This window comes from Stegostoma tigrinum, chromosome 31 (genome assembly GCF_030684315.1).
Source record: "Stegostoma tigrinum isolate sSteTig4 chromosome 31, sSteTig4.hap1, whole genome shotgun sequence".
Lineage (NCBI taxonomy): Eukaryota > Metazoa > Chordata > Chondrichthyes > Orectolobiformes > Stegostomatidae > Stegostoma > Stegostoma tigrinum.
The window spans coordinates 5,472,620-5,616,798 of NC_081384.1; the positions used below are offsets into that span (position 1 = coordinate 5,472,620).

Consider the following 144,179-nt stretch of genomic DNA (forward strand, 5'->3'; position numbering starts at 1 on the left):
AGGGAGTGAGGCAGGGGCAAGTGAAGCAGTGAGGAAAGGGAAGGGAGTGAGGGAACAGGAGTGAACCAGTGAGGAAAGGGAAGGGACTGAACCGGTTGGGGTGGGAGGTGAGAGGGTGAGGGAGGGAGAAGAGGAGGAGTGAAGCAGTGGAAAGGGTGGGGAGAGACTGAGGGGGGGAGGGAGGAGGGGAGGGGAGGAGGGAGGAGGGGAGGGGAGGAGGGAGGAGGGAGGAGGGGGAGAGAGGAAGGAGGGGAGGGGGAGGAAGGAGGGGAGGGGGAGGGGGAGGGAGGAAGGAAGGGAGGGGGGAGGGGCGAGGGGGGGAGGGGCGAGGGGCGAGGGGCGAGGGGGGGAGGTGCGAGGGGGGGAGGGGCGAGGGGGGAGAGGGGGAGGGGTGAAGGGGGGAGGGGCGAGGGGGAGGGGCGAGAGGGGGAGGGGCGAGGGGGGGAGGGGCAAGGGGGGGAGGGGCGAGGGGGGAGGGGCGAGGGGGGAGGGGCGAGGGGGGAGGGGTGAGGGGGGAGGGGTGAGGGGGGGAGGGGCGAGGGGGAGGGGGGGAGGGGCGAGGGGGAGGGGGGGAGGGGGAGGGGGGAGGGGGGGAGGGGGAGGGGGAAGGGGGGGAGGGAAGGGGGGGGAGGGAAGGGGGGGAGGGGAAGGGGGGGAGGGGAGGGGGGGAGGGGAAGGGGGGAGGGGAGGGGGGAGGGGCGAGGGGCGAGGGGCGAGAGGGGCGAGGGGCGAGGGGGGGAGGGGCGAGGGGGGGACGAGGGGAGGGGGGGACGAGGGGAGGGGGGGACGAGGGGAGGGGGGGACGAGGGGAGGGGGGGACGAGGGGAGGGGGGGAGGGGGGGACGAGGGAGGGGGGGACGAGGGAGGGGGGGACGAGGGGAGGGGGGGACGAGGGGAGGAGGGGAGGGGGGGACGAGGGGAGGGGGGGAGGGGGGGACGAGGGGAGGGGGGGACGAGGGGAGGGGGGGACGAGGGGAGGGGGGGGAGGGGAGGGGGGGACGAGGGGAGGGGGGAGGGGGGGACGAGGGGAGGGGGGAGGGGGGAGGGGGGGACGAGGGGAGGGGGGGAGGGGGACGAGGGGAGGGAGACGAGGGGAGGGAGGGGGACGAGGGGAGGGAGGGGGACGAGGGGAGGGGAGGGAGGGGGACGAGGGGAGGGGAGGGAGGGGGGGACGAGGGGAGGGGGGGACGAGGGGACGGGGGGAGGGGGGGAGGGGACGGGGAGGGGGGGACGAGGGGACGGGGGGAGGGGGGGAGGGGACGGGGGAGGGGGGAGGGGGGGAGGGGGGGAGGGGAGGGGGGACGAGGGGAGGGGGGGACGAGGGGAGGAGGGGAGGGGGGGACGAGGGGAGGAGGGGAGGGGGGGACGAGGGGAGGGGGGGACGAGGGGAGGGGGTGACGAGGGGAGGGGGGGAGGGGGAGGGGACGGGGGGAGGACAGGGGGGGAGGGGGAGGGGACGGGGGGAGGGGGGGAGGACAGGGGGGGAGGGGGAGGGGACGGGGGGAGGGGACGGGGGCGAGGGGGGGAGGGGACGGGGGGGACGGGGGGGAGGGGACGGGGGGGAGGGGGGGAGGGGACGGGGGGGAGGGGGGAGGGGGGGAGGGGACGGGGGGAGGCGACGGGGGGAGGCGGAGGGGGGAGGGGGTGAGGGGGAGGGGACGGAACGAGGGGGGAGGGGACGGGGGGAGGGGACGGGGGGAGGGGACGGGGACGGGGGAGGGGGGGAGGGGACGGGGGGGAGGGGGGGAGGGGACGGGGGGAGGGGGGGAGGGGACGGGGGGAGGGGAGGGGGGGAGGGGACGGGGGGAGGGGGGGAGGGGGAGAGGGGACGGGGGGGACGGGGGGGGACGGGGGGGGACGGGGGGGACGGAGGGGAGGGGGGGACGGAGGGGAGGGGGGGAGGGGGGGAGGGGGGGAGGGGAGGGGACGGGGAGGGGAGGGGGGAGGGACGGGGAGGGGAGGGGGGAGGGGAGGGGGGAGGGACGGAGGGGACGGGGAGGGGAGGGGACGGGGAGGGGAGGGGAGGGGACGGGGGAGGGGAGGGGACGGGGGAGGGGAGGGGACGGGGGAGGGGAGGGGAGGGGACGGGGGAGGGGAGGGGACGGGGGAGGGGAGGGGAGGGAGGAGGAGTGAAGCGGGGAGGGAGTGTGATTGATTGAGTGAGGGAGGGTCTGGAGGTGGAACTGCAGGGACTCGGGAGGGGGAAATAAACAGTTAATGATCCTGCCGTCAACCCGCACACACACACAGACAGTGAGAGGGAGCCGGGGCCGCGCTCCTGACCGGGATGAATCCTGCGGCTGCGGCCGATCTGGTCTTGCTGCATGTTCTCGCCCCGGCTCTGGAGGAGAGAGCCGGCGGTTCCAGGTCGGAGCCGGGCTCCGGGTTGGGATTGAAGCCGTTTTCCGGGAGCCGCCGCTCGCTACAAGATGCCGCCTGCAAACTGCAACCTTTCGGCTTCCCCGCAACAAAAGGATCGCGGCCGCAGCTGATGGTTTTCCGTAACTTAGTGCGGCCGGAGGATGGGGGCCCGGGCCCGGGGAGCGCCAACAGCTCCGCCGGGGCTCGCCGGCTCACGATCAATTGTTGCCCCCGGGATGAAGCTCGCTCTCCCCCCGGTTCCCCGAGAGCTGGAGGCGGCGGCTGCTGCTGCCCCCGGCGGCAGGAGCGGGTCTGCTTCGACCTGGCCCGGGACTTCGGCGACTTCTCGGTAGCGCCGCCGGAATGGAAGTGCTCGGAGTCGGCCGAGGGGGGCGCGGTGCCCGGGGACGGGGACAGCTCCAGCAGCCGCGGGGCCCGCTCCCCGAACGAGGAGCCGACCGACACCAGCGACGCGGTGCTGGTGCTGGAAGGGATCGAGCCCGGGATGGAGCCCCAGCTCGAGGCCGCGGAGGAGAGCGGCTGCCCCGGGGCAGACTCTCCTGCTGCTGCTGCCGCCGCCTGTCCCCGGCTGGCCGAGCCGGAGAGCCCTGGAGGGCTGCCCAAGGTCCGGCTGAGCCGCTGCTCCAGCTCCCCCAGCCCATCGCTGCAGAGGGACGGCGACGAGAAGCTGCTGAGCCGCCTGCCCGTTAAAAACCGCAGGAGCTCCCTGAAAATCCGCCTCGGCAAACTGTTCCGCGCCAAAAGCTGCAATGGCAACAGTGACCCTGCAGCGAAAAGACATTCCGTGGAGCTGGACACATCGGCCGGCTGCCTGGTGGAAATCTCCCAGCTGCAGGAAGGCTACACCATCAGAAGGTACAAATACACCCTCATGGCTGCTAACCCGGGCACTGGGCTTTACAGGGAGGAGGGGGAATGGAACTGTCAGCCCTGGTCAACCCAGATACAACCCCCACCCCCGTCCCTAAGGTGGCATTGTACCCAACAGGACAACAGTGGGGACGGGAGACCGCATCTCCACACTTCTGGGTCATCAATGCGGAGAAACCGTTTTACTCTCGGTTGACTTTGGGTTGTAGACCCATCCCGGCTGAGAATAATTTGGGGTGGGTGGGCAAGACAAGGTCAGAAGTCACACCACACCGGGTTATAGTGCAGCAGTTTTATTCGAAATCGGAGCAGCACTTTCACACAAAGCTGCTGGACTATAACCCGGTGTGGTGTGACTTCTGACCTTGTCCGTTTCAACAGGACACATGGGGAGGGGAATGGAATTGTGACTCTGTCCTCGCCCCTGTTTCAAATCGTTCAGGATTTCGGTCGAGAAATCTGCAGTCGAGCAGCAGGAAGGCCATTCACCAGCGTGTTAATCATTGACGGTGGCTCAGAGGCAGTATCAGGAAAGAGACGATCTGAAATGCATTATCTGAAAGACTGGTGAAGGAAGTTTTCAGTAGTGTATTCTAAAGGGAACAGTTAAAACAAAAGTGAAATTGCAGGAGACTTTGAGTAATTGAAGAGCTTGACCAAAACTGTCAGTATAAGCGGTGTGGGCTGAATGGCTGCCTCCCGTGTTGTCACAGTTATTGACTTTTATTTCCTGCATTGGTGATTGTGTGCTGCCTCCTGTTTCACGTGACAGCACCTTGCCAAGACCTTGAAATGTATTCGAATGCTTTGACTTGCAAGGCCAGGAGAGTATCATTGCATCTCACTTCTTGGAAATGAATGGTATTATTAATTTTTTTTCCAGGAAAGCTCAATGGAACCATCTCTCAACATCTTGCTCAAACTAATAGTGATGCAAGAAAAATATAATTATAGACACCCCACCTAATTTTATCCTAAAAGCAGTGAGTCACAACAGAGGTAGCCTGATTTCCTTCCTGAAGGACGTTAGTTTACGCTGTAGGAATTTTTATTGCAGTCTTTTTGTATTCATTTTCTGCAGTGCCGGCTCAGGCGGGTATATGAAATTCAATTTCATGACTTGCCAGAGGAGGATGACTTGGTTTTTTTGAAAAGATCTGGAATATTTAACGTTTTGAAGAACTAGTATCAACAGTAAAAATGACCCTGAGCCTGTCATTTTTGCTATGTCTGGTTAGGTTCTCTAATTATCTTTTGGAAAGCAAATCTTCGCATTTTACCCAGTCAGTCCTGCATGTGACTCCATTTCTGTAGCAATGTGGTTGACTCTTGACAAGCTATTCAGCTGAATTAAACTTCTCAAGGGCAACTAGGAATGGGGCAGTAATTCCAGCCTTGCTAGCAATTTCAACCTCCTGAGAATCCAGGCAGGGATTTGAATTCACAGTTACTGGTTGATCCCCTGGTGTCACAACTGAGCCTCCCTGATATGATTTCACAGGGAACGACTATATGCACTGAGATGACCGTTCTTCGCCAGTGTCATCAATGCCTTACTGCATTGATAAAGCCAACTAGACAAATCGCAGCTGAGCCCAAGAGCATCCTTACTTGCAGTACGTACACGTGCCACTTCACAGCAGGCATCACTGGCTGACTTTCCCTGTTCATTAGACTGGGGATGCTTGGGCCAATTGTATCCAACCAGTTTCTTGGAGGAGCTACCTTTTATTTGTGGAAATCAAAGCCTAACCTTGTAAGATGATTAGTCACACTTACACTTTTTAAGGTAAGGTACAGTGTGCAACAGTAATAATGACCGGGATCACTTAAGGGACTACGCTAGTTGTGATCTTTGGTCAACCCACAGGTATAGTTGCTCCAGCAATGGAGGCTGTGACCGCAGCTGACTAAGCCATAAGTTGTGGAATCCTGCCTCTTCACTGCTATACCTTACTTCCTCTGTTGGGGCGCACCTTAAAAACTACTTCATTGACCGCCCTGTTGGTCAACTGGCCTAATTCCCTTGTGTGTCTAGATGTTATACCTGTACTTCTTGTAATTCCACTGAGAAGCTCCTTGGGATGTTTCATTGTGTTTAAAAAGTAAATATAAATTGTTCATCATAAAACAACAGCTTCAGTACCAAGATTGAGTTGAGAAGTAGCAGCAGCTGAAATTGATGTTAAATTACTGTTCAAGTGCTCATCATTCAGAGGGTTACTCCTTTAGGGGCAGGACATTACACCATGTTAATGTATTCTACTAAATTGTAGATATTTTGCCTGAAAGAGTAACAAACTTGATTTGCTCTGCACTCCTGAAGTGAAAGATTGGTGTTACCTAAAGCTCAAGTTGATCAGAACCTTGGTTTTGTTTGTGGAAAATTGATTTAAGAAATTGTGGGTATTCTGGCCTTAATAGCTGAATGTAGCACAGAAGTTTGCATTCATGAACATGCATGATATCTTGATTGTAAATGTATAGCTGGAATTGCTGCTTTAACATGGTAGGGCTATTATTTGACAGAAGAAATGTTTCAGGAAATTTCTGACAATTACAGAAAGTACCTATTTTACGCAAGATTCTTAATACGTTACAGCTTATTTTTAAAAAAGCAATTTTTAGATTTGCTGTTTTATTTTTCTGATGAGCCAGTCACAGAGTCTTGTGTTTTCTGAGGGCAGGTTGTAACATTGTAGTTCTCAATAATAAAGCAAGGCCTATGCAGTTTCAACACTGATTAAAGTAAGAGAATCAGAGTTAAATAATCTATGCTAGTAAATGAAGCCAAACTTGAATTTGCAGAAAACAAAATCTAGACGGATGAAAAAGGCTGTGAAAAAATGAAGTTGATAGTTTGAGGTTCTGGAAAAGAATTATTGACAAGAACTAAATTAACTTAGAGTTTATGAAGAAGTGTATGGGATGCATTTGAGAGTTATAGGATGAAGAGGCTCAGCAGAACATTACTAATGTCGTTATCATTATAGCCAAAGTGGAGAAAGGGAGGTGGCATGCGATTTTGTCTGAGCCTGTAGTGACACATCGTCTGGGGCTCTGTTCAGATCAGTGAAGATTATACCTAATTCTTTGAAAAATGCCTTGTGGAATCCTACCCGTTCTATTCTGCGTTTCTCGGTAGCTCCTGTCCATAAAAATTCACTGCAAAGTATTTGTGGGAGGCAACTTCTGAAGTGACAGCTGAGCAGGTACTTAAAAGTAGGACAGCATTCAGATCTGGGTTGACTTCATCTACAGAAGACATTGAGTTAAGAAAGTCTTTCTGGAATAATGGGCTTAGGTGAGTCGTTTGATTCTGTGCCCAAGACACACGAGTAATGAACCAAATTGCACCCTCTGTGCTGTTTGATTCTGTGATTTTTGTCCATTATGGTTTGGAATTTGAAGTAATTTGGGACGTTTGTTGTTTCGGGGAAATGATTTTTGTATTTGAGGTGAAATGAAGTAGCAAAAGAAGGGGTGAGCTGCAGTTGTGATATTTTAGATCAGCAGAGTACATTAGCCATGCTAAAATAACTTTGAAGGGATACTTTCTCCTCATAAGATAACCAAGTGTGTAGCTGGATGAACACAGCAGGCCGAGCAGCATCTGAGGAGCACAAAAGTGGACATTTCAGGCCTGGACCCTTCTTCAGAGAGGAAGTTGGGGAGAGGGTTCTAAAATAAATAGGGAGAGAGGGGGAGGTGGACCGAAGATGGATAGAGGAGAAGATAGGTGGGGAGGGGTAGGTCAGTCTGGGGAGGACGGACAGGTCAAGGAGGCGGGATGAGGTTGGTAGGTGGGGAATGGAGGTGTGAGGAGGGGATAGGTGAGAGGAAGAACAGATTGGGGAGGCGGGGACGAACTGGGCTGGTTTAGTGATGCAGTGGGGGAGGGGGAGATATTTGGTGTGATATGACTGTCAACTTTGCGGTATAATAAGCACAATTTACGGGCACTCAGTAACATAGTGGGCAGATGTATCACAGGGTGTAGGATGGTCCCAGGTTTGGGTTGTCAACACCGAATCTTGCATTTGATCGGGGCAGTCAGAATTGTGAAAATATACAAAACGCAAGTCAAAAAGAGAAAGGAAATGGCTCAAAGTATTGAGATGTGTAAAAATTAACCCTATAAAAACATACATGGTGACCAAGGAGCCTGTGGTTTCATGCATCATTAATTTGGCTACTGGCCAATTTAATCAATATGATGATCAAAAGAACCCTGGACTAGGGGGCCAGTAGATGGATAGAGTTTAATATCAAATCATGGGATTAAGTGAGGGGTGATAAAATAGAATAGATTTTAAATGACGATGAGTTTCGGGCACTGGAACAGCAAAGAGAACTGGGTGTCTTGTTTGAAAGGTCATCAAAACCGTTGGTTCCATGTTTGTAAGTGATTGAGAAATGGTACTGAATTATAGGTCAGGAGGGATTTTGAATTTTAATCCACTTGAAGCTTGATCTTGCAGCCTGTGTTCTGTCTGATTCTGCTTAACGTACTAGTTATTGGAAGGAATCCAGAAGAGGGTTGGTTGGGGGACAGTTTTGAAGAATGATTGTTCACTTTAGGAATGGGACTGAGTCCTGAAAGAGTTTTTCAGGCATTTCACAGTATGGAGCAAAGTGACTCCATACCCCCTCCCCAACCCCCTGCCCCATTCTTTAAAATCATTCAAACTTTTCAGTTGTCTCTCTCCAGCAAGATGTTTTTTCTGATGTGACAGTATGTTATCTCTTGTCATGTAAACTTTGTATGGATAATATGTTATTAAAAAATTCAACAAATAATTATAACAGCTCACTAATAGTGTTACACTCTTCAGACGCATCAATGTCCAGACTAAAGTTAAGATATGACATGAGCACTGAGGAGAATGCTTTCAATAGAACATTGTGCTTCAAGTGCTGGCCATTAAGTTGGCCCCTGAGATGTTTAAACCCTCCGATCTCAAGCTGTGGGTGATGTCAGCATATCTGTTAAAGGTATACTGACCATGAAACATAACACAACGCACCATAAATGTTTGTGCTTGGTGATCTACTTTAGTTCCTTCAAGATTCAGCAAGGCCTCAAATTTAAAATATTGCCACTTGCATTCCCATCTCTTCGAGAACCCATGTTACCTTACCTCTGTCACCTTCTCCAACGCTCAGAAGTCTGGGATTCTGGCCTCCTTTGAATCCCACTCCTTTTTTCCTTCACTCCTCTATTGAATGACTGCCTTACCAGCCATTTGGGCCTCAATCTCTGGGAGATGTTTTCCAAACAGTTTCGTTTTGTTTTGCACTTGTATTTTAAGATTCTGCTTAAAACCTACCCGCTTGATCAAGCGTTTGGTCACGGGTCCCGTTCTGTCCTTTTAATTTGATACCTTTTTTTGGGCTGGTCCCTCCCAGTGAAACCACATGATACGTTGACCAGACTGAAGGCACCATATAAATGCAAGTTGTCATTCTCTTCTTGACTGCAGGAGTTGAGAATTTGGTGACTTAAGGATGTCAATGATTAGAAAATGTTGGTAATGTAGTTTTTGGAATCGTCACCTAGAGGGACTAATGGCTTGCTGAATGCCAATGACGACTTGTTTACCATTTCCACGACACCTTGAAATTTGGCAAAGCATCCTACTTGATCATTACAGTATCTCTGTTGTGGAAACATTGGCTGCCGTGTTTCCTCCATTATAGCAGTGGCTATATTTTACAATGGCTATGAAATGCTTTGGAAAATCTTGAGTTGAAAATGGTAAAAGCAAGTTATTCCTTTCAAAGGCACCTGCTTGAGGACTAGGAGCACAAGAAACTGTTTGCTTTTTAGTTAAATCTGTTAGTATGACTGTGCCAAGTGCAGTGACTCCTGCAGCAGAGCTATGGTAAAGGAAGGGAAATCTGAAGCCAGGTGCAGTCAGGCAGAAATGAATTAGGCCTGGAAGCTGCCAGTGTTTGAAACAGAAAGGATCGGCTAACAATTTGGCAGTAACCTCTATCCCTTATGAAGAAGAGACCCATCCAAATTCTTGATCATCATTTTCTTTTGAAGACTGACCTGCAATCCATCTCCAGACTTTTGTGATTTTTTTTGCTTTAAAACCAAACGAATGGTTGCCAAGTGCCTTCTCAGTGTGATCAAAGCAAATTCATTGCTGTAATTACAGATGTTTCTCTCTAGGTTATGGATTTGCTGTATATTGGATTAAATGGGGGGCGGGGGGGGGGGTGCGGGTGCGGGTGCGGCAGCAGGCAAAGAGCTTCCTCAGAAGTTAATTGACAAAAGAACTGAGTGGGTGAGTTTGTAATGTGGAATGTGTTGCCTGAGGGAGTGGTTGAAACAGAATTAACAGGAACTTTCAAAGAGGAATTGGATGGATTCTCAAAGGGAAAGGATGTGTATGGCGAATGTGTCTAAGTGGGCAAGTCTTTTTTTTAAAAAAAACAGGCACAGCATGATGGGTGACTGGCTTTCCACAGAAACTGATTTGAAACAGCAGGAAGAGTCCTGGTTATGAGTTAGCAACAGTGATGTACACTTAAAAACCAAAAGAACTGCGGATGCTGTAAATCAGGAACAAAAACAAAGTTGCTGGAAAAGCTCAGCAGGTCTGGCAGCATCTGTGGAGGAGAAAACGGAGTTAACGTTTCGGGTCCAGTGACCCTTCCTCAGAACATCTACTGTTGTTTGTAGATAGTAAGAACTGCAGGTGCTGGAGTCAGGGATAACACATTGTGAATTTGGAGGAGCACAGCAGGCCAGGCAGCATCAGAGGAGCAGGAATTGTCAGCTTTCCTGCTCCTCCTGATGCTGCCTGGCCTGCTGTATTTTTTGTTTGCAGCTGTTTTTCAGTGTTTGTTGTTGAAGTCTAACAAAGGAGGTTTACCTTTCACCCTCATGCAATTAAGAAACTGAGGTGAAAGTTTGAAGCCCGTAAGTGAAGGATACCAGTACAAGCAGAAGTAAACTAACCAGTTCTTAACCTCTCCATAAGGGGGTTGGTTAGCTAAGTTGACTGGACAGCCTGTTTGCGGTGCAAAGTGATGCCACAGTGTCAATTCCCATTCCAGCTGTGGTTACTGTGAATGCCCCAACTTGTCAAACTCTTCCCTCATCTGGGGCATGGCGACCCTCACATTAAAGCACCATCTGCCTCTGTCTCTTACATGAGAGAGCAAACCAATGGTCCTCTGGGATTACAGTGACTTTACCTATCTCCTTCATGTGCTTGTTTAGCGTTCTTGTATGTATCAACTGTTTTCTGGGAAAAAGAATTTCCCTTGAATTATTGAATTTATCAGTAACTGGTTTGGTGCATTTCACAATTTTGAGACATTTCAAACTGCTTTATAGCTGATGCTGAGATAGTAGGAACTGTCGCTGCTGGAGAATCTGAGATAACAAGGTGTGGAGCTCGATGAACACAGCAGGCCACGCAGCATCAGAGGAGCAGGAAAGCTGGCTTTTCAGGTCTGGACCCTCCTTCAGTGTTTCTGAAGAAGGGTCCAGACCCGAAACGTCAGCTTTCCTGCTCCTCTGATGCTGCTTGGCCCGCTCTGTTCATCTAGCTCTACATCTTGTTATCTTACAACTGATGCCGTTCTCTCTGGGATGTATTTGCTTGAATTAAGTAACGTTCTCACCACACAAGCACTAGCAGTGATTTACTCCAGTAACAGTGAGCCTAACCATCTCCTTATGATATACCATGGGATCACTGTCACTGGATTACCCACCATCAGCATCCTGGGGGTTACCAATAACTAGACATTGAACTGGATCAGCCACAAACATAATATGGTTTCATGAGTGCATCAGAGATTGGGATTCTGAGGAGAGTAATTGTTCTGCTGACTCTCCAGTACGTGGCCACCACCATAATTGGTGATATATGTCGAAAAACCCGAGCCTGTCTCTGCAGACACTGACTGGCCTGCTGTGTATTTTTTCTATCACTCATTTTCAAAAAAAAGGACTTTGGGGGAAGTGAGAAACAGATGACCAGAGACCCCTCAGCAATATCATTATTATCTGCAATGGAATCCTATAGAACAAATAGGGGAGGTTGTAGACCTTCTGGTGCTCTAACTCTGTTCTTGTTATTGGAATCCTAGACCATTAGGTTAACATCTTAATGCAGGGCAGTGTCAGGTTTGTTTTAAGTAAAGAGATGTGGGCATCATTGATAAGGAAATTGCAACCTGAAACTTGAGACATGGACTGACCTATTATGTATGTGAAACACATCACATTTTTCTTCTGCAAGTTGTGTGTTTGGCCATATGAAGAGAGATCCTGCTTCAGGAGCCTGGGAATATTGTGGAATCCTGCAGCAGAGAAGGCAACTTAACCCTTTATAACTATGCCAGCTTTTTAAAAGGGCAAACCAATTAGTTCTAAAGAAGGGTCTAGGCTCGAAACATCATCCTTCCTGCTCCTCTGCTGCTTGGCCTGCTGTGTGCATCCAGCTCGATACCTTGTTATCTTAGTTTTTCTACCTGTTAGTTCCCTGTAGTCTTGCAAATTCTGTTTTTCAAATATGCTGAGTTTGCTTCTACCACAGTTTCAGATTGTAAGAGCTCAGTGTCTTTCTAAAAAAAATTATTCCACTTCTTGCAATTCTCTTAAATCTGTCATCTCTGAAAGCCCCACCATGAGAAATTGTCTCTAATTTTGAAGACACTTTAAAACTAAAACCTCCAGTGTCTCTAAAGCAAACAGCTCCAGTTATTCTCATCCTTTTGAGATACTTGACCAATCTCATCCTTGGCACAATTCTGCTTGATGATGAAATATGAGGCTGGATGAACACAGCAGGCCCAGCAGCATCTCAGGAGCACAAAAGCTGATGTTTCGGGCCTAGACCCTTCATCAGAGAGAACAATTCTGCTTAGTCTGTTTTGCATCATTTGTAAAGCATTTGACGTCCTCCTTGAAGAATACTGCATAAAATGTGAACACAGTATTCTATGTGAACCTTAACCAGCGATTAATTATGGTTGTGTTTATATATACAGTGTAGCTACGAGTGCAACTGGACACGGGGCAGGATTTAGACTGATTGCTGTGAGTTCTGCTTATTTTGTAGAACAGTCTATTTAAACCATGCACTACAGCAGTCTACAGAGTCTATTTCAAAGTGTCTTTATGAACTGCAGCAAACATAACTCCCTAAGTAGGTTTAATTTACAGCAAAATGTAATGAGTGGAGGATAAGACGCACAAATGATGTCAAATCAATGCCAGCCATTTACTGCAATGCAGTCTCCTGGTGGGATTGGCAGGGGAAATGACCCAATTATCTCTCTTCTGGCCAGGAATACTGGACTTGCTCTGTAGCCTGAAATACAGGAACGATATGCCCATGGGAAATTCTAATAGACTACAAATGGCATCATACACTAATGACAGTTACTTGCTGCAGCAAAGGCTTGTTTGGAAATTTTTAGAAGGCAGCTAATTGCAAATATTGCAGAGTATCTTTCTGTGTTTGACATTTGAGTTGCTACTGCGATAAGTAAAATTTAATTGGACAAGTGTAAGCCTTGCAGTGCCTGTCTCTGGGGAACTTTATTGACACAATATTGTGAAGTTACAGTTGAGCAAGGAATATGCAAACCCCTGTTGCATGCTAATTCCATTGTTTTCCAGCATTAACCTTTTTATTTGTCACGTTCCCAATTTGCTCTGTGTTGAGAGTTGCTACAGGAAGATGCAGCAGGATCTGTTCCAGGAATATGCATGTATTCTGGTGCTGCTGTGTTTCTTGTCTGCCGTCAGGAGTTTCATCAATGGGGAGTTCCAGACAATTCTGACCCGCTGCAATGCTCATCCATGCAATGCAGAGTGGGAGGGGCTAAATGGGGGAGGGTGAAAGGATGGGCTGAAGTGGACTATGAAAGTTACGGACAAGTGAGGCTGGATATCTCTCCTTAGCATTTGAAAATCCGTTGCTGCCATTCCTGAAATCCATCGTGCCAATACTTTGTGAAAATTTGGGATATGGTCTTAAATTATTAATTTCTTAAAATATTTGCATTAATATTCTAATATTAAAATTTTTAATATTCATTTGTGGGATGTTGGTGTTGCTGGATGGACCTGCACTTATTGCCCATCCCTCGTTGCCCTTGAGAAGGTGGTGGTGAGCTGCCGCCTTAAGCTGCTGCAGTCCTCCTGCCGCAGGTTGACCCACAATGCCCTTTGGGAGGGAATTCCAGGATTTTGACTCAATGACACTGAAGGAGCCAGCAGCTATTTCCAAGTCAGGATGGCGGGTGGTTTGGATGGGAACTTGAAGGTGGTGGTGTTTCCATGTATCTGCTGCCTTTGTACTTATAGGTGGAAGTGGTTGTGGGTTTGGAAGTTGCTGTCTGAGGATTGTTGGTGAATTTCTATAACTCTTCGTCCAGCTATTACAGCGTAATAGAATCTAGAGAATTGGGCCACTGTGTAGGGAAATGTTTACTCTATTACCCCTCGTCCCATTTATGGTGAATTCTGATCATAATTATTCACTGCTTTTAAAAAAAATCTTCACTGGTGGTGTGTTTGCCAGTTATCTGAATATCTTTCTTTTGTGACAGATCCTGCTGCTATTAGAAACAATTTCTTCATATTGATTGAAGCAAAGCCCCCTCCTCTAGTTCCAGGTGTATCTCGTCAATATTAACCCAGGCACTGGTCATGCCATGTTTCTGTTGCCTTTTCCTGGGAACTGGGGTGTGTTGGGAAATCCCAAGGACCTGGTTTTGAATGTGTCCCCTGTAATTCCCTGTTTGTGTTGGTTTCTGGAGAATGATTTGTTGTAATGTGAACTTTCATTACATGGTACACTGCTTGGCTGTAGACACTGCGAAGGTTTCTGTGAATGAAGTGCTATTCTCTGAGAGAATTAGGGACGGTGGGGAGGAGAGTGCACAATATGTGATCTACAGGGAAGGGTATCTTTAAAACCCTTCCAACATCAAACCACTGCACATGATCTCCAGAATGATTATGTAAATAGTGTGCGTGTGCGCGTGTGTGTGAGAGACTTTGTTGCATTACAATTTCATGCAAGTCCATGGTGTGTTGCTGAATGGAGTGTGAGTATCTGCGTAAACAGTTGAGGTACGGCACATGGTAGATAATACACTCTCTTGTGGGGTCAAATCTTACTCTAGAGACTTTCACAGACCCTTACCCTGACAATCCCAGTGAAGTACTGAGGGAGGACTGCCATTCAGTTAGATACTAGACCCTTGCCCCATCTGCCCTCAGGCAGATCAAAGATCCCCAAACACTATTGCAAAGAAGAGCAGGGGAATTCTGTGTGCAGGCCAACGTTCATCCCTCAACCAAGATCATAAGGTTATAGATGCAGGAGCAGAAGTGGGGCCATTCCAGCCAATCAGCTCATTCAGTCTACTCTGCCATTGAATGAGATCACCACTGGTTCAATAATCATCGCTTTCATTTTCTTGCCTTATCCCCATTACAGTGATTCCCTTGCTGGTTAAAAACTTGTCTCAACATTGAATGCACTTAATGACTCAGCCTCAACGAATCTTTGCAATAAACAATTCCTCAGATTCACAGAGAAGAAGAAAAGTATTCCTCGTTTCTGTCTTAAGTGAGTGATTTCTTGTTCTGAAATGTATCACCGGTTCTTGTTACTTCTAGCAATGGGGAAACAGCCATTCAACATCAACCCTGTCAAGGTTTGTATGTTACCATAAGGTTACCCCTCGTTCTTCTAAATCCTAATGAGTACAGGCCCAACCTGTTCGACCTCTCTTCCTAAGACCGTCTCTCCACACCTGGTGTCAGCCTAGTGAACCTTTCCTGGACTACCACCAATAGCAGCATATCTTTCCTAAGATAAGGGGCCCGAAACAGTTCACGGTAAACCAGCTGTGGTCTGACTAGTGTCTTGTGTGATTTTAGCAAAACCTCCCTATTTCTATGTTCCATTCTGTTTGAAACACAGGCTGACATTCCATTTGCGTTCCCTGTTACCTGCTGAAGCTGGATGCTAGCTTTTTGTGATTCATGCATGAGGACTTCGAAATGCCTCTATTTTTTAGCTTTTTGCAATCTTTCTCTGTTTAAGTAATGTTTAGCTCTTCTAGTCTGCCAACGTGCATAACCTAGTGTTTCCTCACATTATATTCAATCTGCAACCTTTTACTCACTTGCTTAACCTGTTTACATTCCTCTGCAGACTCTGTGTTATCCTCGTCTCTCACTTTGCCATCAATTTTTATGTCATCTGAAAACTTGGCTTTTTTACATTCACTTCTCTCATACAAGTCATTAATCTATATTGTAAATAATTGTGTAGCTTCAGCACTGATCCCTGTGGCATTCTGCTTGTTAGACTTGCCTTCCTGAAAATATCCCCCCAACTCTGTCTTCTATTAATTCACCACTTTTCAGTCTATGTTAATGTACCACCTTGAGCACCATGGCAATCGCATTCAATACCCTGATATGAGGTACCTTGTTAACACCACCTGAAAGTCCAAATAGATTAGATCCACTGCTTCCCATTCATCTGTCCTGCTTGTTAGCTCCTGAAGCAATTCTAGTGAAATCGTCAGGCACGATTTCCCCATCATGAAGCCGTACACGCTCTGGGAGACCAGAAGTATTTCCAAATGATCTCCTGTTACATTCGTTATAGTAGATGCTAACATTTCCCAATCACGCACATTAAGATTACTGGCCTATAGCTGAGTTGCTTTTTTAAAATTTCCTTCTCTTTTTAAATGGCGATATTACGTTGGCATTTTATAGTCCTCTGGGACTTTCCAGAAGCTAAGGATTCTTGGAAGATTAATTAGTACATTGACTAGCTCCGTAGCTATTTCCTTTAATGTCCAAGGATGCATCCTATCAGGTTTATCTGTAATGTGTTGCTGTTTGTGGGAGCTTGCTGTGCTGTTTGAATTTGACACCAAATATATGTACTCCCTCTCTTGTTCCCAACCCAGTCCAGACAAATGCAACATCTTTGTGTTTTCTGTTTGTATTATAGTCTTCATTCAAATGGAAAGAGATTTAATATTCCTCCATCCTGTAGATACTGCCATTCTCTCCAAACTTGCTGAGGAACAATTGAGATCTTTCAGCAACCACTGTCGTTGCAGATTCATTAAAGGGAGGCAAATGTTCTTGTGGACAGACCCCCAGAAATTGGATATTTCTTTTGAAACACCGGAAGCCTGTGGGAATACCATTCTGGATGTAACTAATAATCCAGAGTTCCGTTGTTCAGCCTCCTTCATTGAAACTGCCTTGGCTATCTCGTTTCACAATGTGACCACAAAAATAAGTCAATACATACAATTTAGACATTCTGCACTTTCAGCAAAATCTGCTAAATTGTGTCTTGACACATTAAACTCCAACACATCTGGGAACGACTAATTTTCAGCCATTTTGTTATTTCTTGCTTCTATTCAAATCTACAAGTGATTTATACATTTAAAAAACACAAAAACCTTTAATTATCAGTTTAAACCTTGTCATTTGAATAATAGAATATCTCTTCTTGCAGCCGTAAAGTGCTTTAAGGTGTTTTGAGATTGTGAAAAATGCTGTATAACTGCAGGTGCAGATCAAACCTTTGTCAGCCTTTAGCTTCGGTGAATTATATCTTGGGGACATGATACCAGCTTCTGTTCGAGTCTTTGGTGGCTGGACACATCAGAACAAAAGTGAAGTTCAGCAATGAAAGAGTTAAAGTTCTATTTCCATTTACCAGCAAGTAGATAATGTCGCATTTTTGTTTTAGACTGAATCAGCAAGTAGCATTGTAATAAGATTACATTTGCAGGCATTTGTGTACAGCACCTGGGTCTTAGAGCTGTTACAAATTTAACAGCTCTAAAAATGGTTCTAACCCATGCTCTGCATTACCTATTTATTTCACTTAAATCAGCCGTGTGATCTGGAAGGATTCCATGTTGCAACAGTGGTTGAGTTTGAGACTACAGTCTCTGAATATCCGTGAAACTCCTTAGACCAGTGCCATCTATATCAGAATATTTTTCTTAAATTTGAATTGGCTAAGGCAAGGTGAAGGAACAGTGCCAGAACTGACTATACTTTTCTGGGTATTGTCGCATACTGATTTTGAAATGTTTGAAGACATTTAAAAGATTGTGTTTCCCCCACTGTTTAATAAAAGAAGCATTTTTTTTGTCAGACATAACTTGAGCAACTGACTTCATTTTCAGAAATTCTGCAACTTTTAACTTCTGAACCAATTGAAATTAAATATTTGAGATTTTTTTTCTTTTTCAATCCAGAAAAATCATCTGTTGTTAGTGTGGTATCTTAGAATCGTAATGACCCTAATCATAGATAAAGCAAAGTAGCTTTAGTGTATCGCTGGTTCGGAGGCAACTCTGTGTTCAGTGTGACTTTTTGCAGCCTAATGAATATTTGTGAATCTACTTCTCATATAATGCTGACACATTCATCTCTTAAACAAGATTAGCCTAGCTCCAGAGATTTGAATCCAAAATCCAGGCTGACAAGACCAGCTCTTATAGATGTTAGAGATCCGATGATATAGTTTTTGAAAAACAAAGTCGCAGATCTCCTTAGTGTCTGAGTTTATAATTTGTCCCTCTAACATTTTTATTTAAATTATATCGTCAGAATACAGACCATGTGGTCATTATCAATTTACTTTTTATGGAAGATTGCTGTGTGCAAATTGGCAGCTGTTATTTTTACTTGAAAACAATTCCTGCATTTCTAAAGTGGTTTGGGAAATCCAGAGATGATGAAAGATGATGTATAGCTGTAACTCTTACTATCTCTTATGAGCTGTACTGTACATAGTTGCTAGAGCTAAATGGGCCACTTTGGGTAATGTGATCAGAGATGATGGGAACTGCAGATGCTGGAGAATCCAAGATAACAAAGTGTGAAGCTGGATGAACACAGCAGGCCAAGCAGCATCTCGGGAGCACAAAAGCTGACGTTTTGGGCCTCGACCCTTCATCAGAGGTGAAGGGTCTAGGCCTGAAACGTCAGCTTTTGTGCTACTTGGCATGCTGTGTTCATCCAGCTTCACACTTTTTGTTATCTTCACTTTGGGTAATGTGTTCTCTGACTAGGTTACTGATACAGAGCTTTGTTAACAAATCATTTGATGGTTTTATAATCTTAGAATACTAATTACATTACAATACTGATGAAACATCGATGAACAGTTGAGGCAAGCCATATCTGCTACTTTTTAATGGTAGTGGTTCAACAGAGTTAAAATTGGTCGAGTAGCTCAAAGTGCAGAATATAGCTGGAAATTCACAATGAGGTGATATTGTTTTGTACAGTCTCCCCAGAAAATTGAGCTCATCCAACATTCATCATGTCATTTACCACTCCCCGTGCTCATTATCACTCAGTTTTGAAATTCTCTTCCTTGTTTTTGAATCCCTACTTGCCCTTGAAGGGGATGGTGAGTTACTGCCTTAACCTGCTGAAGTCCAGCTGGTGTAGGTACATTCCGATGTGACTCATTTTAGGCTGGGGCAAACGAGGTGATCCCTATTCATGCTATTTTCCTTTGAGCTGTTTTACAACATTAGATGGTTCTCTATTAGCATGAGGTGACATCAGTTAGGAAATGGGGGTTGAGTTCATGGGGACTCCAATGAGTAGCAGTAATATTCAGCATTTTTGCTTGTACAGTACCAGTCCAGTCCCTTGAACACAGCAGTGATGAGACTGCATCATCAGCATTTGTTACCACACTCACTGCTGACATGAAGAATTTCTGTGACTGACTGGGTGCATGCTGAGATATTCTTTAATAAATTTGCCTATGGCCTGAATTTTGCTTTGATTGGAGTTCTCTGACCTCCAATGAAAGATTTTTTTTATTCCATGTAAAATTAATGAGAAATCTGTTCTTGGACAGTTAATTCAGATGTGTAATTATATACAGCATTGAATGACTAAGTCATTTTATTGCAATTTATTCATGGTATGTAGTTGTCACTGATTCGGCTGCTGAAATTGATGACGTCTTGCTGCTCTGGGAAGGTGATATTTGATCTCCTGCCTAAACCATTGCACCCCATCTGCTATAAGAGATAACACAGTATGAAGCTGGATGAACACAGCAGGCCAAGCAGCATCAGAGGAGCAGGAAAGCTTGACGTTTCAGGTCGGAACCCTTCTTCTGAAGAACATGAAACATTCCGAAACGTCAGCCTTCCTGCTCCTGTGATGCTGCTCGGCCTGCTGTGTTCATCCAGCTTCACACCGTGTTCTCTCAGATTCTCCAGCATCAGCAGTTTCTACTATCTCTGCACCCAATCTGCTGACTGTTTCTGATTGTAAACTGCAGAAAAGCCCCAAGATTCTGTCTGACCCAATGACCACAATCTCCATTTCTATGCTTGATATTACTTTAGATAGAGGATAGTTCTTTGTTAATAAGTTCCTGAATTATTCTTACTCCCAATCCTGTATCCGTATTCCTTCCATTTTGGAATTTTGTGGTACAGAAAACCATCACTTAACATAGCTAATTGGATCCTAGAAAATGCAACATTAAGCAAAATGACCTTGTATGGAATGATCATTCTAAGACTCCTAGCCTTTAACAGGATTGTCTGTTCCACACCTTGCCTGAGATTTGAGACTCAGCTCACGGAGGCTCAGTGTGGGTGTTGCATGGGAATCTCCAGGTGTACGAGAGGCAGTAAGAAACAGCAACTACGCAATGTGAATGCTGGCTTTTGATTAGAGCATAATGTTAATGTGAAATGGTATTGTACTGTGCAACATTAAGCAAGGATTTCCACTAAATGCTTTCCTTAAAAATAAACTTGTATAATGCTGTTTATGTCCTTTGGTTCTCGGTTTCACATTCAGTGAAGTCCTTTTGAAGTTAAAACAATAAACACTGGATGTATTTGACAGGTCAGGTGCAGAGAGAGACAAAGTTTGGTGGCCTTGCTTCAGAACCCTTTCGAAGGGTACAGGTCACTCTTAAGATGTGGGGAAAGACAGCAACCTATTTGTGCACAGCAAGGTCTCTCAAATACAACTGGATCGATGCCCGAATTGTTTTGAGTGATGATCCAGCCACATGGAGACCCTTTCTGCTTTTCTTTAGTGCCATGGTAATGTTTCTATCGGTTTGGCATGTGGCTGTGGGTGGGGGTGCTTCATTTCAGGGAGCCACATTGCTGCACCTGAGCCAATACTGCATTGGGGTATCCACCTAAAGAACCTGTGGCATGGAACTTGAATCCCATCATCTTCCGAATAAGGAGGCGGTTTGGCGGGGGTGGGGGGGGGCATAGGGGTACTGAAAATGTTACTTACGGAGCTAAAGCTTTCATATCAATTTTGAAAATTTCAAAAATCGTGGTGGGTTTGTGCCTACTGACAGGTTTTTTTTTTGTCGAATGCAATTGTCTTCCCCTCTTGAATAGAGGAATTCAGCTGAGGGTCCCATGGCACGTTTTGTGGATTTGAAGGAATTCCTGATTTTGTGCCCAACTTTTCTCCTTCAACTAATGCGACAAAAGACATTGACTGAGCTATTTGCCATTGGTGGTTGTGAAGTGTCGCTGTGTGTAAATTGGCTGCTGTGTTGTCTACCTGATACCTGATGATAATAGTCTGTGCTTCAAAGTAACTCGTGTAGAATGTATTTTTATCTAAACAGCCTGTTATGAAATGGATGAGATGTGGTGCAATGTTACTTGGCCTCTTGGTCCAATTTTGCCCATTGTCTGAGCCCTTCGATCTCCCACTGACACAGTTCGGTTGAGGTTTTCGCCAGCTGTGCGTGAGGCAGTTTGGGTGGCTGTGTGATAATGGGATGCTGTAGAAATACAAGTTCCTTCATCCTCTGCAGTCTGACTGTTAGAGGCCTTGCCGTGTTTAAGCTGATTCACAAACTTGCTAGATGCCTTCTGTGTTAAACTGGACTAATAATTGGCTTGATGCCCATTATCTGATGGGGGAAGAATTAGGATTTGTCTAATTTAATGATCTGTCGTTGGCTAATACCTGATCAATGGAAGATTTGGTTTTGTCTGGTCATAATCAAATCTTGAAGTTTTGGTTCACGGATGTTTTCTAGAAGAGGATTCACTACCACCTTCTCCCGGTCAGCTAGGGCAGGAAATAAATTCAGGCCCAGCCACTGATGCCCAGGTCCTGTTAAATAATTTGTAAAAAGTTGCTGACCCTAGTGGAGAAGGAGGTGCTCTGAATGTGTGGTTACAATGGAACATATTTCAGAATTAACACCCCTAGTGCCAATCCAGTCACAGGGCAGACAGGCCTAAGTGAGCCCTTCACATACATCTATACTTACTGTTCTGGCTGGTTTTGTAAATTATTTATCGACCTACAGAGTGTGCTGAGCTAATGCTTCCTGAAGTATCTGTACAATGAATCATCCCAGCTTTCAGGTGACTCACTGTCAGAGAAATTGCACATCACAGCACTTTGCCTCACCCAGTATATAGTTATCCAAGGTGAGCTATTTATACACTTGGTTTTCTTTAGCTTTGACTAGTGTTTTAGATAAGTCCTCCAGTAAAGGATCCCTGATAGTGACGTGTGTTATCTGGTCACTGATATTTGCAGCGGGCTCCTCTTGGCACACGATCTGTTCTTCAAAGTGGCTCATCTTCCATCGTTAGGTGTATCACTGGTATTCGTATATCGTCCCTGACTTATCCTGGGTTGTGTTCTGTGACTTTGCGCCTGTGCCTAATGGTCTTGGTTGTTTCAAAACTCGAGGAAACATTGAGATCAGTAGCATAGGAAAGAGAGGTTGAAAAGAGTAAAAATAAGCAGTGGAAGCAAATCAGGAGGTTGTGGATAAAGTTAAGTTTTGGCTTCTATAGGTTTTAGTAGAATGTGAAGACTGATGCATGAAATTGCATGGGTTGGGGCGTTCTGGGTTAGAGATGTTTAGGCAAGCCTGCTAATAGTTCAGCTCAGCAAGGTTATGAGAAGAAAGTTGCCTGAAGATTGGCCTGACATCACAGATGATGAGAGACAGACAGATACTGGGCCCCTCTTTACCTGTGGAGCTTCACTAGGTCCTCTAGCCTCCCAACTTGGCCAAAGGAGGTGACCACCTGAGAACTTGGGGGTGTAGAAAGGGTTGAAGTGGAAGAGGAGAGTCACTGAGGGAATGACTGCAGTATTCCCATTGTCCAGTGTACTCTGCATTCGATCCACTTCTGAGAGGAGGACACTGGGCTTCATAGAATGTTGCATCATAATAGGACAGTGACCATTCGGCCCATTATAACTGCGCTGATCCCACAGTAGAACTATCCAGTTAGTCCCTTTCTGCTGTCTTTCTCAATCATCTTAAGCTTACTGAACACACACAAGTTTTAGATGAAAACAAGATCGGCTTAAGATGATTGAGGGATTTGATAGGGTTTGAGAGAAACTGGTTTCCAGCAGAGCCCACAGGGCCGAACCTTAAGAGTCAATGTGTTTGAGCGTGATTTCAGCAAGTACATCCCTCAAACTTTTTCAAAATCTGAGATTGGTAGATAGTTGTTGGTCAGGAATGTTAATGGTTATGAAACCAGGGTGGGTAGATGCAGATCAATCATGATCTAGTGGAATGAATGATGGAGAAGATTCAAGGGGCTAAATGACCTACATGATCTTTTCTATCAGAGGATTGTGCAACAGGTAGTTGGAGACAGTAAGGACTAGTGAGTTTTGAGAAGATTTGTAGCTCAGGTTGAGGTTCTGCATTTAAGTTTGCTCGCTGAGCTGGAAGGTTAGTTTTCAGACATTTCGTCACCATTCTAGGTAACATCATCAGTGAGCGTCCGGTGAAGCGCTGGTATAAATAGAAAGCGGAACATAACACCAGCGCTTCACCGGAGGCTCACTGATGATGTTACCTAGAATGGTGACAAAACGTCTGAAAACGAACCTTCCAGCTCAGCGAGCAAACTCACATCCAGAACAGTAAGGACTGCAGATGCTAGAAGCTAGTCAATTAATGTGGAGCTGGAAAAGCACAGCTGGTCAGACAGGATCTGAGGAGCAGGAAAGTCAATGTTCTGGGAGTGGGGGGTGGAGTCCAAAACTGGATGGCGCATGGAATTAAGGTGGTGGGAAGGAGGAGAATGAAAAGCATCTAAGGGGCAACTTTTCACGCAGAGAGTGGTGCATGTATAGAAAAAGCTGCCGGAGGAAGTGGTGGAGGCCGGTACAATTACAACATTTTAAAAGGCATCAGGATAGGTGCATGAATAACCAGTGTGGAGCTGGATAAACACAGCAGGCTAAGCAGCATCTTAGGAGCACAAAGGCTGATGTTTTGGGCTTAGACCCTTCATCAGAAAAAGGGGGGTGTATGAATAAGTAGCGTTTAGAGGGATATGGGCCGAATTCTGTCTGACTAGCTGTGCTTTTCCAGCTCCATGTTTTTTGACTGAAAGTAGTTGGTGGACAGTCTGTGCTGCTTGGGGTGGGAACACTTTGCGATTGTGAATCGAAAGGCGCTCTGGGGGTTACAGTACCTGTGCTGCTGAATCTAAACGTGGAAGTCCTTATGAATAACTGGGTTATGACTTCAACTTCTTGAGTGAAGTTGGAGAAATAGAAATAAGAAATGTCTTTGAAATAAATAGGGAGCGAGAGGGAGGCTTCACAGTGGGGTTAAAATTGTTTTAGAGATAGTCGGAACTGCAGATGCTGGCGAATCCAAGATAACAAGGTGTAGAGCTGGATGAACACAGCAGGCCAAGCTGACACTTTCCTGCTCCTATGATGCTGCTTGGCCTGCTGTGTTCATCCAGCTCTACACCTTGTTATCTCAGATTCTCCAGCATCTGCAGTTCCGACTATCTCTAAGAAATGTCTTTGTCTAGAATGTCTCTCCTACTTCCTGCTGAAGTCAACCAGGTTGCATCTGACCAGAGATAGGACTGAAATAAAAACAAATTGTTGGAGAAAGTTGGCAGTTCTGGATATAACTGTAGGGGGAGGGGGAGAGAGAGAGAGAGAGAGTTTTTCAGTTTGATGACTTGTTCAGAACAGGAACTGGGCTCACCGAGGGGTATGGGAAGCAAAAGAGAAGGATACATAAAATGTTGGGAGAGGTAGATAGCATTAGTTTTGAGAATAGTAAGTTAATTTGTGCAGTCACAGAAAGAAATGAAGTTTAGAATTGGGTTATACTATGCATGTTAAAGCACGGAGTATGGTCATATAATTAGTGAGTTATAAGTATGGATTGCCATGTGAGATTACGATATCGTGGCAATAAGAGAGACCTGTATCAAGGAAGGACAGTAGGAAAGGGGAAATAATAATTAAGGAGAGCAATGCAGTACTAGAGTTGAAGGACAGACTCCATTTGGCTCGAGCTGAGGAGAAACAAGGGTGCGCTTTCATAACTTGGTATAATAGTGGGAAGAACGTAGAGGAGTAAATTTCAATGATGTTACAAAGAGGTGTAAACATCATATAGTTCTGTCGGGAGGTGTTTAGTTACCCTTAGATTGGGATAGTGGTTATGAAGGGACATGTTTTTCTGCATTGTTCAGGAGAATTTCCAACAGCAATAAGTGTCAAGTCCAACACAAAAGAGATGCTCCTAGATGTGGTTCTTGTGAATGAGGCGGACAAAGTATAGCAAGTGATCATTTGGGGAACACCTAGGCAGCAGCATTCGTTGCATTATGAAGGTTAGGCTGGTGGAAAATGGAGTGGGGGTGGTTCCTGCCGGCTGCGGGGGTGGGTGGGGGGGGGAGTGGGGTGGTGCCTGCTGGTTGGGGGTGGGGGGGCGGAGGGAGTGGGGGTGGTGCCTGCCAGTTGGGGGTGGGGTGGGGGGGAGTGGGGGTGGTTCCTGCCTGGTTGGGGGGGGGAGAGAAGTGGGGTGGTGCCTGCCGGGTGGGGGCGTGTTGTTTGTTTGTGAAAGGAGGGGCTGGGAAACTGCTGTTTGATGGATGCACATTCTGCAACGTGTGCACTTTGGGCTGAGTTCCTTCTCGTGTTTTTGTAAGTGATGGCTCCTACAAATGCCTCCAGCAGACTTTTATCCTTGTTAGTATTTGCATGTATTAAACTGGACAGATTGCTGTGAGAAAGTGTGCCCAATTAGTCCAATCGCCAGCAGCGTTTGTGCTCAGACTCCATTGCTCCTAAAGCACTGTTGTGGTCTCGGGACTAAACGCTGAGATGCCCAGCATCCTACACTGACCGAATCACAGCGATAGGCGCTGACGTTAAGCAGAGGCCGAGCAATGACACCGACTTGTCAATGAGACTGAGGGGCCATGGAAACGCTCCTTCGGTTTATTTCACCGGTTACATTGTTGGTCGCTCAGAATTTTGCTGCACCAGAGGCTCGTTAATGTCCCCCAGGTTCCACGGGAAGAGATGCTCTGACAAAAGGCGCAGAGAGGTTAGGAGGATCGTTCCCGTGCTTACAGCCAGGGAGTGAGTGTCGCACTGTCCCTGGGTGTCGACAGGCTCAGTCAAAGATCGGGAGTGGACCCGAGTGTACCTTGAAGCTGTCAGTGAGCGTCTGCTGCTGGAGGCTGCAAGGTCTTCGTATTTCAAACCTCCCTGTGAGACCAGAGCCACCGGGAAGGGACAGGCAGAGGGAGGGGATGGTAAGGAATGGGTCAGTACTGAACGTACTGTTCAATAAGACTAGCCATTCAGAGCCCGGTTTTAAACCCCTAGGGATTTTTGTCCTGTAGCAAACCCTTTGTTTATTCTGTGAGGCAGGGAATCCACCCACAGGCTAGGAAGGCGATGAGACAGGGGTGTGGATATTTTAAAAGCGTCGGTGACAATTCAGCAATAAGAGGCTAGCCTCTGAATCAGGGCGAGTTTGACCGTTTTACCGAGTGCGGGGGAATATTCCCGGATTTACCAGCCTCTGTGTGTTTCTGTAGGATTCTCCGGCCACGTGTGTGATGTTTCTGTTCTTTTTTTTAGCAAGCCCAGGCTGACACGGACACAAAGTGCCTTCACCCCGGTGTCTTTAGCATCACCTTTTGCAGGTGAGGGATTTTTAATTTTGCATTTACTGATTCCTCTTGCACTACCCTCACCTCTCTATCCACTTGCTGTTCCTCTTACACTGTCTCCCTCCTCCAGTCTCCCTCCTCCAGTCTCCCTCCTCCAGTCTCCCTCCTCCAGTCTCCCTCCTCCAGTCTCCCTCCTCCAGTCTCCCTCCTCCAGTCTCCTTCCTCCTGTCCTTGTCCCTGTTCCCAAAAGAGACAGTTTACTGCTCAGTGAGAAGGGCAGTACTGTGCAGAGATCTGACATACCCTCTCCTCCTCTGTAGAAAGCATGATTTGCTTCACCCCAAATAAATTTATTCCAAATAACCATCCCAGAGACTAGGGCAGTATCAAGTTCTGAGTGAATCATTTCCCCAGTCTGGGGTGGGAGAATGTACTGATTCTAATGATTGCACAAGGAGCAGGGGAGAGAGGGAGATAGAACTCTGGGGAGTTGCACACAACTTTTGACAAGTTCCATTGTTGGGCTAGAGTCCAAAATGTGTGCCGAGAACACAGCAGTACAGCACGTACAGGCCCTTCGGCCCATGATGTTGTACCGAACTTTTACCCTAAACCTAAGGTCTATCTAACCTCCATCCCTGCCTGGTACTATCATCCGTATGCCTATCTAATAGCCACTTAAATGCCCCTAATGAGGCCGATTCCACGCCCCCCCCCCCCCCCCCCCACCATGCTGAGTAAAGAACCTACCTCTGACGTCTCCCCTATATCTACCTCCACTCACTTTAAAACTATGCTCCCTCGTAGGGAAGAAAAATCTATATTTATATTGCACCTTTCACAACATCCATAAACACTCTTCAATCCATGAGTACTTCTGTTATGTAGTCAATTTTGAGATGTAGGAAACACACAAGAGTATTTTTGCCCAGCAATGTGATAATGCCCATGAAACCATGATATGATTTTGGCTGAGGAATAAATATTTTACTGGACTACTAGGTGCACACACACGGACACCTACTCCATACCCTTGAGGATAGGGCAGACAAGCTTGAGAACTTCTTTTGGGGAAAAAACCCTTTTCTTGTTTTTTTTCTAAGAAAGTTCTCCTGCATGCCAAGAAATCTCAGTACTTTAACCCCTCACTGCTGTTTGTGATCAGCTATTTGCTTTTAATTATCCTCTTGCTTTCAAACTTCTCTGTTTCAATTTGGAGATTCTTGGTATTTTGTAACCTCCTGTAATTGTTTCCTGAAATGAGGAAACTGTGAACAAGAATCTTGTTTTATGTTTAGAGTTAATTATTCAAATACCCTGTCACCTTGCAGCTTCTATCAAGTTAATCTCTTCAAAATTTTGGTGTACATTTCTTAACTTGAAATAAGGTTTGTCCACCCATCTCTGCTGTGTTCAGATTCGTTCCTGATCTGACACACACCCCAATTTTAAAAAATCTCATCCTTGTTTCAGTTCCTTCCCTAACCTTGTCACTTCTCACCTCAGTAATGTGTTCCTGCCTTACAACGTTCTCTAATTGCTTCTATCACATACATTGACTTTTCACTGAGAGGTCTTGCCTACACTGCTCTGTCTCAATGCCTGAATCCTCCTTTTGGGTATAGGACACTGGGGAGACTGCATCGCTTTGGTCCCTTTACTTAAGGAAGGATGTAAGTACATTGTTTCAAAAGAGGCTTACTAGGTTGATATCTGGAATGAGCAGGCTGCCTTTGGAGGTAACTATTGGCCAGGCAGGATTTGTTTCCAACAGAGTTTAGAAAAATGAGGGACAGTTTGTTTGGATATAAGATCCTGAATGGCGTTGACAAAGTGGACATGGAAAGAATGTTTCCTCTTGTGGGTCAGTTTAGAACTCGGGGGTCGGGGGGGCATCGTTTTAGAGCAAACAAGAGGGAACACTTTCATTTTGAGGGTTGTGCACTTTGGAACTCTGTCTTTGAAGGCAGTGGAGGTGAGGTCATTGAATATTTTTAGGACATAAATTCTTTTTAGCTGGGGGAATCAGAGGTTATCTTGGATATATGGGAAGTGGCATTTAGAGCTCAAACAGATCAGCAGAGATCTGATGGGATGGTAGACTGGGCACAAGGTGCTGAATAGGATAATTCCCGGTTCTTAACCAAACACTAATTCAGCATCTTTGTAGTTCTTTGCGTGGTTGGATACAAAGTCTGCTTTCGGTTTTGCAGTGAAGGTCCTTTAGAATCATAAAAACAATGATCTACGTACAATTTTCTTTCTTTTCTGTAATAATATTGTTTGTCGAAATGTTTTTAAAAGAAATTTCCGTCACTGTCACTTCCCAATGTCTCCCTGACTGGCTGTGAACTCATGGTAAAGATCAATGGTACAAGTGGCCATGTGCTGTGAGTTTAGTGGGAGCTGAAGCTACAGGGATTGGAGGGTGGGTAAGGTGTTTGTATGTGTTTATGTGACTGGATGGTCAGTAGAGAGTTGGTGGTCATTCTTCCAGTAAAAGAAAATAAGCCATTCTGTTATTTGGCACGGAGCTGAATTTGGTGATGCCAGTGGAATGGGAACAATGGGCAGAGATGATGGGTATGATCCAACAGGAATCGAGGGGTAAAATAGAAGGCAGAATCTGAAAACTGTGTCTGGTTGGGGAGGGGGAAAAAAATTGTTTTCACTGACTATCTCTTCCTGTCTCCTCTGACCAGGGGAAACTGTGTCACTGGTCGACCTGGACATCTCTCGCCGTGGACCCCCCTCGCCTCATCCGCCAACACCACCACCCCCACCCCGTCGGAGCCTCAGCCTTCTCGGTACGGTGCTTGGCTCTCGGTCTGCTACTTGGCGCGGTTGTTGGGTTATGGTTCTCTGTTACGGTTTGCAGACTGCGCCAGGTCATCGCTTGGTATATTCAATCACATTCACTTGTTAATGGCTTTTCTCAAATTACACGTTGCTTTTTTTTTATGGGCTCCCTGATGAGTGCCCTGTCACTCTATTCTGTATTCACCTGTGGGATGTGAGTCTCACTGGCTGGGCCAGCATTTATTGCCCATCCCTAGTTGCCCTTGAGGTGGTGAGGAGCTGCCTTCTTGAATCACTGTTGTCTGTTTTATGTTCATATCCCATAATGCCCTTAGGGAAGGAATTCCAAGATTTTGACCCAGTGGCAGTGAAAGAACGGTGATAAATTTCCAAGTCGGGATGGTGAGTGGCTGGGAGGGGAATTTGCAGGTGGTGGTGTTCCCATGTATCTGTTGATCCGCAACTGAATGAATTGTTTACCTGAGGACGGTGAAATAATTGAGCCTTTATGACTGTGTTTGTTCTTGTTGTGTGTCCCTGCATTTCTTCCCCCTTTGGCACTGTGTTGTAAACTGCTGACAGTGATGTTCAATGTCTCTGTTCCACCAATTCCTTAACGTTCAGTGGCAGAGTGCTGAAAGAGGCACTTCAGCTACCAGAAGTGAAGTCACCTTCATAATCAATGAGTCATCTGTGTCCAGTGCAAACACTTGGTTTGGTACTGAGCATACCACCGTATAAATCTGGTATCTAGTGTTCGTCCTTCAGCCAACAGAATATAAATTATTGTAAATGCCAGATATAGACACACCGAATAACATGATGCACCATGATTTTCAAAGGAAATATTGCGACATATGATCCAAAAGGTTAAGGTATACAGTATATTTTAAAATGATCCCCCTTCCAGCACACCAGAGACGTGCATCTGTTGGTCCAGCAAATGCATTATTCAGAATTGACCATTTATTCAGCTGTAGCACTGTATGCGAAATTATCAGTTGCTTACACCAGCAAATTGTGAAGCAGCAAGGTCATTCAGCCCACCCAACTAGGGAGCTCCAACCTATCTCTAAGCAGGTGTAGCAAAATCCAGTGAGGTTTGCTTGATGAGTCTTCTAGTGATCCATGCAACTGGTTATTCCTTGAAGGATTGAGAAGACTGTAATGTCCAAACACTGCTTCTTTTTCCCTACTTGTTTCATACTTAGGAAATTATTCTGATTTTGAATACACTGTAGAATCGTTGATATTGTCTCAAAACCCAGCCTGTTAAACATTGCCCACTATTTCCACCACAACTGAAGTTACTCTGTGACTTTCTATCCCACTGGTAAGGTTCATTTGGATGTTGTGAGTTTATGCTTCTTGTACATCTTTACAGTTGTATACACACTCACGTTGTTCAAGTAATCCAGCAAAGAGAGACCTTGGTTCACTTCATGCATCTTATGATCTCGGAACAATGAGTTATCGTCTGTTTGCTTGATTGTAAAGACTCCAGAATCTCTGAAAATAGGGTGTAATTAACACCTGCACTAACAAGTTACATTTATAGAACACTGTTAATGCAGTTAAATATTAAGGTTTTTATCTTCCTGAATACGGAGCCTATCATTTGGATCATATAAAACCAACCATCAACACCAGCTAGCATCATTCTGGAGCAAATTAGTTTTGGGAGTTTGGGGATCTGCGTGCAATGTCTTGGGTGGGGCTGGGAGAACAATGATGTTGGGGAGGGAGACGCATTGAAATTTCTGCCATTGATAATCTCGTGACAAGTGCTGTGATGACTATCCCCCAGAGGAGCTGTACCTGTCCTGTTTGTTCCCCTGTCTCGGTTTTATTTCTGAGGAGATTTGTGTTGTTTTTCAGACGACATCGTGGGGCCACAAGCTCTGTCTTACCCAGTGAACCCAGCTGCTGCTAGTTTACAGTCACTGCCTCTCCCACCACCTCCCCCACCACACACTTCCATCCAGCTCAGTCTCAGCTTAAACGGTAAGACCCTGCTTCTACTCCTTTAGAGCATAAGAAATAGGAGCAGACAAGCGGGGCCATTCAGCCTCCCAAGCCTAGTCTATCGTTGACTTGAATTGTAATCGATCATTTACCTCAGCTGTACTTACCCACATCATCTTCATTTCACTTGATTCCATCAATATCTTAAAAAGAAAATCTGTCACAACTAAACTCATCAGCCCTTTGGGGTTGAGAGTGCCAATGTTCCAAAACTCTTTGAAGATATTTCTCCTTTGTCAGAGGAGACCATTTATTAAAGTATCAGAAGTTAGGAAACGGAATCATAAGATCCAGCCAAGGAAATGTGCTCCACTGATTCCTCGAGGTTTTCTAGATTTGCTCTGCCTTTTTGGTTTTGCTTTAGACCCTCTCTGGCTGCCACTTGGTCCATGGTACATAGCTGCAGACACACTGGCCACACGGGGAGCTATGAGAATGATTCTGTTGGCTCTGAAACAGATGAGAAATGGTTACATTTAGGAAGAAACTGGGAGGACAACTACTTCTTCTATCCACAATAATTTTATCCTGTAAGCAGAGGAAGCGAAAGGAAGGTTCAGTGGAGCAGTATGGAATTGTGAAGAATCTTGTTGAAGGAATAGGTAGAGCAGTTTTCTGTTGTTTGTCAGGAAATTGGGAGATTTAGGTAGTTCAACCAGCAAATCAGAGGATAGGATTATGGCAATCTGGAATGTGCTGCCTGGAATGAATGGTGGTAACTGATTCAGTAAGGGAATTGGGAAATTGTTTAAATGGGGAAATTTGCTGGGAAGTGGAACTGATTGGCTAGCTCTTTCAAAGGACCAGTACTGACATGATGGACCAAATAGTCTCCTTTTCTGCTGTAAGCCTCTGATTCTAAATAGGATGATCTGATGCTTGGAATTTGAATTTTGTGATGTTGGTTTTGCTCCTATGCCATTAAGGAGTCTTTGAGGAAGAAAAACTGAAAGTGCCTTGATTCTGAAAGGAGATGTTTCACCTTTAGATAGACCCCACGATGTCTGAACATCATTGTTTCTCCAGGTCTGTCAATCTGCAACACCAACAACAATTTGCATTTACGTAGCATCTTTCATGTGGTGAAACGTCCTGAGGCATTTTAGAAGGGCATTATCAGACAGAAATTGAAAGTGAAGAGTAATTAAGATAGTCATCAAAAGTTTGGTCGTTGCAGTAAGTCTTTAAAGGAGGAAAGAGGGAATGCCAGAACTTGGGGTCCGGGTAACCGGAGGCTGGTGTGACCAATTAGAATTGGACACAATCAGCCTGACTCGGTGAAGTGTGGAGGTCTCAGAGGATTGAGAAAGGGAGGACCAAGCCTACAGAGCTTGGTGTGAAGAGGATTGGTGGTTCTTGTGGGATTGTTGGCTTCAGATTATGCTCCTCACCTTTCTTATGCAGAGATTTGTCTATTCAAGACTTGATGTCTTTGGTCTCTTGCAGACACCTTGCAGAGAAACTCGCCTCAAATTCGGCCGATGACTGTGCAGCCACAGCACTGCATGTTTAACAGGAGGGACTCCAACACCTTTGCAGCCAGTTTGCGGGAACTTGAAAAGGTAAAGGCCTTCAGACGTTAGGACATTATTTTGAAGCATTTGTAAAATGCTTCAATATTCTCAGTAATATGGAAGGGAGATGTTGAGGACATAAAGGAAACTGTTTTGGGTGGCTGCATCATGGCTCAGTGGGTAACACGTTTGTCTCTGAGCTAAAATGTTGTGGCGGCCAATTTTGCACATGAGCAACTAACCCAGACTGACACTGTTAGCTTGGTACTGAGGGAGCACAGCACCTGCCAGAGGTGTTGTCTTTCAGATGAGTTGTTAAACTGAGGCCCCATTTGGTGTCTTGGGTGGATATAAAATTCCCATGGTGCAATTTCAGAAAAGAGCAAGGATATGTTCCCTGGGCAAAACTGATCCTTCAACAACCGTCACCTTAGCGAAAAAAAAAATCTGATGAGCTCATTGCTGTATGTGGGAGCTTGCTGTGTCCAAATTTCCTCTGTTACAGCCGTGACAATTACCTTTAAAAGTAGTTCACTGTCATTGGGGGAAAAATGGCAGCGCTTATGAGAAAGGATATAATAGCAGATCATTTAGAAATACGTCACATCATAGAGTCAACATGGTTTCCTGAAGGGGAAATCGTTCCTAATAGATATATTAGAATTGTTTGAGGATTTAACAAGCAGGTTAGATCAAGGGGAGCTGCCAGATGGAATATCTAGATGGCCAAAAGGAGTTTAAGATACCAGGCTCAAGGCTACTGAAGAGCTGCTGATGATGGAGGGTGTACATAGCATGGTCAGAGAATTGGCTGATCAGTAGAAGGCAGTAAGAGGAGTTGGGAAAAATGGGGTGGGTGGATTTTCATTTGGCAACCTCTGAATGCAGGACCATGGGATCAGTGCTGGGCTTGACATTGTTGGCACAATGAGAGAGCCTCCATAATGGGGAACTAGGCTAGACAACATACTCAGAGTGAGGAGGCGTCCAGTTAGCACAGAGATGAAGAATTTTTATTGAGGGTATGGAATCTGGCATTCTTTACCACAGAGGGCAGGCAAGGTTGGGTTGTTAAGTATATTCGAGGCTGAAATCGACAGGGAATCCTAGAGCATGGGGACAAGTCTTTCCCTGTCTGATGCCTGCTGTTCTGTCTCCGCAGTGTGGCTGGTATTGGGGTCCGATGAACTGGGACGATGCTGAAATGAAGTTGAAGGGTAAACCAGATGGTTCGTTCCTGGTGCGGGACAGCTCGGACCCGCGTTACATCCTCAGCCTCAGCTTTCGCTCGCAAGGAATTACGCATCACACCAGGATGGAACATTATCGAGGTGAGGGTGCCTGCAAGCAGAACTTAGGTTGAGAACCTTATAGCCCCCACAGTGTGGAAAGGGACCATTTGGCCCATCAAGTCTGCACTGGCCCTCTGAATACCATCCCACCTGCACCCAGCCCCCTAACATGTCCCATAACCCCACACTTCCCATGGCCAATTCACCTAACCTGCACATTTATGGACTGTCGGAGGAAACCAGAGCACCGGGAGGAAACCCACACAGCCACAGGGAGAAGGTGCAAACGCCACACACACAGTTGCCCAAGCTTGAAATCAAACACAGGTCCCTGGCACTGTGAGGCAGCAGTGCTAACCACGGAGTCACCGTGCTGCAACAGTGTTACTTTAGGTGCTGCTTTTAACCTGGTAAAGCATCCCAAGCTGCTTCACTGGAGCACAATCTGACACCAAGCCACAAGAGGTAATTGCACATTGATTTTTCCGAAGAAGGGTCTCGACCCAAAACGTCAGCTTTCCTGCTGCTTGGCCTGCTGTGTTCATCCAGCTCTACACCTTGTTATCTCAGATTCTCCAGCATCAACAGTTTCTATTACCTATATTGCACCTTGACTGTCATGTTTGCCATGTTGCAAAGGTGACTACGCTTTAAGATCTAGTTAATCAGGTGGAATATCATGAGATTATGAAAGGCATGATTTATAAATAGAAGATCAGTTCAAAGGCAAAACGAAAGATGCATTGACAAGTTTATAAATTGAGAGTTTAATTGCTTAAAAACAGTCCCATTTTCATTCCTAATGGTTGTGCCAGTGGAGGCTGCGATAATGTTGCTAACAGTGCCTGTTCTCTGGACTTTTGATCAATTTGCTGCTGTTCTTTGTGTATCTTCTTTTTCACATTTCATTTTCCTTTTGGGGACGTGGTGGAAGAAAGCAGTCTGTCCCTGTGGCCAGCAAATACAGACAGGGAATCGAACTCTGAGCTTCTAGCCTCTAGATAAGGACACTACCACTACACCACAGGAGCCCACTAAGAGAGAGCAATGGGAATGCTTTGATATAACTGGCCAATTAACAGCCAATGACGCTGTTGTGAGACGAGCATCACTCACTAATTCTCTCACATATGCACGCACGCATACCTAGGCCAGGTAAGGATGACTAGCTAATATGGAGGAACCAGTTGGATTAACTCTGTAACTTAATACCTTTACAATTGCATCTAATGGTTTCTTTCTTTCATAAAAACTGAATTTAGTTTCACAAACAATGGTGGAGAGATTTGATCTCCCATCTGGATTATTAGTCCCGTAACACCACAACATCATGATATCCTGTATGCTTTATGTTGTATTGTCAATTGAAAATGCTGTTGCCTTTCACAGAGGAGGTTTCCTGATCTTTCCTCATTAACTTCAGCTGAAAATTTGCAGAATGCATACATTAAGAAACAATGGTGAAAGATTGGGAGAACTACCGGGTCAATGGAAAGATTCTTGGTAGTGTAGATGTTCAGAGGGATCTTGGTGTCCATGTACGTAGATCCCTGAAAGTTGCCACCCAGGTTGATAGTGCTGTTAAGGCTTACGGTGTGTTAGGTTTTATTGGTCGAGGGATTGAGTTCCAGAGCTGTGATGTCATGCTGCAACTGTGCAAAACACTAGTGCGGCCTCATTTGGAATATTGCGTGCAGTTCTGGTCGCCCCCATTACTGGAAGGATGTGGAAGCATTGGAAAAGGTGCAGAGGAGATTTACCAGGATGTTGCCTGGTCTGGAGCGCAGACCCTATGAAAAAAGGCTGAGGGACTTGGGTCAGTTCTCATTGGAGAGAAGGAGGCTAAGAGGGTATTTAATAGAGACAAACAAGATGATCAGAGGATTAGATAGGGTGGACAGTGAGAGTCTTTTTCTGAGGATGATGACTACAGCTTGTACAAGGGGGCATAGCTACAAATTGAGGGGTGATAGATTTAAGACAGATGTCAGAGGCAGGTTTTTTACTCTGAGAGTGGTAAGGGCGTGGAACGCCCTGCCCGCCAATGTAGTTAACTCAGCCACATTCGGGGCATTTAAACAGTCCTTGGATAACCATATGGATGATGATGGGATAGTGTAGGGGGAGGGGCTTAGATTAGTTCACAGGTCGGCACAACATCGAGGGCCGAAGGGCCTGTTCTGCGCTGTATTGTTCTATGTTCATAGAAAATAATCTCTGCAACCTAGGCTGAAGATTCATATCAACCAGGAAAGGCTATTTAACCTCTTGTCTTTCCTGCCATTCAGATAATGATAGCTGATCTGCAGCACGATAGCATAGACTTATAACATTCTTACCTCATTTTTAAAAAAAAGCTCACCGATCTCTGTTTGGATGTTTTCAATTCACCCTTGGCTTCGATGCTTTTTGTGGCAAGAATACAGATTTCCACAGCCCCCTATTGGAAGAAGTGCCTCTTGCAATCCCCCTGAAAGGCCTTGCTGTAATTTGAAGGTCATGCCCCATGTACTGGGCCATTACCATAAGACAAAATTATGTTCCCCTCTCTCCCCAGCAGTTCTTTTAGTTGTCTTGACACAAGTTAGATGCTGGAATTTTGTACCAAGAAAGTTCAGGACAAAATAGCCAACAAGTTAGTTAAATACTGTGTCAACGAAACTCGCCATCAGCTGATGGTTTGAAGCTAATTTGTTGTTTTAAGATTAATTCAAACTTACTTGCTGCCTACTACAGTTTTGGGGGAAAAAAACCTCACACTTGTACACTAGCTCATTGTTTAAGAACAGACTTTCATGTTCCTGCCTGCGTGCTCACACTTGTACACAGACGCAGCAATCCTGGATGTCTGGCAGTGATTACAGGGTGCGAACTTAATTGATGGATTTAAATCAAGTCAAAACCAGAAAAGGAATGATTCAGAGCTCAATTCTCTGAGCTTACCTTGCAGTTTTCCTGCTAAGTGTTATTAATCTTGGCCCGAAGGTGAAGATTGCAGAAGGTGTACACGTTGTATGTTATATAATCTGTGGTGCATGCTACCTAGTCAATAATTTGTTTATTTTATCAATGCAATGTAAATTCTCTGTCTGGAGGCACAATATTATATTTCCAACTTCAGTTTGATGGTTTGCCATCTCACCAGGTGGTCAATATAACAAGAAATTTTGTCCTTTAAGATGGCATCTGTTGCGATCTAAGATCGAGTAACAGTATGGGACCACATTGTCATCATTCAGCTCAAGATGCTTTGTAATGAAATTGTGTGAACGTTGACTTGTAAAGCTACCAAACTTATGGTTTACACTTACTTTTTCTGAAGCTCATTAATAAGATATAAGCTGTCACAAGTGCATTTTACTTCCTATTCTCAGAAGCCAGGCTGATGCTACATTCTGTTGATGAGAAAGCACACAAAGGGATTGTTTTTTAACGAGCGGCAATCCACACTTGTGTTTGTGCAGTTGAGGATAACCTTGTTTGTTTTGACAATTAAGGGTGAGAACGGTAGCCCGGGACATAAATTTAAGTTAGTAAAGAGTAAATTTAAAACAGATATTTGAGGAGAGCTGCATTACTCTCGGAATGAAAGGCTGGCTGAGTGTTGTAAAATCAACTCCATTCTCTTAAATAATGGGGTCAATGGCAGAGACAGGTTGTCAATAAATAGGAAGGTGATTGTAAAATGTAATGAGCAGCTTAGGGACTGCCTCTTCCTAAAACTGAAACTGGGTTCAGTATCTATCTCAAAGCATTGCTCCTAAATAATGTAGGAAGTGGTGTACAAGCGTAGATCTTCACTTGGATCCTGTTACAGCTGAGCCCTTTGCTGTAATACCACGAATATGCTGAAGCAGTAACTGACTTCAGATAAAAATCCTTGCTGACCACAGTTGCTTACCAAATAATACAGGCCATACAGATATACCAATGAATGAAGACGCTGGGTTCCATTCTGGAGTCCATTCACAAGTTGATTTTCATGCAAGTCCAAACAAAATGCAGGACAATACAAAATAGCTGTTCGTAAGTATAGGAAATGTTGATCAGAGATAATGGGAACTGGAGATGCTGGACAATCCAAGATAACAAAGTGTGAAGCTGGATGAACACAGCAGGCCAAGTAGCATCTCCTGAGGAATGTTTGAGCCTTTAAAATTGCACCCCTGTATGGGATCATGTTCATAAACTGGGGACCACCTGTACGAGGAATAGGACGAAGCCGTTCAACCCCTTGAGTTTGCTCTGCCCATCAATAAAGCCATGACCAATCTTCTACCTCAACCTCTCCTGTCCCTTATCCCTTAATTTCTTTAGCTTCCAGAGACCTACCCATAGCTGCCTTGAATATACTCAACAATTGAGCACTCATTACCCTCTGGGGTCTCAAATTCCAACCATTCATAACCCATTGAATAAAGCAATGTGTTTTTTTCTGTCCCAAATGTTTGAGCTCCTATCCTATGACAACAAACCCTACTTCAAATGCCCCAGCCTCAGGGAGCTTTAGTTTTGCTTTTGTTCATCCAGTTTCCACTCATACTGATCCATGCGCCCATGTAAGTCATCCAATTAGTTAGCAAGACACAGCACACGTTTTCAAAAAACTGCATTAAATGAAATCCTCCTTATGTTTAAGGCAGGGATGTTGCTGTAAAATAGCTTATCTCAGGATAACAATTTTAATCAATGTCTAGGCTGTCATCTGTAAAAGTCAACTTTTCTGATAAATAACTGAAAATGAAAAGGTTTTGCGATCCAATCCCGTTTATCCACCTCGAAGTGTTCCAATCCAGCAGATGTAAATACAATGCTGTCAGGGTGAAGATTCCAAGATTTTGATTGTGATGAACGTGAAAGGCTGGCTTTTCAGCGTCTATATTGGAGTAATGTACAAGTGACTGGATTAATACCTGAAATAAGCAGGTTGCCTAATGAGGAATGGCTGGAACGGCGAGGCTCGTTTCCATTGGAGTTTAGAAAAATCAGTGGTAACTTATAAAATCCTGAGGGCACTTGACTGAGTGAATGTGGAAAGGACGTTTGTTCTTGTGGAAAAACCTACAACCAGGGGTCATAGTTTACAAAGAAGGTGTTGCCCATTTAAAACAAATGAGGAAAGATACTTACACCTGTAAGGTCAGGTGTCTTTGGAATTCAGTTTCTCAAAGCCAGTAGATGCAGAATCTTTTCAGTATTTTTTAGGCAGAAGTAGGTAGATTCTTTATGACCAAGGGACTGGAAGATTGTTGGGGATTTGCAAGAATGTAGAATTGAGATGAAAATCAGGTCAGTCATGATCTTGTTGAATATTATTGATGCCTTGTTCCTTGTTAGTGTATTTGACTTGCAGGTGATGCAGTCCTTATTAACTTGTTGCCCTGTCATTCTAGTTGGGGGAGCGGAGTGCTAATTCCCTGGGCTATTAACTGAAGCTGATGTGAGTGAATTCAGTTGAATTTAAGTAGTGTGAACCTCTGTACTGATGTAATGTGCACTGGATTTCATGTAGGCTGAAGGCATGTATGCTGGACCATTCCCTGGAAATCAGAGCATTAAGTAGTATTGAAGTATTCATGGGTACAAGTTACTGAACTGAATCACAGTTTTGGAGGCCCAATAACACAGTCCTGTTGCTCAGACAGTGCAGCACCATACTGTTGAGAGACTGGGCATTTAAGGTGTACAGACAACCCCCGCCTAAGGAGTGTTGCAGATCAAGGAAAAACTGCCATCCGGCGTCTCAGAGACTGCATGACCAGGAAAGGTGTAAAATACTTCAAACCTAGTAAAGAATCAGTGAAATGAGTGTTTTGTGGCCGGCATCCTAGATTAAGATTGTTTGGAGAGGTTGACCCATATGATGTAAATGTTGTTTTCTTCATGATTTCCTACATGAACATCTCTGGTGTGTCTGGGATGGCTTTAGAATCATTGTCGAAGTGACTGACTGTTGTTAATGTTGGTTGTTTTCGAACAGCTTCTAGCCTCATGAGTTGGCTTCAGGTTATCACAGACGTTAGTGCACTCTGAACCCAGGGCTTGCTGCTTCCTTATGCAGAGGCTTTTCTGCCGCGTTCTTTCACCCCAAAGCAGTTTCAGTATGGTTCACTTTTTTATGCTAACATAGGAAATACGCTTCCAACAGGAGCTTCGCAAACTTGCTGTGTGCAGTAATGTGTCAGCAGCACATTGTTCTAATGAAGGTTGTGGTAAATGATCATATGGGAACGTCATATTGGAAGAAATTGATACAAGCCATAGTGTATTGCAGTGTTCATGAAGGTCATAAATAGTATTTTTATGATTATGACCCTGTGATTCAGTTTCCCTCTGACCCTTTTCAATCTGTCTGTAGCCTGTGGCCCAGAGCACACTGTCCTTTTGTATCGGTGTAACTTTGGAAGGAGTTTGCTGTGCATTACCAGTTGCAGTGTGTTAAGGTGGTGGGTCCCATTGATGCCTTGTTGATCTTGGAACCAACCTGTTCAGAGATGTTGATACACACCGCCTGCAGCAGGTGGGGCTTGAACCAAGGCCTCCTGGCTCAGAGATAAAGATGTTACCACTGCATTCCCACCCCAGCCATTTGCTTTTTGTTGAAATGAGGAATAATTAATTCTGGTTGACCTTGCTTCTAATTTGTTGACTGTTCATTGAGCAGTTGGAAAACTCTAAGTGGTAGACCTCTGATTATCTGATGTGTATTCACTGAAGGTTCACCAGGATCAGAGAGTTGTCAAAAGTGGAGTGATTGAGTGAGTAGAATAAATCAACATTCTCTGGAGTGAAGAAGAAGAATGATAGGTGATCTCATTGAGATGTATAGGAATTAATAAGAGCCTGTTTCTGCAGGGTTGGAGAGTGTAACATTACGAATCACAATCTCAAAATAGGAGGTTGATCATTTGGAAATGAGATGAAGAGAAACATCTTCACTCAAATGGTTGAGTGTTTTGGGATTTATTTTACCCAGAGAATTGTAGCTGTTCAGTTGATGTGTATATTCAAGACTGTGATGAAATCCTCTTTTTGTACCTTCTGATGAGCTTCATAACAGTGCACAGAATTAAGATTACTGCTGCTGGAACTTAGCGGTTAATATTTGGCGCTGATGAAATCTGGGAGGTTAGAAGGTAATGTTCTTGTGGTGTTGGATCACATCTTGGTGAGAGAATGGTACAATGCCAGAGCACTCCCAAGAGTAGAGGAGCTCTGGTTGAAGCTAACCATTTGATTTCTCTACCACCCAAGCTGTATCTCACTGAAAGGACTGGGTCATGTGTTGGTAATGAACTGCCCTGTTTGCTTTTATTCTCACAGTATTTTTTTCTCTTCCTTTCCTATTTCCTCGTTGGTCTAACTGAGACAGTGACTTTCTCACTAACTTGTTGGGTGCTATTCTAACTTGCACTGAATTTTGTTTACCCATCGCCATGTCCTGTGCCTGCCAACTTTTATTTATACAAAAATACTTTTTTTTCCATTAAACGTTCTTATCCTTGTTTTGAAATGCCCTTTTGGCTTTGCATTCCAACCTCTGTAACTTCCTGTAGCTGTACAACTTTAAATTCTGTCGCTTTGTCTATGACCTTTTTTTTTCTTGTTACCTCTGGCAGCTGTCCCGCCAACTTCCCAGACCCTAAGCTCTGGAATTTCTTTCCTAAACCTCTTCACCACCTCTCCTTTAGGGCTTCTCTTAAAGCCTACCTTCTAGATTTAAGCCTTTGGACATCTGCCCTGATATCTTTTTGTTTGCTTCAGTGTGAAGAAGCATTTTAGCACTATAACACTGTTAAAGGCATTATCAAGTATTGTAAGTGAGATTTGCACAAGTGCCAAACAATGCCACCTTCAACTTGGTTTTCAATAGCATTGACAGCGCTGAATCCTCCACTGCCAATGTCACTGGCAACTCCCAGGACTAGAAATGGAACTAAATTGGTTATATAACTACTGAGGCTACAACAACAGTTGGAGGCTGGGATTCTGCAGCAAGTAACTCCCTGACTTTCCGAAGTCTAACCACCATCTACAAGGCATAAATCAGGTCTGTAATGAAATACTCTCTCCTAACCTGGATGAGTGTAGTTCCAACAACACTAAAGAAGTTCAACACCATCCAGGACAAAATAGCTCACTTGACACCCCTTCCACTAACCTGCAACATTCACTCTCTCCACTGCACAGTGATTGCAGTATTTGCTATCCACAAAATGCAGTGCAGCCAAGACTCCTTTGACAGCATCTTCCAAACCTGCAACATCTACCTTGGAGAAGGACTCGGGCAGCAGCAGCATTGTGTCAATGTGCCAGCAAGGTCTTTGTTAATTGACCTGCCAGCCTGACTTGGAGCTAGACTGCTATTTGTTTGCTGTCACTGAGGATCAAAATCCTCACCACCATCTTCCTGAGGGTGACTAGGTATGGCAAAAGATAATGGCTGGGCCAGTGAGTGAAGAGGAGAATACATGCATGAAGTTGTTGATGCTGCCCAGGAGCTGTTCTAACTCCTGCTTGGCTGCTGAGTCTGGGTAGCAGCTTGGTGATTATTGCTGTATTACAAGGAGAAGCCAACTGGAGTTCCCTCTTCCCCAGGCACAAGATCATTAATGGAATGTGATTTCTTTCCTTCATCTCCCTTATTGTCCGATCAGAGCCACTTTCATTTTTATGCTGAGCCACCAATTCAGCACCAAAAATAGTATAGTTTGGTAGTGCCTGTTAGTGTGCCAATAAATGATGAGTGTCAGTTGCAGGCCATGTCAGGAAACATAGACAGTATCTATGTATAACCTTTATCCAGTAGTCAACTTAATTGTGGGTCCTTTGACAACTGATACTGTCTGCAAGCTGTGAATATAGGCTTTGTCACTAAAGTTTGATTTGCTGCTTTTTTTCTCTCTCGCCTGCCTGTCTCAGGATTCCTGTCTGGTTTGGATGTATTTTGTGGCAGGTTGTGTGTTCATCATTCCCCCTGCAGGTCTGCACTGTCCCACAAGGCCTGACCTGTGAGGAGAGACCCTGTGAACTTTGAGGGTTTGTGATTGTCCAGTTCAGAGAAAACAGATTTTTAAGAATTCTAGCATGAGGTCATTCCTGCAACACGTAGCTAACCGCGATGAGAACATTCACTTGGTTGATCTTAGTCAGCTTGTGCAGCAGTATCACTTCTGCAAAAAAATAGCTTTGCCTCACACCTACGAGTCAGAAGATCATGAGGTCATACCCTGCCCCAGAAACTTGCATGCACGAAGTAGGCCGTCACTGCCAGTAATAATGACCAGTTACTACTACCCCCCCCCCCCCCCAAACCAATGATAGGAGCGACAGTACCGTGAATGAATACCCCAAAACCCATAGCCCAACTCAAAGGTCTGTTGACAACTTGGCTGAGACCAGCAACCAAGAGCCTTATCCATGGTGAAAAATAAAGACTGTTGTACTTTAAATAGCATCTTTACAATCTGAGGTTGTCTCAATACACTTTGACCAATTAAGTACTTTTCAAAGTACTGTCACTGCGTTTCCCTACGTTACAACAAAAGGAATTTGAGCACAGCAAGCCTGCAAATGTAGTTTGATGAACAAATGGTCTGTTTTTATTTCTGTATAGGTTGTGCGATAAATATTGGGCAGTGCACTTGGCCTCATTTCTAAATAGTGCCCATTGGATTTTGATGTCTATCAGAGAAAGCAGTGTCGCCTCAATTAAAGATAACAAAGTGTGGAGCTGGATGAACACAGCAGGCCAAGCAGCATCTCAGGAGCACAAAAGCTGATGTTTCGGGCCTAGACCCTTCTTCAGAGAGGGGGATGGGGTGAGGGTTCTGAAAAAAATAGGGAGAGGGGGGGAGGCGGATCGAAGATGGATAGAGGAGAAGATAGGTGCCAAAAAGGTGATGACTCTGAGAGTACAGTATTCCATCAGTACTGAGGTAGAGAAAGTGGACCTAAACTTTGGACACCTCTCAAGAGATAATTGAACTTCAGATAAGTGTGTGAACCACCGTTTCACACGCTCAATACAGACAACGAGCAGTGGAAAAAGTAACATCCTTGTAACTGCGTGATGTAAAACCATTTTTTTAGTGAGCATGGAGACTAGAAAAACCCTGGAATTTAACAACAGGCTATTTTTCTCAGTCCATTTGTCTTTGCTTCTGGCTATTTGAAGGAAACCGACCAATGCCTGAGGCTGAGAGCTTGCACTGACTGACAGTGATCATCAGGAGTTATTTTAATCATTCCAGATAAAGTGGTACAGTACTGAAGGATACCATTTGGCCTATGTTTCCATGCTGGAGCTTTGGAGAAGCTGGCCAAATAGACCCACTTCATGCTGTTTGCCATTGCTCTGAAATTTTATTCATCATCAGTTCTTTATCCAGTTTCTTTTTGAAACTTATTGTTTGAATGTATTTCAACCGTGACTATCATGAAGCACATTCCAGATTACAACAATTCAGATTTCCTTTCCTCCATCACCTCCAGTTCTTTCATCATTTGCTTAATTCTGTATTTTCTGGTCAGTCCGTCTTGCAGCAGGAACTATCTTATTTAATCTGTCAAAACAGCATACAATTCTGACCCAGACTTCCAAATGTCCTGTACTACACCGCTGCTCCAAGGAGAACAATTTTAGCTTCTCTAGTCTCCATGAAACTGAACTGAAATTTCCATTTCTAAGAGATGATGCAGTTCTAGGTGGCGTGTGATAAATGTGACTAAACTAATCCTTTTTGATAAAGTTATTCAATGAGGAGGGATTGAGTTGTGGATCTATAATAGTGTTTAGGAAAATTACAGGTGACCTTATTGAATATAACCTGTCAAACTCCTCAAGAAAGTTTTTAAGTCGTGTGGGAATTAAAGCTTCAGAAATAAGGAACACAGACTCCAAATGTGGGCTGGTCTATTTTTAGGAGCAGATTACAGCAGATGCTGGATGCTTTACTGTGAACAAGAAATGCTGGGAATCTCAAAGGGTCAGACAGCACCCATGGATAGAAGGCAAGCGGACATTTCAAGTCTAGGTGATTTTTTTTATCATCTCATCTTTAGACTAGGTAGTTTACAACCTTCCAGACTTAATGAGTTCAACACCTTCAGATCGTGAGCCTATTCCCATTCTTTCCTTTTTGTTTAGCTTTACTTGTTGCATTCTCTATCACCATGTCCTCTCTCCCCTCTGCACTGGGACTGCCTGACTGTTGCCTGGTAGATGACTGATGTGTTTTGGGGACTCGGGAGGTAATTGCAAGGTGTTGTAGGTAATGTATTTACCCTGGAACAAAAACAAAAGTTGCTGGAAAAGCTCAGCAGGTCTGGCAGCATCTGTGAAGGAGAAAACAGTTAATGTTTTGGGTCTGGTGACCCTTCCTCCGAACTGATGGTGGCTGGGAAAATGTCAGTTTATATGCAGAATATAGGGAGGTGGGTGGGATAGGGAGTAACGATAGGATAGAACCTGAAGAGAGAGAGAGAGAGAGACCGCTAGACAGACAAAGGAGTTGCTAACGATCAGGCTGGGAGGGTGAAGAGTTGTTAATGGGGACTGTTAGTGACTAATTACAGGGGGTGTGTAGTGGCAGGCTGTGGGGTAACAAGGGCTGGTGTGTGGGGTGGGGGGGCTGGGTGGAACATGGGGGACCGGACCCGAAACGTTAACTCTGTTTTCCCCACAGATGCTGCCTGACCTGCTCAGCTTTTCCAGCAACTTTGTTTTTGTTCTTGATTTACAGCGTCCACAGTTGTTTTGGTTTTTAGTGTATTTATCCTGTTTGTGTTTTGAAATGGATGTACAGGTGGAGCGAGAGCAGGTCAGTGAGATCCTGATTCGTGTTTTGCTTTGTACCAATAGTGTTTGCTTTTTTTTCCAAACCAATAGGAACTTTCAGCCTCTGGTGTCATCCGAAATTTGAAGACCGATGTCAGTCTGTTGTTGAGTTCATTGAAAGGGCCATCATGCATTCTAAAAATGGGAAATTTCTGTACTTTCTCCGCTCGCGTGTTCCTGGTAAGTTAGTCCCCTCACTGCCTTACTTTCTGGATTCTTGTGCTTTATGCAGCTTGACTTTCAAGGCAGAACCATTGCTGTGTCTAGGACTGTACTGTTGACCAGAGCTAGACCAAGTGTGGCAGGAAATTCCCAGGATTCCTTCCTTACCTCCTCCATCTTCTGTTACTGGGATCTTGCTGTGTGGAAAGTGGCTATGTCTTAAGCTATAGTTTCATCTTTAACTGTGTGACACTGTGAAGTTGTAAGCGAGCATTATCTGGGTGGAAGGGGAGCGATCGAGCCCTTGACTCTCTGTACGTGGTTTTGAGGGTGGAGGCAAAAGTTGTTTCCTATTTGACCTGATCTTATGAATTTAGGCCAGAGCCGAAGAGCTCCGTCAAACTCTCTGCTTTATCAATTTAAAGGAGCTCTGCCTTACTTTGGCACATAATGATTTTTGAAGTGCTGAGGGTCGGTCTCCCCATTTCCGTGAATCTCCTGGCATTTCACAGCTGCCGATTAGTATTTGATACAAGTATCAAATTAGTAATTATGCTCAAATTAGACCTGAATTGACGAGTTTTTGCTTTGCATTGGAGTCAGGAGTGCAACATTGTCAAGAAAGCTGTTTGTGTTCTCACCTGGAGTTTTTAAATTGAGCAGTGAGCAGGTAAATGACCTGGTGGCTTGCTGCAGTCGTGATGAAAGAATACAATCGAACAAGTTCATCTCCTTGACCAATGAGGAGGCCATTGAGATTTCAATTGGATGTTTATCTTGGTTCAATAACCTTCATTCACCTTGCTATTTGGTTGAGATTGAGATTTTAATTTTTTACTGAGGGTTATAAATGTTTTTGAAATTCTTCATTCCAGAGGGCAGGGGATTTTGATTTTTTTAGCATATTTAAGAGGTTGATTTCTGATTATCAGTGATTATAAAACTTATGGAAATGGTGAGTTTTTAAAAAGTCATTTATGAATGAGGACATCGCTGGCTAAGTCAGCATTTATTGCCCATCCCTAATTGCCCAGAGGGCAGTTCAGAGTCAATCACATTGCTGCCTGTAATCACATGTAGGCCAGGCCAGGTAACGATGGCAGTTTCCTTCCCTAAAGGACATTATGAATCAGGTGGGTTTTTCTGAAAATCGACTGGTTTCACGGTCATCCTTAGACTCTTAATTTTAGATGTTTATTGAATTCAATTCCAACATCTGCCATGAACCCAGATCCCCGGAACAGTATCTGGCAGCTCTGGATTAATAGTCCAGGGATGATACCGCTAGGGCAGCACGGTGGCTCAGTGGAGTTTGCCCATTCTCCAGCGTCTGTGTGAGTTTCTTCCAGATGCTCCAGTTTCCTCCCACAGTCCAAGGATGTGCGGGTTAGGTGGACTGACCATGCTAAATTGCCCGTAGTGTTCAGGGAGGTGTAGATTAGGGGGATGGGTCTGGATGGGATGCTCCGTGTGTCGGTGTGGACTTTTTGGGCCGAAGGGTCTGTTTCCTCGCTGTAGGGATTCTTATGATAATCATTGCCTTTTACTTAAGGAGAGACATTCAGATGTTCATTTGGTGTGAATGTTGAATGGTGGACAGGCTTAAAGGGCTAAATAACTAAATAAGCCCAGAACATGTAAGCTGTCAAATAATCCTTTTGCTCAGGTATTATTCTGCTGACTCTGAGGTGAGTTACAGGCAGAGGGCAACTACGTTCTCTGGTCACTCATACCTTATTTGTCCTGAACAAGGACTGAAAAGGTTTGTGAAGGTTTTAAATTACAGAAATAATAAGCAGATTTTTTTTGGAGCTGGTATTGTGGGATGATCAACTCTGAGAGGGCTTCCGCAGTGTGTTGAACTGACTTTAATGGTAAGTGCTTTTCTGATGCTCCCTCCCACCGAGGCTAGGTACTGACCCTCGGACAGGGGCTGTTTCCCCAGGCCTCTGCAAATACTACCCTCTACTGAATTGAGCTTAGCCAAGGAACAGTTAAAAGAAGGAAATGGTGAATTTTTGTGGGATCTTTCAGAATCTTGGGGTGTGTAAAGCATTACACAACCAATAGAGAGTATCTTTTCTTGTGTAAGAAATGCAGCAACCAGTTTGCACATAGTAAGCTTCCATGAACAGGAAGGTGACGAAGAGCAGGTGTTTACTGACAGATCAGCATTGCCTAGGGACGGAGGAGGTGCTTAATTGTCCTGCGCGCTGCTGAGCGAAGGATGGAGACAAATCAGGAAGGGTTTCCAATCTTCATTGTAGCTCATTGACCCACACACAGTCATCCAACATGGAAACAGACCCTTCACTCCAATTAGTCCACACTGACTATGTTTCCAAACTAAATTTGTCCTACTTGCTTGTATTTGGCCCATGTCCCTCCAAGCCTTTCCTATTCATCGTCTTATCCAAATGTCTTTTAAATGTTGTAGCTGTACTTGCACCCGCCACTTCCCCAGCAGTTCATTCCACACACGAACCACTCTGTATTTTTAAAACAGAAATGTTGTCTCTCATGTCCTTTTTTTTTTTGAGTCTTTCTCCTGTCACCTTAAGTATATGTTCCCTTGAATGGAACTCCCCTCCCCTCATGGAAAACCTTTTTTATTTGCTTTACCTATGCCCCTGGAAAGTATATGGACAATAAGTGAGAGGAAATATCCTCTTTAAGAACCTTACATGTGCCGCAATGCATTGTCTAAGTTCAGGTGCAGAGGGTTTGAAGCAGCTTTCAAGCAGTTCCAGAGGGGAGACAAAACCTTGATTGTTTGGGGGGGTGGCATTTGAGGGAAAGAAGGGAGAAAAAGGCCTCTTTTTTTAGAAAGGCAACCTTAGTGCTGGCTGCGTATCATAAAGGCTGCTAACCACAGAGCTACAGGAAGTTGCCTCACTCGGTCATCGTTTGAGTCAGAAATAACAGCACCTTCAAACTGAAATTTTAAATAGCCTTCCCTGAACTCATACTATTCAGTTTGATACCCGCCCTGAAGCAATTAAATTTTTCTTTTGACTTTTTCTCTACACTGCTCACTCGGGTGCAATTTCGTCTGCTCTGCTCTTGTTTTTGGTATTGATATTAACTCTGAGAACTGAGCACAAAGAGCTGAAATTCAGTCGACCAGATGTAGTCTTTCTATCCTCTATACTGTTCAGTTTAGATTCTGCATTCTTAATCCTGGTCTCTTGAGCTTCTCCAGTTTCATTTGCCATACAATTAGCAACTGTGTCTTCGTTTGCCTGGGCCACAAACTCTGGAATTCTCTCCCTAAACCTCGCCCTACTCCTTTCTAAGAGAATCTTTTAAAGTGACCTTTTTGACTGGGTTTGGAACATGTTCTGACCTCTTGTAACTTCCATTCCCATCAACTATGTTTTTTTTTCTGCTATGTGGACCTTTTTCAGGTCCGTTTGGGGCAGCATCTTCCAGAGCTAGAAGCCAATGTGCCTCCGAGTGGAGTATATGTTGGTCGTTATGTGGCTTGGGGTGAAAAGTTGTTTGATAACCCTCCTGTGAAATGCATTAGGACGCAGTGTGCCATATCCCATCTTCACCACAGCCTAATGGTTAACGTGTAACTGCTGTTGATTATTGTAAAACCCATCTCTTGTGCATTCTTTAGAGAAGGAAATATGCCATTTTTACCTGGTCTGGCCTACGTGTGACTGCAGACCAATGACAAAGTGGCTGGCTCTTATCTACCCTCTGAAATGGGCCTCAGTTGTATTGAACCACTGCAAAGCCTAAGGAGAGGAATGAAACCAGATTGAGTGTCTGACACCAACCCAGGCACGGGCAATAATGCCCCTCCCCAATCACACTGGGTAGCCTGATTAGTTTGTGGACTGCAGCAGTTGAAGCCAGCCCACCATGTTTTGAAGGACAGTCAGGATGGGCAATGAACGCCGGCCTTGCCAGTGACTTCATATCTCATGGATGAACTTTTTGTTTAGAGAACTCCCTCCACGTGCTTGGAACACGCTGTGGGGATCTGAGGCGGGAGGGGTTTTTGACCCTCTCCCCCCACCCCACCCCCCCTTACTCCTGGTCTTTTCTAATTTCTGGACCAGTGCCATAAAATCATTAAAGGGTCCTGATGTTAGTGTACTGGTGCCTTGCCAGGTCCTTGCCTTTGAAATGATGTTTGGTCAAAGCATTTAATTATTTTAAGTTTGGGCCACAGATGGTGGAAAAATACTTGTTAGTAACTTTTCCCCTTTTAACAAAGGTTTCAACCTGCGGATTTCAGGGCAACTGTCTGAGCACAAATATCTACCAATTTGTGATTGTTTGGAGAGATGTGGTGCAGTGGCAATGTCATTGGATGAGTAATCCAGAGCCCCCAGGCTAACGTAACTGACTACAGGTTCAAATCCCACCATGAAATCTGAATTTGATTAAAATCTGGAATAGTTAGTTCAATGGTGACTATGCAATCATGACTGACTGTTGTTGCTTCTTTTAAAAAAAAGCATCTGGTTCACAAGTGCCATTTTGCAAAGGAAATCTGCCATCCTTTCCTAGCCCGATCGAAATGGGACTGCTGACCCACAGCAATGCGGTTCACTATGAATTGCCGTCTGAAATACCACAGCGAGCCAATCAGTTCAATAGCAAGTCAGGATCACACCACAGTAACAGACTTGACCAGCAATACCCACATCCCACAAGTTTTGGAAAATGTATGTATTAAACACTGGTTGCAAAGTTTTACAGAGACAGTGTGGGACAGTCGGATGAGTTTTCAGTTACTGCAGCAAAGGACTGACTGATATGAAAGGCCTCTCTGTATGAAACACAGAAGCTGTAACCTGGGCGCAGCCCATTGCTGTTTATCCTTATCCCATGTGCCTGCCTTGTTTCTATATCAGATAGTGCCATTAGTAAATGTTGCCTGCCTTTGAAAGGAGAGCGCTGATAATAAGAGCACTAAAATATTTGACTGGAAAAGGAGAAATTGCAATCTCTGGAGACTGAATAACAAATTGCACGTACCGGAACTTAGAATGGATTCCTAATTGTCCACATCTGCATTGGCCTGATTTGGAAATGCACCAAATCTAATTTCTCCCTAAACATCGAGCGAGTGGGGTGTTAGTCAGGGACAATGCCAGCGGAACTTAAAAACACCCTTTCTTACTGCAGTTGCTGAGAGGACAGCATAGCTGCTGTTCATTATCTTCTTTTAAGAACTGACTGGCCTTTTACCTGCTTTCAAACTAGACCCATTTCTGTCAGATTCCTTCTGCTGGAGATGAGTTTGAGGGCGTTTATTTTTCTGAGCGGCAAGTCCGTTACCTTGGAGTTATGGGTAGGAGCGTGGGAGCTAAGCCACACCTGACTCTTGTGCTTAATTCTGTTTTGATGTCAGGGTGAGGGAGGGGACTGAGATCTTTCAATACCTCGGTCAATCAGTTCAGACCCTTTTCTCTGGAAAAGGCAGCGTCTGACCGTGCTGCATGACACATTAACCTCATCCAGCACACTTCCATACTTGGTCGCTGTGTTCCTTTCCCAGTGTCAGGCCCAGTCTACACAGGGTGAGAGGTGCACAGAGACAGGATTAAACTGCAGGACTGGAGTTTGGCTCATATTTGAGGTCTTCACGTGCTTGGTCCTAGATTTGAATTCTGATTTTTTTTTAAACCTCTCACTGCAATGTTGAGACATTCCTTGAAGCGTACTATGTTTTAAGAAGCTTTTACTTTTTTTAAACCAAGCTTCTGTCCATCTATTCAACCATCATTCAGTGATTTGCTATTTAAAAATGGCTCCTGGGAAGCATTCTGGGCCATTTTTAATTTTTCTTTTTAAATAATTAATGCGACGTGGCTGTTGCTGACTGGATCAGCACTTATCGTTCCCAGGGAAATGGCTCATTCAGCTATTTCAGAGATGTTGAGAATCAGCCACATTGCTGTGTGTTTGCAGTCTCTCACAGATCGGACTGGATGAGAACAGCAGGTTTTTTTTTAAAAAGAACATTGGTGAATCAGACAGGTATGACAATCCAGTTTCATGGTTGCTGTCACCAACACTAGCTTGTTATTTCAGATCTGTCCAGTTAACCGCAGCAAATCCAAATTCTGAGCTACTGCGGTGGGATTCAAGCTCCTGTTTAGTCTTAATGCTTCTAAATGCAAATTGTCAATCTTTGTGGCTCTCTGACTCTGCTTTAGTGCAGCACACAATTCCCCAGCCACGGACTGAGCTTCGATATGGTTCTGTTCTTGTTTACAGGTTTGCCACCGACCCCAGTGCAGCTCCTTTACCCTGTCTCCCGTTTCAGCAATGTGAAGTCCCTGCAGCACCTCTGTCGCTTCCGAATCCGACAGCTTGTCAGGATAGACCACATCCCGGAACTCCCACTCCCAAAGTGAGTCAGGGACAGTCAGCATTGGGAATGGCAGGGGTTGGGGGGGCAGGTGAGGGAGGGATGGATGGACGGACACTCTGCTGCTTGGGTCTTTGTGTTGCTGGGGACTGTATAGTGTTTGGCTGAGTTGGTGGACGAGGGAGTGGGTGGGCAGGGTCTGTGTGGGGGTGAATGGTTTGCTTGTTGGGGTGTATTTAGAGCTGCACCCCTTTAGGGGAGAGGACTGATGGGATGTGTGGGTTTGGGGTGCATTGGCAGTAAGATTAATTTAAAAGATATGTGCATGAATATAGCACTGGGACTTAAAGCTGTTCCAGGTACTCCAGTGCAGGCCGAATCTTGACTATGTCTCGAAGTGGTAGAAAAAGTATTCAATGGTATTCAGTTTTGAAAGGAACTTGGGAAGAGTACTTGGCGGAGGAAAAAATGTACAGGGATTTAGTATAAGGAGGGGTAAGTGGCACGAGCTGACCAGCTCCTTCATAGAAAAGGGGGCAGGCACGGTGCATCAAATGGGTTGCATCTGAACAGGTCGGATTTGCTAAACTGCCTTTCCTTTGTGAACTGACTTTGCATTCCTGATCCTGCTCAGACCCCTCATATCGTATCTGCGGAAGTTTTACTATTATGACCCTGAAGAGGAAGCCTACCTTTCTCTGCGGGAAGCTCGGCTCTGCATCACTCACGAACAGGACATGGACACCCAGACGTAGCTGTCCCAGGAATATTGCTTGAACCATCTGAAACAAGTAAAGCCAAATCCTCACTCTATCTCTTATTGAGTTAATATTGTCTTTTTCTGTTTTCTTCAATATTTCCCCCAGACGTTCTGTTGGGGGGTGAAACCTACTGGAAATAGACCTGTCCTCCCAGTTCTGGTCAGGAGATTAAGAACATCTTTGAAAATTGAACCATTTGACCAACTTTTAGAAACAATCTTTTTGCATTTGATTGCTTTAATTTTAGAAAAGTTTGTATGTGGTTTCGTCTCAACTGACTCGGTTAACAAGTTTGAACCCGCACTATGCAGGGTTCCTATTGGCTCACTTGCTGTGGAGAAAGACGTGAATTGGTTGTTTTACTCTTAAATTTTCCTGCTTGACTTAGGCCAAGTTCTGTTCTCGGCCCCATTTTGTGTGAAATCTGTGGATAAACATTTCTTGAGTCTTTCCCTAGATTCTGTCCAATCAACAGAGGTGTCTCCAGGCCCCAGTTGTGAGCCTGAAACATGGGAGTGATGATGGTGAATGGTGCTGAGGCATTGAGGAAAAACATAGAGGGGAGATGCGGAGAAATGAACAAAAGGTTAGGTTGATGGTGTTGAGATGGAGAACTGGGGCTGGTTCTCAAACGCTTCATTTTGGGGGAAAAAAGTCATTTTAAATGAAGTTATGATATTGTAGCCATATTATGGAAGTAGGTAGGTTGTGGATATCAGGTTTGTGTGCACAAGATTGGTACATCGGATGCATGCTGTGCTTGATCGAATGTCATTGCGACTTCTCATTCTGCTGTGTTTTGTGGCAGGTTGGAGGGTTACCAAGGGCACTGCGAATGGCACAGTCTGACCAGATTGCTATGTCAGGGGCCACTTATGACAGAGGGATGCTCGTCGACTTTCCTGAAATGCTCCTTATTCCTGAAGCTTATTTCAACCCGTTGCTCGCTCCAAAAAGTGGTGTGGTGGAGGGAGGGGAGGAGGATGCATTGGGGAAGTGACAGAATTCCTCCTGGAATACGCCTGGATGGGACAGGACAATCGAATGATGGATGATGGATTTGCACTTTCTGCTGAGAAAGACTGGTGTTACTAACTCGCAGCTATTTGCTGGGGAGGCAAATGTTCTCCTGAACCCAGGGACGTTCCAGGTGTTTTGTGCTGAGATGCCTAACTCTGAATGAATGCCTGGATGGGTTATATTGCACAAATTTTGTTTTTCATTAATTTATGGATTAAACTACTGTTTATATATTCACAGACTGTTTAATGTGGAGCTTGCAGAAACCACTTGAAGTTTACTCTTAGAATCATGATATGATTCTAGCACGGAAAGAGGCCAGTCAGCCTACTGTGTCCCAGCTGGCTCCCTGCAGGTACCCACCTTATGCTTTGCTTATGGTCCTGCAGTTTTCTTTTCAGATAATTAAATAGTTCATTTTAAAAGCCACAACTGAATCTCTCTCCCAGAATCCTCATGATTTTGAACACCTCTATGGTCCCAACACCTCCAGTCTCTCTACATGTGACTGACATTCCTCATCTTTGGAACTATTCTTCAGAATATTTTCTGAACCCTGAATGCCCTTAAATCATTCCCAAAGTGTGGCTTCCAGAACTGGAGGCAATACTCCCACTGAGGCCAAACCAGTGTTTTCTTAAAGTTTAGCATAACTTCCTTGCTTCTGTACTCCTACTTATTGATAAGTCCCAGGATGTTGTTTGCTTTATTAACCACTGTCCTGCCATCTACACTGGTTTTGTGCACATGTCCTACAAGTTTCTCTATTCTTGCATCCCCTTTTGAATTGTGTTGTGTTTCATATTTTCTCTCCTTGTTTTTCCTTCTCAAATGCATCAATTCACAATTAAATTTCATTTGTCTTTTGCCCATCCTCTTGAAGTCTGTCACTGTCCGCCTTGCACTTGTTTCCAAGTTTTGTCATCTGCACGTTTTGAGACTGTTTCTTGTACAGGTCTAGAGTCATGGAACCGTATTAAGAGAAGCATTAATCCCAGTACTGAAACCTAGAGAATAGTGTTTTTTTTTGGATTGGAGGAAGGAACAACCATCCGTCGCTATTCACCCCAGCTTCACTTCCCTGCTACCACTGTCTCTTTTATTTAATGACCTTAAACTTTGCTGATAACCTTATTATGTGATACTTTATCAAATGTCTTTTGGAAGCCCAGGCAGACCACATGAACTACATTACTCTCATCAATGCTTCCTGTTAGTTCATCAAAAGATTCCACCAAGCTAAAAAGGGAGGTAATGGTCTAGTGGTATTATCACTGGACTGTTAACTCAGAGATCCAGATAATGTTCTGGGGTCCTGGATTCGAATCCCGCCACGGCAGATAGTGGCATTTGAATTCAATAAATATCTGGAATCAATAATCTGATGACTGTGAATCTATTGTCAATTGTTGGGAAAACCTATCTGGTTCACTAATGACCTTCAGGGTATGAAACTGCCCCCTTACCTGGTCTGGCCTGCATGTGACTCCAGTCCCACAGCAACGTGGTTGACTCTTAACTGCCCTCTGGGCAATTAGGGATGGGCAATAAATGCTGCCTGGCCAGTGATACCCTCATCCTGTGAATGAATAAAGAAAATTTGACTTTTGGGAGAAGCAGCATGGATTTAATGATTAGCTCACATTTATCCAAATAATTTGTTGATTTTTGTCCCAGATTATTCCCTCTAAAAGCTTTCCCTGAGGTTAAAGTGGCCTGTAGTTGTTTGATTTTAAACACATGTTTTTTGGAAATAAGGTGTAACGTTTATGTTTGTTCCCTTCTTTGGCACCATCCCTGTATCTAAGAAGAATTGGGAAGTGAATGGAAATTGCAGATACGTTAGTGCTGTTGTTTTCCTCAGTATCTTTGAATCAGTTCATCCTGTCCTGGTGACTTATCAGTTTTAAATACAGCCAAGCTTTCCAATACCCCTCCCTATTTCAATTATTCACCCTCCTTTATATCTCAACTACTGCCCCTTTGACTACAGTAGCATCTGCATATTTTTGTTAACTAAATTGCTAATTTATTTCACACAAATAAACTTAAGACTTGATTAAATAAGAGCTCACTGCTAGCCACCAATCACCTGGTCCCTTGTACTGACATCTTTTTAGAGGGAGAAAAAGTGAATGCTTTCACTTAACGCCTAATTGATTATATCTCAGATTTTAATTTACTGAAGAATTCAAAAATCTTTATGTTGATATCTTGTCTTTAATTTAGTTTATTCCCTAGACATGATTGACTAATTGATCACATAATAAAGAAATGATCAAATTGATTTTTGTTTTATATTAAATGATCTTGTTTTAAGTATTTGTTAAATTAGAAGTTTACCAGTAAGCTCAATTCTGATTGAGGTTTCCTGATTCGGTGATATAACTTTGCAGTTTATTCCCACTGTGTCCTTGGGGTGCCACTGCTGTTTGACCTGGAAGGATTTTATTTGAAATATTGAGGGCTAGCATTCTCTTGTTTCTCCCTAAATCCCAGTGTCAGTCCCGCAGTTGTGTCTGCCTGTAATGAAGTGTAGAGGAAAGGACCAGGAGTAGTCCCTTCAAGCCTGCTCTGCCATTCATTAGGATTGTTGCTGATCATCCAACTAGGTGCCCTATTCCTGCTTTTCTCTTGTATCCTTTTTTGATCCTTTTTGTCCTGAGTGAATCACTCTCCAAATTTTATGCTGCTTCACCATGTCTTTCACTCTCTTGAAGAACTCACCAACTTCCCTTGTGCTCCTCCTCAAAGCAGATAGTTCAGGCATCAATCGGGAAAGGGAATTCCAGAGTTTAGAACTGTAACTCTGGTTGAATGTTTTTGCCTGGTTTAAACCAGCCCCCATATCCCCAGCATTTGTCACCTGACACATTCCTCATTACTACGCATGGTCTTCCGACAGCAATTTGGAAAGCAAAGCTATGTTATTCTATTGGCTAATTTTTAACTGGTCAGTCATGGTGGTTTATTTCCCCATCACCAATATTTTCATAACTAACACCAACATTTTTTTCCTTTTTAAAAAAAAGTGTTTAATGTGCTGTTTGAATTGTCTTCTGGAATGTATGCAGGACATTGATCTTCAATTCTGAGAAAACCCCACCCAGGAGCATCGGCAGTGATGATGAACCCAGTGAGTCAACAAAACAGAGTTCATTTCCTTTATTCCCCCACATTCTTGGCCCTCAGTGAATCTGTCAACTTCAGATTTACCTCGTGCTAAAGAATCTCTGAGGAACATTGGGACAGGAGCAGGCCATTTAGTTCCTTTGCATGCTTGCTGTGCTGAGCTTATGTTCTGCAGTCACCCACAGTATCCATATATGTGAAAAGTGCTTTTAGATCTAGTTTCTGAATAGTCGGAAATGTATATCAAGGGTAAAAGCAGAAAGAAGCCATATGCCTAACTCATCAATTTTTCACAAACCTTCTTCAACCCTACCTCATCTCAATTAAACAACACACGCTTCAATTCCTTCCTCTCATCTGAACTTGTGTAGCTTTGCTCTAAATGTGGATCTCTGCTATTGGCATCGTGGTGGTGAGTTCTGCATCCTAACCCCTCCCTGTATGAAGATGCTTCTTGTGAATTTCCTGTTGGATTTGTGGGTGATTAACTTGTGTCTGTGAAGCCTAATTTGGACCCATCTGCACCCACAAAAACAACACCTGTATCTCTACCTCATCATACACCTTTGTGATTTTTAAAGCCTCCACCAGGTTACTCCTTAGCCCATGATCTTTCTTGACTTAGAATCCCCTTTTGTACGCTTCTCATTCAGAGTCTCTTACAGATTCATATATTATGGCTCCCAAAGCCCCTGCCACTTAGAGACACAGGAGTCAAATCTGAATTCAGACATTTGCAATGTGTGTTAATCCAGACTAAGAGTCATGGGCTGAGTGGGTACAATGTCCTGGGATAGTACAGCTCTCAATGGCCTGTGACACTCGAGATAACCCACACAAGTGATGTTTTGTACAATCAGTAAAGTGTACCAGAATTCAACTTACTGACATGATGGCACTGTAAAATGGTGGAAATCCCCACCCCACCACCGCCTCCACTTCAAAACGAATCTGGGCTGATCCACTTGCCATTGTACTGAATCCAGGGGATGGGGTTCCTCAAGTGTCCAGTTTTTGCTCTGGATTCTCAACCCTCCAGGAATTAAAGATTAATCTCTGGCCTTGGCATGCAATAGCCAGAAGAAAAATCATTGGTGAGGGTGGGGTGGGTGCGTGAGATGGAAAAAACAGTTTTTTTCCCCAATTTCATTGAACGCTTTTCCCTGTTAATATTGAAAATGATAGAAAGAACTGTTTTGCTGAGCAAGATCATTAGCGGGGATAGGTCAGTGATGAAATCTTCAAGTAAATGTCCAACCAGAATATTTTTTGATATAAAACATCATTTTTGCTCCTATATCAACTGCCCCAACCTTTCCAAATGGATAAATCATGATAACAAGAAGCAAAAAATGAAAATTCTAACCATAATTACGTTCCCTGTCTTGTGGAGTTCGAGAGTGGGATACTCTGTCGACCAGTAGTGATAAAAGCCCACTCCTTGCAAAAGGAAAGTTTTAACCTTTGTAGCCATCAAAGTTTGAGTTCACTAAACCTTGCAACTTGAATTCTTTCTGCAATGAAGCTTTTCATCTTTTATTAAATTACTTGCTGCCTCAAATAATTTGAATTTTTGAAAACTTTACAAATAAGTGGTGCCACCCCTAAGAGCCTTTTGACCAAGATGTTGTCTTCCTGCAGCAGCCCTATTGTAGAAGACCAGTCATGAGAATATGTCCTTTTCTGATTTTGTTAGTTATAAGAACATTAGACAGGATGGGATGATTTGACGAGGAGAAAGGGGTCGCATGATAAAATCTCCAGGAATAGATTACAAATCACACTAGACTTCACAACCATAATCATACTAAGATACAACTTGGTTTTGAATTCTGTTGTGAAATGTGAGTGGATGTTTATCCAGAGAGTGTTATTTACGTTTAAGTGTCAATTATACATTTAAGTCTGTTGTGCAGTGACCATGTAATGCGGGAATAAGTGATGCCCTATGCTGGTCTATGTCTGGAACTTGCATTCACAAAAGTAAAACCTTTAATAACATTACGATTCTGGGAAATAAGTGCACACACATCAAACTGAGATGTCAGCAGTTTAGAAAATGCTTTTTGTCACAATGGATTATAAATCATGGTATTTTTGGGGCTCCAGTATCAAACACTCCAGAATTCAGCATAGACAGGGCTATCATACAATCATGCAGATTCAAGGCAATTCAGACTGATCAGTTTTTAAAAAGTGCAGTCCAATTAGTTCATTTTCTTCATGCTGTACAAATGATCCATGTTCACTAAAGTACTCTTGATTCTTATTCCACTGTCCCTTCAAACAATGCATTTCAGATTCCATAACTCACTGCACAATAAAAATAAATCTCCTTATGTTTTTCCTCCTCCTATTTATGTTAAATCGTGTTTTCTGGTTAGATGCAGAACAAAGCTCTCTTAAATAACTTCTAATCTAACCTCAAGACCTCCTACCTGTGCCACATGTAGGAATATTTTCCATTTGCCACATTGGCTTTTCAAGGCCATTTGGCCCTTTCTCACCAGTAGTGTCCCACGCTGATGCTTCACAAACTGAAATGTGGACAAGGTTTTTCACAGCGAGCCTAGGGCCCAGTAGGCTCTTTCAGAAATTGTGCAGATTAATTTTAAAGCGGACTGTTATCCCTTTGCTGAGCCTTGCCCCTTTTGGTTTGGGCAAAAAGCACAAACCACAGTCTCCATATCAAAAGACAAATTCTTCCAAAATATTTAAATTGGTTCAGTATCTGTGTGACCAACTGAGGATTTTCCTTTTGTGAAAATAGTCCTGGACAAATCATAAAACAAAAAGCTGTATCCCTTTACAAATGGCCTTGCCTGTTAAATCTAGATATATTTTGTGATTGATGCAAAATCAATGCAGACTAACTGTGACTGTCCACTCTATTGATATTTTGTACATACTCTGTTAATAAGCATGTATGTCCTTTTAATATATAGAGGACTTTGGAACAATCAGTGCTGATGTCAGAGGGAGTTGAGTGTAAATGTATCAACCCTTGTTTTGTAAATGTTGAAAAAATGCAGTTGATTATGTATTGTGGATTTGTATTGAATTTCTATTCTTGAAGCTACTGACATTTTAAAAAAAAAAGACTTGTACAGATTGGAGTCTGAGTAAAACTTATAAACTAATTGATTTAAAATTATTCTGGGGCATGTGTTGAATTTTTATTTTGTCGGGGGGCAATCAAAAGAATCTTCATTCGGTTACAGGGAGTTGCACTTCACTGATTGCCGTTCTCTCCAATATCAAGCAAAGAAGTAATTGCACATGTGCACACACACAGCTGTTCGCTTGTGTATATGGTAGACATGGGTCTTGCCCTGCTTTTCAGTGATCACCCTTTCCTCTATTCCATTCTGCTTCACCTGTTTCTATGAAAGACACTTGTGATATTCATTTCATCCATTCCTTGGGGTATTGATGTCACTATCTCACCATTTCTTTAGGTAAAGTGATTTCTCAGAACACCCTCTTGAGCTTATTGCTGATTATCTTTTGTTTTACTATCTTAGTTTGTAACCTCTAGCCTTTGGTCTCTTCTGCAAGTGGAAACATCCACTCTAGATTGACCCTATCAAACCCTGTTTTTTTTTCACGGGTTGAGGATGTCACTGGCTAGGCTAGCATTTATTGCCCATCCCTCAGTATGAGTCAGTCAAACATAGGCCAGAGCAAGAAAGGATGGCTGTTCCATTCCCAGAAGGAAATTAGTGAACCAGTTTGTTTTTTTTTCTGACAATTGACAATGAATTCGTAGTTGTCATTAGATTCTTAATTCTAAATTTTCTTTCCTGAATTCAAATTCCACCACCTGCTCTGGCAGGACTCGAACCTGGGTCCCACAACATTACCTGGGTCTCTGGATTAACAGTTCTAATGATAATACCACTAGGCCGTTACCTCTGCGATGTGGGTTTGGAGTCAGGTGTAGGCCAGACCAGGTGAGGATAGCAGTTTCCTTCCCTAAAAGGTACTGGTGAACCAGGCAGGTTTTTCCAACAATCGAAAACATTTTCGTGATCATCGTTACCCTCCTTAATTGCAGATTTGTTTTAATCAAATTTAAACTCCACCAGCTATCACAGCAGGATTTAAATCCATTCATAGAGTCATAGACCCTTTGGTCTAATTTGTCAGTGCTGACCAGGTATCCTGAATTAATCTAATCCCATTTGCTAGTATTTGGCCCATATCCCTCTAAGCCCTTCCTATTCATGTACCCATCCAGAGGCCTTTTAAATGTTGTAATTGTCCCAGCCTCCTCCACCACCTCTGGAAGCTCATTCCTGTCTTTACCTTCTCACCTTAAACCTATGTCTTCTAGTTTGGGACTCCCCTATCCTGGGGGAAAAGATCTTGGCTATTCACCCCTCTATGTCCCTGATGACCTTTATAATGTCACCCCTCAGCCTCTGATATTCCAGGGAAAATAGCCCCTCCTATTCAGCCTCTCCCTATGGTTCAAGCCCTCCAACCCTGGCCATGACTTGTAAATCTTTTCTGAACCCTTTCCAGTTTAACAACATCCTTCCTTTAGTATGGACACCAGAGTTGAATGGTTAGGCCACTTGTAGAATACTACAATGTGCTGCACAGCTGCAACATGACCTCCCAACTCCTCTACTTGATGCATTGACCAATAAAGTGTACGAAATGTCACCCTATCACCTTGTCTGCCAGTGACTCCACCTTTGAGGAACAATGAACCTGTAATCCAAGGTCCCTTTGATCAGCTGCACTCTTCATTGCCCTACCATTAATGCTGTAAGTCCTGCAATGATTTGCCTGGCCAAAATGCAACATCTGCATTTATCTAATTTAAACTCTGTCATTGGCTCATCTGATTAAGGTCCCATTGCACTCTGAAATAAACTTTTTCACTGTCCAATTTTGGTGTAATCTGCAAATTTAGTAAGAAATTCACCAGAGATCTTAGACAGCACCTTTGAAATCCATGACGACTTCCACCTAGGAGGACAAAGGCTGCAGACCTATGGGAACACCACTATCTTCAAATTCCCCTCTAAGCCACTTGGCAATATATTGCCATTCTTTCACTGCCACTGGGTCAAAATCTTGGAATTCCTTCCTGAACAGCATTGTGGGTCAACCCACAGCAGGTCGACTACAGTAGTTCAAGAAGGCAGCTCGTCACCACCTTCTCAAGGGCAACGAAGAATGGGCAATAAATGTTGGTCCAGCAAGTGATAGTCATTCCCCATGGACAAATAAAATAAAACCATCATGCCTCTTTGAAGGAGCAATTCACTTAATGCCATTCCTCTACCTTTTCAATCTAGCTCTGCAAATGTTTTCCTTTTCAGATAAAGATCCAATTCCCTTTTGAAAGCCTCAATTCCCTGCTTCCTCAATAAGCTCAAACTGTATTCCAGATCTAAACACTTGTTGCGTAATTACATTTTCCTCACCATTATAACTTTTTTTGGCCAATGATCTTTCATCGGCGATTAGAGAGTAAGTGCGTGCAGAAGCAGAGAGGGGAGGAAAGAAGCAAAGTGAAGGGTTTGATATTTGTAGTATTTTGCCTTTGTTCACTGCAGTGGATTAAGAATTGTGGAATTCTTAATGTTTACTTAATGGAAAACCTGACACTGCAATCTAGAAGGTCTGGTTTCAAAGGAAAATGGGAAATTTGCATCTGCAAGATCAGAACATCTATATGGCTCAGTAATTGTCCAGTCTAGAAACCAATGACTTCAGTGAGTGCATAATCTAGAAACAGTGTAGGAGGGAAGCACAGCTACAGGCACGCCACGTCTCTTCACAAGATAGTGGTACTGATGACACTGTGTGGTTTGGGGTGAAAATTGCCACTTCCTCCTCCTGTTTGCAGATAGTATGGCAACATAAAATATCATTCTACACGTTAACTTGCAGAACAAAGTGTGTGTTTAGTTAGTAAGTGAAGGTTGCATTAATCAGACTTGCAAATAACTAAGGAAAGATTAAAAGAAAGGGATTCCGTTGGAGTTTACCAAACATTTAAATTTATGTCTGGCTATATGTTGCACATTCAGATTTTGTATGCTGGAAACTATGCAGTTGAATGGACTTTTGATCTCATCATTATATCACTGGGCTAATACTTTTCTCTCAGATGTAAATGTACCAATCTCCCTCAAGGCTTGGTGAAAGAATGATACTGATTCTTTGTGAAGATAGGATTGTAGAAAGATGATGTTCACTGTGAGTTCAGTATAGCACACCATAGGTTTTTTTATTTATTAATGGGACGAGGGCATCACTGACCAGGCAGCATTTATTGTCCATCCCTAATTGCCCAGGGGGCTGTTCAGAGTCAACCACATTGCTGTGGGTCTAGAGTCGCATGTAGGCCAGACCAGGTAAGGATGTCAGTTTCCCTCCCTAAAGGGCATTAGTGAACCAGATGGATTTTTCCAAAAAGCAACAATGGATTCATGGTCATCATTAGATTCTTAATTCTAAATATTTTATTGAATTTAAATTCCACCATTTGCCATGGTGGGATTCAAACTCAGGTCCCCAGAATGTTATCTGGGTCTCTGGACTAACAGTCCAGTGATAATACCACTAGGCCATTGCCTCCCCTCATAGTCCAATCATTGCTGCTTCAGGCTGCCTGCAGGTCATAGGATTAATATATCACATATTGTCAAAGTAGATAATGATGGACAGTAGTTCAAGTTAAAAGGTGTATGTCATCATATGACAACTGTAGCAAGCAGTGGGCTCAGGCAACTTCATAGACCCACAAGGACAAACATGGACCGACTATCTCCTTTGATCAGTAGCCAGGTCGGCATAGCTGGTGAAGATGTATGCAAGCTCTAGATGGAAGTGTGAGTAGAAGAACAGAACAGACCAGGGGTTGAGCCAATCATGCAGGTGCAATGTCGTTCAGGAATGCTGTGGAAATACAAGGAAGAACTTGCATTTATATAATGTCCTTTTCTACCTGAGGGTATTCCAAAGTGCCCTATAGTAATGAAATACTTAGGATATGTAGTGACCTTTGAAATGGAGTCATACACACACAGTAAGTTCCACAAGGAAGGTGATAATGACCAGATCATCATGGTTAGAAATACCTGCACAATCATCAGCCCTCCGTATGAGGTGTGGTCAAAATTCAAATTGTACAAACAAAAACAAAGTCCAAGCATCAGTGATAGTTAACCAGGTCATTAGCTTATATTGACTACTGGGTGGGCAGCACACATGAAAATATAACCAATTGGAGAAGAAAAGATTTAAATATATAAACAAAAACTGAAAGTAACTCCGTTTTTCATGTTTGAAATGTAGTAATTCATTTATCAGCTTGGTGACTTCTACCAATCTGTGAATTTGGGATGCATAAGAATTCGATTTTTGAATTTGAATATTTTAGTGGCTAAGAATGGATCTGCTGAGGTGGCTTCTCCAGGAACAAACACTGTGGGAGATTGTGAAGGAATGGACTGTAGCATACAGATTTTGCTATGTTGATGGGGCTACCCTGGATTTGTGCAGTTTTTGGTTTAAATACTACCTTATATTAGGTTAATATTGTATTGGTCGATATTTGGTTGGGCACTTTGTTTCATTCATTCATTCATGGGATGTGCGCATTGCTAGCTAGGCCAACACTCATTGTTCTTCCCAAATGCCCTGGAGAAGATGGTGTTGAACTGCCGCCTTGAAGTTGTGCAGTGCTTGGGGTGCAGGCACACTGACGCTGTTATTAGGAAGAGAGTCCCAGAATTTTGATCCAGTGACTCTAAAGCAATGGTGATGTAGTTTCAAGTCAGGACGGTGTGTAACTTGGATTCGTTAATATTCCCATGTATATCCTGCCCTCATCCTTCTCAATGGCACAGGTCATGGGTTTGGAAGATACTGTTGAGAAAATTTTGGTGAGTTGCTGCAATGCAGGATATGTTCTTTGTCTCAGCTGCATTGGACACAGAATAGGATAGCGTTTATGTTCCTCGGGTCATAATCCAACAGTCAGGACTAACAATCTGGAAACACTAATGTAGGTTTTTGCGGATTGAATTCAATATTATTGAAATAAAATGCAAGCATCAGTGATGGTGACCATGAAACAACTGGGTAGTAAAATCCCATTTGGTTCACTAATGTCATTTTGGGAAGGAATTCCTTACCCAGGCTGCCTCCAGTTAACTCCGGGCCATAGGCAATGTGGTTGATTCTAGTTTCTAAAGATAGGCAATCCATCAATCATGGTTGACTTTAATCTTCATGTAGATTGGGATTGACATAGATAACCATGTAGGAGCATTCGTACACAATGGCAATTTGGGACAGTTTTCTAGCGCAATATGTTGTGAATCTAACCAGGGATTTGGTGATGTGTAATGAGGCAGACTGAATAGATAATGTCAAGTAAAGGATCCCCTAGGAAACAGTGACCATAATACGGTAGAATTTAATGTTCAGTTTGACAGGGAGGAATCTGAGTCAGAAACAAGTTTAGGTAGGGATAATTACAACTAAAAGCGGGCAGACCTGGCTGGAGTGAACTGGGAAAGGGGTTTTATAACAAAGATAGTTGAGAAACAATATCAGAGTTTTAAGAAAATGGTTCATGGCTCCCTGCAAAGATATATCCTATTGAGAAAGAAGGATTCTAGGAAGGGGATAGGCCAACCATGATTCACTGGGGAAGTTAAGAATAACATTAGACTGAAAAAGAAAACACAAATAGAGAGAGAAGATAAACTTTGAGGGTAATTGAGAAGATGTTAGAATCTATCATAAAAAAATGTAATAGCAGAGCATTTACAAATACATTGTATCATTAAGTAGAGTCATCAAGGCTCTATGAAGGTGAGATCATGCTTGATGAACTTATTTGAATCCTTTGTGGTGGTAACAAACAGGATAGACCAAGGAAAATGTAATATAGCTGGACTTTCAGAAGGTGTTTGACGAGGTACCAGGTTACACTACTTAACAAGCCCATGGCATTGGACTTAGCATATTAACATCATTAGAGGTTTAGCTAACTAGATGAAGAAAGAATTGAGGATAAAATAAAGTTGGTAATTGGGAGGTGCATTTTCAGAATGGTTACCTATAACTGGTGGGGTGTCATAGGATTAGTGCTGGAGCCACAGTTATTTACAATACAGCAGTGACTCCAGAGGGGAAAGTGAATGAACCACAGCCAAATTTACAAATGGACAAAAATAGGTGGTAAGTCAAGTGGTGAGGATGATACAAAAAGTCAACAGACATGTTAAGTGAACAGACAGAAACTTGGCAGATGGAATATAGAATGAGGAAATGTCACATTATACACTTTCAAAAGAAAACTAGAGCAGCTAAGTATCATTTAAATCGAAAAAAGACTGCAGAAAGCTACAGCACAGAAGGATTTGGGAATCTTTGACCATGAAAAGCAAAACACTAGCATACAATTTCAGCAGGTAATACCGAAGGCAAATGGAATTAGCCTCAGTTAACATTTATTTGAAGGGGTTTAGAACACAAAAATAAGGAGAGACCAAAACAGAAATTGCTGGAAAAGCTCAGCAGGTCTGGTTGCAGCTGCAGAGAGAAATTCAAAGTTAACATTTTGGGTCAAGTGACCTTTCCTCAGAACATTCTGAGGAAAGGTCACTGGACCTGAAACGTTAACTCTGATTACTCTCTGCAGATGTTGCCAGACCTGCTGAGCTTTTCAAGCAATCAGAGTTAACGTTTCAGGTCCAGTGACCTTTCCTCAGAATGTTCTGAGGAAAGGTCACTTGACCCAAAATGTTAACTTTGAATTTCTCTCTGCAGCTGCAACCAGACCTGCTGAGCTTTTCCAGCAATTTCTATTTTTGTCTCTGATTTACAGCATCCACAGTTCTTTCAGTTTTTATTTTACAAAAATAGGGAGATCTTGATAAAACCATATTGGTCAGATTATAGCCGGAATACCATGAACAGTTTTGGGCCCCTTATTTAAGGAAAGATATAATGGCATTGGAGGCAGTCCAGGGAAGGTTCATTAGGCTGATGCCAGGTCCAGAGGGACTGCTTTATGAGGAGAGGTTGAGTAGGTTGGAGTTCAGAAGAATGACTGGCGACCTTACTGAAACATAAGGGATGTGAAAGGGTAGATGTTCAAAAGGTTGGTTCCCCCTTGTGGGCGAATCTAGAATCAGAGGGCGTAATGTCAGAATAAAGAGGCTGCCCGTTTAAGGCAGAGATGAGAAGGAATTTCTTCTCTCGGTTGGTAGTGATTCTATAACTTTTTTTTACTGCTTAGTGGCTGGGTCCTTAAGCATACTGGAGGCTGAGATAGACAATTTTAGACAATTCATAGGGAAAAGGCAGAAAAGTGAATTTGAGGATAATCAGATCTGACATGATCTCATTGAATGGTGGAGCTGACTCAATGGCCTGAATGGCCTAATTCTGCTCCTACATCTTATAACCTTCTGAAATATCTATGATGACACCAAACCTTTTCAAGAATAATTTGTGATAGGCAGTGAATGCTAGCCTTGCTGGTGATGCCATATCTAATGAGCAACTAAGTTACAAAAATGTGCAGAGGGGTCAATACTGTTGTGTGGTGTTAACTGAGTTAGACCATGTTATGTTATTTTGGGATGAATAATGATATTCTGTATTCTATTGTAATGAATTGATAAATATTTCTTGAAAGCTTCACACTGTAATTTTTCCTCTGTGCCCATTATTGCACATTAGAGAGATTATCACTTTAATCTCCACGGTAACAGCCTTTGCTGAAGGAAATTAGCTCAAAGCTCCTTTAGTTTGTTACATTGCAGCCATTGGATTAAACCAGAAGGCATCATTACACGGACAAATTTGACTTTATAATCTACCATCCTCTAGAATCCACAGCAATTCATTTAATGATGGGGATTTAGGCAACATGATAACATAAAGGCTACTACCATCAAGGCCATTATGTAATTTTGCTGATGAATACTTTAGATGATTCTCAGTCAAATATGAAATTAAAATTCCAATTCTGATGAAGGAACATTCAATGTTATTGCTGAAGAGGAGCAGGAGCAAGGACTCGAATGTAACATGAAGCATTTTGTCCACTTCCCAATTCAACAGAGTAATTGGAAAAATAAATCAAGCAAGTTAGTGTGCACAAACAATTACAACATATGAATCTTTTGGTTGTAAATAAACTGAGAGAAAAGAAGAAGCACTTGTTATTTTAATGACCTTCTCTAACTCCGCACCCTGCTCCAATGGTAGGTATAACCCAACATCAGTACGGCAAAATTAATTTGTCAGCTCCAGGAAATCCCCACCTCACCAGTCCTCACCACTCCCCTTTCTGTCCAGTTGCTAACCCATGGCCCTTCTTTCACATCACCTTTCATCTTAAGAGATGATGGCTCACTGTCTTCTTGGAGTGATGCATCAAATTCAGAACAGATCAAGAGAAATGAAAAATGTAAAGTAATTCTTCCAAATTCAACATCATCCAATTGAACTCAGTATTGTTTCTTTAAAGCAATATCTGTACTTAATAGTTTATTAGTATAGTTATTTTCTGGCATGTACTGAGCTTTTAAAGCATTTTCCAAGGCAAAGAGTTTCAAAACCTAACCTTGAGAGATTCCAGTCTCCCTATTTATTTCAGAATTCTCTCCCCATCCCCCTTTTCTGATGAAGGGTCTAGGCCCGAAACGTCAGCTTTTGCGCTCCTGAGATGCTGCTTGGCCTGCTCTGTCCATCCAGCCCCATACTTTGTTATCTTGGACTCTCCTTTTTCAGGGACAGAGTTGTGATCTGGAGGAATGTTGCACTCTCAGTTTCTTACTGATGATGACGCTGACTCTGGGGATTAGAGGGCTGTGGGATCGAGCTCCATGTTTGCCAATGTAGTTAACTCAGCCACATTAGGGGCATTTAAACAGTCCTTGGATAAGCATATGGATAATGATGGGATAGTTTAGGTGGAGGGGCTTAGATTAGTTCACAGGTTGGCGCAACATCGAGGGCTGAAGGGCCTGTTCTGCGCTACATTGTTCTGTGTTCTGTGTTTGTAGTTGAGGCCCATATTTCAAAGTCATTTCCTGGATTATCCCTATTGCTCCTCTTAAACAAAGGAGCAACATGTGCTTTTCTCGAGTCTTCTGGGACCTCATCTATGGTTAAGGAAGATATAAAGACACCAGGCCCAACAATTTCCTCCCTTGCTTCCTCCAGTGTCCTTGGATTGATCCCATCAAGCCCTGGGGTCTTACCTTCCATTTTGTTTTTTTTTAAGACACCCAACACCTCTTCCTTCTTTATATTGACCTTCCCTGGAATATCAACATACCTCTGCCTAATCTTAACATCATCATTGTTGTTGTCATAGAATCCCCCTACAGTGTGGAAAAGGCCCTTCAGCCCAAAAAGTCTACACTGACTGTCAGAGCATTACACCCAGACCCATCCCCCGTAACCCACCTAATCTACACATTCTTCAATACTATGGGCAATTTTCCATGACCAATCCACCTAGGCTGCACATCTTTGGACTGTGGGAGGAAACCAGAGCCCCTGGGGGAAACTCACACAGACACGGGGAGAATGTGCAAACTCCACACAGACAGACACCGAAGGGTGGAATCAAACCCAGGTCCCTGGTGCTGTGAGGCAGCAGTGCTACCCACTGAGCCACCTTGTCAGCCCAGTTGCCTTTGGCAATGTGATTAAGGACGTCAACCAATTTCTCTGGCTCCAAGCATAAGTTCCCTCCTTCATCCTTGAGTACATCTACCCTCACCTTATCTATATGTCTAATTTATCTCTTGACCAACATTACTAAGTTAGATTATCTGGTCATTATCACATTGTCACATTATCACATTAAAACATTGCTGTTTTTGAGAACCTTGCTGTGCACAACTTGTCTTCCACTTTTGCATTACAATTGTAATTACACTTTTAAAGGTGTTATTGGCTAAAAAAGACTTAACATTTCGGATCTGGTGACTTGGGTTTTGAGGAAGGATCACTGGGCCCAAAACATTAACTCTGATTTTTTCCTTCACAGAGGTTGCCAGACCTGCTGCGTTTTTCCAGCATATGCTGTTTTTGTTCCTGATTTACAGCATCTGCAGCGCTTTCATTTTTTTTGACTGATTTGGAGAACTGGTGCATCCTGAGGGCACAAAAGGCACAATATATTTTTGAAGTCTGAAATCAAGGAGAAGAATTTTGAATTTCTCTGGGCCTTAAAGGCCTTTAGCATGAGTCTTTTTCCGAGGATGATGACTTCAGCTTGTACGAGGGGGCATAGCTACAAATTGAGGGGTGATAGATTTAAGACAGATGTCAGAGGCAGGTTCTTTACTCAGAGAGTGGTAAGGGTGTGGAACGCCCTGCCTGCCAACGTAGTTAACACAGCCACATTCGGGGCATTTAAACAGTTCTTGGATAACCATATGGATGATGATGGGATAGTTTAGGGGGAGGGGCTTAGATTAGTTCACAGGTTGGTGCAACATCGAGGGCCGAAGGGCCTGTTCTGCACTACATTGTTCTATGTTCCATGTTCAATGTTCTGTGTAGAAGAGGAGAGAATGATGGCTTGTGTGTGAGTACAGAATTGAGAGCTGATAGGAATGAGTCAAACAGAGTGGCAATTTTGTGAAGCTTGTGAAAGACCGTGTCAGTGAAGGCTACCAATGAATCCTATGACAAGTGTGTTTCAAAGTAATGAAGATGGTGATATCAGAGAGGGTGGCATGGACAGGAGAGGCATGCTCTGATGGCAGGGCATTGATATGGAGGAGAAAGCTGAGTGCAGTGTTGAGCTGGACACCGAGGTGCTGTCCTGTAAATTGATAATCTCAAGGTCACGTCCATCAATTGTAGAGGAGACAAGAGGAATGTCCTTATTTTTGCTGACATTTAAGGTTGAATTAATTCTAGCCACTCAAGGTACTAATGTAGGATAGACAGGTGGAGAGGGCAAAAGCCAGTGATCAACGAATGATGTAAGGAGATAGACTTAGTTTCAGAATAGATGTGAACTCACACTCCAAGCTACCCTGCTAACATCAGTAAGGGATAACAAAGAAGAGAAGACACAGGTAGGAGACAGACGTGGTGGTGAAGAGTCGCTTTTCAGACAGGAGGCCTGTGGGAAGCAGTCTGCTGCAGGGATCGGTGCTGAGTCCACTGTTTTTTGTCATTTTTCTAAATGAGTTGATTGTGATTATAGGAGGTATGGTTAGTAAATTTGCAGATAACTCCAAAATTGGAAGTGTAGTGGACAGCAAAGAAGGTTACGTGAGAGTACAACAGGACATTGATCAGATAGGCTGATGGGTCGATGGGCCAAGGAGTGGCAGATGGATTTTAATCTAGATAGATATGAGGGTGCTACATTTTAGTTGAGCAAATCATGGCAGGCCTTATACACCAAATGGAAAGGTTCTGGTGAGTGTTGCCAAACAAAGGGACCTTGTAGTACAGGGTCATAGTTCCTTGAGAGTGAAGTTGTAGGTTGACAGGATAGTGAAGAAGGCATTTGGTATTCTTGCCATTTTTAGCCAATGCATTGAGTCTAGGACTTGGGAGGCCTCATAAATTGCAATTATGATACTAAGTAAACAATTTGTTGGATCCTTTTTCAATCATAATAACAATTTTCTATCATGGTCAAATGTTGATTAAATGATAATCTTCCTCTGTCCAACATTTTGAAGAATTGATTTTTTTTAAAAAAGAAATAGAAGGAAGCGGGAGTTAATTTTAATTATTTTTCTCAAAGGCAAAGCAGGAAATTCTATAAATTTATGTAACAGCTTGAAATGTAGAAAATGGACCCATGTCATACAGGGGTACCAAGGAAGAAAGGAGTGACTGAATAATAGACAAAAATGAGCACTTTAATTTGGGACAAGAGACACACATGGAGACGAAAGATAGATTTTCAGATGTGGGTCTATGTGACTTTTTGGTTCACTTGCCTTCATTAGTAAGTGCATTGAGTACAGGAGTTGGGGTTGTCATGTTGTGGCTGTACAAGGCATCGGTGAGACCACTTTTAAAATATTACATACAAGTCTGACGACCCTTCTATAGGAAGGATAGTGTTAAACTTGAGAGGATGCAGAAAAAATTTACAAGGATGTTGCTGGGATTGGAGGGTTTCAGTTGTAGGGAGAGGCTGAATGGTCTGGGGCTATTTTCCCCGGAGCATCGGAGGCTGAGGGGTGACCTTATAGAGGTTTATAAAATCATGAAGGGCGTGGATGGGGTATATAGCTAAGATCTTTTCCCCAGGATAGGGGAGTCCAAAACTAGAAGGCATTGGTTTAAGGCGAGAGAGGAAAGATTTAAAAAAGGATGTCAAGGATAATTTTTTCCCCACAGAGGGTGGTGAATGTATGGAATGAACTGCCAGAGGGCATGGTAGAGGCTGGTACAATTACTGAATAGGAATGGTGTAGAGGGATATGGGATAAATGCTGGAAAATGGGACTAGATTAATTTCAGATTCTGGTCAGCATGGACAAGTTGGACCAAATGGCCTGTTTCAGTGCTGTACAGCTCTATCATGCTGTGACTCTATGATCAGGAATACAGTCTAGAGACAAATCATATACAGAAAAAGCTGTTCACAGTGCGGCACTAAAATCCTTTACAAAGAGCTGGCTAGTGATTATTATGAAATTAAATTCAGGTTTTTTGGATCGGGAAAAAACCCCGCCAATCACATGGGACTCAGTGATCCCTGTGCTTCTGGGGTTGGAAGGATTGGGCCAAAGTTAAATAATCAATATCAAATGAAAATCTTTACTGTTTGTTTGGGAATCAGGAGATTAAACAGTTGGGGTGAGGTCAATGATAGGGCAGATTATCTTGAATCTGTAGGGGAACTGAGTACAAAGGGCTGGAAATATTCTTACGTTTTGCGAGTTCTAAATGTAGCAGGTGAGGTGACAGGCAGCAAGAGGGAGAATACAACAAAATAAAATTTTATCTGGCATCCCAGAGAGAAATAATTGAAGCAGGAAGGGCATCAGAAATGACAGAGAGTGAATACTGACACTAGTGTTGGCATCTTGTGGTCACCAGTGATTTGGAGACTGGGTTAAACCCAACAGTTTCCAAGATCATTGCATTGTTCTGTATTTGGGATCTAACTCTGGTTAGTCTCCAAAGTAAAGTGTCGGAGACCTTAAAACTTTCTGCACTTTAAATAAAGTGATTATGAGCACTTTATTTCAAGCTTGGTTTATACACACTTTCTCTTCACAACTGGTTAGAGATTCTGCTTTTGCCCTGCCAACTCTACTTAATGATATGACTCTGATATCGTTAATATATCACTATTATTATATTAGTTTCTGATGTTATGATATAATCATGACCCAAATGAGAGTAAACAGAATCTCTGGAGTACAGCAGGATTGTTTCTCTATGCTCCAAGTGTTAAAATCAGCTTCCAGTCACCTTTCTGTTCAAATGGTAACCCTTAGTTTTTGCTGGTTAAAACATTAGAAGACTATCCTTAAATTTCATGGTCAAAACTTGAGCAAACAAAGTCCCTTGACTAATGATGCAAATTATCCATCATCTCCATTCTGATCCTAACGTGTGGTATCACTATATGCTGCAGCAAGGTGCCCACAGTATTATTGTTGCACAACACTTGAACTGTGTCCCTGCTTTCAGCACTTCTACTCACCACTGTCTTTCCTTACGCTGTTCCCCCTATTTGGATCGCTTCCTCTCCTCTCACACAGATGCTTTGCTTGTTCTGCATTTGGTTCACTTATTTAAGCTGCAGTCATTTGCCAGAGTTCGTTTTTTTGTCTGTGTAGCTCAGTGAAACAAGGCCACGTTCCTTGGAGAATTTCAAACCGTTTCCAAGAGCAACCAAGACTCATTAAGATGGTAGATATAAGTTGTGTTAATTAAAGAAGGAAAGGCTTGCATTTATATAGCACCTTTACAATCTCAGCACGTCCCAAAGTATTTCATGGCCAATGAAGCTCTCTTTGAAATATACTCACTGTTACAATGTAGGAAATGCAGCAGCCAATTTCGACAAATGAATCTCTCACAAGCAACAAAATAATGACCAGGTCATCCGATCAGTGATTTTAGTTGAGTGATAACTATTTTCCCATTACTGTTTTTCTTCAAGATAATGGAACTTATACATGCATCAGAGTGTTTAGCAATTTAATAACTCATTTGAAAGGCAGCATCTGTCAGAACCTCCTTTGGTACTACACTGGAAGTTTCAGCTTAGGATATGAACCCAGTTCAGTGCAGTGAAAACTGAAGACATGACTCCAGACCCAGAAGTGAGGGCGCTGTCAATAGAGGCATGACTGCTATGTTAAGAAAAGTGAATGTGGAATTCACCACGGCTGTTTCTGTTGGAGGAGTTGTCAAGCTGAGTGATTGGCACTTGTCTAGATTAGTTATTCGTTGATAGGAAATGTAAGTTTTCCCCACGGATGTTTGGTCTCATTGATGAGGCCTCTTTTTTTAAAATTGAGGCATTCCCATGCAAGGCAGTGAGACTTACACTGTAAGATAATAAAATGTGAGGCTGGATGAACACAGCAGGCCCAGCAGCGTCTCAGGAGCACAAAAGCTGATGTTTCGGGCCTAGACCCTTCATCAGAGAGGGGGATGGGGTGAGGGTTCTGGAATAAATAGGGAGAGGGGGGGAGGCGGACCAAAGATGGAGAGAAAAGAAGATAGGTGGAGAGGAGAGTATAGGTGGGGAGGTAGGGAGGGGATAGGTCAGTCCAGGGAAGACAGACAGGTCAAGGAGGTGGGAAGAGGTTAGTAGGTAGGAGATGGAGGTGCGGCTTGGGGTGGGAGGAAGGGATGGGTGAGAGGAAGAATAGGTTAGGGAGGCAGAGACAGGTTGGACTGGTTTTGGGATGCACTGGGTGGAGGAGAAGAGCTGGGCTGGTTGTGTGGTGCAGTGGGGGGAGGGGACGAACTGGGCTGGTTTTGGGATGCGGTGGGGGAAGGGGAGATTTTGAAGCTGGTGAAGTCCACATTGATACCATTGGGCTGCAGGGTTCCCAAGCGGAATGAGTTGCTGTTCCTGCAACCTTCGGGTGGCATCATTGTGGCACTGCAGGAGGCCCATGATGGACATGTCATCTAAAGAATGGGAGGGGGAGTGGAAATGGTTTGCGACTGGGAGGTGCAGTTGTTTGTTGCGAACTGAGCGGAGGTGTTCTGCAAAGCGGTCCCCAAGCCTCCGCTTGGTTTCCCCAATGTAGAGGAAGCCGCACCGGGTACAGTGGATGCAGTATACCACATTGGCAGATGTGCAGGTGAACCTCTGCTTAATATGGAAAGTCATCTTGGGGCCTGGGATGGGGGTGAGGGGGGAGTTGTGGGGGCAAGTGTAGCATTTCCTACGGTTGCAGGGGAAGGTGCCAGGTGTGGTGGGGTTGGAGGGCAGTGTGGAGCGAACAAGGGAGTCACGGAAAGAGTGGTCTCTCTGGAAAGCAGACAAGGGTGGGGATGGAAAAATGTCTTTGGTGGTGGGGTCGGATTGTAGATGGCGGAAGTGTCGGGGGATGGTGCGTTGTATCCGGAGGTTGATGGGGTGGTGTGTGAGAACGAGGGGGATCCTCTTTGGGCGGCTGTGGCGGGGGTGGGGTGTGAGGGATGTGTTGCGGGAAACGCGGGAGACGCGGTCAAAGGCATTCTCGACCACTGTGGGGGAAAGTTGCGGTCCTTGAAGAACTTGGACATCTAGGATGTGCGGGAGTGGAATGCCTCATTGTGGGCGCAGATGCGGCAGGGGTGGAGGAATTGGGAATAGGGGATGGAATTTTTGCAGGAGGGTGGGTGGGAGGAGGTGTATTCTAGGTAGCTGTGGGAGTTGGTGGGCTTGAAATGGACATCAGTTACAAGCTAATTGCCTGAGAGGTCCAGGAAGGTGAGGGATGTGCTGGAGATGGCCCAGTTGAACTGAAGGTTGGGGTGGAAGGTGGTGAAGTGGATGAACTGTTCGAGCTCCTCTGGGGAGCAAGAGGCGGCGCCGATACAGTCATCAATGTAATGGAGGAAGAGGTGGGGTTTGGGGCCTGTGTAGGTGAGGAAGAGGGACTGCTCCATGTAACCTACAAAGAGGCAGGCATAGCTGGGGCCCATGCGGGTGCCCATGGCCACCCCCTTTGTCTGTGGGAAGTGGGAGGAATCGAAAGAGAAGTTGTTGAGGGTGAGGACGAGTTTGGCAAGACGGATGAGGGTGTCAGTGGAGGGGGACTGGTCGGGCCTGCAGGACAGGAAGAAGCAGAGGGCCTTGAGGCCATCTGCATGCGGAATACAGGTGTATAGGGACTAGACGTCCATGGTGAAAATGAGGTGTTGGGGGCCAGGGAATTGGAAGTTCTGTAGGAGGTGGAGGGCGTGGGTGGTGTCACGGACATAGGTGGGGAGTTCCTGGACCAAAGGGGAGAAAATAGAGTCCAGATAGGTGGAGATGAGTTCGGTGGGGCAGGAACAGGCTGTGACAATAAAATGTGAGGCTGGATGAACACAGCAGGCCAAGCAGCATCTCAGGAGCACAAAAGCTGACGTTTCGGGCCTAGACCCTTCATCAGAGAGGGGGATAGGGTGAGGGTTCTGGAATAACTAGGGAGAGAGGGGGAGGCAGACTGAAGATGGAGAGAAAAGAAGATAGGTGGAGAAGGCGGCGGAAAAATTGCTCTATGTCCAATCGTGACTGGTATTCGTTGATGTGTGGTTGTAGGGGGCAAAGGTGAGCCCCTTGCTAAGGACTGACCGTTCATCCTCGGTCAGTGGGAGGTCTGGGGGGATGGTGAAGATGCGGCAGGGTTCAGTGTGGCTGTCTCCTCTGGGGTCGCTGGCTGTGGAGGTTGTGGGCGGAAACGCTTCTGAAGGGTCTGAATATTCTGAGTGTAGAGGTTCAGTCCTTAGTAAGGGGCTCACCTTTGTCCCCCTACAACCACACATCAATGAATACCAGTCACGATTGGACATAGGTGGAGAAGGCGGTGGAAAAACTGCTCTATGTCCAATCGTGACTGGTATTCGTTGGGGAACATTCTCTACATTGGGGAAACCAAGCGGAGGCTTGAGAACCGCTGTGCAGAACACCTCCGCTCGGTTCGCAACAAACAACTGCACCTCCCAGTCGCAAACCATTTCCACTCCCCCTCCCATTCTTTAGATGACATGTCCATCATGGGCCTCCTGCAGTGCCACAATGATGCCACCCGAAGGTTGCAGGAACAGCAACTCATATTCCGCTTGGGAACCCTGCAGCCCAATGGTATCAATGTGGACTTCACCAGCTTCAAAATCTCCCCTTCCCCCACCGCATCCCAAAACCAGCCCAGTTCGTCCCCTCTCCCCACTGCACCACACAACCAGCCCAGCTCTTACCCTCCCCCCACTGCATCCCAAAGCCAGTCCAACCTGTCTCTGCCTCCCTAACCTATTCTTCCTCTCACCCATCCCTTCCTCCCACCCCAAGCCGCACCTCCATCTCCTACCTACTAACCTCTTCCCAACTCCTTGACATGTCTGTCTTCCCTGGACTGACCTCTCCCCTCCCTACCTATCTTCTTTTCTCTCCATCTTTGGTCCACCTCCCCCTCTTTCCCTATTTATTTCAGAACCCTCACCCCATCCCCCTCTCTGATGAAGGGTCTAGGCCCGAAACGTCAGCTTTTGTGCTCCTGAGATGCTGCTGGACCTGCTATGTTCATCCAGCCTCACATTTTATTATCTTGGATTCTCCAGCATCTGCAGTTCCCATTATCACTGAGACCTACACTGTGGTCTGGGCATTATCTAAGTCTAAGGTGTGATCAGCAATCCATTGTGATAAATCCTTTTAGGTATCCAATCTTGAATTTGAACTGCTAGCTTCCAACAGCTACTCTGATTCAAAATGGATCTGGGCAACAAGTTTTAAGCATTTTATACTGAACTTCATTCCATGTGACCTGGGGCCTAGGATTATTGTGGAGTCTTCAGGAAGTAAAGAAAAATTTCCAGGAACGCTGCAGCTGTGAGCAGCACTAGAGATAAACGTCATTTGAGGCATTAAAAATTTCTGTGTGTTTTTAACAAAAGTCTTTGAACTTTTTTTGGTGATCAATAATAAAAGTATCTGGGGTGGGAAGCCATCAGGATGGACAAGTTGGAAAACCAGTGGCAGAAGTGTGAGATGAATTAGGATATCTGCAGGAATACGCCCAGAGTTGAGAGACTGTACATAGAGCTCAACAGACAGACAGACACACAGACACACACACACACAGACAGACACACACACAGACAGACACACACACAGACAGACACACACACAGACAGACACACACACAGACAGACAGACACAACAGTACTAAGTAATCCATAGTAATGAAGTCTGAAGGAAGTTATTTTTATGGCATTTTATGTAATTAGAGGAGTAAAATCAATTATCTCTGCATGAGAGGAGTTGATTTTTTTTTAAACTCTGCCTAATGTTTGGTTATTATTAAAATAGATGGTAAAAGTCAAATGTGATACAAAACAAGCTGTTGATCCATCACCAGCCTGTTCAAGTTAATTGATTTTGCCCATTTCCATTGGTTTTCAACCTAAAAAGCATAAAAGAATGGGTGTGGGTAAAACTAGAATAAAGATAAAGAACTGCTGATGCTGGAAATCTGAAACAAAACCAGGAAGTGCTGGAGGAACTCAACAGGTCTGGCAGCATCTATTGAGAGAAAAAACAGAATTGACATTTCAAGCCCAGTGACCATTTCTGAGCATGTTCTGACCAAAGGGTCACTGAAGCTGAAACGTTAACTAAAAACCAAAAGAACTGCGGGTGCTGTGAATCAGGAACAAAAACAAAGTTGCTGGAAAAGCCCAACAGGTCTGTCAGCATCTGTGGAGGAGAAAACAGAGTTAACATTTCAGGTCCGGTGACCCTTTCTCAGTTCTGAAGAAGGGTCACCAGACGCAGAACATTAACTCTGTTTTCTCCTCCACAGATGCTGCCAGACCTGCTGAGCTTTTCCAGCAACTTTGTTTCTGAAACATTAGCTGTTTATCTACAGATGCTGAGTTTCTCTAGAACTTGTTGTTTTTGTTTCAGCTTTCCAGCACCCTCCACTCTTTATTTTTATTCTAATTTTTACCAACATCCATTCTTTTCAAAGTAACCTGAACCTGAGCAGATGGACCAAGATTCAGTACAGGATGGAACAATTGACAGTTTTTGAATTGGAAAGAAAAGGTTCAACAGGGTATAAAGAGGGAGAGTTGATTTGCATACCATCTCATATGACTGCAGAGCATCCAAAACTGCTTTACAGTCATTCTTGGGGCGCTATTCCTTTTGCAACATGGAAACAGGGCAGTCGATTTGCACACAGCAAACTCCTATGGACAGAGTTGAGATAAAAACCGATGATCTGGTGATGTTGGATAATGGTAAATGATCAGGAGAATGAGGTTAGCTGTCCTGCAATCATCATTCCACTGAGGATGACAAATCTAGTTAATGTCTCAGTGAAAGGATATTAGTATCTGCTGGGGTATGCTCACCTGGATTACAAACTGAATTAGTACGTGAACGATTACTTTGTAAGTTTAGAAGCAAGCGTCTTCTTACTGGGGGAATGAAGAGCCAATTTAGTGCAAGGTAAACTGCATATGAGCAAAGCAAATTTTATGCCGTGTTCTCAAAGCTTTAAATTAAAACAGATGAATAAAATGAACGAAATAAGTGCGAAAAATAGTTAAACAAAACAAACTTAAAGTTGCCATTTGTGATGATTTCAGCCTCGAAATGTGTGGGTTTAAAAAACAATTCACTCATGCGGTGGGCTTAACAATGGCTAGGCCAGCAATAACTGCCCATCCCAAATTGCCCCGTTGATGGTAAACTGAAGCATCGGGTAAATAAGAACCGTCTTAACAGGACATGTTTCGGATTTTAATGGGTTTTATAGCCTGTCCTTGCTAGGAGATTTTCTCTTCATGTCAAAAGCAAACTGATTTTAAAGAACATGCCATTCAATAACTGGTAATAGCTGACCATTACAATATTATTTTAAAAAATCAATTTTCAGACTGATAATCAAACTCATTTTCAATGGGCTCATAAATGTAACAATCAATCTTGTATTTTATCCCACTCTGCTTGAGCTGTTACGTAAAACTGAAGTGGTCCTGCCACCTGGTGGGACAATTTAACCACTGCAATCCGAAAATCTAGTAAAGCTTTGTAATGCCTTTGTTTACAACAGCCTACACCAACATCATAGCAGATCAGAGATAATGGGAACTGCAGATGCTGGAGAATTCCAAGATAATAAAATGTGAGGCTGGATGAACACAGCAGGCCAAGCAGCATCTCAGGAGCACAAAAGCTGACGTTTCGGGCCTAGACCCTTCATCAGAGAGGGGGATGGGGAGAGGGAACTGGAATAAATAGGGAGAGAGGGGGAGGCGGACCGAAGATGGAGAGTAAAGAAGATAGGTAGAGAGAGTGTAGGTGGGGAGGTAGGGAGGGGATAGGTCGGTCCAGGGAAGACGGACAGGTCAAGGAGGTGGGATGAGGTTAGTAGGTAGCTGGGGGTGCGGCTTGGGGTGGGAGGAAGGGATGGGTGAGAGGAAGAACCGGTTAGGGAGGCAGAGACAGGTTGGACAGGTTTTGGGATGCAGTGGGTGGGGGGGGGGGGAAGAGCTGGGCTGGTTGTGTGGTGCAGTGGGGGGAGGGAACGAACTGGGCTGGTTTAGGGATGCAGTAGGGGAAGGGGAGATTTTGAAACTGGTGAAGTCGACATTGATACCATATGGCTGCAGGGTTCCCAGGCGGAATATGAGTTGCTGTTCCTGCAACCTTCGGGTGGCATCATTGTGGCACTGCAGGAGGCCCATGATGGACATGTCATCTAGAGAATGGGAGGGGGAGTGGAAATGGTTTGCGACTGGGAGGTGCAGTTGTTTGTTGCGAACCGAGCGGAGGTGTTCTGCAAAGTGGTCCCCAAGCCTCCGCTTGGTTTCCCCAATGTAGAGGAAGCCGCACCGGGTACAGTGGATGCAGTATACCACATTGGCAGATGTGCAGGTGAACCTCTGCTTAATGTGGAATGTCATCTTGGGGCCTGGGATGGGGGTGAGGGAGGAGGTGTGGGGACAGGTGTAGCATTTCCTGCGGTTGCAGGGGAAGGTGCCGGGTGTGGTGGGGTTGGAGGGCAGTGTGGAGCGAACAAGGGAGTCACGGAGAGAGTGGTCTCTCCAGAATGCTGACAGGGGAGGGGATGGAAAAATGTCTTGGGTGGTGGGGTCGGATTGTAAATGGCGGAAGTGTCGGAGGATAATGCGCATCCCTAAACCAGCCCAGTTCGTCCCCTCCCCCCACTGCACCACACAACCAGACCAGCTCTTCCCCCCCCCACCCACTGCATCCCAAAACCAGTCCAACCTGTCTCTGCCTCCCTAACCGGTTCTTCCTCTCACCCATCCCTTCCTCCCACCCCAAGCCGCACCCCCAGCTACCTACTAACCTCGTCCCAACTCCTTGGCCTGTCCGTCTTCCCTGGACCGACCTATCCCCTCCCTACCTCCCCACCTACACTCTCTCCACCTATCTTCTTTACTCTCCATCTTCGGTCCGCCTCCCCCTCTCTCCCTATTTATTCCAGTTCCCTCTCCCCATCCACCTCTCTGAAGAAGGGTCTAGGCCCGAAATGTCAGCTTTTGTGCTCCTGAGATGCTGCTTGGCCTGCTGTGTTCATCCAGCCTCACATTTTATTATATAGCAGATCAGCGCTTGTTTTGTGCCATGCTCATGTTTCAACTGGGAATGGTGTAAAATTAATTGCCAACTGTCTGTTAGCCATAACTCAATAGCAACCAAATAAAAACCAAAAGAACTGCAGATGCTGTAAATCAGAAACAAAAACAGAAGTTGCTGGGAAAGCTCAGCAGGCCTGGCAGCATCTTTGGAAAGAGATCAAAGTTAACGTTCCAGGTGACCTAGGTTCGAGGAAGGATCATTGGTGCGAAATGTTAACTGTGGTTTCTCTTCACAGATGCTGCCAGACCTGCTGAGCTTTTCCAGCAACTTCTGTTTTTGTTTCAGTAGCAACCAGCCTGGATGGAGTCCCTGGCCATGCACTCAGATGCTGTGTGGACCAGCTGGTGGGAGTATTCACCGACATCTTTAACTGCTCCTTACCATGATTTGAACTACCCACCTGCTTTAAGAAGACCACCATCATCTTGGTGCCAAAAAAAAATGCAGCATGCCCTAGTGACTACTACTCAGTAGCTTTGACCTCTATTCTCATGAACTGTTCAAGACGTTAGTCATGGATCAGATTGACTCCAATCCACCAGATTGCCTTGATCCTTTATAATTTGTCTAGTGGTCCAATAGATCCACAGCAGACACCATCTCCCTGGTCCTACACCCATCCCTGGAACATATGGATAACAAGGAGTCCTACATTAGGCTCCAAATTATTGATTACAGCTCTGCATTCAACACCATAATTCCAAACAACTCATCCGAGGCTGAGGTCTCAGCTACCCCTGTGTGACTGGTTCCTCCTGACCCATAGACCGCAATCTGTAAGAATAGGCAACAATACTTACTTCACAATAATCCTCAACACCCTTGCCTCACAAGGCTGCGTATTCAGCCCCTTTCTATACTCCTCATGCACGAATGACTGTGGCCAAATTCCACACCAACTATTTACTAATTAGCTGATGACACCACCATTGTAGGTCAGATCTCAAACAATGACAAGACAGAATACATGCTTAGCAGCATGGAGTAAAGTCAACAATCTCTCCAACAATGTCAGCCAAAACGAAGGAGCTCATCATTGGATTTAGGAAGCTGAGTGGAGGACACGCCCCTGCCTGTATAAATGGTGCTGAGGTGGAGATGGTTGAGATTGCACAGAGTGATGACCAGGGCAACCTGTCCTGGTCCACCTCATCAATGCAATGGTCAAGAAAGCATAACATCTCCACTTCCTCAGGAGGCTAAGGAAATTTTCCACACCAATGTTTATAGATGCACAATAGAAAGCATCCTGTTTGGGTACATCACAGTGTGATATGGCAGCTGTTGTTCCCAAGACTGAGAAACTACAGAGAATCATGAACACAGTCTAATCCATCCTGCAAACTGCCTTCTTTCCATTAACTCCATCTATGCTTCAAGCTGCCTCAGGAAAGCAACTGACATAATCAAACCCCCCCCCCCCCCGCCCCCTCGATTATACTTTCTTCCACCCTCTTCCATTGGGCAGCAGATTCAAAAAAGTGTGTACATATGTACAAAGAGAGTCAAAAACACCTTCTATCCTGCTGTTATCAGACTGTAGATCTCTTAAATCTTAATTCTGATCTCTCTCTCTCTCTCTGCACCTTCTCTGTGGCTACAACGTTGTATTCTCACTATTCTGCTGTCCTGATGCACTTTGTATGGTACAACCTGCCTACGGAGCCACAAAGCAACACTTTTCACTGTGTCTCGGTATGTGACAACAATAAATCAATCAATCATCACCCCAATGTCAGAGTTCAAACTGAAATCCAGGAACTTAACCAATAACCTAAGTTGAATTTCTAGATGGTACGGACTACTGCTGCTGAGTGCTGGTGGTGGAGGGAGTGGATGTGGTGCTAATCCAGCAGCTGCTTTGTCCTGGATGGTGTCAAACTCCTTGAGAGTTATTGGAGCTGCACACAACCAGGCCAGTGGAGAATATTCCATCACATTCCTGACTTGTGGCTGGTAGATGGTGGAAAGGCTTTTAGGGAATCAGGAGGTGAGTTACTCACTGCAAGATTCATAACCTCTGGCCTGCTGTTGTAGCCGTAGCTGGTCCAGCTCTGTTTCTGGTCAATGGTAATCCCCAGGATGTTGATACTGGGGCATTCAGTGATGGTAATGCAAATCTCATTGAATGTCAAGGGGCAATGGTTAGATTCTCTCTTAATGGAGATGATCATTGCTTAGCATTTGTGTAGTATGAATATTACTTGCCACTTGTCAGTCCAACCTTGTATGTTGTCCGGGTCTTGCTGCATTTGGGCATGGAGACTGCTTCAGCATCTGAGGAGTCACAAATGTACTAAGCTTTATTCAATCATCAGCAAAAATCCCCATTTCTGACTTTAGAATGGAAGGAAGATTTTTGTTGAAACAACTGAAGATGATTAGGCCAAGAATTCCATTTTGAGGTACTACTGCAGAGATATTATGGAGCTGAGATGAATGATCTGCAACACCTACCTTCTTCCTTTGTGTTATCTGACACTGACCAACAAAAATATTTCCTCCAATTCTCATTGACTCGAGTGATGTAAGAGCACCGTGACGCCATACTGGGTCAAATGCAGCCTTGATGTCAACTCTCACCTCACTTCTGGAATTCAGCTCCTTGGTTCATGTTAGAACCAAGGCTGCAAAGATCTCAGGATTGAACGACCCTCGGTGGGGTCCGAGCATCAGTGAGCAGCTAATTGCTTGATAGCACTACAGTTGGTTCATTTGCCGAGCTGGTTCATTAGTTCGCAGATGTTTCATTACCCTGTTGGATAACACCATCAGTGCAGCCTCTGATGTATTGTTGTATTTTCCTGCCTGGTATTTAAACTCTGGGGTCCATTGGAGATGATTATCTCATTTCTGGTTTTCCTTTGCAGCATACACATAGGGTCTAATTCTACATTAGAATTGGTGGCCTTCTTGGTGGAGAACCAGGTCTCTAGGAATTCCCATGCTTGTCTCTGTTTGGCCTGTCCTAGGATCCTGGTGTTGTCCCAATCAAACTGTTGGTTCTCCTTGTCCATGTGAGCAGAGACAAGTGAGTATTGGTCGTGTCTTTTTGTTGCTAATTGGTGTTCATGTATTCTTGTTGCCAGTTTCTTTTCTGTCTGTCCAATGTAATATTTGTCGCAGTCCTTGCGTGGAATCTTGCTTCTGGGCTTGATAGCACTGTTAAGAATATCTTCCATTACTTTACAGATGAGAGGAGAATGATCGGGTGATAATTGGCCAGATTTGATTTGTCCCATTATGGGCAATTTTCCACTGTCGGGTAAACGTCAGTGTTGTAGCTGTACTGGAACAGCTTGGCTAGGGGTTCAGCAGAAGTCTTCAGTACTATTGCTGGAATGTTGTCATGGCCCACAGCTTTGCAGTATCCAACATATCTAGCTATTTCTTACTATCGTGTGGAGTGAATCAAATAGGCTGGTGAATGGCACCTGCAGTTCTGGAAAACCTCTGGAAGAGGCTCACATGGATCTCCCACTCTGGCTGAAAGTTGTTACAAATGCTGTAACCTTGTTTTTTGGAGTGGGCTCTCCCATCATTGAAGATGGCGATACTTGTGCAGCCTTCTCCTCTAATGACTCAAGCATCTCTCCCAATGCTGTTACATAGTTGAGTCTCGAGAGTCCATCACAATGCAATTTTCTTGGATTTGTTGAACATTGACATCTGGTGGCAGAACTTAAACATTACAGCATCTTTTAGTTTTATAGGACTCGTCAGAATGGCTTTGATCCTGGACACAGTGGTCAATTGATCAACTTCTGAGTTAGAAAATTGTGTGTTCAAAGACCTACTTCAAAGATTTGAGCACACACATGAAAACAGCTGCTCTGCTCAGAAGATGCTCAGGACTATCAGAAGTACTGTTTGTTTTCAGTTGAGTGTTAAGCTGAGGCCACATTTGTATTCCCAGGTGGGAATAAGAGATCACATTACTGCTTGTGGGATCTTTCTGTTTACAGATTGGCTGCCATGTTTCCTGCCTTATAATTATGATCAGAGTTCTATAATAATGGCCGTAAAATGCTTTAGAACACCCTGCTGTTGTGAAAGGATTTATATAAATGCATGAGATAACACGGTGTAGAGCTGGATGAACACAGCAGACCAAGTAGCATCAGAGGAGCAGGAAAGCTGACATTTCAGGCCTAGACCCTTCTTCAGAGCAGCATGTCTTCTTACAGGTATCTAGGCAGAGCTTTGGCTGTTAATTAACAATTGGACAAACATTATCAGATCAAACTCCGTGACAGTATCCAAGAATTTGATGCATCCTCAATAAAGTTTGCTATCTTTTGCAGAAAAACTACTTTCCCTTAGTTATATCCCACAAAATACTGTTTACAAACCATAAGTGTCCAAGACTCCAGTGGTCAACACAAAAGTTCTGAGTTCTTTGACTGCCTATCAAACCACAGGCATGACTTCAGATCCATGGAATTACATAGAACTCACAGCACAGTAACAGCCCATTACATCCAAATGGTCTATGCTGGTGTTTAATCTCAATATTGCTACTAAGAACAAGTAATAAATGCTTTCTTTGCCAAAACAGCCACATCCTGTAAACAAAAATAAAGAACGTAATCACCTCCCACCCTATGCCATCTGAACCCATCAACATATCCTGTTGAAAACACAGAATTGCAGATGCTGGAAATCTGAAACAAAAATAGAAATTGCTGGAGAAACTCAGCAGGTCTGGCAGTATCTGTGGACAGAAAACAAAGCCAACAGTTTGGATCTGGTGTGCTTTCTTTATAAGAGACTATACACTATAGCTCTCTGTCGTGAGAAAACAATGATTCCTCTTCAGAAGTGAATGTTGACTCTTTTTTCTGTCCACAGATTCCCTCAGTTTTCATCCTTCTCTTCTGGTCCATCTTCTATCTGGAGAAGACAGAACTCTGATGAGGATTGCATTGAACCCTGAGCATTTGTTAATATGCCTTATTTTTAGGAGCCGGTAGCTTAAGCTGCATCAATTGTCAGTATTATTTTGGAAAATGATCCTGGGGCAGCTACTCATGACTTTGGGATGTCCATTTTCCCATTGTCCACCTATTTTTAAAGGTTAGTTATCATTCCTACCAAAACTAGAACATCCTATTGTTGCAAACAATGCTCTGATGATAAGATAATATAGGCCCAATAAAACTTTGAAGACTGTACAATGGAACATCATTACCTTGTTGATTCTTGTGACCTTCCCTTTGTTTATATATGGCAGAGGTTTGTTTAATACTTGTGGAAGAATAATTACCACACAATCACAGTCAAACAATGTCTCATGCTACACAGAAAATACTAAATATAGAAAAGTAAAAAAAATTCAGATTAAAGAGAACCCCAATTTCCGACAGTTCTGATACATCAATGGCAGACGGTAAGTGTGAGAACGTTTCCTGGTCAGCCAAAACCATGCGATAGTTACAGTTCAGCAAACTCGCCATGCTAAAAGACTCTGTCCTTGACAGAAGAAATACCCATCCTTGTTCCGAGGGACGACCACATACATGAATCTGAAATTTTGTTCTCTTCACAGATGCTGCTTGACCTGCTGAGTATTTCTAACACTTTCTGTGGAAGAACATTACAGAGAAATATGTAGGAGCATTTACTATATTAATCCAGAGGCCTTGACCAATAATCCAGAGAACAGGATTTCAAAGTGTTATGCTTTACAAATTTAAATTCAGTTTTAAAAAGCCTGGAATTGAAACACTGACATCAGTAAATTCCACCACAAGTTATAGAACATAGAACAGTACAGCACAGAACAGGCCCTTCAGCCCACAATGTTGTGCCGACCATTGATCCTCATGTATGCACCCTCAAATTTCTGTGACCATATGCACGTCCAGCAGTCTCTTAAATGACCCCAATGACCTTGCTTCCACAACTGCTGCTGGGACCGCATTCCATGCTCTCACAACTCTGTGTAAAGAACCCGCCTCTGACATCCCCTCTATACTTTCCTCCAACCAGCTCAAAACTATGACCCCTCGTGTTACCCATTTCTGCCCTGGGAAATAGTCTCTGGCTATCAACTCTATCTATGCCTCTCATTATCTTGTACACCTCAATTAGGTCCCCTCGCCTCCTCCTTTTCTCCAATGAAAAAAGTCCGAGCTCAGTCAACCTCTCTTCATAAGTTAAGCCCTCCAGTCCAGGCAGCATCCTGGTAAGCCTCCTCTGAAACCTCTCCAAAGCATCCACATCTTTCCTATAGTAGGGCGCCCAGAACTGGACGCAGTATTCCAAGTGCGGTCTAACCAAAGTTTTATAGAGCCGCAACAAGATCTCACGACTCTTAAACTCAATCCCCCTGTTAATGAAAGCCAAAACACCATATGCTTTCTTAACAACCCTGTCCACTTGGGTGGCCATTTTAAGGGATCTATGTATCTGCACAACAAGCTCCCTCTGTTCCTCCACACTGCCAAGAATCCTATCCTTAATCCTGTACTCAGCTTTCAAATTCGACCTTCCAAAATGCATCACCTCGCATTTATCCAGGTTGAACTCCATCTGCCACCCCTCAGCCCATCTCTGCATCCTGTCAATGTCCTGCTGCAGCCTACAACAGCCCTCTATACTGTCAACGACACCTCCAACCTTTGTGTCATCTGCAAACTTGCTGCCCATCCTTCAATTCCCTCATCCAAGTCATTAATAAAAATTACAAACAGTAGAGGCCCAAGGACAGAGCCCTGTGGAACACCACTCACCAATGACTTCCAGGCAGAATATTTTCCTTCTACTACCACTCGCTGTCTTCTGTTGGCCAGCCAATTCTGTATCCAGACAGCTAAGTTCCCCTGTATCCCATTCCTCCTGACCTTCTGAATGAGCCTACCATGGGGAACATTATCAAATGCCTTACTGAAGTCCATATACACCACATCCACAGCTTGACCCTCATCAACTTTTCTAGTCACATCCTCAAAGAACTCGATAAGGTTTGTGAGGCATGACCTGCCCCTCACAAAGCCATGTTGACTGCATTTAATCAAGCCATGCTCTTCCAGATGGTCATAAATCCTATCCCTCAGAATCCTTTCTAACACCTTGCAGACGACAGACGTGAGACTTACTGGTCTGTAATTGCCGGGGATTTCCCTATTTCCTTTCTTGAAGAGAGGAATTACATTTGCCTCTCTCCAGTCCTCAGGTACGACTCCAGTAGAGAGCGAGGATGCAAAGATCCTCGCAAGTGGCGAAGCAATTGCATTTCTCATTTCCCAAAGCAGCCGAGGACAAATCTGGTCCGGGCCTGGCGACTTGTCAATCTTAATGTTTGACAAAATTTTCAGCACATCAGCTTCCTCTATCTCTATCCATTCCAGCATGCACACCTGCTCTTCAAAGGTTTCATTCACTACAAAGTTCGTTTCTTTCGTAAAGACAGAAGCAAAAAACTCATTTAGGGCTTCCCCTACCTCCTCAGACTCCACACACAAGTTCCCTATGCCATCCCTGATCGGCCCTACTCTTTCTTTGACCATTCTCTTATTGCTCACATAAGTGTAAAATGCCTTTGTGTTTTCCCTAATTCGTTCTGCCAAGCCTTTCTCGTGCCCCCTCCTGGCTCTCCTCAGACCATTTTTGAGCTCCTTCCTTGCCTGCATGTAATCCTCTCTAGCTGAACTTGACCCTAGCTTCCTCCACCTTATGTAAGCTACCTTCTTCCTTTTCACAAGAAGCTCCACCGCTCTCGTCATCCAAGGTTCCTTTATCTTACCCCTTCTTGCCTGTCTCAGAGGGACATATATACTCATCACTTGCAACAACTGGTCCTTAAACAGTCTCCACATGTCTATAGTGCCTTTACCATGGAACAATTGCTCCCAGTTCATGCTTCCTAACTCATGTCTAATCGCATCATAGTTTCCTCTTCCCCAATTAAATATCCTCTCATTTTGCCTAATCCTCTCCTTCTCCATAGCTATGTAGAATGTGAGGCAGTTATGGTCATTGTCACCAAAATGCTCTCCCACCACAAGATCTGATACCTGCCCCGGCTCATTTCCAAGCACCAAGTCTAGAATGGCCTCTCCCCTCATCGGCCTGTCAACGTACTGAGTTAGGAAACCCTCCTGAACACACCTTACAAAAACAGCTCCATTCAAATCTTCTGCTCGAAGGAGGTTCCAATCAATATTAGGAAAGTTAAAGTCACCCATTACAACAACCCTAATACGTCCACACTTTTCCAAAATCTGCCGACCTATGCTTTCTTGAATCTCCCTGCTGCTATTGGGGGTCCTGTAGTAAACCCCTAACGAGATGACTGCTCCCTTGCTGTTCCTAATTTCCACCCATACTGACTCAGGAGGCAGATCTTCCTCGACAATGGAAGCTTCTGTAGCTGTGATGCCCTCTCTGATTAGTAGTGCTACACCCCCTCCTCTTTTTCCCCCCTCCCTATTCTTTTTAAATGTTCTAAACCCTGGAACATCCAGCAACCATTCCTGCCCATGAGAAACCCATGTCTCTGTTATGGCCACAACATCATAGCACCAGGTACTGATCCATGCTCTAAGTTCATCACTTTTATTCCTGATACTCCTTGCATTAAAGCAAACACACTTTAACCGATCCCTTGGTTCCTTCCCAGGAAAATCCTTCCCACTAGCTGGCCTACCTCTTGCTACTGCCTCACCTGCATCAACGCTCACCTCTGGTATACAGCTCAGGTTCCCACCCCCCTGCCATACTAGTTTAAACCCTCTCGAACTACTCGAGCAAACCTTCCACCCAGGACATTGGTCCCCTTCCAGTTCAGATGCAACCCGTCCTTCTTGTACAGGTCCCACCTTCCCCAGAAGGCATTCCAATTATCTACATATCTGAAGCCCTCCCTCCTACACCAGCTGCGTAGCCACGTGTTAAGCTGCGCCCGCTCCCTGTTCCTCGCCTCGCTATCTCGTGGCACTGGCAGTAAACTAGAGAACACTACTCTGTTCATCCTGCTTTGCAGCTTCCATCCTAACTCCCTGAAATCACTTTTTATATCCTCAATCCTATTTCTGGCTATATCATTAGTGCCAATACGTAACACGATGTCTGGCTGTTTCGCCCTCCCCTTTTAGAACCTTATACACCCGATTGGAGACGTCCCGGACCCTGGCACCAGGGAGGCAACATACCTTCCGGGAATCCCGATCCTGACCACAAAATGTGGTTTGTTCATTAAATTTTAACTATTTGCTGGTGGCCTTTAGGAAAGGAAACCTACCACCAAAAGCCCCTTCAGTTTGTGTGTGACTTCAGTCCAAGAGTAATGCAGCTGACTCTTAGACTCTTTCTGAAGTGGTTGTGCAAGAATCTGAAGTGTACTAAAATACCAGAAAGAATATTGCAACAATGTAACGAGCAGAACCACACCAACACTTTCAGACCAACTAGAAAATAGACAATAAATGCCAGGCCTGCCAGTAAAGTACACATTCCGGAAAAGTGATTGGGTATGCAAAATGTGGCTCAAAGAAAGAAAGATTAGAAATTAGAAGAAAAATTGGAAGAAGGTTATCTAAGAGTATAACAGGGTTTTGATCAACTGGGCCAGTGGGCTGAGGAATGGCAGATGTAGTTTAATTTAGATAAATGCAAGGGGTTGCATTTTGATGAGAAAACCCAAGGCAAAACTTACAGTCCATCTGGCATTGCGGTCAGGGCCAAATTGGGATGGCCCGAATGAAGATTGCAGCCCATTTAGTGAATGTAGATTGCAGTCCATTAACTTTTGGTAACCTTTTTGGCCCAGAAACTGCTCGACCACATACTGAAGCTGTCCTCCGCCACAAGGCAAAATTGACACAGTTAATAAGAACATAGAACAGTACAGCACAGTACGGGCCCTTCGGCCCACAATGTTATGATGACCTATTATCCTACTCTAAAGTTCACACTACCCTGCATACCCTACATTTTACTATCATCCATGTGCCTATCCATGACTCACTTAAATGTCTCTAATGTATCTGACTCCACCACCACTGCCGGCAGCACATTCCACACACCCACCACTATCTGCGTGAGAACCTACCTCTGACATCTCCCCATGCCTTCCTCCAATCACCTCAAAATTATGCCCCCTCGTAATAGTCATTTCTACCCTGGGAACAAGTCTTTGGCTATCCACCTTATCTATGCCTCTCATCATCTTGTAAACTTCTATCAAGCCACCTCTCATCCTTCTTCGCTCCAAAGAGAAAAACCCTAGCTTCCTTACCCTTTCCTCATAAGACCTGCCCTCCAGTCCAGGCAGCATCCTGGTAAATCTCCTCTGCACTCTCTCAAAAGCTTCCATATCTTTCCTATAATGAGGCGATGGTAGGGCATTGGCATGTGTTGTCAAACAGAGAGTCCGAGGTGTGCAGGGAAATAATTCCTTGAAAGTGTCAATGAGTAGACAGAGTGGTGAGTTAGACATTTGGCACCTTCATCGGTCAGAGCACTGAGAATACTAGTTGGGACACCATGTTATAGCTGTACAAAACATTGGTTAGGTCAACGTACTGTGCACAATTCTGGTTGTCATGCCGTTACAGGGAAGAAGGAGTTGAATGAAGGAAAATCCCTGATATTCACTTTATAAGTAATAAGTAACAATTTATTATTTAACACTAACAGTAAACAATTTAACAGAACTACTAACAACCCGAACAAATCCCCCCACAACTCCTAACTATTCCCTAACTGAAAAAAATTCTAATGGTATGCTATTCCAGTTAACACAATTCCCACTTATATAACCCAAGTATATATCAAAGTCCACACAGAATGAGTCTTCCAGAATGCTGTGCCTTCTCCGCTATCTCTCCAGCCATAAACTACTTCTCATTAATGCCTTTCTTGATCCTGCTGTCAGGGATGTTTTCTCTGTGAAGACTTGTTGTTAGAAGTGCCATGGTACCTCTTATGGATGAGATTGTACGTTCTTAGAGAGCTTAGCGACTTCTTCTGAGAGCTGAGTGCTTATTTCTCAGATGACGGTTCGCGCTCACTGATTTTCAAAAGTGCCCTCCTTATATACCTTGAATGACATATCAATTTTCTTACAATAACATTGGTCCGAGTTTGTCAAATCATCAAATTTAAATTCAATTGGCTTTTAATTGCTAAGTTTAAATGCATGGTTTACATTAATTGGCTGATTCCAGCTAGTTGCCAAAACATCAAAACAAGCCTAAAGTTTTCAATCACACAGCCAATTGGTACAGGTTTCAATTTTAGAATTGGCTGTACATCTTCAGCTACATGCAGGCATTTTTATTCTGTATAAATCTCTCAGCTTAGAAAAGTACTTTACCTCTTTAGGAGCCACAAACTTTACATAACTTCATAACACCTCCCCTCTTAAGAAAAGAAAGAACCATCGTTATGAAAAGAAATATTAGGAACTGCTGATGCTGGAGTCTGAGATAACAAGGTATAGAGTTGAATGAACACAGCAGGCCAGGCAGCATCAGAGGAGCAAGAAAGCTGACATTTCGGGTCTGGAACTTTCTTCAGAAATGGGAGCGGAGAAGGGGACTTTGAAATGAGTAGAGAGAGAGGGGGAGGCAATGATAGAAGGTGGACAGAGGAGCAGATAGATGGGAGAGAAGACGGACAGGTCAAGGAGGTGGGGATGAAGCCAAAGATGAGTGTAGGTAGGGAGTTGGGATGGGGGCTGGTCAATGACGAGGGAGGGGTGTGTAGGTGGAAGTGGGGGTGGGGGTTGGTCAGTGAGGTGGGAGGAGTAGATAGGTGGAAGAAAAGACAGACAGGTCAAGGAGGCAGGGAGGAGATGGGCTGGTCTTGGGATGTGGTCGGGGGGAGGGGAGATTTTGAAGCTTGTCAAAACCACATTGAGACCATCGAGCTGCAGGGTTCCCAGGTGGAATGTGAGGCGCTGTTCCTGCAACCTTTGGGTGGCATCGTTGTGGCACCGGAAGAGGCCAAGGTTGGGCATGTCGTCCAAGGAGTGGGAGAGAGAGTTGAAGAGGTTCGTGACTGGGAGGTGCAGTCATTTGTCACTAGCTGGGTGTAGGTGTTCCACAAAGCGGTCCCCAAGCCTCCGCATGGTCACCCCGATGTAGAGCACGCCACATCGGGAACAGCGGATACAATTGACCACATTAGTGGATGTGCAGGTGAACATCAGTTTAATGTGGAAGGTTTTCTTGGGGCCTGGGATGGGGGTGAGGGGGGAGGTGTAGGGGCAGGTGTAGTACATCCTGTGGTTGCAGGGAAAAATGCTGGGGGTGGTGGGGCTAGTGGGGAGTGTGGAGCAGACGAGGGAGTTGTGGAGAGCGGTCCCTCTGGAAGGCAGATAAGGGTGGGGTGGGAAATATATCCTTGGTAGTAAGGTCAATTGCAGGTGGCGGAAAATGATGTGTTGGATCCGGAGTTTGCTGGGGTAATATGTGAGGATGAGGGGGATTCTGTTTTGGTTGTTATTGCGGGGAGGAGGTGTGAGGTCTGAGGTGTGGGAAATGAGATGCGGTTGAGGGCGTTTTCAACCACTGTGGAGAGGAAATTGTGGTCCTTGAAAAACTAGGACATCTGGGATGAAGATAGAGAGGTTAGGAAGGAGACCGAGGTATCAGAGATGGTCCAGGTGAACTTAAGGTTGGGGTGGAAGGTGTTAGTAAAGAGAATGAACTGTTCGAGTTCCTCGTGGGAACATGAGGCGGTGCCGATACAGTCATCAAGATAATGGAAGAGGAGATGGGGGATTGGGACCGTGTAGCTGCGGAAGAAGGACTATTCCATGTATCCTACAAAGAGGCAGGCATAGCTTGAGCCCATGCGGGTACCCATGGCCACCCCCTTTGTCTGTAGGAAGTGGGAGGAGTTGAAAGAAAAGTTGTTAAGGGTAAGGATGAGTTTGGTTAAAGGGATAAGGGTGTCAGTGGAGGGGACTGGTCGGTCCTGTGGGAGAGGAAGAAGCAGAGGGCTTTTAGGCTATCTACATAGGGAATGTATCACTATTAAAAGATGCCTTCATTCTTTTAAAATCTTAACACCATTATCATGAGATACATAGGTCAGTAAACTAAAGTTACACCCTTCAAACTAATTCTGCATACATTTATAACATTGGATCAGTTCTATCTTATCTACACATTTTCTTTTAAATGTGTGACTACGCATCCGCAATAACATTTATATGATCTGTAACATGTGCAATCGGTAAATTAAAAGCCTGTAACATAAGACTTCAGCAAAATAGTCTCATATTCTTGTCCTTAAGTCTTCCCTAAGAGGTGAGAGGATTGTGGTCAAAGTACAACCATCTCCAAAACATTGTAACATAAACATTAAAGTGTTGTAAAGCCAGTACCAAACTCAATAACTCTTTCAATGATAGAGTATTTTGTCTGGTGGATATTGAGTTTCTTTGAATATATCCTAACCGGTCTTTGGCTACAATGGGTCTGCTCATTATCACTTTCCTCCTCACTAAAACTATCCTCTACCTTCATTTCCATCCTTTTACATCAGCTATCTAGTTTAATTTGCAACTTCTGAAGTTCAAACTCTTTCCCCGCTCTTCTATCTCTTTTCCCCTTTCTTCTCTCGCTTTTTCTTCTTGCTCAGCCAGAGCAATTCTTTTCTTTATTCTCTGCTTTTAACTGTAATTCAAACTGTTTCAGTTCCCTTTCTTCCTCTTCTGCCCTGGTTCTTTCTTTTTCATTATCTTCTCTAATTTTCAATCTAAGTTTTTCTAACTCTACTGCACTTGCCTGTTTCTCTGATATACCTAAATGCTTGATCAACTCCTTACAATTTCAGTTTTCTTCCTATCCCGAGTTAAACTCAATTCTAGCCTGGTTGCTAAGTCTAAAAGCATATCCCTCCTTTATTTTTCTAAATTTTTTTTTGGCAAATTTGGGAAGCATCTTCAAATCCAAGAACCTCTTTAGAAATTGAGATATTTCCATCACTTTTGATTTAACCAACCATAAGTAACCAAAATTAAATAGATTTTTCCCACCTATATTTTATTTAAAGATCTAGGAAATTAATCCCCAAGTCTACTTAAATCTGTCCAATTCTCTTCAGATCTGCTCAGACCCTGAGCACAAACCGGCTAGATCCCAGTCTTGAGCACCTAAACTTTTATGGAGAAAAGGATTTTAAGTGAAAGAAAATCCTTGATATTCACTTTATAAATAAAAAGTAACAATTTACTTATTTAACCCTAATTAATTAACAAATTAACAGAACATATAACAACCTGAACATTTGCCCCACCATGTAACTATTCCCTAACTGAACAAATTTCTACTGGTATGCTATTCCAATAAACACAAGTCACTCCTACATAATCCAAGTAGTAAGAAGAAAAAATTAAAACTTAGTCTCTCAAAGTCCACACAGACTGTGTCTTCTAGAATGCTCTGCCTTCTCCACAGGTTCTGCAGTCATAAACACCCTTCTTCTGCTGATCCTGCTGGTAGGGATGTTTTCTCTGTGAAGACTATTTGTTAGAAGTGCTGTGGTACCTTTTATGGACGAGATGATGCTTTCTTAGAGAGTTTAGCAACTTCTTGTGAGAGGTAGGTACTTATTTCTCAAATGGTAGTTCACTCTCACACCTTAGGGTAAATAAGATTAGAGAGTGAAATGTGCGGCTCAAGGACAGATGTGGGGAAAAATGGGTTCCAATTTATAGGTCACAAGAGACCAGTACTGAGGAAAGACAGAGAGCTCCTCCATTAGATGGGTTTTATTTGAACCATCTGGGGCCAGCAATTTGGTGAATCATATAACGAGAGATTCAAACTGATTATTGGGTGGAACGTTGAAAGGCAATTTAATAAATCAAAAATAAACGAGAGATTAGAGGTGCAGGGTAGTGAAGAGGCAAATGGTAATTAAGGTCTGACAGGAATTGGTAGAAAATATATGCAGAATTGTATCGCAGAAATTGTATAATAACTGTAAAAAGTAAAAGCTTAATCTGAATGCACACAGCATTTGTAACAAGATAGACGAGTTGACAGCATCTCATTGATATAAATAGAAACAAATAGATACAACTTGATAGCTGTTACAGAGACATGGTTCTGAGGTGACCAGGACTGGGAATTCAATTTTCAAGGGTATTCCATGTTCCGGAATAGGGAAAAAAGAAGTAGTAAGGTTAGATTTATTAATAAAGAAAGGCATTAGTATAGTGGTAAGTACAGGTACAAGTGCAGTTGGAGCCAGTTTGGGTGGAAATACGGTATAACAAGGGAAAGAAGCCATGGTGGGAGTTGTCTATAGGCCTCCAAAGAGTTGCGTCACTGTAGAACAAAGTACAAATGGGGAAATATTGGAGGTGTATAAGAACAATGCTGCAATTGTCATACATGGTTTTAATCTTCGTATTGACGGGACAAATGAGATGGGCAAGTGCAACATGGAAGACAAATTTGCCGAGTGCATCAGGGATATTTTCTTGGAAGTACGTTGCAGAATCCACTTCTGAGGAAGCTGTTTTAGATTCAGTCATGTGTAATGCGGTAGGATTAATAAAAGATTTTGTAATTAAATGTCCTCTCAGGGTTAGAGATTGCAACCTGGTAGAAGTTCAAATTCAGTTTGAGGAGAGCAACTCATGTCTCAAACTAATGTCCTCAAATAAAGGCAATGATTGAGTTATGAGGAAAGAGTTGTCTAAAGGGGTCTGGTAAAATAGAGTGAGGGATAAATCAATGGATAATCAGAGACTGACTTTTCAGTGGAAACTGATTCTAGTCAAAATGAAGGACTTGATGAGAAAAATGAACCACCAGTGGGACGCAAGATGGCACCGGCAAGCAAAAAGTTGGCTTGAAGTGTGTCTACTTCAATGCCAGGAGCGTCTGGAATAAGGTGGGTGAACTTGCAGCATGGGTTAGTACCTGGGACTTTGATGTTGTGGCCTTTTCGGAGACACAGATAGAGCAGGGACAGGAATGGTTGTTGCAGGTTCCGGGATTTCGATGTTTCAGTAAGAACAGAGAAGATGGTAAAAGGCGGGGAGGTGGCATTGTTGGTCAAGGACAGTATTACAGTTGCAGAAAGGATGTTTGGGGACTCGTCAACTGAGGTAGTATGGGCTGAGGTTAGAAACAGGAAAGGAGAGGTCACCCTGTTGGGAGTTTTCTATAGGCCTCCGAATAGTTCCAGATATGCAAAGGAAAGGATAGCAAAGATGATTCTCAATAGGAGTGAGAGAGATAGGGTCGTTGTCATGGGGGACTTCAACTTTCCAAATATTGACTGGGAGCACTATAGTTCGAGGACTATAGATGGGTCAGTTTTTGTCCAGTGTGTACAGGAGGGCTTCCTGACACAGTATGTAGTTAGGCCAACAAGGGGCGAAGCACATTAGATTAGGTACTGGGTAATGAGCCTGGCCAGGTGTTAGATTTGGAAGTAGGTGAGCACTTTGGTGATAGCGATCACAATTCTGTTATGTTTATTTTAGTGAGGGAAAGGGATAGGTGTATACCACTGGGCAAGAGTTATAGCTGGGGGAAAGGCAATTATGATGAGATTAGGCAAGATTTAGGGAGCATAGGATGGGGAAGGAAACTGCAGGGGATGGGCACATTAGAAATGTGGAGCTTATTCAAGGAAAAGCTCCTGTGTGTCCTAGATAAGTATGTACCTGTCAGGCAGGGAGGAAGTTGTAGAGTGCGGGAGCTGTGGTTTATGAAGGAAGTGGAATCTCTGGTCAAGAAGAAGAAGAAGGCTTATGTTAGGATGAGATGTGAAGGCTCAGTTAGGGCGCTTGAGGGCTACGAGGTAGCCTGGAAAGACCTAAAGAGAGAGCTCAGAAGAGCCAGGAGGAGACATGAGAAGTTGTTGGCGGATAGGATCAGGGTAAACCCTAAGGATTTCTATCGGTATTTAAGGAATAAAAGAATGACGAAAGTAAGATTAAGGCCAATCAAGGATAGTAGTGGGAAGTTGTGTGTGGAGTCAGAGGAAATAGGGGAAGCACTAAATGAATATTTTTTGACAGTATTGACTCTAGAAAATGACAATGTTGTCGAGGAGAACACAGATACAGGCTATTAGACTAGGTGGGATTGGGGTTCACAAGGAAGAGGTATTAGAAATCCTACAGAGTGTGAAAACAGATAAGTCCCCTGGGCCGGATGGGATTTATCCTAGGATCCTCTGGAAGCCAGGGAGGAGATTGCTGAGCCTTTGGCATTGATCTTTAACTTGTCATTGTCTGCAGGAATTGTACCAGATGACTGGAGGATAGCAAATGTGGTTCCCCTGTTCAAGAAGGGGAGTAGAGACAACCCTGGTAATTATAGTGAGCTTTACCTCAGTTGTTGGTAAAGTTTTGGAAAAGGTTATAAGAGATAGGATTTATGATAATCTAGAAAAGAATAAATTAATTAGGGATAGTCAGCACGGTTTTGTGAAGGGTAGGTCGTGCCTCACAAACCTTATTGAGTTCTTTGAGAAGGTGACCAAACAGGTAGATGAGAGTAAACCGGTTGATGTGGTGTATATGGATTTCAGCAAGGTGTTCATAAGGTTCCCCACAATAGGCTATTGTACAAAATGCGGAGGAATGGGATTGTGGGAGATATAGCAGTTTGGATCGGAAATTGGCTTGCTGAAAGAAGACAGAGGGTGGTAGTTGATGGGAAATGTTCATCCTGGAGACCAGTTACTGGTGGTGTACCGCAAGGGTCGGTGTTGGGTCCACTGCTGTTTGTCATTTTTATAAATGACCTGGATGAGGGCGTAGAAGGATGGATTAGTAAATTTGCAGATGACACTAAGGTCGGTGGAGTTGCGGATAGTGACAAAGGATGCTGTAGGTTGTAGAGAGACATAGATAAGCTGCAGAGCTGGGCTGAGAGGTGGCAAATGGAGTTTAATGCAGACAAGTGTGAGGTGATGCACTTTGGCAGGAGTAACTGGAAGGCAAAGTACTGGGCTAATGGTAAGATTCTTAGTAGTGTAGCTGAGCAGAGAGATCTCGGTGTCCATGTACACAGATCCTTGAAAGTTGCCACCCAGGTTGACAGCGTTGTTAAGAAGGCATACAGTATTTTAGCTTTTATTAATAGAGGGATCGAGTTCCAGAATCAAGAGGTTATGCTGTACAAAACTCTGGTGCGGCCACACTTGGAGTATTGTGTACAGTTCTGGTCACCGCATTATAAGAAGGATGTGGAAGCTTTGGAAAGGGTGCAGAGGAGATTTACCATGATGTTGCCTGGTTATGGAGGGAAGGTCTTACGAGGAAAGGCTGAGGGACTTGAGGCTGTTTTCATTCGAGAGAAGAAGGTTGAGAGATGACTTAATTGAGACATATAAAATAATCAGAGGGTTAGATAAGGTGGATAGGGACAGCCTTTTTCCTAGGATGGTAACGGCGAGCACGAGGGGGCATAACTTTAAATTGAGGGGTGAAAGATATAGGACAGATGTCAGAGGTAGTTTCTTTACTCAGAGGGTAGTAAGGGAATGGAACGCTTTGTCCTGCAACGGTAGTAGATTCGCCATCTTTAAGTACATTTAAGTCATCATTGGACAAGCATATGGGCATACATGGAATAGCGTAGGTTAGATGGGCTTCAGGTCAGTATGACAGTTCGGCACAACATCAAGGGCCAAAGGGCCTGTACTGTGCTGTAATGTTCTATGTTCTATAATTCTCTACTCCAGAGAGTTGTGGAGACCAGATTACTGAATGTATTTAAAGAGGAGGTAGACAGATTTTTGAAATATCAAGGAGTTGGCTGCGTTAAGGAGCTGGCATAATAGAAGAAGAGGCCTGGGGCAGACATTGAATGGCAGAGCAGAATGTCTTATTCCAGCTCCTGTTTCTTATGTTATGTGATGATTGACCTTAAATCCATTTTCCTGTTTGATTCCTATATACCTTGATTCCCTTAGATTCCAAGGAACAATTAGACTCTATGTGAAAATATTTAACAGCTGAACATCCACAAATCTTTGGGTTAGAGAATTCCAAGGATTCAAAACTCTATGAATGAAGCCAGAGGGATGTTATAGTCTTGAACTCCTGAGAAAGAATAACCAATTATAAATTTGACCGAAGGAAATTACAAGATTTTTCCTCACTGGTTGCAATTAATAGCTCATATATAAGGCATTTTATGGCAGGGGATAGAAGGATGTTGTACTGATCTCCTCTCATAGCATCACTTGACAGCTGATCTTTAGAATTGACTAATTGACAGTTAGCTTGCAGCAATTACTAATCTCTTTTAATTATTATACCAGCACCATTGTCAACAGAAGTTAGGCAGCACCATATGAAAAGTAGCAATAAAAATAAAACTCCAATAAAAAAAACAATCAAAATGTAATTATGCAAAGGTAATTTTACCAAGATTTCCTATTGTGCAGGAAATTAAGGATCCGTATTTTTAGCTTGCAATGTTATGATATAACCTAGAGCAATGGACTGTTTCCAATAAGAAAGCTTTCTTCTGCGATTGTGTGTGAATCGAATTTGCATATGCATAGTAATAAAGTAAATGGTTACGCAAAACTTTACATTTTTATTTTCCACCTTTTGTGGATGTGGAGATAAATTGAAAAATAAATATTCTGATTATTCTTTAAGATGACAGGCAGGATACAGTCCTTAGATTGCCCCATTGGGAGAGGGGGAGGAGGTTTTGGCATTAATGACTCATGATTTATCATTAAGTAGAAGAAGATCAGTGCATTAGTGAAAGGATGTTTGGCTGGAAAAGGGAAAGCACGAGGGAGTCGTATACTACACAGTAATAAATGTCATTGCTCACTTAAACAGCGTATATAAATGATATTAATTCAATGCCTCACCTTTCCATTTGCCAATTGATCTTATTTAAACTATTGTGCGGCGGGAGGTACCTGGTGCATCTTTATTAATTTATTTTTATGACAATAATTTCACTTGGAATGGTCAGGATTTCCATTAAAATTAATTTTAAAGAAGTATTCTTTTATTGAAAACAGTCAACATCATGAGGTTAGATTTGTCAGTTTAAATCTTTCTTGAAGGGCACATGTGGTAGGCCCTTCCTTTGGACCAGAAGACACGGGTTCAAATACCACCTTCTCCAGAGATGTGCAATTACAACCGAACTAATTCTCACACTTCCAGTCTCACCCATCTCTTCCCTCCTGCAACAGCGAAAGGTTTCCCCTTGTCCCTTGACCTAACATCCCACCAGCATCCACATCCAGAAGATCATCAGTCACCATTTCTGCCACTTCCAGCAAGATGCCACTACCAGACACATATTCCCCCGCCCTCCCTTGTCCACCTTCTGCAGGGACTGTTCCCTCCAGGACCCCTGATTCACTCTTCCTTCACTCCCAAAACCTCCTCACAGCCCCACAGCACCCTACCCTGCCAGCACCGAAGGTGTAACACCTGCCCATTCACCTCCTCCCTCCACAGTATCCAAGGGCCCTATGTCGTCTCCTCTACTTTGGGAATTGAGGCCTTAACTGGTTGCCCGCTTCACAGAACATCTATGTTCTGCCCACAAAAAAGACCTTGAGCTTCCAGTTGCCTGCCACATTAACACACCATACTGTTCCCTGGCCAACATCTCTGTCTCAGGCTTGCTGCAGTGCTCTAGCGAAGCTGAGTGCAATCTGGAAGAACAACCCCTCATTTTCCATTTGGGGACCCTACAGCCCTCCAGACCAAATATTGAGTTCAATAATTTTAGGGCTTGAGCTCTCCCATGTCCTCGCCCCCTACTCCATACACCAGGCCTTGTTATCACATCGCTTGCCACACACCCTACCTATTGTTAGCCACTGATAGTCTCTGTTAACAGCTATTCACCCTCCTAGACAGATTGTCATCAACTCCTTTGTATGAACAACTGTTCTTCTATTTCTTTGGGCTCTATCCCCAACTATTATTCATTCCTTACTCCCTTCCCCCATTCCTATCTTTTGCAAATAAACCGGCATTTTCCTAGCTACCATCAGTTCTGAGGAAGAGTCAACGAACCCCTGAAACGTTAACTCTGATTTTTCTTCATAGATGCTGCCAGACCTGCTGAGCTTTTCCACCAACTTCTGTTTTTGTTCCTGATTTAAAGCATTCGCAGTTCTTTTGGTTTCAAGTAGATATTTTATTTGCTGTTCTTGGTGCGTTGTGCTGTGGAGTGATGTGGTTAAGTGCAGCTACATGCCTGTAACAAGACACAAAGTGAGCGAAGATGTATAAAGTACAAAAACAAAGGGAGAGTTACCCAATGTTATAATTCATGTTTCACTTCTCATAGTCATTGTTAGAACAGTATTAATTTCATAGAAGCACACAGAGTCAACTGTACTGTAACCAAGCCATTTAGTACAACTGAGGCATGCTGGGTGAATGCTCACATGAGTTTCCTTCCACCCCCTTCATATAGTCCTATCAGCATATACCATTCTTCCTCATTAACATACCTAACTTGCCATAAATGTATCTGTGTTATGCACCTAACCTCATGTTGTTCCGCCTGTTCTGCACACTGGGATTTTTCATGAAGTTTCTCCTGAATTCCATATTGTATACATTAATTACCTTCAGTTTATAATCCTTACTTCTGGTCTTCTTCTCAAGTGGAAACATCTTGGAAAATAAAAGCACATGGTGTTGGGTGCCATATTGAAATACATACAAGATTGGACAGCTAACAGAAAGTGGAGTAGGAGTAAATGGGTCTTTTTAAGGCTGAAGAAAGAAACAAGAAGCATATTATCAAAATGGTGAGAGGTTGCAGAGTTCTGATATTTAGAGAGATCTGGGTGTCCTGATGCATGTGTGGCAGAACATTAGAATGTAGGTACAGCAGGTAATCAGGAAAGCTAACAGAATATTATGTTTTATTGCAGGAGCAATTAAATTGTGCGAAAAGCTATGCTTTAGTTTTCATAGTATTGGTGAGACCACATCTGGAAAACTGTGTACAGGGCTGGTCACCATACTTACGGAAGGATGTTACTGCATTGGAAGCATTTCACAAAAGGTTTACTCGACTAATCCCGGGAATGAATGGATTGCCTTATAAGGAAAGACTAGATAGGCAAGGCTTGTATTCTCTGGAGTTTAGATGAGTCAGAGGTGACTTAATTGTAACATATAACATCCTGAGGGCACTAGATTGGGTGGATGTAGAAAGGATATTTCCACTTGTGCAAGAATTTAGAATTAGGGGTAATGATTTAAAAATAATATGATGCTCGTTTAAGACAGAGATGACTAAAAATGTTTGCTCCCAGAAAGACGTAGGACTTTGGAATTCCCTTCCTCAAAAGGCAGTGGATGGAGAATATTTAATTTTTTTTAAGCAGAGTAAATAGATCGAAGGGTTGAAAAATTGTCAGGGCTATGCAATAATGTACATTGAGGTTAAAATTAGTTAAGCTATTATCTTAGTGAACAGTTGAAGGGCTGGATGGTCTATATTTATTCCTTATTCAGTTGGTCTTGCAAATTGTACTTGCACCCTCTCGAGTAGCTTTTTTCTGCATTATATTCAGTACATGGAGCACTCGAAGTGTGGTCTAACCAAAATTCTACACCTGATTTAATATTACATCTCTGCTTTCAATTCTATCCATCCAGAAATAAATCATTTTTTAAATGGTTCTATAAAACTCTGTTGCTATTTCTTGTTTGTCTGTGCCCCAAGATCCCTTTGCTTCCTTTCCCCATTGGACACAGAAGTCTCAAAAACAGATGACACCCTTACATGTTATCTGGGAGAAGATGGATTTAAGTGCATGAATATAGGTTGAAGGAAGGAAAAATGTAATGAGTGTTACTGTTAATCTGGAATTAACTGAATTCAATCACTTTGAGATTAAAACAAGATATACCTTATAGAAGAAAACTGTGGATCCATCAGTGGCACAATAAGCATATATTTAATTTTTGTATAATTTCCAATGATTATTAATATGTTCTATTGTTAAAACAGTCTATTCTATTAGGTTTTAAAATTTTACTCCCTCCTTCCAGGAAAACATCAAGGTAGAGATGAAGAAACATTCAGAAGCAGGAAATTCTTATGATTTGAAATGTATAAACTGAAATGTGGTAGAAGACCCAATACTAATTTTCAAAAAGGAATTGCACCAATATTTAAAAAGTATAATTTTGCTTGTAGCAAAAAGTTATAGAGCAGGACAGTGAATTTATTGGACAGAGTTTACAAAGAGCTGGCAGAGACACAATGAGCCAAATGGTGTCCTTTCGTGTTTTAAGGTTCTTTCAATCTAAGAATTTAACTTATTTTTTAATTGGAAAAAAGAGACAGGGAAGTGCTTCAACCTAAAAATTAATATCGTGATAAAAACACATAATGTAAATTCAGGCTTGTTATTTAATTTGTGCTGAGAGTACAAAATTAGGTGATGGAGTATGAAATTGAAATGCTCCTAATAACAGTTGAAATTAAAAAAGGGAACTTTACATTCACGCCCATCTTGATACAAGCACGTAGAATTGGATCCCAGCTGATTTTGTTCATGTGGGTCAATTTAGAAAGTGGAGCAGGTAAATGCTTTATTAGGATAAGTACTAGATAAGTAGCTATGCATGATTTAATTTGCTTGAACTGCAGAACCAATAGTTCAGCCATGCAGGAGAACGGATGTTGGTTTCAAAGTCACACAAACTTCAGCAAGAAGATGATTTATCCAGCAAGATGTGGAAGATATCAAACAGGTATGCATATACCAGTTGATAGTTCAAAGCTTAAAGTACAGAAAAAAAGGAATATGCTTTACAAGATGATGGCAGAATAGGACACTCCAGATGGTACTCATCTGCTCCATCTGTTCCTTTTCTCTTTTTTCTTCTCTCTCATGTCTTTTTCCTGTTCTGCTGATGGCTCGGAGCAGAATGGGAGCGGCCAGTGGCGTGGAGTTGGGATGGAGACGGTGGTCCAGAACAGAGTGGGGCCTGCAGTCCAGAATGGAGTGGGAAAGGTAGCCAACATTCTGGAGCAGAGCGGGGGTGGCCAGTGGATCGGAGTGTGGGATGGGGACAGCAGCGAGCAGCCTAGAGCAGAGTGGGGGAGTCCAGAAGTCAGTGGGCCTGGAGCAGACTGGGGATGGCAGCCAACAGCCCAGAGCAGAACAGGGGCGGCCAGCAGCCTGGAGCAGAGTGGGAAAGGCTAGTGGCCCAGAGCAGTCTGGGGACAGCCAGCAGCCTAGAGCAGGATGGGGATGGTTAGTGGCCTGGAGCGAAATGGGGATGGTTAGTGGCCTAGAGCGAAATGGGGATGGCCAGCAGTCCAGAGTGAAGATGGCACTAGTTGGGAACTGGGGAAGCCCAGTCAGACGAGGTGGGAACCGTAGTAGAAAAACCATAATGTCTATCTTTTTAAATGTATTTCTTATTTTCCCAACTTATACTGTGTGTATCTATGGTGTAGTATAATTTTTTTCTTCATTTTCTCTAATTTTGTTCCTAAGATTTGTTCCTAGATACTTCGTACCTAAGATGGCAACATTGTTGGCAGCATTTCACTGTACTCCTGTTGTTTTGTAACTTGGGTACATGTCAATAAACCTAAATCTAATTCTAAAAACAGTTTAGTGGTAAGTCTTCAGGCAATCCTGGGACTGTTCTCAAGAAAACTTTGAATCTTTACATTAATGATCTTGCATTTAAATACTTTTATACTTCCATCTTGAAGAAAAGCAATGGAAAGGTACAAGATTTGCCCAGCAATATTGATTTAAATTTCTTGAGAAGGGGACTTTGTGTGTAGATGAGGATAGTGCAGTTGATGAAGTCTACATGGACTTCAATAATTCTTTTCACAAGTTCTCGCATTGCAGATTGTTTAAAAAGTTAAAGCCAATGGGACTCGAGGCTTTCGATTTCTTCTGTTTTACACCTATCAGTACTTATTTTGATAGAGTCAAACAGCAGAAAAACAGGCCCTATGGTCCAACTCGTCTGTGCCAGCCAGATAGCCTAAACTGATCTAGTGCCATTTGCCAGCTTTGGCCCATGTGCTTCTAAAGCCTTCTAATTCAATGTACCCATCCAGATGCCTTTTAAATTGTAGTTGTCTCCATGATCTCCTCTGGCAGCTCTTTCCATACACATACCACCCTCTGCGTGAATAAGTTGCCCCTCAAGTCCCTTTAAAGCTTTTCCCCTCTCACCCTAAACCTATGCCCTTTAGTTATAGACTTCCCTACCTTGGGGAAAAGAACTTGGGTCTTCACCATATACAGACCCTTCATGATTTTTTTAAACCTTTATGAGGTCACCCTTCAGCCTCCAACGCTGCATGGAAAAAAAACCTCCAGCCTATTCAGCCTCTCACCACAGCTCAAACCCTCCAATCCCTGCAATATCCTTGTAAATCTTTTTGGAACCCTTTCAAGTTTAACAACATCTTTCCTACAGCAGGGAGGTCAGAATTGAATGCGGTATTCTAAAAGATGCCTCACCAATGCCCTGTACAGCTGCAAAGTGATGTCCCAAATCCTATATTCATTCAATGCACTGACAATGAAGACAAGTGTGCCAAATGCCTTCTTCACCCCTCTGCCTACCTGGGACTTCACTTCCAAGGAAATATGCACCTGCAACCCTATGTCTCTTTGTTTGGCAACATCCCCTAGGAGCCTGTGACTAACTGTATAGGTCCTGCCCTGGTTTGCCTTACCGAAATGCAATGCCTCACACTTATATAAATTAAACTCCGTCTGCCACTTCTTGGTACATTGGTCCATCTGATCAAGGTCCCATTGTACTCTGAGACAACCTTTTTCACTGTCCACGACACCTCCAGTTTTGGTGTCACCTGCAAACTTACTAACCATTCCTCCAATATTTACATACATATCATTTATATAAATGACAATAAGCAGTGGACCCAGCACCGATTCTTGTGGCACACCACTGGTCACAGACCTCCAGTACAAAAAAAATCCTCTACCACCATCCGCTCTCTCCTACCTTCAAACCAAATTTGTATCCAATTTTGACTAGCTTACCCTGGATTCCATGTGATCTAAATTTGCCAGCCAGCTTACCATGTGGAAGCTTGTTGAATGCCTTGCTGAAGTCCATACAGACAAAGTCTGCTTGGCCTTCTTCTTTATCACCTCTTCAAAAAACTCAAGCAAGTTAATGAGACAGAGTTTCCCATGCACACATTGATTATCCCTAATCTACTTCTGAAACAATAAACAGAATAGTACAGATACTGCCAATCTCAATCCTGAGGATTGATTTGATGGTGTGGTAGATAATAATTGTCTATTGTTTTTCGACTAATTCTGAATATCTTGCTGAATGTTTTCATGCTTTCCTGTTTTTTAATTTTTGGGTCAAGCAGAGTTGTTAATATTTAACAGCTTAATTTTGACAGAGATTTTTGCTTTACATCTATTCCTATCAAATGTTAAGTTTCTGCACAGATCACTGCCACATTCCTTTTCTTGCAAGAGCTAATATACTTCAAATATACATCATTGGCCAGAAAGGACATCTTGACATTATAAAAGAGGCAAAATGAATACTTTTGAGATAACAAAGTGTAGATCTGGATGAACCCGCAGGCCAGCAGCATCAGAGGAGCAGGAAAGCTGACGTTTTGGGTCTAGATCATTCTTCAGAAAAATCAAAAGGGTCTAGACTTGAAACATCAGCTTTCCTGCTCTTCTGATGCTGCTTGACCTGCTGTGTTCATCCAGCTCTACACCTTGTTATCTCAGATTCTCCAGCATTGACAGTTCCTACTATCTCTGTAATAAAATAAATACTTCTGGTCAGTTAGGTTATAAAGGAAAACTATCCAAAAAATGGGAAAGTCTGGAGATAGGGAAAAAATTGCATATGTCTTTCAGGGAGCTAATATATAGATAAGGCAAAATGTGCAGAATATCTTTTCTCAGTGTTGTATAGTTCCACAACTTAACATCATGGTTTGCTTATATTGCTTTTGTTGACTGTTGCGACTTCTTTATTCTACTGTTAAATAACCTGGTTGCTCTTGAAGTATTGTTGATGTTGTTATTTGGACAAACCGTCTCTAATTTGTGCACCACAAAGTCCAATCAGTGCTGTCCAGGATAGTGGGAGAGTCCCCACTGTTATGGACCAGACCAAATCCCCTTAAAACATGTCAAGGAGACAGGTTAGGCACTGGCTTTTTCTTATTTTAAAGGCAAGTACAGAACGTTGCATTCTGGATGCAATTCGATTGGTCAACCTACTAGGCTTGAAGCAAAACACACTCTATTCAAACACTATAGTTAAAATATAAACAAAAGAAAGAAGGATTGTAATAACTTCTTATTGAAATCTTAACGGAATGATAGATTACTTAACTACTAAGCAGCAACTGCTCCAATGTAATAACATCCCATGAACAATCCCTTGGCAAAAGCAAACTCAGAAAAATAGATTGCCTCACATGCAATTATCCAATCCAGGAAGAAAGAATATCAAAAGAAGATCTTTGAGAGAGAAGGAACTCCAGCTTTTAGCTGTCGCAGAAAGTGGTGAGAGCAGCTTTCACAACCACAACAGCTACTGAAAGCTAAATTAAGATCCTGTTGCTGTGGGAGCTTGACCTAGCCATTCAGACTACTTCTATTGTTTCAACCTTTAAACAAAAATCCAAGACCTGAAGAAGGGCCCAAACTGAAACATCAACTTTCCTGCTTCTCTGATCTGCTGTATTCCTCCAACTTCATACTGTGTTAGCCCAAGGCCTTACAATTGTTTACTTCATTGATTTTGAGCAGACTGCTTGATTCTTCTGAGTCAAACTCTCTTCATTCAAAATACCCCAGGATAAAATATACTTCTTAAAGCCATGGTATCATCACACCATCTCATCTTCACCAGTTTTATTCAATCATCTACTTTCACCTGAATAGTTTTATTTTAATCAAACATCGAAAGTCAGCACTGCTAACACAGAACCATTCTAAACTGAAGGGTCATTTTATATAATGAGCTCAGGTCTTCAGTGAGGCTTCATCCACAAAAACAGCAAGGAATTGTGGACAACAAAGTGTGAAGTTAGATGAACACAGCAGGCCATGCAGCATCTTAGGAGCACAAAAGCTGACATTTCGGGCCTAGACCCTTCATCAGAGACCCGAAACGTCAGCTTTTGTGCTCCTAAGATGCTGCTTGGCCTGCTGTGTTCATCCAGCTTCACACTTTGTTATCTTGGATTCTCCAGCATCTGCAGTTCCGATTGTGTCTGAAGGAATTGTGGAAGCTGTAATAAGAAACAAAAATCAGAAATTGCTGGATAAACTCAACAGGTCTGGCAGCACCTGTGGTGAGGAAGCAGAGTAACACAGTACTGACAAAGTGTCACTGGACTCTAAATGATCCACACCCAGCTGACTCAGGGAATGCTACCATTGTGCCATACTGATACGACAATGTGCACTTATGTTGCTTCCAACATAGAAAATGCCTAAGGCACCTCATGGAGATACTATCAACAAAATGGAATTATTAATTGGGAAGCTTAAACAACAGTTGGGTCCAAGAAGTTTGGCTATCTTGATTGTAACAATGTCTTTAAAGACCCAGCGACTTTATTGGGACTTGGTGCCAAGTATCATTGAAACAGACCACTTGGCCCATCCAGTTCCCGCCTGCTCTCCTCAAAGGCAAATCAGTTACGTTCAGGCTTCTGTTCTCCTATAGCCTTTTTTTCTCTGCAGATAATTATCGAATTCTATGTTTCAAGCCATGATTAAATCTGTCTCCACCACAGTCTCGGGCAGGGCATTCCAGAGCCAAACCAGTTGCATGTGGGTGAGAGTTTAAATGTTTTGCACAATAGATCTGTTGATTTGGGCATTCACATGGTCTAGAATTCCATATCGTCAAGAATACACAGGTTCAGACAAGTATAGGCAGGGGGAAATTGCTGAAATTACTTTCCTTGGAAGAAACATAGGAATACAGAAAATATTAAAAACTTTGCTTAATACAATAAATAATTTGAGTCGGCTTCACAACTAACCATTCATCACATGCTCTTATTTACATTTAATGCTCTTTTGTTGCTCTATGCTTTGTTTTGCGCCCCGTTCAGCCCAACCCAATGATCCGAAGACTATTGGTTAAAATAACGTCAATCAAACAACTTGTCACGTTAGAGCCCGCCTAAAAAGAATACGTCTACGTGATTCGTTAGCGAAAACATCAATCAACTCCGTAATTCTTTTCGCTAATAGCCGTGTGGAGCAATTTTAAAACAACAATTGTGCACAGTTATATTAAACAGCGCCTTTTATCATTATTTACTTCAATTTATTTGATGCCTCTGATTAAGGAATACATTTGTGATCAGAACTCCTTACAAGCCTTTTTCTTTTGTTGCAAGGATTGGAGAAGCAAGCCGTCCAATCGTGCTGATGGATCGTTGAAGTCTCCTGCACCGCCCCGTCGATGACCACTTTAAATTGCCATTGGTAAATCCTTCCGTCAATCATCCTTCTCCCGTTTATATTGGCTGTTTCCTCGTGTCAAACAACCGTGAGCCCGGGTGGCGCAATTTTAAGTGAGGGAGCCCGAACGGCGACGGTTGGGCGCGTATCGGTGGCCGCTGAGAGATTGGGGCTCACTCCTGCACTTCTGTAAAACTGGAGTTTGGGGATTTGTTTCTGTTAGAAGCTTGCATCCTGGCAGTAAATGTAAAGCTGCGAGGACGATCAGTAAAATCGTGGGTTGGGCTGGGTGGAGAGTTTGTGCCCAGCCGTCGAGCTTCCCTTTGACAGCTCGAGCGTTGCCTCTCGCCTACCGCCCCCCCACCAAAAAAAACCTCCTTTTTAGGGGACAAAGGTAACTTGATCAATTGCATCTGCAGGTTTAGTGTGTGTGCTCTCTTATTTAAGTTTTTTTTTGTCGTGAGATGATTTGCGAGGAAAGTATTGAAGCCGGGTGTTTGTGAGTGACAGCTGCCAGGCGCCAAGACAAAAGCTCGAGCGGTCTTGGAGGTGCTGAAGGGGTGGGAAGACAGGGCAGGTTGTCCATCAGCCTGAGCTGCACATTCAGTGTTCCGCAGCTAAACCGTGCCCGAATACCCTCACATTTTCATCTCGACATACTTTGTTCCACATGTTGTGTCGGTTGTCGAACGTTTCTCGGATTCTGGTATTTCTTTTCCCTGGTATTTCATTCGTTTGGAGCTTTGGTCTTGTGGGTTGTGACTTCGATGTTCTTTCTGCAACAAGTTACCAGAGATAATTCGTGAAAAAAGAGGACATTGTTGCCCCCACAAACCAACTATTGACAGATTATGTTAATATTTTGATAAATTTCTAATCTGGGTGTTCTGTGTTCGACCACATCGTGATAGATGACTGAAACATCTTTTCTTCTATCCTCTAGAAATTGTGGTTGCATATGCAGAATGATGGTGCTGATTTCCAGTCTTCCATGCAGTTCAGCAGAAGATGATGAAAATTACAGATGAAGATTGTTGACCAGTAACAAATTGCTGTTTTCCATTGTCACAAACTTAAACCATTGTTTCAAACAAAAAGAATAGCTTTTCAAATCTTGATTTCACACAATGAGCTTTGGTTGATGGTCCATTTTGTGTGGATTCTTGACCTGTGAGTTGAGGATGACAGTGGTAAAAATTACACAGATTATGAGCTGATTTCAATTGAAAAATCATGGCTACTCAAACAGAGCTATCATCAAAATTTAATCAAGCAGGAAGACAAAACCTGACTGGATCAGTTAAAACGGTATGACAAATCATTTGTGAATTGATGCTTTGCTCTCTTCTATGTGGAGTTATAATTTCTTTACTACATTGAAATCATATTCATGGGTTGAGGTGGGTCTCCTCTGTGCATAATTTGATATAACACTAGAGTACTTTCATGTATTAGAAAAAAAATCTTTAATTCACTTTATAACATCACCTATTTTTTTGAATATTGGTTCTAATATTTGTTAACACAACTGTAAATATGGACTATTATGGATGTTGGCTTTGTATGTGCCTGAGAAGAGACTTGGGACTTTTTAAGGTGTTATATAAATTCCAGTAGTTTGTCTTTTATATGCAGAATTTTTTTAGAAGTTCTTCATTAGATATGTAAACTTGGTTCGAGAGGTGTAAGAAATTTATTTCCAATGTTGCTGTAATCAGTTGACCATAATTTTTTTCACAGGTTACTTTTGTTAATACAGTGAACTTTAGAAGCATTTTTTAAAATTATAATTTAGATTTAGGAGTGTAATGAGCATATAAACCTAAAATCAGAATTTAAAATTAACTGACTCTTTGAAATGAATACATTGCATCAACCTACTGAGCTCACTTTGCAAATCCAATATGATTTGTAAACAAAACTTGTAAAGTTCATGTACAATTCAAAATGCCTTGATACAGTTACCTTGACAATAATAACCCTCATTTGTTGCGGAAATATCCTGCGATACTTCGTAGGCATGTAGTTGGTTAGAAATTGACACTGAGGCAAGGGTGAAAATATTAGTATAGGTGACTAAAGCAAGGAGATTTTATAGGTCAGGAATTTTATTTTGTCCTGGTACTTTGATATTAGTAGTAATCAAATACTATATGGCAATTTTTCTGCAAAGTAAACCTCCGGTTATTCTATGTTTGCTGCTTGAAATAAGCCAGATTTCATTTTCACATAGTAGACATGCTTAGAAATTTTCTGCTGACCTGAAGGCATAGACTTTGAAACTATATATTCCCACAAAATATGCAGGTAGCAAAATGAAATCGGCAATGTCCAAGTTTGATTTTAGTTATTAGATTGTTGCATTAAAGCCAAATACGATCCTCTGCTGGTAGTCTGCAGCAGTTGCCAGCAAGTTTGCTGAACTATGTCATCGAGTCAGACAGCACAGAAAAGACCTTCAGCCCAAAAAGTCTGCACCAACCTATCTACACAAATCCCACTTTCTAGCACTTGGCCCATTGTCTCGAACATCATGACTTTGATCCATAACTTTGAATATTGTAACCTTGATCCATAGTCTTGAATCAGTGGATGATTTTTTTTTTTAAACATTGAGGTAGTGAACCTATTCTAGTGTCCTCATTGTTAAGCCAGTTTGGTTGGACTGGAGATAAAATCTACCGTGTTCACACTTTGTTTGGCTCATTAATTTATGTGAGGCTTTGGGATGTTGAAGTGTTTTGTTTTACTGTACCTGAAATACAGCAGTCTGTTTAATGCTGGGACTTCATATATTTTATGAAATATGACAAAGTTCTTTAACATTGAGCGTCTGACTATTAGCTTGCAGCTTCACGGATTGGAATGGCAGATGTTTGATTATCTACTTAGAAGTCTTGACCTCCACTTGCTTCATAGATGATATTGAATGAAATGAAGTATCCCCTTGCAAGAGCACAGTGGGAGCTATTATAGAATCATAGAAAATTGGCACAGGAGGAGGCCAATTTCCCCCCTTTGAGTCTGCACCAAATGTGATCATGCAGTTTCAGTATCCTACTACTGCTTTCTCTCCAAACTCCTTAATCCCTTTAGCCCGAAAGGCCACGTCCAGCTCCCTCTTGAATATATCTAATGAACTGGCCCCAACAGCTTTTTGTGGTAGAGAATTTCACAGGTGCACAACTGAGTGAAGAAATTCTTTCTCAGTTTATTCCTGAATGGCTTACCCCTTCTTCTAGAATGTGACCCCTAGTTCTAGACTACAACTCTTTTCACCCCCCCAACATCAGGAAATTTCTTCCTGCACGTAGCATGTCCAGTCCTGTCAGGATTTTAAATGTTTGAGATCCTCCTTCATTCTTCTAAATTTGATGAGTCTAAGCACAGTTGCATAGAACAATACAGTACAGCGCAGGTCCTTTGGCCCACGATGTTGTGCCGACCTTTTATCCGACTAAGATCAATCAACCCGGCATACCCTACATTTTACTATCCTCCATGTGCCTATCCAAGAGTCGTTTAAAGGTGTCTAAAGTATCTGACTCCACTACCACTGCTGGCAATGCATTCCACACGCCCACCGCTCTGTGTGAAGAACCTACCTTTGACATCTACCTTCCTCCAATCACCTTAGAATTATGCACCCTCGTAATAGTCATTTCCGCCCTGGGATAAAGTCTCTGACTATCCACTCAATCTGTGCCTCTCATCATCTTGTACACCTCTATCAAGTCACCTCTCATCCTTCTTCGCTCCAATGAAAAAAGCCCTAGCTCCCTCACGCTTTCCTCATAAGACCTGCCCTTCAGTCCAGGCAACATCCTGGTAAAAATCTCCTCTGTATCCTCTCTAAAGCTTTCACATCTTTCCTGTAATGAGGTGACCAGAACTGAACACAATATTTCAAGTGTGATCTAACCAGACTTTCATAGAGCTGCAGCATAACCTCACAGCTCTTAAACTCAATTCACCTGCCATTGAAAGCCAACACATTATACACCTTCTTTTCAACCCTATCAACTTGGGTTGCAACTTTGAGGGATCTATGGACGTGGACCCCCAAGATCTCTCTGTTCCTCCACACTGCCGAGAATCCTGCCATTAACCTTGTATTCTGCATTCAAATTCGACCTTCCAAAATAAATCACTTCACGCTTTTCTGGCTTGAATTCCATCTGCCACTTTGCCCATCTCTGCATCTTGTCAGTGTCCCATTGAAAACTACAACAGCCCTCCACGCTGTCCACAATTCCACCAACCTTCGTGTCATTGGACAACTTACTAATCCACCCTTCCACTTCCTCATCCTAGTCATTTATAAAGATCACAAAGAGCAGAGGTCCCAGAATAGATCCCTGCGGCACACCACTGGTCACTGAGCTCCAGGCTGAATACTTTTCATCGACTACTACCCTTTGTCTTCTATTGGACAGCCAGTTTTGTATCCAGACAGCCAAATTTCCCTGAATCCCATGCCTCCTTACTTATGAATGAGCCTACCAAGTGGAACCTTATCGAATGCCTTGCTAAAATCCACACACACCATATCCACTGCTCTACCTTCATCGATGTGTTTTGTCACATCCTCAAAGAATTCACTAAGGTTTGTGAGGCATGATCTGCCCCTCACAAAGTCATGCTGACTATTTCTAATCAAACTGTGCTCTTCCAAATAATCATAAATTCTATTTCTCAGAATCCTCTCCAATAATTTGCCCACCACAGAAGTAAGACTGAGTGGTCTGCTATTTCCAGGATTATCCCTGTTTCCTTTCTTGAACGAGGGAATGATATTTTCCACCCTCCAACCTTCTGGCACTATTCCAGTGGCCAGTGAGGACGCAAAGATCATTGGCAAAGGGACAGCAGTCTCTTCCCTCGCTTCCTGTAGTAACCGTGGGTATATCCTGTCTGGCCCAGCGGACTTATCTATCCTCATGTTTTTTAAAATTTCTAGCACATCCTCCTTCCTAACCACAACCTGTTCAAGCTTATCTGCCTGTCAATATCCCTCTCACTGGTGAATACTGAAGCAAAGTATTCATTACAGACCTCTTCTATTTCCTCTGACACCATGCACAAGTTCTATCCCCGATCCCTGATTGGCCCTACCCTCACTCTGGCCATCCTCTTGTTCCTCACATGAATATAGAAAGCCTTGGGGTTTTCCTTGATCTTATCCACCAAGGTTTTCTCATACCCCCTTGTAGCTCTCCTAAATCCATTCTTCAGTTCCTTCCTAGCTACCTTGTAGACTGCTAGAGCCCTGTCTGATCCTTGCTTTCTCAACCTTGAGTAAGCTTTCTTCTTCCTCTTGACTAGGTGTTCAACATGTCTTGTCATCCAAGGTCCCTTCACCTTACGATCCTTTCCTTGCCTCAGTGGGACTAACCTATCCAGGACCTGCAGTGACTGCTCCCTAAACAACCTCCACATTTCTTTCGTGAACATCTGATCCCAATTGGTGCTCCGTAGTTCTTGCCCAATACGTTGTAATTCCCCCTCCCCCACTTAAGTACTTTCCCATACTGTCTGCTCCCGTCACTCTCTATGACTATTATAAAAGTCATGGGAGTTGTGATCACTATTACCGAAATGCTTTTGCATAGAGAGATCTGACACCTGACCTGGTTCATTGCCAAGCACCATACCCAATAGGGCCTCCCCGCTAGTTGGCCTATCTACATATTGAGTCAGAAATCCTTTCTGGACACACCTGACAGAATCTGCTCCATCCAAACTATTTGGACTTGGGAGTCTAATTAGGGAAGTTGAAGTTGCCCATGACAACACCCCTATTACTTTCAGTGAGACCCAGTCTTTCTTCATATGTCAGTCCTGCTATCCTGGGAATCAGTCTGGTGAACCTTCACTGGACACCCTCAATAGTAAGAACATCCTTCCTCAGTCTAGCAGACCAAAATTGCACACTACTCAAGGTACAGCTTCACCAAGGCCCTGTATAAGTGCAGCAAGACATCCCTCCTCCTGTACTCATCCTGTTGCTATGAAAGCAAGTATGCCATTAGCTTTCCTCCCTGCATGCCAACCTTCAGTGACTGTTCCATCATGACATCCAACTCTCGTTGCTCCTCAACTGTCCTAAACTGCCACCGTTCAGATAATAACTTACCTTCCTGTTTTTGACACCAAAGGAGATAACCACCCAATTATCCACATTGTATTGCAGCTGCCGTGTATTTGCCCACTCAGCCAGTCTGCCCAAGTCACTCTGCAGCTTCTTTGCATCTTCCTACATCTGACACTGTCACACAGCTTAGTGTCGTCTAAACATTTGGAGATATTGCATCCCAATTCTAACATTAATGATTTGGATGAATGTTGTGAACAGCTGGGGTCTCAGCACTGAACCCTGCAGTAAACCGCTTGTCACTGCCTGGCACTCTGAAAAGGACCCATTTATTCCAACTCTGCGCTTCCTGTCTGCCAGCCAGTTCTCTATCCACGTCAATACATTACCTCTGATACCAGGAACTTCTATTTTGCTTACTAATCTCTTGCGTGGGACCATGTCAAAAGCCTTTTGAAAGTCCAGATATACATCCACTGATTCACCCTTGTCCACTCTACTCGTCACATCCTCAAAAAAATCCAGAAGATTTGTTAAGCATGATTCCCTTTAGTGAATCCATGCTGACTTGGACAAATCCTGTCACCGCTTTCCAAATGCTCAGTGATTACATCCTTAATAATTGACTCCAGCATTTTCTCCATGACCGATGTGAGACTAACTGGCCTGCCTTCCCTTTTTTCTCTCTTCCTCCTTTTTTAAAATGTAGGGTTACATTAGCTACCCTCCAGCCCATTGGAACTCTTCCAGAGCCTATTGAATGCTGGAACATGATCACCAATGCGGCCAATACTTCTAGACCTACTCCCTTAAGTACTCTGGGATGCAGAGCATTAGGCCCTCGGGACATAACTGGTTTTAATCCTACTGATTTCCCCAATACCATGTCCTGACTAAAAGATTTCCTTCAGTTCTTCCTTCATGCTTGATCCCCTGTGTCTGCTAGCATTTGTGGAAGGTTATTTATGTCCTCTTTAGTGAAGACAGGTCCAAAATGTTTATTTAACTGGTCTACCATCTCTTTATTATCTGTTATGAATTCCCCTGTTTCTAACTGTAAGGCGTCTACATTTGTCTTCAGATATGTGTCAAAACTTTTGCAGTCAATTTTTGTTTTTTGCAAGCTTACACTCATTCTGTTTTTCTCTTCCGAATTAAACGCTTTGTTCTTCTCTGCTATATTTAATCAATTATTTTTAGCAAACTATTTTTCTGCCTTTTGTTTATGGGAAAGAGGATCCTAAGGTCCGATGACAGAATTTTAAATTTCTCCCAGTCCTCAGGTTTGCTGCTTTTTCTAGCTAATTTATATGCCTTCTCTTTGGCTTTAACAAAATCTCCAATTTCCCTTGTTAGCCATGTTTGAGTCACCTATCATTTCACTGTTCTGTGCAGAGTTTGCCAGCTTGATGAATATTGCACTTGCTATTTCCATGAAAAAAATGCCTTTTATGTTCTCTAAATCTTGTTTGCCAAAAGCTCAGCAAATAGACTGAAAAAAGAATTAAAATTGTGATATGCATGATCACAACAATAATTGTACTAAGATAATATTCTATGTCAAATTAAAAAAAAAACTCTTGCTCTAAGTAGTGTTGAAATTACAGTTAGTTTAATTTGTAAATTTAATTGTGAAGTATCTCTGGCCTGGGGATAATTAGAAGATTGATATAAACTGCAGAAAAATGATAAAAATTTCACTGTGCTAGACTAGATTGTCTAATTGTGGCTGCAAATTTAATTTTAACTTGATTTTCATTTTAAAACAACTAGCATACAACGGCAATACAGTAAAAGAATCGTGGACATTTGTTTTTCAAAGCAGAACACTTAGTGTTTTGAAATTGTCAGAAGATGCCAAGTTTTATTTCAAACTGTATTTACATCCTATTCAGAAGGACATACCTTGTAAATATAACCCATACCCATAGCATATTTAGTAAAAAGTGCTGGCTGTATACCATCACATATAGCTAAATTAAATCAAGACACGATTATGTGTATATTGCCTGAGTGTAGGGTATAATGTGTAATTTTCTGATCAGGTGTTTTACATTTTTAAATTGGATGTCAGTCTCATTATTTGCATCTTGCAGTAACATTTTAGAATATTTAATGTGCTAATCTGTTTTTTATCTAGTATTTAATATGCCAGGTTTTGAATACTCATGTCATGTGTTCCTTTTATTCGCTTATTTCCACTACTCCTCTTGCCAAAGGGTAGAAATAAAGAGAAAAAGTTATAATTGCAATGAAATGTTTTAATTTTACACTGCAGTATAAATTACTAAATGATTGCTCAAGAAATATGTGATGGCATCAATGCTTAGGGCCCTGGGACCTCCTTTTGCAAACTTGTGGCTTAAAAGAATTAACTTTAAAACCAACCATAGTGAGGTTTCTGTGTAAGTATTAATTTGTATGGTTTCAGACCAACAGGATGTAAAGACTGAATTGCTAGCGACTGGGGAGAGATTGATTTAGGTTCTCCCAAAGCAACTTTTAATATGTTACAATACTTCTATTTAATTGGATGATATAACAGAAAATAATTTTCTTATGGGTTGCAGTATTATTTTAAGTAGTATCAAAACTAAATATTTTAAAACTGGATATTCTCTGTTTGTTTTTATTTCAGCTTGTGTTTGAATGTAGACCAAAAGTTTCAGTTTTGCTCTAAATCACCTGACAACAACATTAATCAGCACAATGATTACTGCAAGTGATTATTAAGGAATTGTGACTTTATTTTTTTTTAATCAACCTGTTTGGATATGTTAGGACACACCTCCATGGCAGATGGGACTTAAGCCTGGACATTTTGCACTAGACACCCAGACTCTGTCATTATGCCTTAAGACCCTCTTTCCTGAAACAAAAAATAGAAAAATTGTTTGCTAAAAATAATTGATTAAATAAAGAGCAGTGTTTCTTGAAGTAATTGTAGTGTTGAAGTATTGTAGCAGAATGGGTCTTATGCTGGAATGGATAGTGTCCCTATCTCTGAACCAATTTGAGTTCTATACCAGGACTTATTGACCATGAAAGGTGCATTTGTAATATGACTAAATAGATTGATTACCAATCTGTAAATTATTCCAATACACCTGATGACACAAGACAGAAAATAGTGGCAAACAACTGCATTACAGGCCCAGTCCAATAAAATTCCATTGCCCAAACCATGGAAACGTGAGCAGAAGTAAAGACAACAGTATTTGAGCTTAAGATAATAAAGTGTGAAGCTGGATGAACACAGTAGGCCAAGCAGCATCTCAGGAGCACAAAAGCTGACGTTTCGGGCCTAGACCCTTCATCAGAGAGGGGGATAGGGTGACGGTTCTGGAATAAATAGGGAGAGAGGGGGAGGCGGACCGAAGATGGAGAGAAAAGAAGATAGGTGGAGAGTAGAGTATAGGTGGGGAGGTCAGTGGGAGAGAGATTCCCTGAGGTTGGTCCGGAGGGAGGAGGGTAACTTCTTCAGGTTAGGCATCCCTGGAAGAGGTTTCACAGTGAGGTTAAAATTGTATCAGTGATAATGGGAACTGCAGATGCTGGAGAATCCAAGATAATAAAGTGTGAAGCTGGATGAACACAGTAGGCCAAGCAGCATCTCAGGAGCACAAAAGCCCCCCACCTACACTCTCCTCTCCACCTATCTTCTTTTCTCTCCATCTTCGGTCCGCCTCCCCCTCTCTCCCTACTTATTCCAGAACCCTCACCCCATCCCCCTTTCTGATGAAGGGTCTGGGCCCGAAACGTCAGCTTTTGTGCTCCTGAGATGCTGCTTGGCCTGCTGTGTTCATCCAGCTTCACACTTTATTATCTTGGATTCTCCAGCATCTGCAGTTCCCATTATCACAGTATTTGAGCTTGTTGCCTGGAAAGTATATGATGAATTTAATTAATTGATTTGTTGTATTGTGAAAAATACATGTATGACGGATTAAGAGGGAATATTTACTCGCAATCTAGCCACTTTTAAAAATGAAGTCTTTTTGGAAGAGGAGAATGATTATCTTCGTATTTTAAATGTTTATGTTAAAGTAAAGCATTTTTAATACAAACTGGACCTTGTTTTTATTTTTGGAGGCAGATGACTAAACATATGCTAAAGTTGTATGAACTATTGGACAGCCCGTAAGTTTTTGAATAAGATCCCATTTAGTTTCCTAAGTTACCTGAACTTAAGATGAATGGAAGTTCCGGAGTGAGTAAGAACATGAGAGAACTGTTAGGTAACATGGAAAGGGGTAGGAACGTTTTGACTCTAGCTTAACCTCAGTGTTAGCAAAAACACATATTGTTTGGTAATTACGCTAAATGACATTCCATTATAATGTTGACTCATTCTATTGTCGATTACACCTATATGTAAACCTTAACACATTTATTAAAAAGTGGGCGTGGAAAAATTACTAACTGCTCCACAGTATTAAGATGCTTATTTGTAAGACATCTGTCTTTAGTCATGTTTTATGGTAGCAAAGCCTGGTTAACTTGTACCTACCAAGAAAAAGGCTTAATAACTTGCACCTCTGTTTAAGACACATCCTCAGCATCACATGGAAAAACAAAGTCATCAATTAAACAGTTCAAGTAGCCACTGCTAATGTAGGAAAGGAAGCTTTACTGGCTTAGACATATGTATTCAGTAGAAGATGGCTGTATTCTAAGGATGTACTAGAATAGAAGTTAGCTTGTGATCTACTTTAAGTGCATCCAAAGATGTGATTCAAGAATGCTATCAAAAGAGACATGAAGTCGGTCAACATCTACTGTGACAAATGGGAAACTGTAGCTAATGATCAATGCAAGTGGTGACACTGGGTGTAAACAGGAAATCACAAGCCAAAGAACATTTGGTTTCAGAACTTCCAGAGTTCTGAACATAGGGCAGATAGAAGCCATTAAGCTCACTGATGCATCTCACTCTTTCCCTGTAACCCTACATTTACCGTATTTAACCCACCTAATCTGCACATCCCTGAACACGATGGGGCAATTTAGCATGGCCAATTTACCTAACTTGCACAACTTTGGACTGTGGGAAGGAAACCAGATCTCTTGGAATAAACACACTCAGAAATAGGGAGAATGTGCAAATTCCACACAGACAGTTTTCCAAGGCTGGAATCAAACCTGGGTCCCTGCCGCTGTGAGGCAGCTGTGCTAAACACTGGTGCCCAAGAGGCCCCATTCCTTCAAGACTTATTATATCACCAGATTGATCCTGGGATGGCAGGACTAACATATGAACAGAGACTGGTTCACTTAGGACTATATTGACTGAATATGTACAATGGAGGCCAAAACATAGATTGTTTTCAAGAAGGTTTTAGATATAGTTCTTGGGACTAAAGGGATCAAACTCTGTGGGAACAAGGTACTGAGTTGGATGATTAACCATGATTATATTGAATGATGGAGCAGGCTCAAAGGGTCCAGCAGTGTGTTTGTACCTTAGCTTTGTGTTTCTAAGAACATAGCTGATTCTTCTCAGGCAGCAGCTTTTACATAAACAAGGTTCCATCTGTACAGTCTTTACACAAAGGTACACTTCCAGAACCATCTTAACTTTAAGTTCCTGTTGATTGCCTTAACATGGATCCACCAGAACTAAATTTAGCTTAGGACCTTATGGCTGATTTTAGATTTTCAACCACTCAGTAAAAGAAATAGTCACAGCAGTCACAAATCTATTCTTCAACTGCTCAAGACAATCCAGCTCTTCAAATCTGCTTGCTGACTACCTCCACTTTCTAGCTCTTTCTTCACCTTTTGTTTTCCACATGGTCTGCACACTTCAACTTATTTTCTTTGGTTTCAGATCAAGGTTTGCTGGGTTAGAGGGGTCTATATTTATTACAAGCCAAAAAATATAATTGGTCCCTTTGCAATTGAATCAAATTTTTACAGATTCTTTTCAAACAACTGAAAAAAATGTAGGCTTCCAAAGCATTTTAAAGTAATCACAAATTTTCCTTTGTGCCTTCTAGGTCAAAACCCTTTAAATTGTTACTCATGCATTAAACAATGTCATGCTCGTAAATGTGCACTAGAGAAAACTGTACCATTTGGGTCAAGTATGATGCATTGATAGTGATGTATGCTGTTCTTTGCTTACATTCGGATAGATTTTTATACAATTGATTTCAGTTTTCAATGAAAAATCAGACTACAATTTGATGTTGCTTTTTGTTCATGTGACATTTTTATTGAGTAATTTTGTTGAATTTATGTCTTGTGGTGGAACATGAATTTAGGCAGTGGTTCATTCAGGTTGAATTTCTAATTGCTCTATGCTAATGTGGAAATGAAACTGAGAAGTTAAGCAGTTTCCTGCTGGAAGGCGGGAGAATTTGGACTCCAGATTCACCTGAAGTAGTTCATGATGAATCCATGTGTTGGATATAAATTGGCATAAGCAGGTTGCCAGTTTGAAATGGATAAGACCATAAGACCATAAGAAATAGGAGTGGAAGTAAGGCCATTTGGCCTATCAAGTCCACTCCGCCATTTAAACCATGGCTGATGGGCATTTCAACTCCACTTCCCTGCACTCTCCCAGTAGCCCTTGATTCCTTCTGAGATCAAGAATTTTTCGATCTCTGCCTTGAAGGCATCTAACGTCCCGGCATCCACTGCACTCCGTGGCAATGAATTCCACAAGCCCACCACTCTCTGGCTGAAGAAATGTCGTCTCATTTCAGTTTTAAATTTACCCCCTCTAATTTTAAGGCTGTGCCCACGGGTCCTAGTCTCCCCGCCTAACGGAAACAACTTCCTAGCGTCCACCCCTTCTAAACCATACATTATCTTGTAAGTTTCTATTAGATCTCCCCTCAACCTTCTAAACTCTAATGAGTACAATCCCAGGATCCTTAGCCGCTCATCATACGTTAAACCTACCATTCCAGGGATCATCCGTGTGAATCTCCGCTGGACATGCTCCAGGGCTAGTATGTCCTTCCTGAGGTGTGGGGCCCAAAATTGGACACAGTATTCTAAATGGGGCCTAACTAGAACTTTATAAAGCCTCAGAAGCACATCGCTGCTTTTATATTCCAACCCTCTTGAGACAAGCGACAACATTACATTCGCTTTCTTAATTACGGACTCTACCTGCAAGTTAACCTTTAGAGAATCCTGGACCAACACACCCAGATCCCTTTGTACTTCAGCTTTGCGAATTTTCTCACCGTTTAGAAAATAGTCCATGCCTGTATTCTTTTTTCCAAAGTGCAAAACCTCACATTTACTCACATTGAATTTCATCAGCCATTTCCTGGACCACTCTCCTAAACTGTCTAAATCTTTCTGCAGCTTCCCCATCTCTTCAGTACTACCTGCCTGTTCACCTATATTTGTATCATTGGCGACTTCGCCAGAATGCCCCCAGTGTCTTCATCCAGATTATTAATGTATAAGGTGAATAGCTGCGGCCCCAACACTGAACCCTGCGGGACACCACTTGTCACCGGTTGCCATTCCGAAAAAGAGCCTTTTATCCCAACTCTCTGCCTTCTGTCAGACAGCCAACCCTCAATCCAGGCCAGTAGCTCACCTCGAACACCATGGGCCCTCACCTTGCTCAGCAGCCTCACGTGAGGCATGTTTATGATTTAGAATACAAGGACAAGCCATAAGAGAAGTTCTGTTTTTAAACTCATCATAATTTGTTGGGTTTATTTTTCGTCCTATTTTGTTTAATCGTTGTGGTGCGTTCACTGTTGCTCATCCTCTATTTGGAACAAGTGATAATTTTGGCTTTTGTTTGCATGTGATTTTGAAGGCAGGCTTAAGAAGGTGCCCAATTTTAGCTCAAACTCAAAGGAAATACTGACCCACAACTGTCTGTCATTCTTTTGAGTCAGAGCTATCATAGACTTGTGGACTTCCTTTTAGGCAAGAAATATCCTGTTATCCTGGATTATCCTGTTTCATTCATCTCACGATAGCAGCAATATTCACTGATGATTGTGACCATAAGACTAGAGGATGTATAGGAGCAAAAGGAGGCCATTCAGCTCATCGTTTCTGCTCTACCATTGGATTGAAAACATGGCTGGTCTGATAATCCTCAGCTGCGTTTTCTTGCCTTTTTTCCTCCATTACTCTCCATTCCCCGAGTGATTAAAAATCATTTTATTTCAGGCTTGAATATACTTAATCACCCACCCTCTACAGCTGTCCAAGATAAAGAATTCCATAGATTTGTAGTCGGTTAGCTTGCTGAGCTGTTTCGTTGTTTTGTTATAATGCTGGATAACATCATCAGTGCAGCTTCCAATAAAGCGCCATTGTGTTTTCCCCCCTGTTATTGAAACCCTAGAGTTCGTTGAGCTGGATTACTTCACCTCTGGTTTTCCTTGGCAGTGGAGTATATATGGGTTTGAGCTCTATGTATTTGTTGATGGCTTTCTTTATGGAGTACCATGCTTCTAGGAATTCCGATGCTTGTCTCTGCTTTGCTTGTCCCAGGACAGTTGCTGGGACAAGTAAAGCAGAGACAAGCATGGGAATTCCCAGAAGCATGGTACTCCACAAAGAAAGCTATTAACTAACACAGAGTTCGACCCCATATACACTCCACTGCTAAAGAAAATCGGCGGTGAGGTAAACCAGGTCAACGGACTCCAGAGTTTAAATAACAGACGGGAGAACACAACAGTGCTTCATCGGAGGTTGTACTGACGATGTTACCCAGCATGGTAATGAAACATCCGTGAAACAACGAACCAGCTCGGAAAGCCAGCCAACTACAACATGCACAACCTGAGCTACAAATCTACTCTAAAACTTAAATTCCACAGATTCACTATCTGAGAGAAGAAACTCCTTCTCATCTTTGTTTTAAATGTACAACTTCTTAATTTGAGATTATGCCCTCTGGTTTTTGACTCTTCCACAAGGGGAAACAATATGTCTGTGTCTACCCTCTCAATTCCACCTAGAATCTTGTACACTTCAATTAGGTTGCCTCTCATTTTTCTGAAGTCCAGTGAGTATAGGCCTAACCTACTGAACCTCTCCTCATAAGACAGTCCCTGTGTACTCAAATTCAGTCTAATTAGCCTTCTCTGAACTGCCTCCAATCCTAGTATATGCGTCCTTAGATAATAGGCCCAAAACTGTTCATAGTGTTTCAGCTATGGTCTGACCAGTGCCTTGTATAGTTTTAGTAAGAACTGACAATTGTAATACTCCATTTCTTCTGAAATAAAGGCCAAAATTCCATTGCCTTCCCAATTACCTGCTGAACTCGTGTGCTAGCTTTTTGTGATCAATGCGTGAAGACTCCTAAATCTGTCTGTGTTGTAGCTTGCTCTGTTTTTTTTCTCCATTTAAATAATATGCAGCTCCTCAGAATGCAGTAAGATCCACACACTCTGCAGGTTTTGGCTGACAAGTGGCAAGTGATGTTTGCACCACAAAATTCCAGTCAGTGATCATCTCAAACAAAAGATGAATCTAACCATCATCCCTTGATATTCAACAGCACTACCACAGTTGACTCCTTTACCATTAACATCCTGGGGATTACCATTGACCAGAAACTCAATTGGATTAACCACATTAATACTGTGGCTGCAAGAGCAGGTCAGAGGCGAGGAATTCTGTAGCGAATAACTCCTCTCTTGACTCCCCAAAGCCTGTCCTCCATCTCTAACACAAAACTATGGAGCGTAATGGAGTACAACGCACTAGCCTGGCTGAGTGCAGTCCCAATAATATTCAAGAAGCTTGAACTAGAGAAGACAAAGTAGCCCGCTTGATTGACACTACATTCACAAACATTCATGCCTTCCACCAATGCACTGTATCAGCAGTGTGTACAATCTGCAAACTCGCGGCAAAGTTCATCAGGCTATGAGTCAACACCTAAACCCTTGAGCAGTAACTTCTGAAAGTACAAGGGCAGTTGATAAATGGGAATCCTACCATCTAAAATTTAAAAGCATATTCCTATGCAGGTATTTTATGTGCACATAACAATACAAACCTAAAAAAAAAAGCTTATTCAGTCCTGGGAGCAATCATTTCAAAGCAACAGAAACTGAAAAATTAATACTACTATTTTCAAAAGTAATTTTTAGTTATCAAAATCCTGGAATTCCCTCCTTAGGATATTGTTGGTCAAACTTCAGCACGTGGTCTGCAGCGGTTCAAGAAGGCAGCTCATCATCATGTTCTCAGGGCAGTTAGGATTTATGTACTTATTTATTGTCATGTGTACCAAAATATAGTGAAAAGTTTTGTTAATGAGCGGCATACACGTTACATTGCACCAGGCGTGCACTAGGCGAGATCAGTGTTAATGAGATTAGCATTATTTGAGGCTAGACGGTCCATTCACCAATCTGATAATGGCTGGGAAGAAGCTGCTCCTGAACCCTCTTGTGTGCATGTTCAGGCTTTTGTATATTCTGCCTGACAGAAGAGGTTGTAGGACGTCATTACTGGGGTGCGATGGGTCTTTGACGTTGGCAACTTTTCTGTGGCTGCGAGCCATGTAAATGGAGTGCATGGATGGACGGTTGGCTTCCGTGATGATCTGGGCTATGCACACCACACTGTGTAGTTTCTTACTGTCCCGGGCAGAGCAGTTGCCGTATCAGACCCTTATGCGTCCAGACGAAATGCTTTCAATGGTGCATCTGTAGAAGTTGCTGAGGGACCTTTATAGACAAATTTCTTGAACCGCCTGAGGAAGAAAAGGTGTTATTGTGCCTTCTTGACTGTCGCATTTACTTGGGAGGTGCAGGACAGATAGTCTGTTAGCCTCACAGCGCGAGGGACCCGGGTTTAATTCCAGCCTCGGGCGACTGTCTGTGTGGAGTTTGCACATTCCCCCGGTGTCTGCGTGGGTTTCCTCCAGGTGCTCCGGTTTCCTCCCACAGTCCAAAGATGTGCAGGCTAGGTGGATTGGCCACGCTAAATTGCCCGAAGTGTTCAGGGGTGTGTGGGTTAGAGGGGGATGGGTCTGGGTGGGATGCTTCAAGGTGCGGTGTGGACTTGTTGGGCTAAAGGGCCTGTTTCCACACTGTAGGGAATCTAATCATCAGTTTGAGGAACTTGACCCTCTCCAACCTCTCAACCTCCATTCCGTTGATGTAGATGGAGGCGTGTTCTCCTTTCTTTCTGAAGTCAATGATCAGTTCTTTAGTTTTGCTGATGTTGAAAGACAGATTGTTTTCATTAATCAAGCCCTCTATCTCCCTCCTGCAGTTTCACTCGTCATTTTTGGATATCTGTCCGACTGTGATGGTATCGTCAGCGAACTTGTAGAGTGCGTTCACTCAGAATTTGACAACGCAGTTGTAGGTGTAAAGAGAGTACAGTAGGGGGTTGAGGACGCATCCTTGGGGGACTGCAGTGTTGAGTGTTATTGTGGAGGTGCAGTTACTTGTCTTCACTGATTTGCAGAAAGCTGAGGATCCGGTTGCAGAGGGCAGGGCTAAGACCAAGGCCATGGAGTTTTGAGATCAACCTGGAGGGGATAATGTCGTTCAGGCTTTACCATTAGGCAGTGGGAGTCTGTTTGGTAGGTTTGGGCCTCTAACTTGGTCTGGTATTGCCTTTTGGCATCCCTAATGGCTTTGCAAAAGCCATAACTAGATTTCCTATATTGGTCCCGGTCACCTGACTTGAATGCTGCATGTCTGATCTTCATCCAAGGTCTACGGTTGGGGAACACTTGGATTGACTTGTTTGGTATGCATTTGGCCAGCAGCGACAAGCATATCCCACTAGTGAATAAAAAATAAAGTGGGAAGCAGGCAATTCAGTTCTTCAGGAATGACTATTCCTTTCAAGACTTTTTTGGCCACATGACAACTGCTCATATATGTTATGATCCCCTTGTGTGGCTTGTATGCACATTATCTCCCCTAGGCAGAATGTATTTAGTTTACTTTTCCGGAAACTAGACTGCTCCCATCACCTCAGACAAAATAATTTTTAACTCTTAACAAGTTGTAGTTCTACTATAATGTGTAAAACAGATGCATATTTGTATAAGTAAAATAGGAAATTGAGGATAGAAAGTAACATTTAACTTTGTGTTCAGTTACAGATATTTAATTTGATATGTGATTCAGGCAGCAATAAGATTCCGGTGTCCTTACTAGTAATTTATAACAGGAGCAGTAAAAGTTATTTAGCATTGCTAATATTATATACTTCTGAAGAATATGACAAAATTAATTTGCTAGTTTGCTTTGCTGGAGCAATGTATCCATAATCAAACTATGGAGACTTTGGTGGCCTTTTGACAATTCTCAAATAAGAAAAATGAGAAAGGAAGTGAGAGTACCATGAATTAGCTTCCTAGAGTGAATATTCCTTCGTAGCCTTGTAGTTAGCATAATTCTCTGTTTTCCAGCTGCTGATATACATATATAATATTTCTGAGTCGCTTGCAAATGGAAGATTTAACTTTGTATCTGATTAGAAGTGTTTCTGCTTAAAGATTTTAAGGGCTGAATTTTACCAGAAATTGGCCAACTTTTAACTTTGGTGAGTTGTACTGTAGTGTTTTCCTCCATAAGCCCTAATGAGTTTTTTCTATTCTCTGCAGCTTGTCTCATTAGCTATGTACCACACTTATATGGCAGTGCACTATAACTATCTTCCATTCAGCAACGCGGAATATTCACCACCAGCAGGATCTCTGGGATTTCTTGGCATTGGTACCATTTTTAAAGTGCTCAGGGATCAGGTCAATTGGTGCCCACCTAAGTTGGTCTTCATAGTGCAGGTTGTGGGAGGGGAGCATAAAAGAGATGTTTCTGAGGTCACATACAAGCACACTTTGATAAATGTTTTGTAATTTAAGAACCAAGCTACACAGATCCTATCACTTAGCACAGACCACATTTTAACATGTGATGTTGCTAAATGAGTGTTACTCTTTTCCTAACATCCAGTGTAGCCTAATACCTCATTGAACAATATGAAAGCATCATATACTGGAAAACCTTCAAAAGGATGAAAACGTTCACTTGTATTCAACAACAGCAAAAGGGAAGAAAAATCTATTTAAAAAGAAACTGCAAAAACTTCAGGGACCAGAAAGGGTCTGCTTGCCTTTTGAACGACAGTGAATGATCATAGCCCTGAAACCACAGTGATAAACCCAGCTGAGTCTGTCTCGTTGGAACCGTGACCAATGGATCATGTCTGGGGAATATCAGAAACAGAATTGGTCTTTTACTAATGTGAGATGTCAGCATTCATATCGCACAAATGACGGTTCAACATAGTCTTCCATAGAAGTCTACAGGGAGGATTCTGACAAGGAGGGGCATAAAATGCCTCTAAACGGACCTTTTAAAATAAGGGACTTTTATTAGATTAGATGCAGTGGAAATAAAGAAGGAGAATTAGAGTGTGGTAGGATTACCTTGCTCCACCAACCCCACTCTCAACATCACCGAAAATTGGCACTATTGCATATAAAAGCATGACCTCTGTGCCCTTTCATAGCTTTAGGATTTTGAATTTCTTTGTGAATTCTGGCTATCTTTAATGTGGTCTGTGGATCTCTTCTAGTTCATAGGGGTGATTGTGATCAATCCGTAATGACCAACGATATAGGCAATATTGTTTGTGACCAGGATTTATACCATATAGAGTTGGTCACTAAATGTACTTCACAGGCAGGGTATAATAACTACAAATATCTCAGCCTGTACTCTGTAAGAGTCTGATTAACACATCTATTCTTTGACAGGGCTAGCATTGCGCAGCCACCTCCATTGCCCCTGACTGAATGCTGTCACCCATAACAAGACCAAATACTGTTCCCCTCAGACTTTGAGTTGCGGCCATTTGTTTGAAATACCTGTAATGCGTTTGCTGTGTATGTATACAAAGATTTTTTATGATAAAATATAAGTTTGAAATCAAAATAAAATTCACTAAGTTTGGGCCAATTGCCACCAAGGTGCAGTGGGAAAAGACTACCGTCTCAGGTCTTCTTGCCAAAGTTAAATGGGGGTCCATTCAGTTATTGGATTCCGTGAACCACCCCCACCCCATGCCTTTTGGTTTATTTCAGTGGATAGAGTCAAATTCCAATGTTTGTTTCTCCATATGCTGTTGTACAAAACTGAACTGCTTTAGTGACTATGTATATAAAGATATTTTTATGAATAAAATATATTTTTGGAATAAAAAGTTTGCTGTTTAAGCTGTTGTACATGCTGTCAAGTGACATTGATGTAGCGTGATCTTGCACAACAACATGTCCACCTTCTTGACTGATTATTACTGACAACCTTGACAAGCTGTCTGGCTTTGTGTCTGCACTTAAAGGGAAGCACTGTGAGCCTTTTAAGCTCTGGCTGAGTGGACAAAGCACAAAAAGCAAGGCAGAGAAACTGCGAACGTCTGAATAGACACAAAGTAAGTAAACACTAAGAGGAAATGAGGACTGCTGAGATGCATCCTGGACCAATCCATGAGGAGCTGCTTGTCCAAAGCGCAACACTGAAGTACAGAACTGGATTGGGAGTGGCTGGAGATATACTTCGATAGTATGATGAGGCTCATATGTGTTCGTTGCTAACCTTTGTGGATGGGCATTGTGGTTGATTGTTGCCTGTGGAGTGTGTCCTGATGATGGTGGAGATGATGGTCACTGCTGCCCAAGCTGGTGGCCCGAAGGAGCAAGTAGTTAGCTGGAGTTACCAGGTACCTAATCTGACTTCCACGTTCAGAATTGCTGCCATCAAGAAGATTGAGGGCAGAATGGTAGATGTTGTTTACCTAGACTTTAGTAAAGCCTTTGACAAGGTTCCATATTGTAGACTAATTGGTCGAGTTGATCACATGGAATTCAGGGTGAGCTTGCCATTGTATACAAAATAAGCTTAATGGCAGGAGACAGAATGATGGTGCAGGGTTGTTTTTCAAACTAGAGACCTGTGACCGGCAGGGTTCCGTGCTGGGCCCACTTCTGTTTGTCATTTTTGGAAACTATTTGGATGACAATATCGAAAGCATGGCTAATAAGTTTGCAGATGATGCCAAGATTGGTGGTATAGTGGACAGTGAAGAAGGTTATCTAAGATTACAAAGAGATCTTGATCAATTAGGTCGAGAGGCTGAAGAGTGGCAAATGGAGTTTAATTTGGACAAATGCGAGGTATTGCATTTTGGTAAAACAAACAAAGGTAAGACTTTGGGTATGGGGTGGCATGGTGGCTCAGTGGTTAGCACTACTGCCTCACAGCGCCAGGGACCCAAGTTCGATTCCGCCCTCGGGTGACTGTCTCTGTAGATTTTGCACATTCTCCCTGTGTCTGCGTGGTTTCCTCAGGGAGCTTTGGTTTCCCCCCATAGTCCAAAGATGTGCTGGCTACGTGGATTGGCCATGCTAAATTGCCCATAGTGTTCAGGGATGTGTAGCTTTGGTGGGTTGTAGGCGCATGAGTCAGGGTAGTATGCTCTGAGGGTTGGTGTGGACTTGTTGGGCCGAAGGGCCTGTTTCTACACTGTAGGGATTCTATGATCTATGATCTATGGCTTATACAATTAAAAGCCTTGGGTAGTGTTAGAGAACAGAGACCTAGGGATTCAGGAACTTGATTCCTTTTGAAGTTTGCATCACATATAAATGGGGTCATTTAAGAATGTGTTTTAGCATCCTTGTCTTCATTGTTCAGACCTTTAAGCATAGGAGTTGGGATGTTATGTTGAAGTTGTAGAAGGACATTGGTGAGGCCTTGTCTGGATACAGTGTCCAATTTTGGTCTCTCTGTTGTAGGAAGGATATTATTAAGCTGGAGAAGGTTTAGAAGAGATTTACCAGGATATTGCTGAGAATGGAAGTTTTAAGTTTTAAGGAGAGGCTGGATAGGCTTGGACATTTTTCACTACAGGTAGGAGTTTGAGAGGTGGCCTTTTAGAGTTTTATACAAAAATGAAGAGTATGGTAAGGTGAATGGCAGGTTTATTTTCCCTACGGTGGGGGATTTTAAGATGAGGGGCATATTTTTAAAGGTGTAAAAAAGACATGAGGGGAAATTTTTTTTATGCTGTGTGGTTCATGTATGGAATGAACTTCCAGAGGAAGTGGTGGATTGGGTACAGTGACAACATTTAAAAGACATTTAGATTTGCACATGAATAAGAAATGTTTGGAGGTATATGGACCATGCGCAGGCATGAGGGAGTAGTTTAGTTTGGGATTATGGTTGGCATGGACTGGTTGGACCAAATGGTCTTTTTCTGTGCTATATGACTCTATGACACTATCTAGTTTCCAACTAGATGTGAGAATGGAAAGTGCATATAAAGTATGTGAAATTAGGTACCAATGGCTTGCAAATGCATGGAAGTAGGCCTTTCACCACTCTCCTCTCACCATTTAGAATCTGGTTGCAGAATTGGACATTTTCTCATTGCCAGGAATCTCATTTCTGTCAATCTCCTCATTTTCCCAGCTGACTTGCATCTTTCAGGGGCTAGAAAGATTGTGCCCTGGTTGCCAAGAGACGTTTTGGTTGTTTAGTTATTAAATGGTATGCATTTTTTTTCATGTGTGCATGTACCTCTTGTAGTTTTCATCCTGTTGTAAATTTCAAACTGTTTCTTGTACATAAAGGGATAATAATCCAGGCTTTTTAAAAAATGTGTGCCCTGAAATCTGGAACATGTAACATACCATGAATCTCTAGTGAACATGCCACTTGTAAGCAAATACTATTATCTGGATAGCCACAGTGAAAACCAAATAAAAGTTAACTACTGTTGGTACTAGAGAACTGAAATATTATTGAAAGTGCTGTGAAATTTAGCAAAATAGGCAGCATTTGAGAAGAGAGAAACAAGAGTTAATGTTTTGAGCCCACCATGACTCTTTTCGGAACTACTTTAAAGGAACATCTTCAGTTTCAACGACAGAGTCCTGAACCCTGTCCCTTCAGCCTTTCTTTTATTGCCTAACTTCTGATCTTTGTGCATATCTCCTCCATTTGCCCAGTCAACGGTGGCAGACCTTGCAACCACCTTGGCATCATTTGCTGGTTTCCTTATCTAAAAGCCCTGCGGACACTTTTTTTATTTACAAAAAAACCCTCTAACCTTCTCTTTTCGACCAACCTTTCAATTTTCTAAATGTTTTTCCCTAGTGGTGTTTCTTTTGGAATGGGTGCTACTCTTTCCCCTCTGCATCTCTCTGAATTTAAAATTAATTTGAGACAGTGGCAGGTGGAAAACAACATTTATCATTTTGGAGCGATTAAGAAGACATTCCTGGCAGCATATTTCAGTATGAATGGTTGGGAGAATGTGATTGTAGTTGGAAAGAAGCAACATATATTTTTAGAGTATGTGTTGGAATGTTATGTGATCTGGAAACATACTCAGGGAACGTAGAAAGTAGAACTACTTGATAGAATTAAAGTCTAGGATTTGGAAGGATCTTGTATTTGATTTTTCTTGTGTGGTAAATTTTGAATAAAGCCAATGAATGGTATGTAAAGAATTTAATAGTCAGATCGGAGAAAATATGTAACCGGGGAGATGACAGAAAGATCATGTAAGTTAATTTAAGAAATGGATATTGGGACCAGACAGAGCAGTACTAAAACTGAGAAAGAGATTTGGGCTAATTACAGGACCTGATTCTTTGAAATGAGATGGACCAAAAGGATCAAGTGTTAGTGGAGGAACATTCAGGGGACCATGATTATAAGTTGGCTATGAAATAGGAGAAGAAGAAGTGATCCAGGTAAGGACAATTAACTTGTTTGTCACCCCTCCCCATGTCAATAGTGAAAAGAATAAATTTGGCAAGAACAAACTGCCATAAAGTTTGACAGGCAAAACTGTAACCAAACAATGGACTGACTTTAAAAAGTATGGCTATGAAGGTTAAAGATAAACAAATCCAGAGCTCCCTGTGTGATAAAAGGGACAGTAGTTAAGATTAAGCAGAAAAATTCTGGCTATGACAGATGTTAAGTGCATAACAGTTGAAAACCAGGGCTGAATATAGCAAGTTCAGAGAGGAACTTAGAAAGCAAATAAGGGAATCACAGAGTATGAGAATAGACAAGTAGCTAACATAAAAGAAAATCCAAGAGTCCTGTATAAACATATAAATAGTAAAAAGGTGGAAAAAAGGAGTAGGTCTGATTGGGGACTGAAGTGGACTCTTGCATGTGGAGGAGGTAAGGCTGAATTATTAATTTAATACTTTGCATTTGCCGTTAATCAAGGAGTAAAATGCTGCCAAGTTAATAGTGAAAGGGAGGCAGTTTAGAAACTTAAAAATTTAAGCCCTTTAAAAAAGTTTAAAATTGATGAGCAAGAGTTACTGATAGGCTGTCTCCAGGTAGAATGAACAAGATACCTGACTGGTTTAGATGCATTGAAAGCCATTGAGTGAAGTAAGTAGACAAATTATTAAAGCACTGGCCATAATTTTTCAATTTTCCTTAGTCTAAGGGGTGGTGGCAGAGGAATGGATCATTGCAAATTTTATATCTTTGTTCAGAAGAGATGTAAAGATGAGCTGAGCAAATACAGACTAGTCAGTTTAATCTTGGTGGTAAGGAGGCTTTTATAGGTGATAATTTGTGACAAAATTAATGGTCATTTGAGCAAATGGAACTAAGGTGAAAAAGCCCAGAATGGTTTTTTAGGGACAAATCATGTTTAAACTTTCTTGAGTTCCTGATGATGTTACAGAGACTGTTGATGATGCAATGTTTTGAAAGTACATAGACTTTAGAAAGACATTGATAAAGGTGGTACAGCAGTTGTGAACAACGTTATGGCTCATGTAAAAGAGACAGTATAATATGCTTGTGAAATTTCCCAAATGGGGAACAGTTTTAGGACTGGAGGAAAATTTATAGTGGAATTCCCCAGAGATTAGTGTCATCTTTATTTTTCCTGATATGTATTATTGAGTGAGGCCTTGGTATGCAGTGTACATGTTCAAAATTTCCAATTGTTGCGATCCCAGCTTTGGTTATTACTGTACAAGTCAGATCCCAGACTGAAATCTGGCTTAATACATTTTTTCTATATTTAATAGAATGTCTTTTCATGAAACAGAAGTATGTAATGCAGCTCATTTGGTTTCAGCAATTAAACAGAAGTTTATATGCTCGTGAAATGATTATAAAATCAAATAAACCAAGCCTATTACATAGAACACAATTTGAAAGATTTCTAAACATACTGTAAACATACAATCTCATCTATCCTAAGACCATGACTATATAATACTAAACAACCGATTTCTCCAATCACATCTGTAGACTAGACTTGACTGTCTTTCTTTCAGTTTACGGCCTCGAAACTTTGAATGCCCGTTTCTTGAATATTCCCACATTTGAACTTAAATGTTCTCAGGTTTGAATAACCTCATCAGGCTTCTAAATTTACTCTCCTGATCTGGAACTTTCAAACTCAAACCCTTATATTGGGGTAACCTTCTTCCTAACTTTTCAGAACTAAACTCCTTTCTGCAAGAGAAACATTCTCATACATCTTAGATACAACCAAGATGACTTCTAGTTATTGGTTTTTCCCCTAAGCAAAATAAAAATCCTGATTTTTCTAACTGAAAGCAAGCTTAATGCGCTTCATTGTTCATTCAGTTTGTTTGTAAAACTTCTGAAGTACATTCCCATCATTACTGCAGTAGCTGTCTCCTTCTCTCCCTCTAAACCCTCTCTCCACCAATGCTCCTTCACACACAGACCAAAACCCACATGCCACTTGTTCACAATTCATACTCTGCATGTTTTAAAATTATTCATTTCAATCATGTACCTTCCCACAAAGAAGAAGTATCTTTTTTATTAGTCATCAAAAAATATCAACACTATATTTCTATGTCACATTAACAATAGAAACATGTTGACATTTAACATTTAATGAGTTACCCAGAAGATATGTTTTACATCAGTACATGAGCACCACTGTGCTCTGTGACCTTCATATGTTCTTATGATAAAGATTCTTTGTGACTCATTAGGTTTTGGTACCATTACAATAAGAGAGCTCCAGCTACTGTGACTTGGTTCAGTAATGTCAATGATGATCATGAACTTAGAACATAGAACAGCACAGTACAGGCACTTCGGCCCACGATGTTGTGCCGAACTTTTACCCTAAACCTAAAGTCGATCTAACCTCCACCCCTACCTTATACTATCATCCATATGCCTATCTAATAGCAGCTTAAATACCCCTAATGAGGCCAACTCCACTACCCTCTCCGGCATTGCATTCCATGCCCTGACCACTCTCTGAGTAAAGAACCTACCTCCTGATGTCTCCCCTACATCTATGTCCACTCACTTTAAAACTATGCCCCCTCATAATAGCTCCCTCCACCCTAGGAAAAAGTCTCTGACAGTCCACTCTATCTATACCTCTGATCATTTTGTACACTTCTATCAAGTCACCTCTCATCCTTCATCATTCTAAAGAGCAAAGCCCTAGCTCTCTCGAACTTTCCTCGTAAGACCTTCCCTCCATTCCAGGCAACATCCTGGTTAATCTCCTCTGTACCTTTTCCAATGCTTCCACATCCTTCCTGTAATGAGGCGACCAGAACTGGACACAATACTTCAGATTTGGCCGAACCAGGGTTTTGTATTGAAAAACTTAATCTCTTCCATCCCTTCAGCTCATCTGTCTGCATTAAGTCTAAAGATTTTGTCTTACAGGTGATGTATCCCCTCTGTAAACATCATGAACAGCCACAACTGTTGCATTCTCCACTTGTTTTGATTTCACTCCCTAACTTTCAAGAATGTAAGTGCACTTTCTCCCGACAGCATTCTGTAAGTTGTTCTCTGTAATTCCTGGAGTTGTACCAAATATTGAAGTGTTTTTTGCGTACTCACAGTTTTTACCTCACTTGACCTGACTTCCAGACCAAGGTAATAGAAAGCATGAACCAGGCTGTACTGAACAAAAATTAATATTCAATGTGAGTAATTAGACTACGGCTACAGGAAAACAGATACAAACGATTGGTTTATAACACGACTATCTGAAACTCTAACTCCCTTATAAACTCTTGACTCCCCCCACTTCTATTGACAAGTACAGACAAACAGATAGGAAAAATTGATTATTTGACAGAGGTAGAAAAACTGGAAAGTCAGTTATTTAGATCTTTGTTTCCTGTCTTTTGATGTTAAGACAATCCTTCTTTGCCTGGCTAGACCCCTTGATATTCTGATGTCTTTCAGGGAGAATCATGTGAGAAGTTGGGTAAGGGGCTGGGGAAATGACATTTGGGAAGGGAAAACTATGTGTAGAGGGGGGATATGGTAAGGCACGAATGGGAATGGGTTTGTGCAAAAGGGCTTTTCATCAATGATAAGGATCATTCAGTCTTCCGGGGTTGGGAGAAAGTGTATTATCACGTTTGACATGGTCAGCTTATATGCTAGGAGCTGGGGGTAAGGTGGACAGATGCACTCTCATGTAGATGGGTTGGATAGGGACCCGAGGAAGTGTGAAGCTAAGAGGATTGATGAAGAGAACTGCCTAGACAGGATTTGGATGTTTGGGGCCTCATCAACGTGTAAAGGTGTGGCGGTAAATTACTGTCTGAGGAGTGCTTGTTGTTGCATTCCATGATCCTGAAAATTACAACTCCTCAGTCAGAAAGAAAATAGGAATGACCCCCGTACTGGAGGTGTGGGGAGAGTAGGTACCTCCTGCTTTTGAGGGAGGGAGTACAAAACCCTTCACAGGTGAGGCCCTTCAAGGGACAGCAAGACGACACATAAATCCATTTACTGCACAGGACACATATTTGTGATCTGTCAAACTTTGGCATTTCTCATGCATTGCTTCACTGCGTGCACTCTGCATAGCAGCTCTGAACATCGCTGACCACTTCATAGAATATAAACACCTTTGGCCACTGAGGCCTTGATGCCATACCAAAATCAGTGAACCTGGAACAATGGTTCCTGTTTCCTGGGTCTCTTCCAAATGCAATGTTCACATTGCCTGAAAATGGTGCAGCAGTTTCTCGATTCAGGCATTGCTCCATGGAATATTATTTATGCAAACTGATGTTTAACCTCAGTGTGACAGTTACAGTTAAGCTACACTGAGACACTAGCAAACCAATTTAATGAAAATGCCGTAGAGGAGGAATCAGCAACAGTCCCATCAAGGTGAAATTCCTGGGTTGTGTATGGGATGTCTTTTCTGGATCACTAAACTGAGGAACCAACTAGTGAACAGGCCATCCTAACTGGACATTGTGTAATGAGAATAATTGGCAGACTAGCGGTGCACGGCACCTTGGTGAAGAGTGTCCATATTATGCTCGAATTCATCATTAAAGGTAGAGAGTGGCATAGTTGATTTTGAAACGAGGGTTCTGAATCTAAATAAACGAAGCTACGATAGTATGAATTGCAAACTGACTATGATAATTGGGGAATGTTGCTCAAAGGGATGATGGTGGAGAAACAAAAGCGAACATTTTGAAGAGTGCGTGGATGAACTGCAACAATTGTTCAATCCTGTGTGGAACAAAAATAAACAGGGAAATGTGGCCTGACCATGGCTAACAAGGGAAATCAGGACAGTATTAGACCCAAGGAAGATGATTGGGAGCAGTTTACAACACAGCAAAGGAAGACAAAGGGATTGATTTAAGAGGGGGAAAATGATATAGACTATAATAAAAGATGTAATAGCAAAGCACTTGGAAAACAGTGACACAAGCAGACACAGTTTGCATGGATTTACAAATCTACTAGAATTGTTTGAGGATTTAACTAGTAGAGTTGAAAATGGGAGCCAGTGGATGCTGTCTGTTTGCTCTTCCAGAAGGCTTTCAATATGTTCCACGTTAGTAATTAGCATGTAAAATTAAAGTACATGGGATTGGGATACTGGAATAGTGTATTGAAATGGATAGAGAACTGGTTGGCATGTAAGAAACAAATTAGAAATAAATGATAAGCATTGATTAGTACAGTAACAAAATGTATAATGATTGGATCCCAGCTATTCACAATACATATTAGTGATTTAGGTGAGAGAAGTCAATAACTCCATGTTTATGGATGCCGCAAAGCTGGGTGGGAGGGTGAACTGTGGGCAAGATGCAGAGATGCATCTCTGTGATTTGGATAAGTTATGAGTGATAATTGCATGGCAGCTGAATTATGGTGTGGATAACTGTAAGATTATATACTTTGGTAGCAAAATCAGGAAGGCAGATAGGTAGTAATAGATTGGGAAAGGGTGAGATGCAATGAAACTTGGGTGTTCTTGTACGCCAGTCAATGAGAGCAGCAGGTGGTGAAGAAGGCAAATGGTATTTTGGCCTTAGTAGCAAGCGGATTTGAGTACAGGAGAAAATATGTCTTACTGTAATTGTTTAGGGCCTTGGTCAGACCATACCTGGAGTGTTGGGTGATGTATTTGTCTCCTCACCTGAGGAAGGATGTTCTGGCTATTAGGCGAAATGCAACAAAGTTTTACCAGATTGATTCTTGGAGTGGTAGGACTGATGTATGAATAGAGACTGGATTGGTTATGATAATATTTCCAGGAGGTAGGAAGAATGAGGGGGGCTCTTATAGAAATCTATAAAATTCTAACAGGACTAGAAACACAGAATGGATGACCTAATGATCAGGGAGTCCAGAACCAGGGGATTAAGGATATAGGTTAGGCCATTTAGGACTGAGATAAGGAGAGTTTGTTACCACAGGAGGTTTGCTGTTCAGTGCTGTAAATGATTTTCAGATTCTTGCCTCTTAAAAAGAAATAACTGTGAACTATTTCAGGGGAAGAAGAATCTGGACCAAAGCTTTGTATATTCTCCAGAAAATTATGCCGCTTTTTTTGAAAGATAATAGTTTGCAGATGTACTAAGACAATTGTGCCTGTCATCTCACAAACATAATCAGGCTCAGCGAACTACTTGATCAGATTTCTGTTGACTTCCTGTTTCCGTATTGTTGTAGATCATATAAATTAAGTTGCAGCTGGTCCGTAGCTTAAATTTTGAATTTTGCCTGCAAATAATTTAGATATCCAAATACTTTGACAACTTATTTATTTTTAAACTGTGTTCCACTTGTTAAAACGCCTTTTATATTATGTGTATTTTGTAGTTAAAAAGATATATATGGATCCTTTTCATATGCTTCCACTGATAATACCACTGATCATGGAAAATTCGGAATGTGGACTGTGGAGGGAAAGCGTTCACTTTTTTTTTCATTTTTATTGCCCTTCAAATTTTATTCCAAATTTCAATCTCCAAGTTGGCTTTTCACTGAGGACACTATGTGTGAGTAATTGCCGCTAAGGAGAATGACTGTTATATTCATTCCCCAGCGGGTGTGCGACAAATAGGATTGATTGTGCCAGTCAGTGCTTTGCAAGGATAGACTGCTAGAAACTGTCGTGGAAATGGCAAAATGTTGTCATTTGGCTTCGCTTCGCTTAAAAACCAATTTGAAAAGAGGAAGCTGATGTTGGATCAGACTGTCAAATAAAGGAGGATTTTTTTTTAAATTGGAAAAGTCCAGAGATCTTGTTTCTTATTTAAACCTTGGTAATTTGATAGAAAATGATGTGCAATAATTTATGATGTACTGTGACACAAGAACAATTTGTACTCTTGAGGTTGGTTGGCTGGCTGAGCTGGTTTGTTGTTCTGCAGACGTTTTGTTACCATGCTGTATAACATCATCAGTTCAGCCTCTGATGAAGCGTCTGTGTGGCTTCCTGCTTAGTTTTTAAACTCTGGAGTCCATTGAGCTGGATTGTCTCACTTTTGGTTTTCCTTCATAGTGGGGTGTATATGAGGTTGAGTTCTATGTGTTTATTGATGGCTTTCTTTGTGGGGTAACAGGCTTCTAGGAATTCCCGTGCCTGTCTCTGCTTAGCTTGTCTCAGGATTTTGGTGTTGTCTCTGTAAAAAACTGGTGGCTCTCCTTATCCATGTGGATTGAGATGAGTTAGCATTGGTCATGTCTTTTTGTAGCCCTTTGGGGTTTGTGTACCCTGCTGTTAGTTTCCTTCCAGTTTGTCCGATGAAGTGTTTCTCACAGTCTCTGTAGGAGATCTTATAGGTGACATTGGCCCTGTCCGTGGCGGGGAGTGGGCCTTTAGTTCGGGTGAGCAGTTGTCATAGGGTTGATGTGCGTTTGTGTGCCACTCTGATGCCCAGCGGTCGTAGGAGTCTTACGATTAGTTCTGATGTGTTACTGATGTAGGATAGTGTGATGAGTGTGTTTAAATAATGTTTGCATGCAGCTTTGTTTGTGTGTGTTGGGATGGTTACTGTTGAAGTTCAGTACCTGGTCCGTGTGTATGGCTTTTCTGTGTACTTTTGTTTGGAGTCCTCCATTTGTCTTGAGTTCTGCCATGACATCCAGGAATGGGAGCTGTTCGTTCTTCTCCTCTCTGGTGAATTTTATTCCAGTGAGGGTGTTGTTTATAAGTTTGTGTGTCTCGGCTAGTTTGGTCCATTTAAATGGGCAACAACACACTGCAGCAACACAGAACTACGCCAAGAGGAAGAAGAATACCTCTTCCAGGTTTTCAAGGATAATGGATATCCAAAAACTGGGTCAGAAGATACCTACACGAATAACATCAGGAAGATACTACACGCCCTGACACACTCATCACGCTACCCTACATCAGGAACACGTCGGAACTAACCACAAGACTCTTACAACCGCTGAGCATCAGAATGGCACACAAGCCTGCTAAAGGCTGCACTGATGATGTTACCCAGCATGATGACGAAATGTCTGCAGAACGACAAACCAGCTTGGCATGCCAACCAACCTCAACACCCATAACCTGAGCTACAAATCTACTCCAAAACCTTCGAAATTTGTGTTCTTATTGCACCTTCAAAATAATAAGTGCTTCATGGGGTACTGCCTAATTAAATTTGACACTGAGCTACCTCTTGAGGTACTGGGCACCTTGGTCAAGGGATTGATCTTACAGTATCTAAAAGGGAGAAAGTAATGACTGAGAGGTTTAGGCAGGGAATTCAGAGCTACTTGTCTTGGCAGGTGAAGGTATTGCCATCAGTGGTAAGATGGCTAAAATCAGATGTATAAACAAACTAAAATTTGAGGATTGCAGATAGACAGGGTGTAGGGAAGGAAGAGGTTACAGAAATATGGAGGGTAACGGCCTTACAAGAATTTGAAATTGAGCCTGAGAAGTTTAAATTTGAGGTATTGTTCTGGGAGGCATTGTAGGTCAGTGAGTGCAGCCATATTGGAAAAACAGCATTTGGTCTGGGTTAGGATTTTGATTTAATTTGATTTATTATTGTCAAATGTACATAAGTGCTGTGAAAGGTTTTGTTTTGTGTGCAGTACAGGCAGATCATAATATACAAAGATCATAGGGTGATTGAACAGAGTCAGGAATACAAAGTTATCACTGAAAAGAAGGTGCACAAAAAGCAAAATCAACATTAGATTTGAAATTTGAGAATCCATTCAGAAGTCAAATAACAGCAGGGCAGAAGCTGTTCATGAAACTGTTTGTATGTGTGTTTATGCTTTTGTCATTTGCTTGATGGGAGAGGTTGGAAGAGATTATAACCAGGGTGGGAAGGGACTTTAATGGCTGCCTTTCTGAAGCAATGAGAAGTGTAGATGGAGTCAATAGATGGAAGATAATAAAATGTGAGGCT

General features: G+C 43.0%; 1 protein-coding gene across 3 annotated transcripts; it reads left to right on the forward strand.

Moving 5' to 3' along the window:
• The first annotated feature begins 2,202 nt into the window (after window positions 1–2,202).
• Window positions 2,203–60,285, forward strand: socs7 (suppressor of cytokine signaling 7). 3 transcript variants are annotated; one of them, XR_007250429.1, is made up of 11 exons: window positions 2,203–3,237; window positions 26,219–26,283; window positions 28,953–29,057; window positions 30,928–31,053; window positions 32,521–32,636; window positions 33,751–33,919; window positions 45,771–45,899; window positions 52,125–52,260; window positions 52,853–53,009; window positions 53,788–54,354; window positions 57,074–60,285. XR_007250429.1 is itself a non-coding variant. In XM_048560682.1 (9 exons), exons 1-9 carry the CDS (start codon window positions 2,288–2,290, stop codon window positions 52,971–52,973), a joined length of 1,917 nt encoding a protein of 638 aa, XP_048416639.1. In that variant the 5' UTR covers window positions 2,203–2,287; the 3' UTR covers window positions 52,974–54,232. The 3 variants fall into 3 exon arrangements, 2 of the variants coding, with proteins under 2 accessions (XP_048416639.1, XP_048416641.1); XM_048560682.1 differs by lacking the exon at window positions 57,074–60,285 and having other exon boundaries at window positions 52,853–54,232; XM_048560684.1 differs by lacking the exons at window positions 30,928–31,053; window positions 57,074–60,285 and having other exon boundaries at window positions 53,788–54,232.
• The last annotated feature ends 83,894 nt before the right edge of the window (window positions 60,286–144,179 follow it).

Excerpts from the sequence above, each read along its gene's own strand:
- socs7 (XM_048560682.1), top strand. The coding sequence starts at position 2,288 with ATGAATCCTGCGGCTGCGGCCGATCTGGTCTTGCTGCATGTTCTCGCC. Across the intron at positions 29,058-30,927 it reads TCGGAGCCTCAGCCTTCTCG|ACGACATCGTGGGGCCACAA; the intron begins GTACGGTGCTTG and ends GTTGTTTTTCAG. Across the intron at positions 32,637-33,750 it reads GTTTGCGGGAACTTGAAAAG|TGTGGCTGGTATTGGGGTCC; the intron begins GTAAAGGCCTTC and ends CTGTCTCCGCAG.